Below are 106,388 nucleotides of genomic sequence, written 5' to 3'. Positions count from 1 at the left end.
AGGTGCTGCTCGGGGATAGATTGGAGCCATAGATGACTTGCATTTTCCAGCAGCTCCCTAATTAGTCGTGCTTTAATTATGTGACAACACCAGTAGAGGAAAACCTCCTGAACTGCTGGAAGGGTGCCTACGGCTCTGCAGCTACGGCTTTGCCATCCTTGCTCCATGTCAGTCAGGCAGGTCACCTGGAGGAGCCTCTCTCTCTCTCCCCCTCTCCCCGTGGGTAGGTTGATGATGGAGATGAGCTTCCAGTCCTTCATTTTAATCTTTGCAAATGCTCTTCCATGGGGATATAAAGATCTTAAAATAACCCAATCCCCGTTTCTGAAAGCAGTTGAATCTCTTTGGTTCCTTCAGATTTCAGTTGACAAAACTAAACTCTCAAATCGTGAGGGTTTTGCCACCCAGTAATCATCCAGCAGGTCCTACCTAGATGACTTGAAAGACACTACACTGGAATAAAAAATGTGTTTATTTTAAGAGACATGTCATTTAGAAAGAATCTAGAGAATACCTTAATGTTCCCTATACTTCTAAAAGTATAAACACTTTAATTTTGTTTGCTTGATCTGCTAAACAGAGAAATGAGTAAGACGACCCACTAACAGGTATATATTTTTAATTTTTAAATCTCAGTGGACTGAATGATAATTCAGGCCCACTTTGTTATTCTAATCTGATCTATAATGACCTCTGCATTCTGAGTGTGTTTCAAACTAGTCTTTTCTACCAAAGCAGCCTAGTTGCGTTGTGTTCCTTCTATTTTGTTGCATTAAAAAAACACTCCCTTTTGTGGCATAATTATGCTTCTGTTCAAATGTATGTAGGACAACAAATTATGCCAAGCCATTAGAAAGCACTTTTCAAGAAGAAAACGAAATATCCAGTAGAACACCGTGATCTCCAACAGGCAAAGCCTTGGAAGGTTTTGCCGCAGGGGTTTGTCATGATTGCCACCGTCATCCCCGCGGCAGCGCAGGCAGGGTGAGCTGGAACCACCCCAGCTGCTCAGGTGTGCTTCAGGGTGGTGCATTACTTCAGGAATTGCCTCGCGTTAAGGTGTGGAGTTATGACCTAGAGCAGTTTTGCACTTCCAGCTGCTGCAGCAGCACAAGCAGCTTCCTTTTCAAATGCATTCACGATACAGCTTTCTTGAGCAGCATACAAGTTTATAAAGGAACATAGGAGCTGGTTTTTTCCAACCTTAGTTTTCAAAGAGTAGGTTGGGGACGTTACAGCCTTGTGTGTTACACCTGAAAATATTAAAGCCATTATTCTTGTGTTTTAAAATGAAGGTTATAGTCTTTACTGCTCTCTGCCTTCACCCCTCAGCAGTAAAATAGGGTGAATGTCAGCGTGCAACCTTGGAGGAAAAATTGTGTGAAGGATTTAGATACGTGGCAGGAAGGCTCTTCCCTGGACACGGTGAGGGAACCGCAGGAAGAGGTTAGTTTTCAGTTTGCTCAATGTCCATTAAGTGGGGCCCAGGGATGCAGGAAGACGCGGAAGATGGATTAACCATCCTCCTTACTGAAGGGGGTCCTGCAGAAGACGGTGGTGGCTGGATCTTTCTGATGTGCTGAAATGAAGCATTAGGGAGCTCAAGTCTGTGTCCTAATTATTTACAAGCTGATCATCTTCAGTGGCTTTCCCCCCTCCCCCCTTTTTTTTTTTAACTCCTACCTCATGCAGCCAGATGATCCCACGTACAAATTCTCTGTACGTGAAAAGGGAGAATGGAAGTGAAATATTTTGCCAGTGACTTCAGCAAGTTCAGTTCTGGGTTTGTGCAGGGAGATGCTTAGGGAAGCTGCGCCTTGTGCCCTGGGATTAGACCCATCGCTGTTCCTTTCTGTTTGATGTAGTTCACAGTTGTTTTCCCCTGCGTTTTGTACTTCTGCATCCTGGTAGGGCTCCCTGAAATCTAGATACTGCTTGCATTTTATAATATATAAAATAAGGGGTAAAGTCCTTCTGTTCTCCTTGCTGTGGTGACCCTAGCTTACGGGAGAAATTACCGCAGTGAGGTCTGGCCCTGGCCCTGTAATTGTGAGAGAGAGGATTTGACGTCAGTTCTTTGGGAACGGTTTGCGTGGTCTTTGGTTTTGCCCTTTAGAGCACGGCAAAGCGTAAGAAATCTCAGGGAATGAAATGTGTGTAGGGGGGAGTCTTTGGACTTGTCAAATTCTCATGAATTTAAATCAAAGACATCCAAACTCTTCCAAAAATGTGTAGTTTCCTCAGCAATGTAGTCCTCCAGCTCTTGCATCCCTCGATCTGTCATTTTTCACAACTCTGAGCCGTCGCCTTTACTAGTTTAGAACAAATATTAAAAATAAAAATTAAAAAAAAAATTCAGAGTTTAAAACCCCAGCTTTTTTCTGCATGCTTGAAAGCGGGGGGGGGGGGGGGGGAAGGTTCAACTGCTGCTAAAACACATGCTGACATGGAAAAATTTCTGTCCCAAGGGCTGGTTTGTGAACACTTACAAGGAGCTGGATGTGCAGACACTGTGCGGCAATACTGACCTCCAGCTCTGTCTGTAATCTCAGCGTTTCAGGGCTCTGTGCTAAAATGTTTAACCCTTTGCTGAGAAAATGGCGCAGTCCAAGGGGAGTATTTAGCAAGGTGGCACCTTGCTTCTGCAGCAGGAGCATGTTCCCTCTCGGGGTTTTAAACCTGACCTCATCGTCAGCAGCACGGAGCCAAGTGTCTGCACTGAGCTTTGCACGGCTATCGATATCCAGGGAGGTGTTTGTAGGGGAGCTCAACCAGAGGTCTGTGCCTGAAATAGTAAAAACTGATGGAAAGGGAAGAAATCACTGCTTGTAGTGGCCACAGTTTTCTCTGTATTTTGTATTTTAGTCAACATCTGAGCTCTTGAAATACTCCAAGAGTTTTACTGACCTAAGCAGTTGCATATTAGCCTAAATTTAACCAGAAAGATTTGGCTCTTAAAGTTGGGAGAGAAAATTTGAAAATGTGAATCCTACAGGTTTAGAGATGGGAGTTTATTAAACTCCATGATTCTTGATGTAACCTGGGGAGTGCTTCTCGTGCTTCTCATGCTTCCAGTTGCAGCAATACTGCCATAAATATTCCTCAGAGCCCTTGAGCCCATCAGATTTTTGCTCTTACCCCAACTGCAATCACCTACTCAAAGAGAAACGCTGCAAGCACTAACGCGTTAACACTGAGGAACTGGGGGCTCTTCTCCCTGTCTTAGAAATCATCAAAAGAACAGGTTGCTAAACTGCATTAAAGTTCCTTCCAAGCTAAGTTTGTGTGAGAGCTAAAAGTGGTGGCAGAAAGGCAAAAGCTCCTCGCTGGGGCAGGTTTCAGCCCCGGCTGCAGGCTCCATGCCTGGGGGCTGACCTCCCAAGTCAGGCTATTCCCCTCCGTTACACCTGAAAAACTCAGCGTGCGTGTAACTTGCTCCCGACTTACTCGGTGTGTAGATGGTTGGCGTTGTGACGTGGACAGCTGCGTGGAGGCGGGCTTGCTGCTTGTCCCTGGGAAGCGAACAACTGGCTTGAGGCGGTTTGCTGCTTAAGAGGCTTTTGGTGGCAGTTTCCTCCTTGGAGAAGGAGACTGATAACTTCCAAGAGGTTAAAAGCTGCCCCTTTGCAACGTCTTGTTTGGGCATATCGCTGCATTAGAAACTTAGTTTACCGCCACCAGATTTAGTCTGATGATAAAAGCCAAGCCGGGAGTTTAGCCGGTCTCAGCTCACGCAGGACTGCTGCAGTCAGAGCTCCTGTCCATGCTTCTGCTTCGTTTCACAGATGAAAATCCTCCCGGGAGAAGTTGCTCAATGACCAGCTCCGTGCTACTGGGACAGGAGCTCTGGCTGGCAGCCGCCTTCCTCCTCCTCTGCACAACCTGGCTCCTTGGTTTCTGCTAAAAACCAGGGAATATTTTGCTTTTGCCGGGGGTAAAGGCAGTCACTTGGCAGCAATGGACTGTGGATTGAAATCTAGCTTGCCTTTTTGTAACGTGCTGGCTGCTAATTGGCAGGGACTGGAGCAGGGCACCTCGCCCCCAGGGGGTCTTGGAAATCACAGTCTCCGTGTGGCAGCCTGAGCAGATCGGGGAAAACCCATTCCTCAGTGTACTATATTTGAGTACATTTGGGTTTGTTTTTCATGCTCTCAAGTGTTTTGGGAAGCTTCATACAGTTGGGCTTTGGGTTTGAAGGTCACAGGCAAGGTTTGGAGCTTCCCCTGGGACTCCTCACCAGGGGAAGCCTCCTGGTGGCATCTCCATACACATTTGAGAGACCTGCTAGGCCTGTCCTAGCAGCTTGTGGCTTCGCGACATATGCTCCCCCGTGGGACACTTGCCAATGAAATCCTTGGCCTTTGAACACCATGTGGTGCAGCGCATTGCTGCCGCACCAAGGACCTGCCACCTTCTAAAGAGCCCAGAAGTTTACCTCAAGGCACAGCAGCTTTCCTCCAGCTCTGCACGGATCATCCTTGTTACCAACACAACTTCTGGAGGACACCTCCAGCTTTCCAGCACTGCCAGCTCTGCTGGAAAGCATCTTTCCCATCAGCTGGGTGAAGAGGTTGGAGCAAACTCGCACAAGAACCGTGTCCTAACCTAGACCCCACCTTCTACCTAAACTCAGAGTTTAAAGCCTCCTTAAGCATAATGTCAGAAGAAAATGCTGAGGGGAGGCTTAACGTTTTAAATATAAAAGGCAGCTGCAAAGCTGAAAGGAATAGACTGGTCTCCATGCCCACTGGGAATCAGACAAGAAATGTAGTCAGCAAAGGAGTCTAGGAGGGATGCTAGAAAATTTCCCACAGATAGGGAGAAAGTCACCTGAGAAATACACAATCTTTATCTTCCACCCTGTTTAAGGACAAGTCAGTGAAGTCCCATGGGAGGGAGCGGGGCAGTGACCAACAGACCAGGGCATGGCCATACCTCCTTGGTGTCTCCTCTTGCCCCGTGTGTCCAGAAGGTGCGTTTCCCCAGGGCGATGGGAGACGAGACCAGAGACTCCTCCAGTGTGGCGCCCGACTGTATGAGATGGGCAGAGAATGGGCAGTTATGGCCTGGTTGCAGCACAGGAAAATTTATTTGGGAGGGATCTCCCCCCAGTTTATCATCGATCTGTCACGTATATTCTAGTCAAGCCTTTGGTATTCCTGTGCCCACAGAGCAATGCCCAAATTTGCTAAAAGGGCTTAAAGTGCTCAGGGGAGCATCACCCTGCAGGCTGAAAACTGCCTCCCAGGCAAGTGCTTTGCATGGTCGCGCAGACCCAAGCCCCTGCTCTCCGCTCCCTCCTGGCCACCCTGGTGGGTGAAATCCTGGTCCCTCATCCCCGGCCCTCGATGGAGAGCAGACAGCTTTGTGCAGCCTTGCAGGAAGTGGGGGGACGTGGGACAGACATGTCTGGCCCGTAGCACAGCAGCGTAGGCGCCCAGCTGCTTCAGAGCCTTGCAGGGTGGCTGGCTGGAGGCTTGACCCCTCCAAACATGCAGGGCGTGTTGGATGGAGAGGTCCCCCTTTTTTTTGTTTTGGCTCTTGCATTTCACATCTCTCTTGCAAAAGGAGCTTAAATTTTTCCCCTCTTGCAGCAGGTGCTTCGCAGTGCTGCTCCTCTCCTGCAGGCTTCCAAAAGTCACACTCGGGTGTCGTGTTGGTGCGGGCAGTGGCACGGCAAGGTAGCAGGAGGGGGGGTGTCTGTGCCCACCAGGGCCCCCCAGCACATCTTAGGGCAGGAAAGGTTTGTCAACTGCTGCAGCAGCCACCCGCACCCCTCTCTGCTGCCTGTGGTGGGACCAGCAGTCAGGGCACCCCTGTGCTGCCCGCTTGCTTGCTTTATTCCTTTAATCTGGCATCTTCTGCTGGGCTTCATGAGATCGCCATTAGCTCCATTGCAGATAAAATGCATTTCAGCCTGAGCAGCAGCAGTTGTTGAGCATGGTGTTTCAGTAATGGCTGCAGACAGATCAATGCATGCTTCTGCAGCAATTCCTGCAGCGTGGGAATCTCGGCGTCTTCAAGGTTTTCTAGAAGTTTTCTCCCCAGAAGGGTCCCTCACCTCAAGAGCACCTTGTTCTCAGTCCCTCCTGCTTGCCGAGGGCGTTTGCCCAGGTGAGAGTGGGTGTTGGGCAGGATGCTGCTGACGAGGAGCTTGGATAGGACAGCAGGGGAAAACCACATTCTTTTGCTTCCAGCTCATTTGGAAATAAAATGTGTCTTCCTTACACAAAACCTGCCCTGCTAAACCAGCGTGAAGGCACGGCGAGATTCCCACTGGCTGTTCCTGCAACTGACTCAGGTGAGCATCGCCCACACATCACCAAACCTGGAATGACAAAGTCTTCTAGAAAAATTACTGTAGCTTTTAAAACTTATTTTTTATTTCACTGCTTCTAAACCTTTAAAGATGAAAATTAAACTCTTATGGAGCACTGATAGTTTCTGTTTCTGGGAAGATCTTTGTCCTGAAGCTACAGTGTGGAACATGTACTGCTGTATCGGCTGCGGCTTGTTCCCTTGGACTGACCGTGCTGGGTTCAATCACTGAATACAGAGATGTGCAGTGCTGGGAATACACAATGCTGTGGCCCAAATTAGGTATAAATAAACCAAAATTCAGGCAGGACGTGACAAAAACAAACAGTCTGACACCAGTTTCTTAATTTTCTTGACTCTGTAGTTGATGACTTGAATGAGGCAGCCGGGTTTGGGTGTAGCTTTTGCTTTGCAGCTGCAGTTTCCTGCACTGTCCCTGGTTTTTAGGGTTTAGGCATTTGTTTTGTTTTGTTTTGTTTTTTTACAGATGTACTATTTACATTGCTACTTTATCTTTTTCCTTTTTAAAAGGTTGACATGACTTTTAGTGCAGCACTTGTACTAGCATCATGGGTATAAGATGCAGTCTTGAAATTCACAGCAAGTATGTTCTCAAAAGCTCTTCCCTTGCACCTATTTTCTTTCCTGGGGCACATCACCTTCAAGAACATGGCAAGAAGCTTCATTAAGTTCCAGCACCAAAATGAGACTGAAATAATTTAATTAGGACACATCTCCCATGAGGAAGACAGCAGAGACCATGAGATGCTTCTGTGTGGCTGGAGAGCAAGTGGCCGTGAACCAGCGGTTGGAGGACCGCATCTCAGCAGGGTGAGATCATAGAATCATAGAATCACAGAATGGTTTGGGTTGGAAGGGACCTCAAAGCCCATCTAGTTCCAACCCCCCTGCCATGGGCAGGGACACCCTCCACTACACCAGGCTGCCCAAAGCCCCATCCAACCTGGTCTTGAACACTTCCAGGGAGGGGGCATCCACAGCTTCTCTGGGCAACCTGTGCCAGTGCCTCATCACCCTCACAGTAAAGAATTTCTTCCTAATATCTAATCCAAATCTACCCTCCTTCAGCTTGAACCCATTACCCCTTGTCCTGTCACTACACCCCCTCATAAACAGTCCCTCTCCAGCTTTCCTGTAGGCCCCTTCAGGTACTGGAAGGCTGCAATTAGATCTCCCCGGAGCCTTCTCTTCTCCAGGCTGAACAACCCCAACTCTCTCAGCCTGTCCTCATAGGAGAGGTGCTCCAGCCCCCTGATCAGCTTCGTGGCCCTCCTCTGGACTTGATCCAAGTGACTGGCAAAAGCAGGGTGAGCCGGGGCCAGCCCTGAGGACGCAATAAGGCACAGCCTGCCATAAGCCCGTCTGTGGCATTTTCAGCTTCTCTCTCTGGCCGAGGCCCTGATCTTTCCCAGAGAGTTAATGCTTGCCAGGGCACCCACCATATTTTGCAAAGATCCTGTTGTCCTGCAGTTTTCCTGCATTAGTGCTTTCCTGTCGGCAGCAGCACATGAGCTCCCATGCAGTGGTGGAGGCAGCTAATGGGCTCTTCAGGTCTGCAAGGGGAGGGAACAACAAGGTCATTTGTTACCTCTGCTGATGGTGCTGGGGAAAGAGATGCCAATGTGAGTGATTTTTTTTATATGGGATGAAGATAAGGTGCAGAAAAGAACAACAAAAATATTGAGGCTGTTTTCTTTATCGAAGATGGAGTGGTATCTGATTGAAGCAAGTCACAAGTGCTTCTTCCCTGGGAGAAAATACGGGAGAATAAATGTCTCTCTAAGGGAGAAAGCCCAGAGGGAACCAAGGGGCCAAACCAGCGCCTTCCTGGTGTGCCATGGTGCCCACGTCACCTGAAGCCCTGGGGTTGCCTGCAGCCACCTCCACCAGGGCACGTCCCCTGCCATCCCTGTTATTCCCGTACACTGTCTTTGAAGACGTGCTTTTTTCTCGGAGGCATCGAGGATGTTGTCCTCATCCCTCCCAGGGCAGCTCTGGAGGCTCAGGACCACTTTCCCATGATTGCAGCTCCAAACCTGCTCTTCCTTGCTGAGCTTCCCTTGCTTTGCTGGTGACAGTCCCATCCCATCTTGCAGAAATGGGGCATCCACGGGAATGGTCTGTCATATTTTGCCTCCATATTCACCTTCCCCCAGGAACAGGGGGAATCTGCTTCTCCATCCTTGTGAAAGCTCGGCCCTGAGGCATGCTGCGCAGACCACTTACAACTGGTGCGGTGCGGGACTCCTGCTCGAGCCTTCTTCTGACCCAAACCTTGGGTCTCTGGAAATACTGCCTGTGTTGGGGAACGGACTTTTAGCATCGGTCTTCATTTACACTATTATCAAAGAAAAGGACTACTGTTAAGTGCTGTCCAAAGCCAGAAGATAAAGAGGTGTAAAGCACATGTCTTTATGAGCAGAACAGACCCTTGCCTCATCGGTCACCCCCAGGGAAATGAGGGTCCCAGCTCTGCTCTCGGCTGGTATTTTTCTTCCCGAGGAAACTTCCAGTTTGGTCTTTCCAAAGTCCTTTCCCTCCATTATCAAATCTCACGTGGGCTCGTGTGAGTTTGTCCTCTCGCTGCAGAAACCGGTGGCTTCGTAACCCCACCACGGTTTGGTTAAAAAGCAAATGTTGCTCCGACGTCCAAGGCAAAGTGGAGCCTTACTGCAGAGCCGCTGATGGCCAAGCGCTTTTTGTTTCTGCGAGCAGTTGCGGCCTGTTGAAAAAAATCCTCGTTACCACATCCAAATGTGGTTAGCCAGCACAGGCCAAACAACAATTAATAAAAATATGAAGGCTAAGGGAGAATTTAAGAACAGTTCATCAGCTCTGGGAGTTCCAGTGAGATTGCTTCTCCCAGCAATTAGCAGACAAGATGTTGATGGTACCGGACTGATTTAAAGCATTAGAGCTTTGGAGGTAATGGGTGTGGGACTGGGTCGGAGCAGAGGTTTACACTTCTGGTCCGACCACAGAAAGGGAGGCAGGGGTGCAGGCAGAGGGGGACACGCTTGCTGGGTTCGGGTCGGCATTGCCTTTCACAGCAGTTGTCTAATTTATCCTTCTTTTTTTTTTTTTTCTTTCCTTTTTGCAGGAATTTTATACAAACTGCATTTTGTGAAGTACGAGGTGGAAGGATGATGCTCTCCCAACCATAGATCCATCGCTGAGGTCCTAACCCAAATGCCAGCCTTCACCTGGTGTTTTTAACGATATCCAGATGGCAAGCTCAGGGCTGCGACTCAAACAAACGCATCATGGAAAAAATCAAGTATCGGAAAGTTTAGATGAAGGCCAGTTAATTAACCCTTTGAAGGCTGTAATGTCTTGGACTGTAGTTTGTCATTTGTCTTAGTCAGAGTTGCATGACTGGGTTTTAATACCATTTGGCAAGGGTATTCATTTTTTTTTAAGAGGTGATGTCACACATGGTTTTACTCCTTGTTTTTTCTTGGTGAGTTACACATGGTGAATCTTTGTAGGTGGTATTTCAGGGTTTCTTTAAGAGGAAGAAATTAATTTACAGCCGTTAGGTGTATTAAAGCGATAATTAAGACATTCTGCTGCATTATACAGCCTGTCTCCTAACAAAAGGGGGTTTTTGCAATCTTTTTTTTCAAGTTTGAAAGCTCTTCTTAGCTTTTTTAAAAATTGCTATTGAATGTTTTTCCCCCCAGGCCTTTCCCAGTTCTCTGGCTGCTGTCCTATGACTTCTCCCAGCGTTACAACCGGTCAGAGCTCCCTCTCACGCGCCCCGTGGCTGCCTCTTCCCTCTTTAAATAGTTCATTGGCAACTGTTCATGTCTTCGCCTTCCAGCCCTGGGATCGCCTGGTTCCCCTCTGATCTCAGGCCCTTCAGCAAGACTGTGGTGAAACCCATCAGAGAAGCTCCATCGGTAACTGCGGGGCAAATGCAGGTCCATCTGAAAACCAAGAAACAGTGCCAAGAGCAGAAACCAGCTAACGCACAAATAGAAACTGTTTTTGTCATGGATTGGCCAAAATATGGAAGTTCTGAAGAGACCGGGAAAAAGGTGAATGGTCTTTCCTGTGCTGCTGAAGAGGAAAAGGTGACACATCCTTCCTGTACTGGTTTCCAGCTCACTGCTTTCCGTCTCTCTGGGGGCAGATGGAAAACTCCTTGTCAGAAATTAAAAAATAAATCTGCGCTGGGTTCACGGTCATGAAAAGCGTTTGTTGAAGCTGCTTTAAAAAACCAGCCCCACAAGAAAGATTAGTAAATCAGTGAGTAATTAGCTGTGTCCTTTCATAAACAGTGTGAAAGATGACCAAAGTGCCTCGGTGTCCTCAAAAGAGGCAGCTCCTGCTGCAGTGATCCCCGCAAAGCACAGAAGGAGTGGGAGGTCCCAGGGCTGGAGGAGCTGATGGTCCTGAGCAAGGAGGCTGCTCTGACAGCTCCCAGCAAGGGCACACACTTACCAGTATGGCTTTTCTCAGTGCAGTGGTGACGGGGAAGATTAACGCACAATTATGGATTCTGTTTATGTTACTGTAAAGGTTAATACATACCAGAGTGCCTCTAAAGGTGTTGGGTTGTTGAACCTCCATCCTTGGAGACATTCAAAACTGCTGCACCAGGCCTTGAGTGACCTGAACTAAGCAGGGTATCAGACCAGATGTCCTTTCTAAACCTTGCTATCCTATGAGTCGGCCACTTTTGCCAATACGTTTAGCTCATAACCACCAGATTCACAGAAAAGCAGAGCACAATAACAACTAAATACTGACCAGGTCAGTTAAAGATTGCTGATGAAATTGTAGGAAGCTACGAGCAGAGTCTGGAGCTGGGATGCAAGTTACAACAAGGGTGGTAGGGGAAAAGAACAGCAGTGAAACTATTCCCAAGCAACATTTCTCCTTTATAAAGAGAGCCAAATAAATACTTGTTGCTGAAAAAAAAAAAAAAAAAACCCAAAAAGGAAATAGAGAAACAGCCTGCTGTTCCAAACGTCTCCTTTTGGCTTTGAGACAGCCAGTGTCAGGGAAAGCAAGTGGAGGGACTTAGCATCCAGAAAAGCTGCTAAAAAAAGAATCTTGAGCAATCGGAGTGGGCTCTGGGGCCAATAACCCAAAGGATACTCCAAATTTGTGAGGAACCTGAAACAAGAAAGTGTCCTAAGGATTTTTCTTTTGCCTTCTACTAAAAGAGAAGCTGTGTTATTTCAGAAATCAGCGCAGAGTCTGTGACACCTATCACACACCCGGGAAGATGGAAACTGTAAATTCGAGGGTGCCCTCCTGGCGGGAGTCCATAAAGTGCAGATGTTTAAGGGATTAATACCGCTCCACATGGCAGCAGCTCTCCTGCAGAATTACCAAGAAAAAGAGGCAACAAACTTCCCTCCCTAGAGCTGGCTTCTTCCTGCAAACCTCCATGCTGCTCCCTTTGAACCAGGCAGTTTTGACACTGAAGCATTTAAGTGTTGTTGGGTGAGCATCCTGCAAGCATTTGATTAGAGCAGTGCAGGGCTCATTAGATTGACTTGTTTTAACACATTTTCCAATGCAGGAGAAAAGAGAAAATAATTAGAAGTAAACTGTGTGTTGCTGTTTCAAATATTATGACCCAGCATCATTTTGACAGTCTCTAACAATGGCATAAATGAGCTGAGTAATGTGACTGAGCATCTAGAAAAGCCTTATTCCAGAAAACAAGGATGGTAAATCACATGATGCCCCATGAGATGGGGTATTTTTGCCAAATTACTGCTTCAGGGGAAGTGAGAACACTTTCAGTAACTGGGATGTTGCTTCATCAGACATTCAGGGTTCCTACTGCCAAGAACGACTCCTTCTTCCCCACCTCCTACCTCACTATTTTAACTTTTAATTGGTGATATCTACCAAAGTGTCCTGGTTTCAGCAAGGATAGAGTTAATTTTCATCCTAGCAGCTAGTATAGTGCTGTGGTTTGGATTTAGGACGAGAATAATGTTGACAACACACTGATGTTTCAGTTGTTGCCAAGCAGTCAAGGACTTTTCAGCTTCTCATACTGCCCTGCCAACGAGAAGGTGGGGGGCCCAAGAAGCTGGGAGGGGACACAGGGGATATTCCATACCATATGATGTCATGCTCCGTGTATAACTGGGGGTTGGCCAAGAGGTGGCGCGGCTGAGGAATTAGCTGAGCATCGGCTTTGGTCGGTGAGCAACTGTGCTGTGCATCACTTGTTTTGGGTATTTTTTTATCATCATTATTATTATTCTCTTCCTTTTCTATCCTATTAAACTGTCTTTATCTCAACCCACAAGTTTTACCTTTTTCTTTTCAAATCTCTTCCCCATTCCACTATGGGAGGGTGAGTGAGTGAGTAAACAGCTGTGTGGTTGTCTTAGCTGCTCGCTGGGTTAAAAACAACGCAAAGGCTGGTGGTCACCTCTATTTGCTGCCAGAGGAGCCTACTTTTTCTCTTTAAAAGCCTTAAAAAACACTCATGGAGAAATGGGAAGGCTTCAGTGCCTCTTTTAACCACCAGCAGACAATCCTGTAGAGTCAAATGCACACATTAAGAGCCAAACAAGAGTAAAATATCTTCAGGACAACCTTTCAGTCCGTGTTGAGTTTAAACTATTGCTGATCCCCCACTCTAATGTACTCAGCTTTGAACTATGAGATGCAAGACCAAAACACCAGTGAACTCAATAATGAGATTTTTTTTTTTGGCACAGCAATATGACAGAGAGTCTTTTGCATGATGACTCTAGGACTGGTGTTCAAAACAGCTGGATGGGCCCCTGAGAAGATGAGGCTTTTTCATGTACCGGTGACTGGGTTGCATACATGACCTGAGTTGATTTGTCTCTGTCTAGGTACTAGCATGCGTGCTGTCTCACAGAAACTGCTTGGTCCACCTCTGACAGTCACATACCCAGCACCAACGTGCATTGGAGACTTGTGTGTTAGAAGCAAACAATGATCACCTACAACAAGCCAAAGACAGATCAGCCTGCTTACATTAGCTGCAAAGATTTAAAGATGTGATTTTGTCCTCCTTAACATACACACAGCTTCATCATATAATTCATTATACAATTCAGTGCTGTTTAAGTCTACTTAGGCCAGATCAACACTGGAGTACTATTTTATAGCATATAATAGTTGTTATACTTTAACGCAGCTAAAAAATGTGACTTTTTCCACTAGGAAGGATTTCTGTTATTGAGACCTTCCTATAAATGTCATATTCTGTTTCTTCATGACTGTTTAAGCCTTGTTTTCCAGCTGCTGCCTTCTATGAAATGAGGCTAATAACAGCACCAGTAACAGCTGGATGATTAATTCCTTAACAACTGTAAATGCTTTGGTATGAACAGAATAGGATTTTGCTGTGTATTTCCCCTTCATGTTTCTAAGTTGAATAAGTTCTTTCTTGAAAGAGCTGACTGCTGCTGCCTGAAAATTTTGTGTCCTTTCTCTTCCCTTCTCCCACCACTTTCATTCATTTCATAATAAAGTAGGGACTACTATGAAATTTCTTCATTTTAACCCTGAATAACAGAATTTTGGGTACAGGAAGCCCTCAGGCACACATTTTATAGGTCTTTCCAATGGTAGGTTCAGCAGGATCGGACAAAGACCATCGCTGCAACAAGGGACCCAGCTCCATCGTGAGCTGCCGGGTCATTTCAACTGCCCCAGATGCAGCTGAATGTGCAGAGCCCTTTGGTTACCAACCTGCCTGTGCCCGTAGGTGCCCATGGTTACCAATCATCACCTGTAGAGTGGTCTCATCCAGTTTCAAAAAGTCTGAGAGACAGGGCTTCATCTTGGCTGTTCAACCCACCATGAGGTTATTTAGAAGTTGACTGGCCGTGCAGATGTGCTTCCAAGCATCTAGAAGTCAGATTTGATTTCTTTATATTTAAATATAATCCAAGGAAAATGAGGTACCATTTTCATGAAACCAGTATTTGATAAAAATAACAAATGGAAAAGAAAAGCCCAAAACAAGAAATGCAGAAATTAATATCTAGACATCCTTGAACCACGTTACAACATTCAATCCTGACTCACGTCCATGGCTCAAAGATTATACCTGTAGATGCCGCATTAAAACCAGTTAGCTGTCGGCTGTTTGAACTCCTGTGCTTACGCTGCTCCAGTTCAGCCATTCCATTTTAGCAGTTGCTGCTTTTCCAGCTGATGAACATGTGATTCAAGCTGAGTGAGAAGTAGCATGGGGCACATTTAAACCCCACCCCCCCGTGGGATCACCCCATCAGGATAGCTGCATTGGAGCTGGGAGCTGCAGAAAGAAAATAAGCCGCTCTGTCCATTGTGCGTATCTCTGGTATAATTTATATTTCCGGGCAAAAAGCATCCCTGCTGAAGCACTGGACACACACACAAGGGATGAGCAGAGCCTGGTGACTGCCGGACAAGCTGTGGCCATTGGTGAGAGTCTGAGAGATGGAGCCAAAAATGCTCCATGATGGGAGTTTTGCTCTGAGGTCTTCCTGGTGAGTTTCAGTGGCAAGCAGCTGGGTGGTTTTCAGTGTGGCATGTGCCTGCCGCAGGTCTGCTCATTTTAGGGGGCACCTGGAGGCTGGGATCCTCTGTGGCAAACCTGCGGGCAGCGAGTGGGAAGGGTCCGTTGAAGGTTCAGGTTTGCCCTGGGGCTTGCCTCCTCCCCGCCGGCCCTGCGAGGGGCTGCTCTTGGGAGGGGGACCTCTGCTCCAGACCCCGCAGCAGCTCTCCCAGGACGGTCAGGGCTTCCTGCAGGCCCTGTCCAGTGTGGGCACTGCACCCCCGGAGCACCCAGCGGTGCCCCGACAGCCTCCCCTGCTGCAGCCTCTCCCCAAGCTCGGCGGGAGCCAGAGCTCCTGGCACCTCCTGCTTGTTGGCCAGGAGGAGGACGGGGACGCCAGCCATGCTGGGGTGGCTCAGCGCTTCCTCCAGTGCCGCTGTTGCTTCAGGCAGCCGGGCCGTGTCTGTGCTGTCAAGCACAAAGATGAGGGTGTTGGTGTCCTCCAGGTAGTCACGCCAGCTTGCCCGCAGGCTGCCTTGTCCGCCGACGTCCCAGAGGGTGAAGGATACGCGACAGGGCGTTTGCAGAGACTCCACGTTGAAGCCCACCGTTGGGCAGGTCTCCACAGCCTGGCCACTCTTCAGTTTGTACAGAAGGGTGGATTTGCCAGCAAAGTCAAGCCCCAGCATGACAACTCGAGCATCTCTTTTGCGCTGGCCTTTGGAGATCAGCTTCCCCATCAAGATGCTGTTGCAACCGTGGCAAAAATATTGCAGCCAAAAAAAGAAAGCAAGCTTATTTCCTCAATAATGTCTGTTAATAACAGAGTGCTCAGTTCTGCCTCTCCAAGAGAGCCCCTTAGGTTTGCTGAAGAAAGACACAGGCAGCTTGCTTTTGCTTCTCTTCGTAGCTAAAATGAGGTGAGAGATATTATTTATGAGGTGTGGAGCAGAGCCAAGGAGCGCCGCTGGAAACTACAATTTCTATATCCCAGCTCCGCTGCCGCTAACTTCCATTTTCATTCGCGACCTGAAGTGATCAGTGCAAAACAGAGCCAATATTTTGCAGGAAGAGGTGGGGAGATGATGGAGCAAGTTTCCTCCTCATTGCATATAGAAATAAATGAGCTTTTGTTCATTGGCTTCTCTAGGGGAAATCCACCCCTGGCAGGACAGGACAAGGAGGAACCTGGGTTTCAGACCAGAGTTACTCTGGGAATTTGCTGAATCACAGCTCAAGGGTGTGGATTTAAACATGAGCAACAAGACAACTGGCATTTTTTCTGCCAGTCTTACAGTAGAAAGTACAAAACCAATCTCTGTTGCATCAGCTTTCACTACCTGTTGCGCAGACGGTAAGAACAGCAATTTAAGAAAATGCACACAAGCATGGTTTTTTAATGTCTCATTGAAATATGACCAGTGAAAACGGCTTGCCTGGGGTGAAAATCTATAAAATTCTTTACATCAAGGTATTTACTGCATTTTAACTTCTGTAAGTGAAGCAAAGTCAGTCCTCTGTGGCTGAAGGGGTAAAAAAATCCCTTAAAAGAAGCGAAAATTGTTTAACAAGACAGCACCACTTGAACTTTACACGCCAGAGGCAAAAATGTGCTGCTGAAACAGCTCCCAGAGTTGCTTGTGCAAGAGCGGCTGATGGCAGCCAGGCAGAGGCCCAGCAATGCTGGTATTTACCTTCTTTATTGGTTGAGTTTTGCTCCTAAGAGACTGCTCAGAGGCATGCAGAGCTGAAAGCGGCTGTAAATCTCACATCGCAGTGTTAAAACAGAGCTGCTCTCCAGACACCTTTGTTTGAAGATGAAGAAGGAAATGTGATTCATCTGCGCTTCCCTGGGACTGCGGGGGACTTCCACGTGTCTGTGGGAGATGTAGTTTCCCCAGCGATGATCTCTGCATGATGCCTCCATGTCGCAAGCCACCATTGCTGCAGATGAAGTTCAGCATGTGGAAGGGACTGTCTGGTCAGTGACCAGGTCACTGGTGGGCAACCGGAAACATATTTCTTACCCTGCAGGCAAGATGTATCAGTTTTCCATCTTTTAAAGAAAGGAAGATGAATGAGAAACGAAACAAAACACAGAGTCCACACCAGATAGGCTGCATGGGATTGCAAGGGGTCCTACAGACCATGTTTTGCAAGATATTTCTGTGATACATGTCTCTCCTGTAGTTAACCCACATTGCTGGTTGGTATCAAGCGCCTCCATGAGCTTTGTGCAGCTTGTGGATATGTAAGATGTATTGCTATGGTCAGGCTTTAGGTTAATTCAAAAGCTAATGCTTATTTACAGCAGTTGTTGCAGAGTTAATCTAACTATAAACATGCCACCACGCATGTGATAAATCACGCAGTATATGTTCATCTGTGATTTTCTCTGAAACCAGTCTATAAATGGAAAAAGGGCAGGAAGTTCTCTAAATGGGAATAAAAAAAAAAAGAGAACTACGATATGCAGCAGACCCCGATCCTTCAGGAACTGTTTGCACACTCTGCAGTGCATGATGCTACGCGAGGGTTACCCATTTGTCTGAGTTCTTCATTTTACAAAATAAGTTAAATTGTTTGGCTCCTTAATCTGCTTGTTCTCCATTTTGGGAAAACCTTCCTCCTCGTATTGCGTTGTACTGTAAGATCAACATAGTTGGTATTTTTGGACATACCAGTAGGTTGAGTGAATTGTCTCTCGATCTTTCCATGTTTCTCCTGCCTTTGCTACTGCTCGTCTTCTCTGAGACAGGAGCAGTAGGCTGACAGGAGGCTGTGGTACACATCTGTTTCATCTGACCAGACATTCATACCACTGAAATTTCTTTCAAGTAAACTAAAATATAGATACAGGAAGCAAGGGTGGAGATTCTACCATCCAGTGAATAACTGAGTATTTGAAATATGATGTGATGGAGTCTTTACTGTATCACTCTCTAACATGCTACAGAAGTAGGCTGCCTCCGTAAAAAGAAAAAAAAAAAAAGAAGAAAAAAAGAAAAAGAAGAAATAAAGCCAGAATAAAGAATGCAACTAGGGTACAGTTTTATTGAAGATTACTTTCGGGTTTTCTATGGCACAGAATAGAGTAATTCATGGGCAAATAGAGGCAACTCTATATTCCTTATTTTTTTACATTCTTATACCTCACACATTGAACTGCAGCCTATTTTCTTTCTTGCTGGCAATTATTCCAAATATGGTGTGCAAACTGTGCCTACAGACTCTGTTCCACCCACAGCTATGTTATAAAAGCATAGTATGTCCAATAAATAATATATGGGAGCAACTGCAAGTCTGTTTAAGAAAGAATGAAAGTAAAGAAAGTAAAAGCAGATGAGCTGAGCTGAATGAGTCTATTGCCAGAGCAGAAAGGCCGTATGCTAAATAATTCAGAAATTGTGCTCAGAGACAAGGACAGCCCCTACCCCAGCTACATCTTACATGGGCAGAACAAATGCTCTTGCCTCGTGTTTCACGTCTCCAAATTCACAGGAGCAAAGCCAATGGTCGCTAATTCTGTTTATAATTTCATAGAATTTCAGTCAATTTATTTGTTCGCTGTTTGTTAAGAATGCATTCCCTTGTTTCCTAGACATTCATCAGAAAGAGCAATAATCAGGAATAGTACTATAGGAGAGAATCCCTCCTCCTCCCCATGCCCTAAATATTCCAGTAACCGGAATTTTGTCCCAATCACTATATTCACTATCAAAGCATTTTGCCCTCACTCCATGGGGTGTACATAGGAAGAAGAAAGAGCCTTTAAACTGAAAGAGGGTAGATTTAGATTGGACATAAGGAGGAAATTTTTTACAATATGGATGGTGAGACACAGGCACAGGTTGCCCAGAGAAGTTATGGATGTCCCATCATTGGAAGTGTTCAAGGTCAGGTCGGATGGGGCTTTGAGCAACTTGATTGAAAGATGTCCCTGCCCATGGCAGGGGCATTGGAACTAGATGATCTTTAAAGGTCCCTTCCAACCCAAACCGTTCTACAATTCTATGATTCTGTGATCTATGTGAGACATAGGCTTTGGAGAACAAGCTGATAGCTGACGGTTCCCTAGGGAGACCACGTCATCTCAGGGTTAAAACACGATGCTCATGGCTGTCAAGACAGCCTTCATGGCTGTGATGCCATACACCAAAACAGGGTGAGTTCTGAAGCAGGTGGCTCCAATTCTAACCAATTCACTGGAAAACAGTGTTAATCATGTAGCAAAGGTGCGGCTGAGTCCACCAGAAATGCTTCTCGAGAAGGCAGTGCCCCTTATTACACATTACCAAACTACTAGAAGTGTCCTGAAAAGCAAAGCAGAAACTTCCAGGCAAACTGCACGTTGACTTTTCCCTTTTATTAGTACAAAACATTTCCCATTAACAGCCTCACAGGCACTGCGCAGCCACTGCTGCTCTGTCTCTTCCGTTAGACGTGCAGTGACCTTTGCATCAAAGAGGTAATTAGAGGCACGTGAAAGCTTAGTCCCCCTTTCCACCAAAACCAAAAGATTACCTTCACTAGAAGTATAAATAGTTTTTCATCATAAATAGATTTTCATCCAAAACTAAATTTCTTTTTAGATAATATGTAGAAAATATGGGTATAATATCGGTCATTTCTAAATGACCTCACAAATCTCACCCAAATAATATTCACAATATCCACATGAGTGTCAGGGTGCCAAGGGCACTGAGGGGCCTCATTGGCCCTAACCAGCCTCCCTGGGGTGTCCTCGCAGTGTCCCCAGGCAATGTCCCCAGCAGCGATGCTGTGCAGCTCAGGAGACATGTGCTTTCCCCCCAGCACACCCCTCCAACAGGCATGACCCGGAGGGCATGTCCCTGCCCAGTGATGGAAGGAGCTGGGGTGGGGGTTTGGTCCAGCCCATGTCACCTCTTTGGAAGGCAGCTCTGGGGGACGGAACCCTCAGCAGAGCCAGGATTAACTGGAGTAGATCTGGTCCTTACCGTGAGTAAGGATGCCCAATGGCATCTGCTTGGAGCAACAAGTAAATCCCAGCCCAGTGAAGGCAGACTGGACCTCCCCATCCAGACTCACTTGTGTCTCCTTGCAGAGCTGCAGGGGACCAGTGGGTTTGACCTAGCTGGGACCCCAAGCTAAAGCCACAACAAAGCCAAATGTGATGGTTCAGGCTTAGGGAAGTTTGACTTTTTTCTTTTCTGTATCCTGGTCCGTTCCTCTTGTCCTGCCCCTGATTTCTGGTGTGCCCATGGGAAACTCACTTCTTGCTCTTCCCCAGTGCTCTCCTGCTAATGGACTAATGCTGGTTTTCTTGGCACGTGGCTGGGAAGCTGCCTGTCCCATCAGGGCCAGTGGGCAGCTGTGAGAGCCAGCAGCTGAAGGGAAGCTGCTTCCTCCTGAGATGGAGTCCCAGAGGCTTGAAAGCTGGCTTAGCATACTCTGAAAGCTACACAATACGGCCACAGGCTTTGGTGTGCCTTAGAAAAACTTACCTGTGGTGACGTCTCTTGACTATGTGATTGCTCAAAGCTGTTGACTGACTCCCAAAAGATCAGAGTGACAAGACTCACACAACAAAACACACAGCGGATGTTAAGTACCTGCCCTTCAGGTGCTCATCAAGCACTCTGAGAGAGGTGCTGGTACCTCCAGGGCATTCCTAGTGGGACTGGAAATAGGATGTTGTTCTCTCAGCCCAGCTCATCCCATGGTCTCTGTTTTGCCTCTGCTTCTTGGGACAAACATTTGATGAAGGAAAATGTTTTTTGGTAGTATAACTTGTAGTGGATATGCCATTGGCTTTGCACTTGCCTTATCACAGTTAACTCCGCCCAGAAATGTATGACTCCAGCTGGAGAGCGCAAAAAGTTACCTACTATGTCCTCGCTGATGCCATGTCACAGTTTTCAAAGGAGAAAGCTTGGTCCTTGTTTCTTCTTAGTCCCCATCTGTCTGGCCTGCTGCAACCCCTGTGTTGAAGGACAGCAACCACTAGGACACAAACATGCCCACAGGTGTGAGGTCCTGCTCAATACAGTTGGATACTGTGAAAGGGACTGGACGTTTGTTTGCTTTCCATTTCAGAGCACCCTGCTGTCAGTGAGACAGACAAACTGCAGAGGAAAAAATACAGCTTGTGGTGCCTACCAGTTGCCTAAAGGTGTTTTGCCAGGAAGACCGAACTGGTCATGGCTAAGCTCTGAGGAAAAGAGCTTGCTTCTGAGCTCTGCCTTGCAGAACAACTACACAAGTTTCCCCTCATGTCACAGGTTTGGATTTGAAAACTACAGGATGGGAAATCTCAGTCAAAAACCTTCCCTACGCATGGCTATGGCCTCCAGCAGCCTCCTGCTTGTGATGAGTTCAGTGCCACAACAGAAGCTCAGCTCCTTCCATGGTTGGGCTCAGTGTTCACAGCAGGCTGAATGGACACAATGAACTGGTCATCATACCTGGAAATGTCAAGAGTGCCCAGGACAGGTACAAATAGAGTCTCCATTTGAACTTCTATGCGCAATGTTCTCCTCATCGTGACTGAAGCAGTGTCAACCTTGACATGGAATTGACCTATTTGTCCTCAGCACTCCTGAAAAGACATGGTATATGGGTATCTGGGAAAGGTTTGATGCTTTTTTTTGGTGGTGTTTAGTGTTCAATTTCTGTACGCCTCATACAGCTGGAACAGAAAGTTGTTGAGAAGATGTGAGGGCCCTGAGGACCTCAGCCCAACCTCCTTCTCAGGGAGGTGCCTGATGCCCAGGGCTAGGGCTGTCCCCGCATGCCCCCCAGCCTGCCTGCTCCCTGGCTGGGGCCAGAGGAACAGGTCCTAGCTGCCTGACACCCCGCTGGGAGCCCTCGTTGCACCCTGACAACGAGGTAGATGCGGAGGAATATGGCACAAAGCAAAGACTTTTCCATCATGTTCTCATCCCTTAGCTGGCAGGTGTTGCAACAGTTGCTGTGGAAAGGAAAAGCACTTACCTTGCTTTGATTTCTGTTTTAACTACTACATCTTTTGTATACAACTGTAGAATATTTTTCATAAATACTGTTACTCCAATCTCTGAATTTGTAATTTCCAAAGCTGGTTAGAATTTTACCAGGATGCAAATCCTCTCTGTAGACTAATTTATTCAAGTGCTACCCAAATTGTTTTAGTTTTTTCCACAAAAATTGGCAATGCTCTGTACTCTTTTGTCTATACCACTGGAACTCTCATTCCAGGTCCTTCTTCTTATGTCTTAAATTCACAGATCTCTTCCTCCTTGACTCCTAACATCTCACTTTGTCTCTCAGGGCAATTAAAAACTAAGCCGTTTTGGCTTCCTTACCTATCCTAACACCATCACTCCCTTTTCTGAGACTATTTATTAGCTTTTCTTCTTATAGTTGGTCTCTATCCCAGTTTAGGTCTATGCTACGTATTGCATACATGCCGTTTTCACCTTAGAAACTAGTTAAAATACAGCTCTATCTTGAAATGCCTTAATCTCAATTTTTCCATTATTCTTAATGTTTCTAGCTGAAAAGAAAAAAAGAGAGGAAAAAATTGGGTACATGTACAAAAATATCAATGTGTGCCAAAAAAAGGCTCTTACTCTGTCTTCTTACATATCCTAGTATTTGCTCCTCCATGTGCTGAATGTAAAAGCTATGAAGCAAGGACTATTTTTTTTTTACTATTCCTTCAGTTGCTGTCAAGAGGAAGCCCGACAGAGGCTATCTAACGATGCTTAATCATACTGCCTACCTGCACTATATATAATACAGGTAATATCTGTTACTTCAATGGAAGTAAAAATTACAGCTTGGAGGTACACTGACAAAGCTCATCTCTCCAGATTAGTCTGAAGGGAATTCTGCTTTGCAATATATAAATCCAGTTCCGCCTAAAGGAGCCTTCCTTCATTCCAGTTCCACAGGAAGAAATGTGATTAAACTGACAATGTAAGCATGGACCTGAAAATGCACTTTGTACAACTTCCCAAGTTCCACAGCAACAGTGGAGTCTCACTCTCCTCAGATTCAGGGGTTTTGGATGCAAGGTTTTGTTAGATCATTTTAGTTTTTGTCTTAGCTTACGTGTTTAGGACATTTTATAACAATAAAGGAAAAGTATTGAAAAGATACTGGAAATTATCAACAAGAATGAAAGCTACAAACTGATCTTTACTATCTTTCTGTCTGGTAGAATGGATAAAAGCAAAGAAAACTTGTGAAAATTCAGAAATTGCATTTTATCGGGCTGGCCACAGAGCGTCACTGTTATCCCACACATTTCGCAATGGAGAGCCGATCTCCAGCGGACTCAGCTCCTGCCAAACTGCAGATGTCAGAGCTCCTGCTTTGATTAAGGGAGGACTTAAGAGCCCTCAGGCCCTTGGCACCCTTTTGCAGCAGGATCACTTTGAAACAGATTTTGCTGAACAACTGTACATATACTTTGTGTACCTGTTGTTTCACAACCATAGAAAGTTGATGGTAAGGACTGCAGAATAGAGTTGGAATAAGATGCCAGCTCCGTGACATTTAGCTCCAGATTATTTTCATATCAGATTTAGCTCACATCGTATCCTAGGACTCTGCAGTTTGAATGAAAACAGTTAACTGACTGATGGAAAAAATAATGCTGAACGAGGAGGAGAGAAACACTTTGAAGAATTTTCTTCTTTTAATATCCTTTAACAGGTCACTGACACTTGCCATTGTGACTCTTCACTGTTTGTGGTCACTTGTAGAGCTGCAGAGACAGAACAGACGTTTAAATCTACAAATGACAAGGTTACAAATTCTCCTAAACTTGGATTTATCTATGACTATGCACACCTTTGTGATCTCCAGTTTCGACAACATATACTTAGGAGTGAAACTGCTGATTCGGGTTGCATTAGGGTTTGAGGTGTAATTCCATGCCATGCTATTGTCCATTTCAAATCTCAAATGTTCCCAGTTTGGTCACTTGAGAAAAGTACTTCATAGACACTTGCTACTGTTAGCAAAAGAGATGTAAGCTGAGACCACCAGTGTAAGAGAGAGAGGGATCAGCATCTGAGCTAACTCACCAAAGTCAGCAACGAGTTACACACGTTATCTGTATATTGTCTTAAGCAATAATTCCTTTTATTCTACAAAACTTGTCCCTGAATATCATTGCTTTGCCTGGTTGGTCTATTTAATGCTTTTATAATATTTCCACTCCCTCATAACTTTTCTAAGATGGATAAAAGGCTTCATATCCCTTTTCCTTCTAGAAAAAATGACAGGGGCAGGTTGCTTTTTGTTATTGCTGGCTTCTACAAAAAGCCAAATTGAAAGAAAAAGAACTGAAACAAGTTATTCATGAGATTATAAAATTACTTCTGCTCCATATAGAGCACTTTTTTAGCTGTTTCAGCTGATTGTAAAGCTCAGACACAGTATAAACTGCCTGTAACTACTGTTTAAGGACTTACTGCATGCTGTAAAAACTAATTAGTGATAACTAATAACGAGAAACTTAAACCCACATGAATAAAAAACCTGACCAGGGGCTTGTGTTCCAGTTCTTGTTAAGACAACTGGGTTTCTGCATACTGTAACTAAGCAAGCCTGTTCTACAGCACAAAATAGGATCAAAGTTCTGTTTAACAGATCTACCTTCACACCATTTCCGAGCCATGTCAGGAAAGGCAGTTGTTCCTGACAGACGATTCCTTTGCGGAGCCACAAACACGATCTGAAAATAAGTGTTGTGTATGTTCCTTTTCCGGTTCTTTTAGGGCTTCCCATGGAGACTCTGATGACACTTTTCCACATATTTTTGTTTATGCCTTCTCTTTTTGTTGCTCCAGAATTTGCACAACCTATTCAGCAGTGCCTTCCTGATGCCAGCTAGTCACTCAACAGTGCAGTAAGCAGGAACTTGGCAGGGAAAATCTCTTTTTACCCTGGACCTACTGCTGTGCTTTCCTTGCCTCATATTCCAAGGCAGAATTTCTTCAGCATCACTGATTCCCTAAGAGCAACCACCCATCCACACTTGATTCCTGGGTACTGAAATTGATTTTTCTTTTCATTAGAATTTCTTCTTTAAACAGCTTTCTCCTAAGTTGACCCACCCCCAAAGATAGATTGATATTTCCCATGGGCTCTACCCTACTGCTTTACGTTTCAGATTGATCAGTTCCCCACTCACTGCAAACTCCAGCTACCTTCTGACCCTGTGCACAGTCATTTTTAAGAAAAGCGGAAGCCATTTCCTGGTAACAACTTTGTGTAACAAAAGAGCTCTCTTGGGAGGGCTAGTCTACAATCCTCCCTTTCCTGGATCCTCCCCCACAGCTCTGTCTCCTACTTGATCTGTAGGTATAGACAGCCAGAACTGTGAAGAGACAAGATTACATCAATGCTAAGTTCTAACAGGTACGTATATACTGGCTAAAAACCTCTGAATGGTGAGAAGTCTTTACGTGACTGTACCAGAACACCGCTAACACTATCTGTAGGAACCAGCTGGTTTCAGACATTACAGACGCTAGCCTTAAGTATAACCAGCACGGATCCTGCCATAGCCCTGGGAGATTCTGCCTGATTGTGACCAAGGCAGGAAGCCTGGGCTGGTTGCAGCCTCACCTCGGCTTTCCGCCAGTGAAGGATGAGGGGGCAGAAAAGGGCCGTGCCCGCCATCCTGCCCCCGCCGCGACCCCTCACAGCGAAACCAATCCGCGGAGCTGTTCTCTGGGCCCGCTCGGCCACGGAGACCCGCCCCAAGGCCTCACACGAGCCCGCGACGGGACGGGACGGGACAAGCCCCCGGGCGCGTCTGAGCGCCCTCAAGGTGATGCCTGCGGGGACGCCAGCCGAGGCAGGGGGAGGCTGTGCCAAGGCAGGAGCCGCAGCTGAGGCGTCAAGAGGGATCCGTGAGCTCTCGGGGCAGGCCCGGGCGCCACCCGCTCCCCCCTCACGGCGGGACCCGAAGACGCCCCAGCGGCCACCCCGCGCTAGAGGAACGGCACCTCGGGGCGCCGAGAGAACGGGGAGGGGTCACGTGCCCGCGCTTACAGCGTCCAATAGGCGGTGAGGAAAGGGGTGGGAGATCCACCTACCGTCGGCCACGTGACGGCGCGCGCGAACGGTCAAGCGGGAGGGGGTCCTCCTGAGGCTTGGTGTCACGTGACGCGCTTCTCCGCCCACCCCCCCCGCCTCAGCCCCGCCTCTTTCCCGGCCCGCCGCTGTCACGTGCGTGGTGCTGGCGCGCACTGCGCACCCCTTCGGCACCTTGACGGGCGGCGCGCGCGGTGGGACAGGTGCCTAACGGCCGTAACGGTCCTAACAGCCATAACGGCAGCGGCTCTAACGAGGACCGCTCGCCCCGGCGTGGTGGCACCTTGGAGGCAGCGGGAGCGCCCAGCCCGCCGGGCGGAGGGGCCGCAGGGAGCCTGCCGGGGAATGTCGCAGCGACCGGGTGAGAAGCGCTTGGCGCGGTAGCGTGCGTGGCCAGGTCGGCGGCCCGCTGTCGCCAGGCTGGTCGTCCCCTGCGTGAAGCTGCGGGCTTCTCCCGCTCTTTGCGTTTCCGTTAGGGCGCTGTGAGGGCTGCGGTTTGGCGTGGGCGGGGGCTGTCGGCGGTGGGGAACGGCTGGACGGAGGTCACCGCGGAGACCCCGGTGGGGGTGTGTAAGGCTGGTGGTACCCATCCGGAGGAGGAAAGGGTCCTTCTCACGTAAACAGCGCTTGACTGGGGGTGAATTGCCGAAGCTTTCTCTTGGCCCGTCTGTGAATTTTCTCCCACACAGCTGTCTGAAAGTCTCTCTTCCTGCTTGGCATAGCTCACAGTATGTTCTTAGTTTTTTTCTGATGCATGGTGTTTCAGTTCATCCTTCCCTTTGTTGTCTGCTTCCTGAAGGCTGAGATCTAGCTTACGGAAAAAGAAGGGCTCTTAATTTTTTTTTTTTTCTTCACAGGGGTTTACATGAATAATTAGTGTTTATTCAGGTTTTAATACAGTTATTCTAAATTAGATATTGAAGGAATATTTACTTTTTTTAAAGGAACTTTCAGAGTTCTATTTTAGACAGTTTAAGTGACCTCTTTCAGAAAGGATGTTATCATCTACTGATGAAAGGTAAAATGGACTTTAATCATTTAAACTAGGGGTGGGGTTATGAGAAAAAGGTATGAAATATCATAAATGGAAATGTACTTGGAGCACAAAGTTTTTTGGGAAAAACAGCATTTGGAAGATGCAATAATTCTTTAGAGCCTGTGTGAGGTGACACAGGCAGGACGCAGGAACAACCACAAAACCACAGATTAAAAGCAAAAAGTAAATTTATTTTCGTTACCTTGCAGACCGGGGGATCCCTGAAGCAGCACCCAGGCACACAAGTGGTAACACAGGCACCACGGCGCTCGGTCCTTGCTTGAGGATGGCCAAACCTGCAGTTTTTGCCTGTATATCAGGGATTCACACAGACATAGTTTACCACTGTGCTTTGATCTTTCCCACAGCAGGGCAGGAATCTCAAGCATGTTCGATAGGGTGCCTCTGAGTCTATCACAGGCCTATGTTATCTAAACACAGATGTTCTACTTGTCAAGCACGTAAGACTAAACAAGAATTAGTATGATATATGTGTTTTTCTATACCCCAGCTGTAAGTCACTTGAACATGTTTACATGTCCTGAGTGAATGGCTTCAATAAGTTGCAGTAATGGCTCAGCTTAGAAAAAGAAAAAGAAGGAATACTGTGATTATAATTACAGTTTTGTTGTGGTGGGTGGATGACTGTCATCCTACTAAGGGTTTTTTCCTGTGGCTAAAACAGTCTTATGTTCAATGGTATTCATGTACATGGTGTTTTTTGCTTGATTGTATCTCAGCTGGTTACTCAAAGTAAATAGGAGGTCTGGTTGTCAGTTCTTAGTAAGTTTTTCTTTCCCTGTATTGGTCGTAAAAGACATCCAAAAATAAATCATGTAGAGTTTTGAACATGCAGATTTTGTCATAGAAATCTTGCCTTATGTAAGGCCTAAGGAAAGTAAGTTAAGGCACGTTATTTTAAGGGGTGCAATATCTTTTTGTTGGCAGGGAGAAAGCCACAATAAAATCACTTGGTTCATGCATCAGATTAATGTCAATAGTATGTATTGTTTCCCTGTTCTTTCTCAATACTGAAATATGAGATTAAAAAGCCAAACGTAAACTGGAGAAAACATGGGGAACATTAGTGTTATGTCTAGGATTTGACTATCTCTTGGTTGAGGTGTACTTAAAATTAAAAAAGGACCAAGTGTGCCAGCCATTTCATGTTGTTCTGAAGGCAGATATCCCAGCTTTTATGTTCTCGTTGCTGTTTCCTCATTGTCTATGGGAATTACAGAAACGAAGGCCTGAGCCTGCAGATTCTTTCTGTGCAAGAGTAAGTCTGCCCAGCTAGAATAAATTACAGAAACGAAGGCCTGAGCCTGCAGATTCTTTCTGTGCAAGAGTAAGTCTGCCCAGCTAAAATAAATTACAGAAACGAAGGCCTGAGCCTGCAGATTCTTTCTGTGCAAGAGTAAGTCTGCCCAGCTAGAATAAACTGCAGCATTGGAGCCTGAGGAAAGAGTGAAACAAACAAACATGCAGTTGTGTTCAAATAGCCTTTAAAAATAAGGGGGGATAATCTTTGAGGAGTTAACTATAGTTTTTTTGTTGTGATTACAATTGGTACTGTTTTCCCAGTAGGATTGTTGTGTTAGGCCATTGTTCTCTCCTGCATGGATTTGTTTAGCTGAACTATAAACTCTGTAAAACTTGTAACAAAACATTTTGTAATGATTTTAGAGAAACACTGTCTTTTTTTTTTTTTTTTTTTTTATGGCAGGGATTCATGTTTGCCTGCATGTATCACTCAGAATCAGCCTGCACGCTGTTTCTTTAGAAAGCAAACTAGTGAGTGAGAAGTTGAATGTGTAGGCAGCAGTTGAGCATGGAATTTTTGAAAGACTTTTGTCTCTGAAAGCTTTTAATTGTGAGCAGATCTGGATTTTTCCCTGTTAGTGACCGCACGGAGTTCAATTTCTTTTTATCACAGTATGTGGCCAGTTTAGTTTCCTCCTCTACAAGTTATCCTTTCTTGCTTATTTTTAGCCTCACTGAAATTCAGTCATCATTGTTTCTGTTCCTGTTTGAAATTATCCAACAATATCAGTATACAAAGATGTCAAAATGGTTAGAAGAGGTATTGTTGATATAAGCTCCCTCTGCTGGTTAGTTCTGCGGTAGAAATAAAGCTATATGGTGTATAGTTGTTTATCATTGTATCATGCAGCAGAAATGAAAAGACAGTTAAAAGCAGTGACATACAGTGTTTCTAAAAGCAACTATCTACCAGAACACCAAGTTTAAGCTTATGACTTTTATACTCATGAGGTTTTTAATTGCAATTAACTTAAAATCTAGATGTTGATATGTGACAGATACTCCTTAGAACTGCTGCTGCCATGTTGAATACAAAATATAAATAGCTTGAAAGCTAATATATTGAGACAGCTATTTGCATACAGATTAAAATAGCTTCATTACTTTGGACTCCATCTGGTACATTTGCTACTACATTGCACTTATAAACTTTCAGTTAAGGTGCAGTTGTTGCATAGTATGTAATGTAGTGGGGTCCAGGCCTCTGCGTGATTATCAGGAGAAGTAAACAATAATCTTAGCTCTCTTGATGCAGTACAGGAAGGGTGAGTGAAGGACGCTGTGTTTCTTTGTGCAACTGCTTGCAGTGACACGACTGAAGTCTCCTAGATCAGCCTTTCATTGCAAGGGTTTGCCCAGAACAAACTCTGCACACGCCTTCCCCCCCATATTCAGACAAATGTTGTGCTAGGGTGAAGTTTGAGTGTGATTGGTGTGAGAGGTCAATCACAATATTGCAGCCTGTCTACCCTTTTGGAAAGTATGCAGTACGTCTTAGAGGATACTAAAATTAATTTGGTTTCTGTTTTAACAATACTGAGTTAATTTACTGACATCTCCACTTACAGTACTATATATAAATATATACTCCCCAAATACTTTTTTCCCCACTGTAGATCTTTTTTTCCCTTCCTGTGGCAACTAGAACTTTTATTGGAAAATTAGGAAAGTGGTTAAGGTTGTTAAGGAATCCATCTTTAGAGAGGAAAAAGGTGGTGCTTATGCTTAGGTTGGGCATTTGTTTTCTGTGGAAAATGGAGAATAAGTAGTTAAAACAGCTTTCTATGCACAGTTAAAGCTAAGAATGATAGTCCATGTATAAACCCCAGAACTTTCAGATATGTATGTTATTTCATTCATTTAGACATAATCTTAAACAAAAATAGCTGCTGTTGCTATTGTAAAAATGTTGCAACTGAATGATGGCAGGTACTCCAGCAAATGGCAGCATCTAAGGACAATATTTGTAGAGGAGACAAAAAGTGTGTGTGGGGAGAAACAGTACATATTATGTAAAAGGCAAAAGGTGGGGTTTTTTTTTGTTTGCTCCATTTTGTTTTTAAGGATTTTTGTTGCTATACCTAGAGAGACTTTAGGATTGAGATTTATTAAAGAAACTAACGTACCAGTGGCAGATGAGTTGTCATTAAAAACCTTTTGGGGAAAACCTTTGAAATAACTTTGTAGGATTATAGTAACAGTTGAAATTGGATCTATACATCATTGGTTTAGATAAAGCAGTGTTACATCTGTCAGAAATTGTAAGGTTCTTCATCTGTAGATGGAGTTCATTGCTCGTGTCTTCAATCTGGAAAGTCTTGTGTGCTTGAAAGCTTTTCTTTTATCTACTGGTATTAGCTTGTCTGACAAGATATCTAGTTGAGCTTTGAGGTATGGGAAATGCAGTGTAATTCCACAGGTTTTGGAAGTGCTTGGAAAGGTTTTACCAAAGAGGAGTGGTTAACTGAGTCATACAGTAGTGGAAAATAAGCCAAGCAGATTAAAGACCTAGTGCAAAGTTCTGAAAGGGAGAGATAAAGGAGCACATTTTAAACTGGTTACTTTTAGAGTAGAATACGTTCTCTTGTTAATTTACTAGGACATTCTCCATCAAAATAACTTTGTCTTCATGTCTTAAATTGACAGGATGTGTTGAAAAGAACTCCAGTGAAGAAAATATTTTTCTTAATGTCCAGTTTATGACATGTTTATGCCTTGCCAATTGTATATTATATGAGGCAAATTAAATAGGTGAAGTCAGAAGGTACAATTACTTGGTCTGCTCAAAAGAACAAGTCATTGCTATCTCCTTTTAGTTGATTGATAGTGCCATACGTTAAAAGATTTGCCAAAGTGAGGTAACAAATCTTAGCAGCTAACTAGCCTGAGTTTGTAACTGGACTAGAAATTAAGAAGGCTTAAATGCATTCAAATCTGTTTAGCTGTGTAGAATATGCTGTGGTCTTGGCATCAGGTAGGCTTTCAAAAGCTATTCTGCAAATACATCTATTATGAATGTGCCATCTGGAGACTTCAGGTGTTTTAAAGACCTAGTTCAAATGTGAAATGTAGAGTGAAGTCAGGCTCTTAGTGAGAGAGCTATGGAGCGGGGCTGGGTTTATTGCAGCAAGGTTACAAAATTTGATAAGGAGACAAGTCTGGGTTTTATGTTGGGTTGGGTTTTTTTTTTTGTATGCTCAGTGTTTCTCAAACTTTTTAAAAATAATAATAAACCCTGTCCTTCCAAAAAATATCTGCACTATTTTAGGATTCACTGCTCGTCTTGAATAGCTTTCTGAAGCCATGTCTTGGTTGTCAGCACAGTTTTGAGAACCAAGCATCAGAAGCAAGGGAAAGAGGCTCTCTTGTGTTCTCAGTGTTGTCCGTATCTGATACCCAGGCATCATCAAGAAGCAGCCTGGCTTGAAAGCAGCAGAGCAAAGAATAAGGGGATGGGACAGGACTGGAGCAAACAAATGAAAAGGAAAGAACTAAATCTGGACGAGAAGGTGGCATCTGGATAGAGACTGTGTTTCTTAGTCATTTAATGACTCCTTAGCTGCCTTTTTTTTTTTTTTTTTTAAATGGTTTATTGTGATTTGTATCACGTCACTGACATTCTGTGGAATTGTCCGCCTAGTGCTTTTCAGATTCCACAAAACCACAAAACTTGCTGATACCCCTGAGCATAGATCATAGATTGTCAGTGGCAAAATCCCTTCAGGGTATGAGCAACATTACAGTTTTCATGTGCAGGGTTGAAGGCCTAAATAAGCTCTGTAGGTTTGACTGTCAGCTTTGTTCTTGAGCTGGTGCAATTGCCCTGAGGAAACTGACAAAAAGGAGCATTGTAGAAGGATGGATTGTATACATCTGTGTTCATTGACAGACCGTGTCTATACCCAGTCATGTTTCCAGGTTTTAATATGGTCTAGCTTGTTTCTAAGTAACAGATTATGAGAATTTCACATAATCACTTTTCTCTGATGTGTTTCACTGCTTAATTGTACAAACTCATGAGTTTATCTCATGCTGTTGTGCTCTCACAAATAGTTTTTGACCATAATAACAGCTTTCATTTACACAAGGGTGGCGGATTTAGGTCATATGCTCAACAGCCCCAGCTTTATTTTTTTTTTTCACAGGTTTCACATATACATCCAACAGCTTGCTTACATGGCATATATAAGTTGTTAGACTACAAAAATATTTCATGAGTGATAATTTTATAAATGGGAGTTCCAACTGATTCCCTCTGAAAATGCCCTCAGAAATCCACTTTGCCACTAGTGGGTATTTCCTAGATCACACGTTTTTAATAAGTTTGCTTGTAGAACAGCAGATGTTCAATTATACTGACTACAGTTTACTTAAATATCTTGTTAAGAAAAGATCTGTTCTCCCAATGTCCTACCAGTGACCTGCTATTTGTTTACCTTAATACATGGAAATACAATTACATATTTTATATAGAATAGATTGTTATACTTTCAGAGCCACAACATGTGTCTTTTTCTCTCATTTAAAGGAAATTATCTTATTGCCTGTTGATGAAAGTGCATAATACACTTTTAATAAGTTTTGGTTTTATTACAGCAATTTCGTCTTGTTTGTAAAAACGTCATGACACACAGCAGCATCATGGTGGATGTAGGCAAATGGCCAATATTCACCTTACTGTCACCTCAAGAAATAGCGTCTATTCGGAAAGCATGCGTATTTGGTACATCAGCCAATGAAGCTATATACATAACACACAACGATGAGGTAAGGCTGTAATAAAGTGGAACATATACTCTACAATCAGTTGTTTTTAGAGTCCACTGAATACTTGTAAATTAATAGCTTCTCAAAAACTTTGTATGAGATTTGAATATTTCAAAACGTATTGAATGTAACTCGTAATTTTTTTTAGTCTTGTATGGGGGCAATATAGAGTGAGTATTTAGAAAACTTAAAAATGGCAAAGGCCAGGATGGATTAAGTGCACTTTTGAAGCTGGTCAGAATTCAAAAGAAGTTGTGGTAGCTTGAAATTAAGTGCAAATACTCCAGGTATGAAAACATAAAATGAGGTTATGGCTTGCTAAGTAACAATACAGCAGAAGATTATCTCTGGATTTTAATGATTCAGAAACTTAATGTGAGTTAGTATTGTGCTGCTGTAAGAAAAGAAGCCAGATGTTCTGGGATGTATTATTGGGAGGGTTTCTTGTAAGACCGGGTAGAGTAACATTCTGCTCCCCTTCCGCCCCCCCTCCAAGTCCTATCAAAGCTGTCTGTAGGATGGACCTCTCACAGTGCAGCTGTGGCTGCTTTTTACAAACTGCTTTTAAAGGACAGTGGTGTCTTCCACTTTTACACTTCAATACTTTTTATAGTAAAGTTCCTGCAAATGAGAAGCCTAGCTTACAGGGCTGGACAGATCTGAGGCATTCACTCATCAGTTAACTTCCAAAATGTCCCCATGTTGACTCTTGAGCTTGTTAACTTCCATGAGGGAAGTCTCCAGCCTTTGAGACTCCATGGCAAAACTCTGTCCTTATGTCTGTCTTTATGAAGACCTGGATATTACCACATCTGTGCATACCTGCCTATGAATCACTTGAAATGAGTATTCCTCTGTTTTTCAGGTATTTGTTTTTGGACTGAATTGCAATAATTGTTTGGGAACTGGAGATAATCAGAGTACAATAGTACCAAAGAAATTAGAAGCCTTATGTGGAAAGAAGATTTCCAATCTCAGTTATGGAAGCGGACCCCATGTTGTACTTTGTACTGAAGGTAGAAAATTAACATTTAGTATAGAAGCATAAGTTACAGATTTTAAGTTCCACTTGCATTTAACAAGAATGGATTAAGATGTAATTGTATTAACTTGTTAATTGGTTAATGTACACTAAGGGGTTCTCATTGGTCTTAAGTGGAACTAAATGTGTTCTGTAATAGGTAAAGTAAGTTTCCGTTACACTTCCATTATGTTGCAACTGTAGAGTTTTACTCTATCCTTTATGACATCCTTGGTCTTACATGAAACTGCATAAGTACTTCCACAATAAATCTAGAGGCTATACTGTGATATATGTGTATAAAATAGTTGTATACAAAGTACATGTTTTTTTAGTATACAGATGATTCTTGTAGTAATTTCACTATTTGTTAATGTCCTTTTACTTTCATCTTGGCATTTGCTAATTTCTTAGAATTCAATCTATCTATCTTAACTTCCTTGGTATTTTTGGTGGTTTTTAATCACAAACTTAAATATTTTTGCAGATGGTGAAGTGTATGCTTGGGGCCATAATGGTTACAGCCAGCTTGGGAACGGCACAACCAATCAGGGCATTAGTCCTGTTCAAGTTTGCACAAATCTGTTATTAAAGAAGGTGGTGGAAGTAGCTTGTGGCTCTCATCATTCCATGGCGCTGTCATTTGATGGGGATGTAAGTTGAAACCTGTTCAAACCTCTTAATCTCCTTCTTGAAGTGAATAGTGCAGGTGACTTTGCTGTCTGAAGTTCTCTCTTTCTCTACAGTGCAGTTAACAACATAACCTTTTCTCCTGCTGCTTCAAACTAGGGTGTCCTTTTCTTCAGAGCAGACTTGAAAAGAACTCCAAAAAAAATTCCCGCCAACAAAAACCCCCACCATACCCAGAACCCAACCACAAAAACAAGGGAATAAAAGGCTAGTAAGCTTTTCTGACTTTTATTTGTTGTATGTCTCACAGAGATGAGACTAGAAAGCTGTGCCACTTAGAGGTGAAAGAATGATGTGAGGTGCAAAATGTAACATTGTTATTTGCTTGCAATTCTGTTATTTAAAAGGTATACTGAATTGTTTGTGTTCATTGGTTAGCCTTTAGTCTGTTTCTTGTAGTCTTGGTGATTTCCACACTGGTACTGTGAAAGAATGTTGCTCTGCACACCTCTGAATACCTTTGTGCGTAGCTAATGAAAGAGCACTTGGTTTATATCCAAGTCTCCTTTATGCTCTTTGTTGACATGGCTTAAGGCTATGTGTCATGGGAAACATGTACAATTAGTTTCCAGTTAGTCAGATTTGACTGGTGTGTGGGTATCTGATTTGAGTTGCATGTTACTGCATGGAGGAAAACCTGTTTTCATCTCTGCTTTAACAAAAGAAGAGTTCTAATTTTAAAACTTTCCTGACAATGAAAATGGAAACTACAGCGCTCTCCATCCTGGTAATCTGAGCCTGTGTTATGATTCAGTATGGAGTCATAGTGCAACAGTAATACAAAGTAGCAAATAGTATTTTGAGGGTAGGAAAGATACATTGTATTAATTAAAGTGGTCTGTGTTGTATTTGAAAGGAGAGCCTGCGCTTAGGAAAGATCTTCATGCTGTCACATTTGACTTGGTTAATCTATAAAATCTGGTTTGCATGCGGGAAGGCAAGGGTGTTCATGTATTAGTTAAACTAGTGGTGTCCGCTGCTGTGTGCTAGCTGCCTGTGATGGCCATGCTGCCTCTTCTAATAAACATTAACATGCTTGAAATCTCAGTGGAAGTGGGGAAGTTTCTTTGTATTTACCATGGAGTTGATATTTGCAGCTCACTGGCCATTGTGGCTAGCTAATAGACTATAAATCCATCCCTAGCGTACCTTGAGTAGCTTAGTCTACATGTACTCTGAGGTTTTATCTGTACCAGAATTGATTATACTGAAAGCAGCGAAATGTGTTAAGGAGAGTTTTATTTACAGAAATATTTGGCTGCAAACCCCCTTGTGACTTGATATATCTGGAGTGTCAGAGAGGCATTGAAATTGGAAGCATTTGTGGAAATAATTGGCATAATTGATTTGTACAGTTGATTCAGTGCAATTTTAATGCAGTGCAAATCTTAAAAAAAAATCTTAATGGTAGACTTAAAGGACTGCAGATATTCATGCTTCTCTGAGAAAGGAAACTGATTAGCTCTTTGGCATTTTGATCTACCGTCTGAGATTCTCTACCTTAATTTTTTTCCATGTTCTTGAAATTAAGATACTTTATATAGCATCTTCAAATATCTAGTAGGAATCAAAGATCCAGCAAATACAAGTAACAAAAAGCAAAGGAGTAATGCTTTCTTTTGTTCATATTATACACAGTAAATGAGTTGTGTTGGTGGGTGAGAGGTTTTTTTTGTTCTTGTCTTTGGTGGGTGTATTTTTGGTTGGTGTGTTTTGGGTTTTTTTGGGGGGTAGGTTTTTTTTATTTTTTTGGTGATGACGGCAGAGGTGTTTGTTTCTAATGACTGACTTTTGGTTTGGTGTCACAGTAAACAGGCAGCTTCTGGCACCAAAGGATGTGCAGAATTCACATTAGGGTATCTCTGTCAGTGTGCTTTTACTGACTAGCACATCTGTGGCTGTGTATTTCCAAGAGGACACACTTTTTAACTGGGTGAAGCACCAGACGATGAAATATGAGAAATAGTTTTATGCCAAGCTATGGGTGTGTATGCACATAATAAAAAATGAAGGAACTCAAAATACAAAGCTGTAAATATGGTTTTTTAATAGCAAACTACTTCCCTGTCTTCTAGACTTGTAGATGAAAAGAATAAATGTTTTTCGGTCTTATTATTAGCTTGCCACTGGCAAACTTTGAACTGTCAGAGATAGTGGTTTTTTCTCAATGTCATTGTGTAACAGAGTTTTGCTACTGTGAAACATTGGCTGACAAAACCATCTCCTTTCAAGGCTCTTGAAAGATATAAAAGATGTATGATGAGTGTGCAGCAATAACCTGGTTTTGAGTTCTATAAAGAAAACTAAAAAGCTGTAAATTGGGGAGTACAGCTTGTCTGGAAAACAAATAACATTCTGGCTTGCATTCCTTTTTCCAACATCATGAAAGTATAAAGACAGTCTACTCACTATGCTCTTTGTCTTATAGTCTGACTTATATTTAATATAAAAATATGTTCTTTTTGTTTTCTCTTGTGGTCAGATGCTCTGGTTCAGTAGCAAGAAGCCAAAAACAGTGCTATATTCATATTTGCTAGATCAGTCCTATTGCTGTTCATAATTTTCAGCTGTTGAAAATTAATTTTAAGCTTTTTAGGTCATTAAATAGGATAGCTTATCCAGTCTGATGCTGACTACAGTAAGATTATAATTTATTACTATCATTACTATTATTAAGGCTTAAAGTGCAGTTTCTTGTTTGTTTGTTTTTATGACAGCTGTACGCTTGGGGCTATAATAACTGTGGTCAAGTTGGATCTGGATCTACAGCAAACCAGCCAACTCCTCGCAGAGTTTCGAACTGTTTACAGGGCAAAATGGTAGTTGGCATTGCTTGTGGTCAGACCTCCTCCATGGCTGTAGTAAACAATGGTGAGGTAAGCATTGCTGCATTCTCACGTTCTCTCTCTATTACCCAAACTTACGCGGTTAATGTCTAAACACGGAGAAATGCTGACACGGAGTGCTCAAGTTAGAGTAATGCTGATAGAGTTATATTGATGACTTCTGTGAGACTAATTTAAGGAAAACTGCAATTAACTGGAGATACTTTAAACATTCTTTAAACATTCCTTCTTATGGGAAAGACTGTATTGGAACATAATTCTTACTGAGTCTGCAACTGCAAGAATTTGAACAGTTATATTAAGCATGTCTGTCTTCCTTACTTCAATAGATTGTTTACCATATGTCTTAATTAGATTTTTTTTGAAAGCGAACACAATTAAATAGTTAATCTTTCTGCAAGAATATGCTGACTGATCCTGGTTCATTGCTTAATTGCCAGCAAGAAAACCAAACCAAGCTTTTGAACATTGCCCTAGTATTGTGCAACTGTTCCGTTTCACATAAGTTTATGGTACTATCTTGCTTCTAGGTATGAACTGTAACCTCAATTTTTACTACACTTCACCAAACTTGAAGCATAGCATTTCTTTGTGACTGGAGGGACTGTAAAAGTCCCTGAGGTTGAGATTTGTTGAGTTTTCGTTGTACATACTTCTGTCTTGATGTGTCTGCCATAACAAAACTAAAGGAAAAATTAGAGCTAAACTGGAGACTTGAGTTTAAACTAATCCAATAGCTAATCAGCTGATCAGAATAACTAATTTCTTGTTTTCTTTAAAAAAAGAAAAAGTAATAAGGAGAAAGGAAGGTGTAAAAGTCAACGAAAACATTGACACTACGGGAGAGATTTTGGTCTATTGTAAGTTTATTGCAAAATTCCTAGTACTTCAAAGACATATATATTTTAGAAAGCTTCTTTAAAAAGTAAATGGAGGATTGAAAAGTTGAATGCAGTCGGTCATTGCAGTATATTTAATATCTTTCAGCCTTCTCTATATTGTTCTTGAAATAGCATACAGTTTTTTAATAAGATGTACTTTTTTGACTTGTGCTTGGTACTAAATCTTAAATGTTCTATACTTCTACAGAGGAGTGACTTAATTTTGTTCTCCTTTTGCAATCAGGTTTATGGCTGGGGTTACAATGGTAATGGTCAGCTAGGTCTTGGAAACAATGGCAATCAACTAACACCATGCAGAGTGGCAGCGTTACATGGTCTGTGTGTACTCCAGGTATGTCTAACATGGAAACGAAAACGCATTCATGTTTCTAGCATCTGCTAAAACTGCATCTTTGGAATCTGCTTCTAGATTTCACAGTTCAAATATGGAATTTATTTTGCTCCTATAAATTATATTAGGCTTATAAAAAGTGCAAGTGTGTGCTAAAATACTTGCTTTTGTAAATGTTCTGAATGGTTTAAAGTTAGCTAGTGTAACTATAAGGAAATTATGCTATAGATACAAATTGCATCTTTGTAACAAAGCTGAATGAATGAAATGCGCTAGGCAAAGGCAAGAAATGAAGGAGAACAAGATGTTCAAATTATATTCTATATTAGTATTTTAATTAGCTCTTCAGAAGTGAGGGGAGAGGGAAAATGAGTTGTGGGTTTGATTGGTGGTTGGGTCTTGTTTAGGGTGGGTGGGTTTTTTCTTTCTTTTTTTTTTTTTTTTCCTAACTGAAGAATAAAACTAAAAATTGGGATTTCCTGGGTTTTTAGTAAGGTTCTGTGGAGATTCATGTGATTAACTTGGGTGGAGCGGTTGCTGGCTGTTGAACTGCAGCTCTCATAGTTTGTATAGTATTCAAAATACCAAATTCTGAAAGCATTTCAGAGCTGCAAGACGTGATGATGAAGTTCGTTGTTCTGCGTGTGAAGAGTCTGCAACTGAAAGCAAGTAAAAGCTAGGGAGACTTTGCAAAAGTGCAGTAAATTGTTAAGGAGTAACCAATGAACACTAATGAAGTTGGGACTTTTCCAGTACTTACAGTTAATGTATTTTGTGTTAGCTTTAAGTACTGAGAAATAAAACATTGTAGTGCTAAATGAAGAATGCCTGAGATATTTAACATCAGCTAGACAAAGGTAATGTGTGCGATAATTTTGTTTCTCATCTTTGTTTTGTTTAGTAGTAATGCTTATACATTTACTTACAGATTGCCTGTGGCTATGCGCACACACTAGCACTAACAGATGAGGGTTTGCTCTATGCCTGGGGAGCTAACACTTATGGGCAGCTGGGAACTGGCAATAAAAGTAACCAGCTAAGCCCGGTGCAGATCATGATGGAAAAAGAAAGGTAATCTTGCTGAAGCTGTTTCTGGATTGATAAGTCTGAGCATGTGTTATGCAGTCTCTAGCACTGGGAGCATGCATGTTTAGGGCTTGGTGGATTGTTTTTCTCTCGCTAATGTTGAAAGCATAGGAAAGGATGGTAACTTACTGTTTACTATAGACTGAGTCCTCTTTGCTATCTGTAATAATTCTTGAAAGTAAACATACTTTGTATTTACCTGATACTGAAAGATAATGAATGACTTAAGTGTTAGGCTATTCTAAATATGGTTCCTTTGATTAAAAATTTGGAGCTATGAAATCAATGAGCCAAGCTTTTAAGCTGTATTGAGGCCTACATTAAACAACCAACCAACCAAACCCAACCGAAAAACAAATAAATGGAGGGGAAAGGAAACACTACCTTTGTAGGAACTGACATGTGAGGAAAAAACAATTTTCTGAAAGGCTGACAATAGCTAACCATGAAAACAGAACTTGATTTGTAAGGTTGCTAGAGCTAATGGCAGATAATACTATTTTTTATTAGTGGTACCAGTCAGTAGTAGCTTCTTAGCTTCCTAAACTCATAAAAGAATAACCCTAATCCTTGTCCACCCTCTTTCAGCACCCTTGTCATCCTCATATTTGGGATGGCTCTTCTGCTGTTCATCTACAAACTTCGACCTCAGTCCCATTCTCTGGACCCATGTGTATACCTACAGATTAATGTACCTCAGTTTGGAAACCTCTTAGTCTATAAATCCCTTAACTTGTAAATCTCTTAACTTGTAATCTCCTCTTAACTAGGAAACACTTGTGGTTGTTTTTTCTCCTCCATTTCCAAACTGTCTTTCTGGGAAGTCATTCCTATTTTTTCCTGTTTCTCACACTTAACATTAAATTAAAAACTGCAGAACACTGAGATTATTTAAGAGCTTAAAAATGGGTAAGGGGAAAGAAGAAGGAACCATCGCAGTAGAAACCACTGAGGTGAGGCTGGCTTGTCTGTGAAGGAACTGACACTAGCAAAGCAAAATGAAATATTCTTTAAAAAGGCTCTGGAAGAGAAATGTGTATGTTTGCAAATAGATCACCTTTGTTTTCTTAGCGATTTATTTCTTGAGTGAACTAGGAGGAACTGTTGCATTTAGAATTGTATGTGAACTCAAGCATGGAATTATAATAAAACTGACATTTCTTCAATGACTAAAGGAGGGAGAAAATATAAAACTTCTGCTTGGAGTCTAAGGGAGAGATAAATCACTTGAACTTACTCATCTTGCTTGACTTGGCTCCCTTGGAAACTGTGCTGTAAGTGGGTGAGCTGTCATTTCCCATGAAGCATACTAATGCTGCTTTTCCTGGGCCTATCATTTATATAACTCTTTTGTCATTTATATGTAATGCTGCTGACAGTTCCTTAGGAGGTGGCATTTGATGCTGTCTTGAAGAATATTGTACATATAGCTTGTAAGGAACTTTTAGACTTTATTTTGTGTTAGCTTGGAGGAACAGTTATGAAGGTCAGCTTCTTGAATTTTGATGTTAAGTATATGCTTAACATGTTATACTGTATGTGTACTATAAGTTGTCCCTAAAATAATTACTTTATGATGCCTCATGCAGAGGTGCTTAAAGATCTCAGTTGCATAGAGGTTCATAAGTTGCTAACGGTGTAAAACAACCATTAGTCTTTTATCTGCCAGAAATTGTCGATACCTGTACTGAAAGTGATTGTAGACTCTTCCTGTGTTTTATCTTGAAATAATTTTTGCAATTAAACTGTGGGCTTTGTGCTAACAAAGCTTTTAGTCCAAAAAGCTAAGTCTTCATGGATATTGTTCTGTAAAGGAATAAACATTTTTATATGTATATTCTTAGTCTGCTTGAAAAGACATTTGTTTATCCCAGTTGATCTGTCTCTGGCACAACAGCATGAAATCCTCTGATGCATTTTTAGCATGGAGAAAAAACAGGGAAGTGTAGATTTTATTTTGAGCTAATGCTCAAACTTCTCCTGGTTTTTGCTTATCATGTGAACAGAGACACTGGAAATGTCCTTGTTATCCTTTAAATGGAAGGATCATTCTTCTCAGTTCTTGTAATGTTTCAGATATTAAGACAGGGATTGCATGAGCAATGGGAGAACAGAATAGATAAGTGTGCATCAGCAGCTCTAATATTTTAATGAAGTATGCAAGGTGGGTGAAAATACTATGTAGACTTTATTTAAAAAACAATCATAGCTCTTCAAGAATGTAGAGTTAAGTTCATGTATTTACCTCTCCTCAAATTAAAGCAATATCTGATTATAGTAAAATCTACAAGCAATCTGAAAATGTCATTGCCGTTTTAAAATATTGATCCATTCAAACAGTATCATATTCATGCAGGACAAAGAAAGAAGTACAGGAGTGTAGATGCATAGTTTGGTTGGCTGTTGTTTTGGTGAGGCATTTGGAAAGTCGCCTGATTCTGTACCTGTAAGTATCTTACAAGGTTTCTTCTGTTTGCAGGGTTGTGGAGATTGCAGCCTGTCACTCTGCTCACACGTCAGCTGCCAAGACCCAGAGCGGCCAGGTGTACATGTGGGGTCAATGCCGTGGGCAGTCAGTGATCCTTCCCCACCTCACTCACTTTGCCTGCACTGACGATGTGTTTGCTTGCTTTGCTACCCCTGCCGTTATGTGGCGTCTTCTGTCAGTAGGTGAGAACAAGCTCTGATGTGGCAGCCAGTGCTATAATCTCTGTGTACATTTCTGGTGATTAGTACAGGATACCACTTCCATGGCACGATGGTTTGTGCGTTAAGGAGAACCACCAATTAAAACTAGCTCTTTTAGCTAGCTTTTTTTTTTTCCTTCTGAAGAAACGAGTCTACTTCAGCAGCTAAGGATTCAGAATAGGGTTAACAAGATTGATTGCTGGTATACATCTGGAGACATCCCTGTTTTACCATTGCGCTGTGAATATTGTGCATTTCCTACATTTGTATTGTTTGAGCTCCAGCTTGACTGGGGAGGACTCCTGGATCATTAAACATAACTTTGTTTTCTCTCAAAACTATTCCTACTTGGAAGTCTGCTCCTGATGCTTGTTACTTTGGTGTCTAACAACTTCGTATTATAAATGTTGCCTCTAGCTTTCCCTCCTTAGTATATACCCTTCCAAATAGGAATATGCAGGAGCAAATCTCTCTCCTACGTTTCATGTTAGGAAAGTAAAGTAATGTAATTTAAAGTTTTCATTTTGTGAGATGATTTCTCTCAACTTGATTTAGTTTGACTTTCCCAAAAGGCAGGCAGACTTGTAAATAATAGTCCCTGTATAACAAGACCCTAATGTAATTGTTTTCTCTGTTGGAACTCTCTCTTCTTATACTGCCTTGGATTACACTTTGGGATGCATGCAGTCTCTGTCACCAGCAAATAAGCTCAAGCCTTTCTTCTTGATTATTTTTGATTCACATGCTGCTAATTCTTATTTGACCCCAAATAGCTTGCACTTCCCTGAAAACATGAAGATGTTTTCATGTTCAAAACATGATGTTTTCATCTTATATCTGTCACTTCAGTTCTCAAGATCATTTAGGAGATCTAATCTGTTTTCATATTGACAACAGATCCTAATTTTGTTAGTCCCTGTACAAAATTGGTTTTGGGGAGGGGTCACATCCTAAGTAACTTTTTTCCAAACTCAAACTTTATCTTTCCATGTCTTAACCCAGCTTCTCCATCTTAACTTCTTATTTAGCATGTTACCACATTTATAGAGGTCCAGATAACAGCATCTTGTCTATACAGGAAAACTGAATAGTTTTACTAAAGAGAGAGAAGATTAGCTTCTAGTGATCTGCCTCTGAGTAAATCCAAGTCTTGTTTTATCCCACTTCTCACTTTCTCTGTTCTCTAATCTTCTGCGATATGTGCTAGTCTTGCCCTCTGTAGAGGTCTGATGGTTGTCCAGGTCTGTTGCCTTTTGCTAATAGTGAAGGCTGTTCAAGTGACATCTCCCCAGTTTCAGTACCTTTCAAGTTCTTGATATTTTTTGGTTTTGGTTGGTTTTTTGGGGGGTTTTTTTGTTTTTTTTTTTTTTCTTTTGAAGTATTCCCAGACTGAGTAAAACGTGATATTTGAATTTTTTTACCTGCATTTTAATTCCTCTTAGCCTTTGGGGGTTCTTCCCCTGTTCTGATAATCCTACTTACTGAATATTTAAATCAAAGCATAAATTCTGAGGACATTTTTAATCTCCATTTTCCATATGCATTTTTTCCTTTCCCACCTTTTTTATTCATATAGGTTAAAAAAACCCCTTTTTTTTCTTTTTATATTTTTTGTGTGGGTTTTTTTCCCCTTAGTGAGAGCTAACTCTGCATAAAGGTTATTGTTCTACTTTGTTATGATGGCTCTGCCAAAAAATGAATCAGTCACTCAGGGTGCACTATCGAGTGCACCCTCAGCAAGTTTGCCGATGACACCAAGCTGTGTGGTGTGGTCAACACACTGGAGGGAAGGGATGCCATCCAGAGGGACCTTGACAGGCTGGAGAGGTGGGCCTGTGTGAACCACATTAAGTTCAACAAGGCCAAGTGCAAGGTCCTGCACATGGGTCGGCGCAATCCCAAGCATGACTATAGGCTGGGCAAGGAATGGATTGAAAGCAGCTCTGAGGAGAAGGACTTGGGGGTATTGATTGATGAGAAGCTCAACATGAGCCGGCAGTGTGCGCTTGCAGCCCAGAAAGCCAACCGTGTCTTGTGCTGCATCAAAAGAGGTGTGACCAGCAGGTCAAGGGAGGTGATCCTGCCCCTCTACTCTGCTCTTGTGAGACCCCACCTGGAGTACTGCATCCAGCTCTGGGGGCCCCAGTACAGGAGAGACATGGAGCTGTTGGAGCGAGTCCAGAGGAGGGCCACGAAGCTGATCAGAGGGCTGGAGCACCTCTCCTATGAGGACAGGCTGAGAGAGTTGGGATTGTTCAGCCTGGAGAGGAGAAGGCTCTGGGGAGATCTAATTGCAGCTTTCCAGTACCTGAAGGGGGCCTACTGGAAAGCTGGAGAGGGACTGTTTATGAGGGAGTGTAGTGACAGGACAAGGGCAATGGCTTTAAACTGAAAGAGGGTACACTTAGATATTAGGAAGAAATTCTTCACTGTGAGGGTGGTGAGGCACTGGAACAGGTTGCCCAGAGAGGTTGTGGCTGCCCCCTCCCTGGAAGTGTTCAAGGCCAGGTTGGATGGGGCTTTGGGCAACGTGGTGTAGTGGAGGGTGTCCCTGCCCATGGCAGGGGGAGTTGGAACTAGATGATCTTTGAGGTCCTTTCCAACCCAAACCATTCTGTGATTCTATGATTGGCTGTGGTGAAGTACAAATCTGCAGCCTTTTTTGAGGAACGAACTTAAGATATTTGGAGTGAAAGTTGATCTACTGCATAGCTTAAGCTAAGCTGATGACCTAGAAAAAAATCACATGAGCAAATGGAGGGGGATTGGAGCATGATTTAATTAGCCCTGATGAGATGCAGGTTCTTTGGATGATCCATGTAAACTGGAGGAGTGTATGGTCTTTTGTGGCACAAAAACAACTTGTCTGTTACAGCAGTTCATTATAGCAGTATTTCTTTTTAAAAACCAACTAATTTAGCTGTCCTTAATGATGAAGAGTAGTCTGTGGATTGTATATGGATGAACAATATGCAGTCCTGTGGGATGCAGGAGACCACATCCCATTATAGTGGAAATCCACTTATTTTTCTTTTCCATACTTTGCTTCTCAGAAGCCACGTTTTGAACCACACTTTTAAGATGCATCAACAGAAGCTTCAAATAGTGGGTTAAATTAGGTTTTCTAAAACTTCAGAGCTGTTGCTTTACCACAAGCCTTAGGCCAACTTGTGCTGCAACTCTTGTATGATTTCTAGAGACAGAGAATGGGACCTCTGTGGGACCAGTGCCATAGGCCTCAATATAAAGAACTGTCAAAGAGCTGTGATATCTCAGCTTTAATCCACTTCCAAAATTGCTGAAGTCCTATGTCCTTGGTAGTAGATACCATGTTCTTGCTACAGTTTCTCCTCTTCAGCAGCACTGCTGTTGGATTTTGTGTTGTCATAACTGACTAATAAACTGAATATAATGGTGTCAGTGATAGTTCACATTAGTAAGTCCTGGCAAAGACCTTAACAGACAACCTGCAGGCTATATCCAATCTGCCAGTACAAAAAAGTGGCCAACTGGTGACATGTTTTTTTACTATTTAGGCTCAGATCACACTGTGTCAGTGCGGCCAAAATACTGTACACTGTGTCTCAAGTAAGTTGCAGGTGATGCTGTAGACACCCATTGCCAGCAGTTTGGAGGTTAGCTGCAGAGACTAGTTTGCAGTTGGCAGAGCTGAGGCGACCCAGCACTCGCACTGAGCTGTCAGGACACTGGCAATTTCTTGGGTGGTGCCCAGGCGGAGAATGAGAAAGGAAGTTCTCCAGGTACTGCTGACCACTGCTGCCTGTAACTGTTGTGGAGCAGTCCTTTCCAACAGGAAATGGTATTGGATTAATTCATTCTTCCCATTTCATCCCTTAAGCCAATGGAGCCCTAGTACTGACCTATTTTCCTTGACATGCTCTTAGCTGAGCTGCTAGCTTTGTTTAGTGATGTATGTGTTCTGTTTAAGATGCTTAACGTGCTTGTTTTGTTTGTTTTAAAATTGTTTCTGTAGAGCATGAAGACTTTTTAACAGTAGCAGAATCTCTGAAGAAAGAGTTTGACAGCCTAGAAACCTCAGACCTAAAGTTCCGTGTGGATGGAAAATACATCCATGTCCATAAAGCTGTTCTGAAAATCAGGTAGTGGTCACATTTCACAGCTCTTGTTTATACAGTATCACATCTAAGGGGGGGGGGGAAAGTAAGGGGTAGTGAGGGACCCCTAAACCTGTAATATCTGTGTATCCATAATCACTTTAAATGAAGTGATTGTAAAAGGAGTTGAATCAAAACTCTGTCCTAAAATGGTCCGTGTTCAACTCTTTCTTAAAATAATCCGTATTCAATTTTCACTATGCCTATTTGTTGTTTCCAGGATAATAAACTCTGTTAAGTGGGTCTGATTACAATGTATAAACAGATGGTTCTGTAGCAGAGATCAAGTAAGAGTTTTATCTTGATGCACAAGTTTAACAATGCCCACAGTATTAAGAACCAAAATGTGGACCACTGGCTGTGATGGGGTATGATAAAATATTTGGTACACTCTGCAATGTTCACAAATACGTATTTTAGGGGGACTGTAATGTAACGTTCACGTGTTCATATAATAGTGTTCCAGATGATGTCTTTGTCTCTTAGGTGTGAACACTTCAGAACCATGTTCCAGTCATACTGGAATGAGGATATGAAGGAAGTGATAGAAATAGACCAATTTTCTTATCCTGTGTATCGTGCCTTTCTTGAGTACTTGTATACAGACAGTGTTGACCTTCCGCCTGAAGATGCAATAGGTATTGCTTATGGTCCAATTATGTTAGAAAGCAGCATCCAGAAAAACTGAGATGGGATGCAGAATAAGTGTATTAATATAGGCTTGTAGTCTAGCCTACAGTGCATTTTACTGGTGATTAATTAAGCTGTCTTTAAAATACTGTTGTAGCAAACTTACTACAGCAAAAGAGGTGCATATTTAGAAATAAACTATGAGCAATTTTTTCAAGGTCGAGAGAGAAACTGTTTCTCTGAGTTGAAATACTTGCATATTTTACTAAATTGAGTCAATTATTGTTTAGGATAATATGAAAGAATCTCAGTAGATCTAATAGGGGAAACTTGGACAGCAGAGCAAAGAACAAGCTGTAATTCAAGATCCGAGCACAGATTTTTATAGTGGTAGCTTTTTTGCTTATGTTGTGGTGCCTGTTTGTGACTGTTCTACTCTTGTAATCAGGTATGCAAATCAGTGGAACAGCTTGCATATTTACAGAGATTAACAGGATTGAGGTAGTAAAAAGCCTTTCTTCCTGTGTAGTGGTAAAGTACGTTTTTCTGAGTAGTGACCTACTTGCAAAAAGCATGTTGTAGACATACAGAACATTGCATACAGAATACAGATGCAAACTGTACCCCAGGAGCATTAACTTCTTGAAAGAAAAGAGATCGTTACAACTGACTAATATGATGGTGTTATAATTGCAGGACTTCTGGATTTGGCTACTTCGTACTGTGAAAATAGACTGAAAAAACTGTGTCAACACATTATCAAGAGAGGAATTACTGTCGAAAATGCATTTTCATTGCTCTCTGCTGCTGTCAGATATGATGCAGAGGTAAACTTCTGAACTTCAATCTCTTAAATAGGTGGCTGCTTTCTGACTTAAACTATGGAGAAAAGCAGCTAGTTATATTTTCATATAAACTCTATCTTGCTTACTATCAGATAATACTATTTGCCATTTTCAGAATTTGAGAATGTTGGACTTCTAAAAACTGTATTTGCAATGAGAGAGATATTTTCTTCTTTTTTTTTTTTCTTTCTTCTTTCCCCATAAACCACTACCGGGAAGGTGAACCTAGTACGTAGATATCTAAAGATTACTTAAGTCACAGGTGGAGACTTAGTATCTGTAAATGCTTGCATTGCTTAATTTTATGGTAAAAGGTTATGATGCTGTGCGAAGCTTCATGAATTACTGTTTCTGGGAGGGGGAAACTGTAACAAAAACTTTCTGAGGATGAAAACACTAACTCTGAAACAAGGGAAAGGTTTAAATACAAAGCGAAACACATAACATTTTGAAAAGCAGTCTTGTAGTCCTTAAGTTACTTATTTGTAAGGTTGTGTGGTGTGTGTGATGTCATATGGTGGTAGGTTTGGGGATTGAGTGCATTTGGGTTTTTTGTTTGGTGAAGTGGAGTTTTGTTGGCTTTTTTTTGTTTGTTTTGTTTAGCTACAGTCAAATAAAATTCCAGTCTTCATAGTATGCTAATGAAATGGAAGGAGAACTGCTTTATGGGCCTAATAAATTTTGATGACAGAGAAACTGTGTGAAAAGGGGGGAAGGCTAGTGAAACTTCCCTACTGCATCATATCTGATTTCACTACTAGATAACTAACATGCTGCTACATGAATCAGGAAGTATTCCTGGACTTGCTTCGGCTATTTGTGTTCAGCATAGTATCCGTGCATCATGTTTGCAACTTTGCAATTGGTTAATTTTTAACCTGCTACTTATGCTTATAAAGCAGTTTTGGTACTCAGTAAATCAACTCATTGCTTTTTCTTGTACTTGATATCCAGCAATTGGCATGCAGATGCCCTAACTTACTTCAGAGCCTTGTAGCATGTTGCTTGTTTGATATACCTTACCCAAAGGGCTGTGTTAGTGTCTGAATTGTCGCTTCAGCTCTACTGTGAATAATGATTTCTTTGGTGGGAGTTCATGGAAAATAGGAAGATTTCCATACTTTAGCCTTAAAAGATTTTTTGCAGGATGGGTCTTCAGTATGTGATTGATTCAGCTCATAAAGGGTAGAAGAAATCCAGTTACTATGCCTTGGCTGTACCTCACTAGCTAAATGAAGTTAGAAGTGAAGTTAGAACAGTAGGCTTAAGTGCTACATCAAGGAGAGAATGGGTGACACTGAGGGGTTGGCTTTTCGTAAAAAGTGATTTTTACTTGTAGTAATGCTAGATGGGGGCTTGAAATTGCTTGAGTGATGTAGTTCATTCAAGGGATTGTGCATCTGCAAGACAACAGTTAAAAGAAGCTGCTTCGCTAATTTAAAATACCTCCATGACATGAAACTCTGCTATACTTTATTTCTTTTGGTGACTGACTGAATTGAAGTGGCTAGAATTAGGTCAGGTCTGGCTTTTTATTGTAGCTTTTAAAATAATCGTGGGATATACCTTGTGCCTTTATTCACTTAAGTCTATATTAATTATAGTTTGCTGGGAACGCATCCATCTACAAATGAAATTCAACCTTTTTTTATACAGAACTTTATTCAAAGTTACTTACTAATACTACAATATTTCTGTTTATTGTATGATTCTGTTGCATTGACTTGGAATATGAATTTTTTAATAAAGCAGTGCAAAATATTGTAATGTGTATGATGTAATTTTGTTTAAAATGCTAGTTCATTCTGTTGTTTTAAAAAAGAAAACCATCAGTGTTCAGTTCTAATAAGCTTGTCTTTTTTTGTTGCACAGATGCCACACAAGTCAAGATCTGCAGCTTCAGAATGCCTGGTTTTAGGCCAGGATATATTTTTATATTATTGTTGTGTCAAGAACTTGCACTGGCACACAGTTGCTCTAGCTTTCAGTATTGACCTCAAGTGAAAACATTAATATTAATCAGTCTTTCATACCTCATGTGGCTTAAAGAGCTCTGCAAATTTGTTAGGCCTTACTGTAGCGCCCAGTCTGCTGAGCAGCTAATGAAGATTGTGTTCTCATGTATAAAGTACTAGTTCTGCAAACTTCTAATAAAGAACTTAGAACAGAGTGAGGAGTTGCCATTTTGTAAGGGCTGCAGCATCCTCCTTATAGCAGCTTAGATCTGTGCCACCAAGAGTAGATTTCCTCCTCAAAAGAGAAGTTGGAAACGAATAATCTGAGTGGAAAGCAGTCTGTGGTCAACCTTGTATTGACGACAGCTGTGTCTTGGTTCTTTTTTTTTTTTTTAAACATCCTTTCTCTCTGACATCATGTGGGCACAATGATGGTTGTAAGGCTTTTCTAATCATTAAATTGAAGGCACTTCCAAGTAGACTCAAATATCGAGAGTCCACTTTCTGCAAGAATTGCTATGCTGTATTGTGCCACAGTATTTCTTCTGAATCATTTTTGGAACATCTGTGAAATACTTTGTAACACAAATCTGTTTCTAACACACAGAAAGGCCTTCTGCATAAACTTTGCTTTAAAACTATCCAGTTAGTGTATGCTTGCATTGAGCCTGGTGACATGCAGCTTCAAGGCCTTAGTTAAGCCTTTAACTAAGCAGGAAGTCAGGCGAATTTACGTGTAGATTTGAGTTTATATTATGGAACAAAAGAGCTGATTTTTCTTAATCCACAGTTCTGGTTATATACCATTACCCCAAGATTCCTATTTGTATTAAGTTTAATAGCTGTCAGTGAATGCAGATGAAACTCTTCAAGTGGGAAAACTTAAAATATATATTGCTCAGAAAACAGCTGATCTTTGTGACTGCAGCTATATAGTTAGAAACATATTATGGTTACTTTTCCCCTTGTAATCATGTTATATGGGTAAAATTATTATTTTCTGTTGCGTTTACATAGTGACTGTGTGAGGGGAAAACCACTGAGAGCCACTGGGTTAATGTGTTTGTCTAATTCTCTGCAAAAAAAATAATATATACAGGCATTTGTGCCTGAATGTAATTTTCTGTGATGGAAGCAAAGATAATAAGAGTCTTTTCTTTTTTCTTTTTCTGTTTAGGACTTAGAGGAGTTCTGCTTTAAGTTTTGTGTCAATCATTTGACGGAAGTGACACAAACTACAGCATTTTGGCAAATGGATGGTCCCCTGCTAAAGGAATTCATTGCTAAAGCCAGTAAATGTGGAGCCTTTAAGAACTGAAATGAGGCTGTAAGTTACAGGTGTTTGCAGGGTTTTGGTTTTTTTGCAGTTGTAACAGGATGTCATAACTGTACGGGTAAAAGCAAGTGTTACCTGGTCTCTTGGACCAGAAAGTGTAAGAGGCCGCAGTGAAAACAAATGTTTTCTGTGCTTCAGTGAACTGTTGTTAAAATGTCAAGCAAAATACTCACTTGCATTTAGCGAACCTGGATGGCGGAACCAGCTCAAGATTTCAGACAGAGAGGAAGTGCTGCAAGTGTGCAAAGGATGCCAGCCGGTGTTAAGGACTTACCTTTGTAGCCTAGGAAACCTCAATTCTAGCACCACCTGTTAATACTTTCAATTTACTTTTTGGGGTTGGAGAATAGTGCAACCTGAGCCACTGAATGATGTCACTTAAATTATTAATTCCCTGGGATTATAGAGAAGCAAATGGCATGGATATTTCTTACTGCATTTGCATGATTGTGAATGAATTTGCCATTTGCTGTGTGTAATTAAGCAAGTGTATCTGGTGCTTAGGAAAGAGTGCAAAAATAATATATCCTTCAAGCCTATGCAAGTGACTTTTTGAAGAAAGGGGTAACTAGCAAATCTAATTGAAAGTAAACCTCTGTATTTGAGTATACCTTAATATAAGTTGTAACGTGTACTTGTGTATTAAGCAATATTTATAACAGTTAATGGAAAAAATCCCCTCTTTGGTGACTTCAGATTACATTGGTTCCCTGGGAGGGGAATGGATACACTGTTCTGAAAGGGGGGGTTGCATTTAAGTGTTGTATAAATTTAAACCACATGTAATAAAATTCACTTTTTTGTACCTGTTCACTAGTGAACTTCTTTGGCCTTTGAAGAAAATTGCAGGGTTTTTGTGTTACATACAGCATGTAAGTTGCTTTATTTAAAAAAAAAAAAAAAAACAAAACCAAAAAACCCAAACAAAACCCCAAACCAAACCCACCCCCCAGACTATGTATTACTGAATCTTGTGATTTCACTGTGCTTGACAAATACCTGTCATCTCAATTTCAGGAAACAGCAGATTTATGTGTAGGCACTAATTGAGACCCCAGTGATTACAGTCTATGGATCTGATTTTTTTTTTTTTCCCACTAGTAAGTCCATATGTGACTCCTCTAACCTTACAGCAGGTATGTATGGACGTATACACCGACTGTTTTTATTGTGCGCTTTTAAAGCATTGCAGCTGCACCAAATACAACCTGGAACTTCAGATGTGAAGTTTAGGTTAACTACAGGTCTAACTTTGGGGTTATGGCTTTGCTAAATTTTGCAAAGCTTAGAGGTTTTTTTTTATAGTTGAGAGATGCCAGGGAGCTTCTGTAGCATGACATTGAGAGTCTGACAAAACACTTTCAACTGTGTCATAAGTGTTTCTAATAAAAACTTGTTATGATTGCAAACTGTAGACTAAAGGTCGAGCTTGGCAGGGAGTGGAACAGAAGAGTACAGGCCCTGAAGTTTCTTAGTAATTCAAATTGCTGCTCTGGGGGGAAAAAAAAAAGCTCTTTTTTTTTTTGGCTTTCCCATAGATTTGTATCTGTCTTTGTTCCCTAGTAACAGAAATCCATGTTAATACACTTCAGTTTTAGATGGGTGTTTTCTAGGCAGACCAGCTGTGAGTGGTGCTTAAGTCCTTGGCTCAGGCAGTAAACAGGGGGTGGTTCTAGTCCTGGACAGCCAGCAGGCCTGAACTGTATAAGCAAGTAAAAGTGCTATTTTGTTCTATTGGATACCACTAATAGTTCTACCCCAAGAGCTTACGTTTTGAAAGCTGTTACTCTGTCCTTACTGATCTCCACCTTCACACAGAAGAAGCTCAAGTTATGAGTTATTACTAGTCATGGAGAGAGTACAGCTGTTTGTACAGGATGGTACTGCAGCCTCTTGTGACAAGTGGTGCTTCACACAAGCAGAAGGGCAATGGATCACTCTTGTCCTGCTACATTTGCTACTGTGAGGCAAGGTGTAGTTAAACTATGGTGTGACAGCATACCCCCTCCTCAGCTGTGTCCCATGCAACAGTGGGGCTAGTGACTGTGACTAAATACACAGTTTTCTTAAAAACATTTTATTTCATTAACTTACCCTTTTGTAGCTAAACAATGCTTTTCTGTATTCAAACTTTTTTTTTTAAGACAAAACATGTGGAAGTCATATCCTTTCTTAATCAAGAAAGGCAGATACAGTCCATTGTTTGATCTTTTACAGTATACATGTTGTTTAGAATATGATGCCCAACCATTTCTAGTCTGCCTGCAAACACTTTCACCACTGCCCTTACAGCAGAATTAGTTATACATTAAGCAGTCAATCAAGAATCATTTAATTTAAAAAAACAAACAAGCAAACCCAAACTCCTGTTTATAATTCAGAAGGCTTCTTTGAGTGCAAGTTCTGCTAATTTATCTTCTTTGGAAAGCCAAAGCAGCAATGTGACCCTTAAAACATCGCTGTCTTGATGCAGACAGCGAAGCAGCAGCTACCGCACAGTCAGAAGAGGGCTCCCACAGTTAAAGTGACTTTAACAAGTGCTCTGGGGCAGCCAATGCTCCCTTGTCTTTGAGAGGAAAAAATTTCATCACAGGGGTTGTTGAGCTTTTAAAAAAGCTAAATTTGGTGTATAACACTCATTGATCCATGGTAAAATATAAAGCAAGGGACAACTTAAAATCATTGCAACAGTGAGGTATAAAAATGTGTAAAACACCCAGTTGTGTCCCTATCTTGGGGGGAGAGGGGAATTACTTAGACACTGACCAGACGTGCTCTATGGTTCCTATCATTAGAAAATCCTAAATATTGACACCATTACAGACAGACTCAGGGGTTATTCAGACACTGTACTAGATGTACTAGCTGTGTTCTCTTGGGGAGGAAGGACAACTTCTTTCAAGTCCTGCAGTAGCTCAATCTTGTTATCCAGTTGTCTTCTGCTTTCCAGAAGTTCCTGGATTTTTTCCTCTGTTCCTATTAAGAAAGAGAGGGATAAAAAAAAAACTTTCATTCATATGTAACTATTACTAATTTAAAATACATGTTATATATGCATTAATGCTGCAAAGGCTACCACTGCTTAGTTTAACCTACAATAAAACCTCTACCCTCCTGAGCAGAGTCTTTAGCCTAAGACCTTGTCCACTTGGTTTCTTCATTAAGAGATGGACTGCAAGTTGTACAGAAGAGACTAGCTGAAGTGTCAAAAGAAAACCCAAAGCAGTAGTTACATACTTTGTCATCTCTACACTGTCATCTCAAAACTAGCTCCATTATAGATTGAAAGTATCACAGCAAATGAGAAAGTTATTAGTTTAGTTACTAACCCAGTGTTACTTGGCACAGGAGCTTTAACAGTTCCATTTTCAGAATCCATTTGTATGGGGACTCCTCCAATAAAGATGCATTTTAAATCTTTTAACATAACAACATCTCTCAATTACACACTTAAAGCATATTTACAAGCCTAATGGATTTTAGCCAACAACAAAATTAAACCTAAAAAGAGATGGTTTGGACAACTGCATTCAACAGCTAATTCTCAAAAATATGACTCAAGCACTTAATGTTCCTGTTCCTGGCAAAATAGTTATTGCCAGTACGCTGATGGGATTAACCAAGTTCTTTACTGTATTTGCAAAGCCCTGCCTGGCTGGGTTTCTGCTTCTCTACTGCTTCCGGTTTCCTAATTTTAAAGATTATTGAAGTCACTGAGTGTTACTAAAACCTTATGTTCTTAATTCCAAGTTTCAAATGAAGCACTTGCTTTGTTCAATAACAAAACACTTAGAGGTGACCTCTGAGCAGCAAAGTCAGTCCGTCAACAACAAAGAAGTTTTCCTCACAGCATGCAAGAATGTCAGAGTTAAGATTTTAGTAAGAAGCAAACGGTGTTTGATACAAACCTGAATACAGTTTTCTCTTTTTTTTTGGGGGGAGGAGACATTGAAGGTCTCCATAGTTGTAGTGGGTAGAGTGGGAAAGTAGCTCCAAGCATTTCCACTGTTCATTCCGAATTACAGAGCCTGAACCACCCTTAACTGATTTTTTTTTTCTCCTTTTAAAAAAAAGTCTTTGGCTTTCTGCCTCCCCCTGTTCTTCCTCTTTGTTCAGAAAGCCTGTCACTGCTGCTGCTTGTGTGCATACATGGAAGATTATGTATGCGCACACACTTTTACAATGCATTTTTAAATACATTACCCAGTAAGCATGAATGCTGCAAACAAGCAGCCAGAACAATGGTGGTGTCTAGTGCCTGTTGAAGTGTCCAGGTAGTGGCTCATTAAAGAGCAACTTGACTGCTTGCCCTAGCTCTGACTGAAAAAAATGCAGCTGACCCCTTTCTCTCTGCTGTCCTCCGCAGTCAGGTGTCACTTATATTTGACAGCACATCCCATCACTGTCCCACCCTAGTCTGCACCCACTTGTTTCACAGCCTCAGCTCAACAGTTGACAAGAGCACAATGGAAATAGTTGTCGTCGTTGCTTGCCACAGGCAGACTGTATGGCATGCCCATGTGGTATCAAGTCTATGCAGTTAAAAGAACTAGCTGGGCACATAGTTGAAGAAAAAGCTGGACATGTACAAGTGGGAGCTGGAGGAAAAACTCTCAGAATATTTGGATACCAATTAATAAATTATCAGAAACAAAGAGCAAACATGACAATTGTGTTACTGTGTTCAGCATACGGCTCCATTTCTCTTCCTCCAAAAGGACACGGCAGAAATAGAAGTAGCCCAGAGAAAGACATCAGTGATGTATTCCTGTAAAATTGTGAATGTCCTGAGGAGCATGGACCTGGAATGACTGCACTCGTTCTCCCGTAAGTGGTGAGAGGCTCTCGGTGAAGGTACTGCACAACGGTTTCAAAATGAAGTATCGCCACTTTTGCCGGAACAACTGAATTGCAGAATTCACTGCCACAGACCCCCAGACAACAAGTGATACTGGACAGACTGCTGACCAGCAAAAAGAGGAGACCAAAGCCAACTGAGGTATCGGCCCAAGCAGAACACACGGCAACAGAACAGAAAGCAAAACTAAAGGAAGTCACTTTTCCTTGGGGAAGAGAACGAGAACCTCCAACCCTGAAATTTGAAATTACCGATGAGGCAATAGCAGGTCCCATATGAAACGTTTTACATGCAGTCAAGTTCACAGTAAAGCTGCATGCTGAAAAAGAACCGTTTATCTCTCTTTTATATAAAAGGGATTTTAAAAAGCAGTATCAACAGTTACAGTTCAGAGTAACCTTGCTGTGCTGACACGTAAGGCTTTAGAACAGGTTTTGCATGATGATCCAAGAAGTGAAAAAAAAGATAAAATGAAAAAATGGACCGAAGGTAAAACATGTCAGATGACCCCAAATCATCGGTTCCAGGAGAAAGATCAAAGAAGACATAGTATTTATACTGGTCCTACTTTATTTAGTCCTAGATAGATTAGGACCAAAAAAAAAAAGGAAAAAAGCTGGTGATTTCCTTCCCTCCCTACAGTTTCACTTGTAACTAAGGTGGTTTTCATTCCTTTCTGACTGGCTCATTTTAAGAGCTCCTCTTGGATCAGTTTTGGAACCAACCTTGATGTGTGTTTTCGTTATTGACCTTGAAATTAAAAGTAGGCTGATGGCATCAGAAAAGAAGGTTGTGTGGTACAGGAAGAACTGAGCTGCTCAAATAGCGGGGAATTGGAGAGGAATTCTCATTACACATGAGAATCACATGGTTGTGCATACAGAGGTGCCAATATCAAGAATTTCTTGTGTAAGCCAAGAAGCGAATGAAATAATGGATGCAGCTGTGAAAAACAAGTGTGATCCAAGGTTGCATCACAAGAGGAGTTATGAACGGAGATGTTTTAATGCCCTCAGATGAGGCACCAGTGGAACCTTGGGTCAGATAACGCTGCAACACCAGTCACTCCCATTTCCAAAAGAGGAATTTAAATGCGAGAACAGGAGTCTGAAGAGAGGAGCCTGGCTTTCCAGTCGAGTGAAGGGGAAACAGCAAACATCACCTTCACACACTGAACCTCAGTGTTAGCTAATTAAAGCACATTTCCCTTTTCACAGGGATAAATTAAAGCAGAAGTTAGAACAAGGCTGCTGTTAGAGAGGGAAATGGGAGCCAGAGACTCGCCTACCTGAAAAACAGTTTTAACCTTGTTGCTTACAATAGCTGAGACTGGAGTCCAAGCCCCAGAATTTCCTTCCACACTGGTGGTCCCAAGCAACCGCACCTGCCCTTGTTTTCATTTCATTCTGAGCATTCTCAGCTTGTTTTTCCCAAAGTGTGTTACAGTCGCCATCAGGCCCAGGTAAGTTCTGCTCATAGTGTTTAATGTTCTGAACTGAATCACAGCAGCCAGTCCGAACAGCGTTCATCAGAACAGGACAGAGCCGCAAGGCAGGTGAGCTGCTGAAGGGAGGATGCAGAGGAGGAAGGGAAATAACCTGCAGGAACAGGATGCAAATGCACCCTGCAGGAGAAGGAAGTTCCTCTGGGGCAGAAACCTATTGGTCTTTAAAAGCTGTGGAACTCTCACTTGCTTCCCCCTTCAGGTCAGCCAGCCAGATTTGACATATTGTATTTCTAAAGATATAGGTAGCCATGGCTTTTATTCAATTGTTTATAGAATGTAGAGAAAAAAATTCCTTGGGATTTTCATTTTAAATGGTCATTTTATGAAAATGCTCAGAAGAATAACCTCAATGCTAAAAAGCATATCAACCGCTACTGCTCTGACAGCTTTTTTCACATACCTGAATGAATATTTGTCAGTATATTTTCAAACAGTCCACAGTCAAAGAGTGACATTACTGTCTCTTCATACTCTGGGGAAAGAGATAATTTGATTTAATATTTCCAACTAAAGATTTACAGAACCCTTGTGCTAATGCGGAACCCTACATCAGAAGTAGCACAAAACAGTAATTACTTATTTTGTAACATACTGATTGCTTGAGGTTTTAAGATGTCATCCTTCTCATCTATACTGCAAAAGAAGGGTCAAATTGTCAATTCTACTTTTTTGTTTTTAAGTTTCATACAGAAAATAGGAAAGGGGACCTACCTGTAATTCCCTTTTTGGGTCTGCACCACATGAACAGTCCATTTGAAAAAATCAGCAATATACTTAAGTCATATTTCATTCCATTGTGTCAGGACTGTACGTGTAACGGCAGGGCTGACCACAGCAGTTCCTCTTGGCAGATCATTTGACACATGGGACAGTGCTATCACTGTTCAACGTTAAAAACCAGCCCAGAATTATGCTTCAGTTTCATAAATGAGGCTTCCAATGAAACAAAATACAAAATGCCTACAGAGTTTGCATGACCATTCAGAGGTTTGCTTAATGGTGAAGACCTCTGAACCCCTAATGTGTCCTGGACTTCATACTGTTTCTAGCAGCTGCTCTCATGCTACATGCAGGCTGCTCATGAGGAAGATTTAGCCAGGTGGGACATTTCACTTCCCATGCACCTGCTTCAGTTACTTTGCATAAATTAGCATTCTTTATCCAAAGGAATTATTCATAACTTTGTACAGCTGGGAGGACAACAGCAGAGGAAGGTTTGAAATTTTCTTTAACTGTGTTATGGACAAAGCAGCATTAGAGTGGGATCCTCCAAGAACAAAGTGCTTCATACAAGCTGATACTTAAACCAATAAAATCAGTTGACAATAAAGTTCTAACTAATCATCCCAAGACTTAAAATGTACATACTCAGGGATTTTCCCCTCAAAAGAGGGTGCCAATATTAACAGATAGCTGGTCCCTCTATGAGGCTGTAAGAACAACACAGACTTACGATCCAAATAAAACCTTCTGGTTCTCTTCAGGACCTCTCTCTCCTTCAGTGCCTGGGAGAAAAGGTCAGGCTGAATCCCCCTGTGCTTCTGCCAACGGGTAAAAGGTGGCTTCAAAAATTCAAAGTCAGAAGACCTTCACAGAGCTGAGTTGGCAGCTCTTCCCCTCTGCTGACATGGGCATACCAATAAATACTCACTCTCCACCTGCTCTGCAGGTGCAGAAATAAGGCAGGGCCCAGCTATTTGGCACTACAGAGGTATCCTCAGGAAGGTGGCTCAGGGCCAAGCGCCTGGCATTCAGATCAGCATTTCTGCCCTGAAAGCAGAGTTCCCCTGTGGGTCTCCATACCTGTTTCTGAAGTGTTGTCATCCATCAGTTTTTCCTGCGCCAGGTGAAGTGTGTCCAGCATTTCTTCAAATATATCATCCAGAAGCCCGGCTTGCTTGCATTTCCTCAGAAAGTCTATTCGGACTGTTAAAACACAAAACCACACTCTTACAGAGAGGTGATCTGTAAAGCCCACTTTACTCGCTCGCTTCAGAAACTAAAACTCTGGCTAAAGTTCCCCTCCCAGTAACAAACATACAAATGGCTGGCTCCTCCAGCTACCCACTCAGCCCTTTTCAGTGGGCAGAATAACATGGTCAGGCAAGTGTAAGGTGTAAAATTATCTAAGCTCTAGATTTGACTTCATTCAGCAAAAGCAACTATCTCCACAACTCTAAACACACCATTCCCAAAGCTTTCCTGTACTAGGGGGTATCAGGAGGCAAGTGATTTGTCTTGCTTTTTTTATTCCAGTCCTCAGGACCACACCATGGACTGAACAGGCTAAAGGATAGAAACAGTGCAGAAAGTGAATTGGTATTGGATTTGGTAAGAAAATTAAGGCTACTTTTACTCCAAGTGATCCAGGCAATAAACTCATTTATTACAGCCCATTTTATATGCCTACTTTGTCAGATGTGGATTGCTAGGGAAGCGACTACTGATTTTTTCTTCATTTCAGAGCAGCAGGTCAGTGACAGGTTTCAGTGAGATCAATTCACTGGGCTGTATGAAAGGAAAGAGCTATCAGACAGCTCACAGCAGCATAGCTATGGGAAGGTGAATAACCACCACTAACACCATCCAAATGACAGCACAATCCCGACAAGCAATCACAGCAGGACCTTCGGGGTAACGTGAGAACTGCAGAACTGAAGGATGGGCCCAGTGGCTGATTTCACTGTCGTAATACCATATTGATGCAGTAAAACACTATATTGAATTAAGCACCCTAGGTACACCAAGGATTCAAAACAACATAAGCGTGCGGCGGCGGCAAAGACTGCGGCAGTGTTTAGCGACCCCCATTCCTGCCCAGTGTGCCAGAGGTCCTGTCTAAGGTGTGCTGAACTCCTGTCCCACTGCTGGGTCACTGCTCAAGCCCTGCTCCTCACAGCACCTCCTCCGCTAGCCCCTTCCAGAGCGCCACCTGGCACAACTGCACCCCTCTCCTTCAAGAGGGGCTCAGCACCAGGAGATCGAGGTGAAGGAGGACTGATTCCAGTACAGTCAAATGTAAAATGATATGGAAGAGTTGGGGGGCAGGCAGAGGCACCCCTCTTTGCTGGGGACACACTAGCAGCCAACCAGAGTGGGGACATTCCCAGGTGAATTCACTGGCTCAGATCACACAGCAAGTCTCAGCCAAAACACAGAGATTTGTTTGCTGCACAATTATTAAAACCTGCACCGTCATTCTGCAAATCAGACTTCCTCTCCCTTGCCAGAGCATGGAGAATCACTCATCTCAGGAGAATAATGAAGATACATTCACAGCACTGCTGCTATCAACGATCTCCACGCTCTGAACTCCAGCATAACAGATCACTGTATCTCCTAGATGTTCTATAAAGCGAGTCGCACCTTTCTGCCTGTTGTTTTTCCTTTTTAGTATTCGTAAACTGTTTTCTTCTGCCGTCTCTTCTGTGCTCTGTAAGAAAATCAAAACAATGTATTTTTACATCATACTAACACTTAATGCTCCATTTTCACTATCTTACCTGTACATTAGCAGAAAGATAAAAAGCAACCCATATTTCTGTAAATATAGTCAGCTTCTCTGCACAGCTAATGCTATTCCTCCCCAGATATTTAGTCTTTTAAAATGTAAGCAAAAACTGCTTCAAAACAAAACTCTTTATAAAAAAAAAAGTCCAACACCTGGGGCACCACCCTTCTTAATCATTGCATTTGCAAATAGCACAGATATTAACAAACACCTACTGCTAATTCCCAGTGCAAATGACATTTAGTTCCCTAGACCAGATGTAATACTAGAAAGGATGTGAGAGGAAAGGGGGAATATTTTTCTTTTCCTTTGAATGGGACGCAGTCATTCTCTGTTCCACACCATACCGCAGTACTACAAATAATTCTTAAGCTCTGCCACAAAACTCCACCAGCATAAAAATGCATTGCTTACGCAACAGTAAACAATTTATCCCGCACTGATAAATCTGGAGCCCCCCAGTTTCTTATCTGCAGTGTTTGTATTGATTTCTGAGATCACCAGCACTGGAGAGCAGCAGAAACGGCACACTACTGTGGGTAACAGGTCACATGAATCTCAGTTATAATACCATGAGCATAAGTGGATTTACAGCTGAGAAACTGTTGGAGACAAATAACCTACTCTTATGAGAATACTACATAAAAGCTGCAAAGATCGCCCACATCCCCTCACATGATCTCCATTTAATCTCAAGACCTAGGAAAGGCAGCAGTTTTCCCAAGGAAAGCTGGATGCTAATTCCTCTAGAAAGGAGAAATCCCAACCCCTCCAAGAGTCAATGAGCATTCCCATGCATATCTTGTGGAGCCAAGAGAATCACCTCAAAACTTAAAATAAGTTTATTTACAGGATTTCTAAAAACAGCCTTAAAACAACTCCCCCTGCAACCAGAGGGGTGCTCTGCTTGATGGCTCCTGAACCCTTGGGAAGGCCATCTTCACCAGCAGAGCTGAGAACTGCCTCATCTGCCGTGAAAATCCGCCACATTTACTGTGAGCACAGACTCACAAACGAGTAAGTGCTCATTTAAAAGGCCAAGTGACTCATCCAAAGCAGTTTTTCATTGAAACTGTGTCAAGCCCTAAGCAAATCTGAGGGCTGTAGTACTTCAGAAGTAAAGGAGCCCCCAAAAGGAAGCTCTTTTGGTCACGTCAAGACCACAGCCACCAAGTCAGCCTGGTTCGGAGCTTCCTATTGCCTTTGTGCCACGTTACCCGAGGGCAGCGTTGGCTCTGCCTGGAGCAGCTCCAAATGCACACAGTTCTGTTCTGACAGAATGACAAGATCAAAACAAGGCAGCTGTAAAGAAAAAGTTATTGCTTCCGTGAGGAAGTGTCTTTCTGAAAACACTTTCAAAATACTTCACTAAAGAAGTCCTTTGCTGTAGCAGATGCAGGTTCCTGGTTTAGAACTACTTAAAGTCAGAATTACCATTTGTTCTGTGATGGTGGAAGATTTCAACGCATGTCGTCTTCTCCTCTTATTAGCTGCATCTAGGAATCAAGAAACAACAAAGTAACAAATGTGTCAACCTCAGACTGATGATTTCACATCATTCAAATTTGCTCTTTTCCCAAAAAAGCTACAGAAGTGAGGCACTTTGCATAGCAAGGCAAGGGGATGTTTCGGTTTCCCCAAATACCTGACATTTCAGTCAAATTCACATTATTTCCATGTAAGAAAAATTACAAGCCTGAACCATTAGGAAGAAGTCCAAATCACTACAGCATTAGGGGATCACTTTGCCTTTTAAACTCAGTATAAAGCAAACCTCATTTTTTAACACAAGATTTTTGATTATGGCAGAGTGAACTGATTCTCCCCAGCAGCAGCAGCACTACCTCTACGTGGTAAAGACTTCACACAAATTCATTAATGATTACTGGCTTTTTCAGTCAATCATTGTTTATGTTAATACACCCTCAAAACTAAGACTACATATAGAATTATTTTAGGTGTCCCAAAACCATACAAATGCCATTAGGTTTTTCATCAACATAACAACCTCCTATAAAGTCTCCAGAAGCAATTTGCCTTCTAAGTTTAATATTATTTATGATACAAAGTGTTTTTAGTGACATGGTGTGAGATCTCCACAAAATCATCTGCTTTCACTCTGTCCTTTCTATCAGCATGCAGCAGCCCCTCTCTGACATCGTACCTGGCAGCAGCTGAAAACAGCTACAGCATCACAAGCAGAGAAGGGTAACACTGGCAAGGAAGACAGGGCAGGAGCAGAGGAAGCTAGAGAGGAGTTCAACCACCCACCAAAACCTGAGGGGTTTAAATGCAGTGGGGTTATAACGCCCCTTTCACTCTACATCCTCTGGGCAGCACTTAGTAAGGTTTTCCCTATTAGAAATCATCCTGTTACGAGGAATGAGGAGTTACTGTTGGTACAGGAATGCTGTTGAAACAAGGTTGGGTTTTGGATACTCTTATTTGAGTATGGTGCTGTGCACTTGGTTTTTCACAGCCTGAAAGCAAATCATAGCCTCTCACATCATCCAAAATAAAGCTGCGTGGCCTAATTTGGAGCAGTCTAGGAGATGCTGGTGTAGGCACAGTGTTGCTTGCTGTCTAGCAGGACATCTTTGATCTGTGGTAGGATTTGCTCAGCTCTTCCTGATGTTTGCTTTAAGGATACCTTATAAAACAAGAGGAACGCAGTCCGAAGAGCAGCTCAACTCTTCTGCTCCCCACAGTGTTCTGCGCTCTTCTATTTGTCAGCCTTTACTCTGGGTACATCCAACATTTCCAGTTAAGCTGAGGTTGGAGCCTGTTTCCAAGTCCAAAGACTGCAAGGAGACCTCTTGGCTCTATCCCCTTCCAATCACAGAGCAGAGCCCTGACATTTCAGCACAAGAATGTTGTCTGGACCAAGAACAAGGGGATGTTCCTTGACCCCATTTTCTCCAAGCTACTGGGGAAAAAACAAGCCTGGAGAGGCAGCCCTTTTGTACCAGTTCCTGCTCCCACATGGCCCAGTGCTGGCTCAGCCGGCCCAGAGGAATGGCTGAGCTACTTCACCTGAGTTGGATCCTGAAAGTCCAAACTCTACCATGGAGCCACAGCGCTTCCATCCTGTATGTCTGGCTAAGAAGCCCCAGATGCTACAACTAAAAGTTTAAATGATAATCACCTAACCCGCCCCATGAGCAGCATCAGGGTGGAGCCAAAAATCTGTCAAGAAGATTAGCCAAAGTTCACTAGACTTCAGTGGGAGCACACTACTCTTTGCATTAGGGCTTACAGTTCGATGGAGCTTAACTTCAAAGTGAAGGCAGGGCTAGGACCTACTCCTTTTTGAGCAGGATTGCATACATTAGGTTAACAAAGTCACAGCTTTGGTTAATTTGGGGAGATTCCTGACTAACTCTGAATCAGCAAGGACCAGGACTGCCAAATTAAGCTGCGTTTCTGTAGCAAAGGAAGCAATCCTTCAACAGGGGTTGTATAACCCTTCTGTTACACTGAAAAAGCTCTTTGGGATCCTTCAGAATGAAAGGCCCTACTTAAGAAAAAATACTGCGGTGAATACAGAAGATGCAAATGTGAACGTTTTAATGGAACTACAGATCAAAATCCGAAGGTGACCACTCCTGTAACAGCCCTCTCTTTGCTACTCAAGTGCAAGCTTGTGCATCACTTGTTAGCGTGGCACTCATACCTTACATGGATTTCACAAGCTGCTTGGGCCTACCTGCCCACACAGAGTCAGAGTAATTCCATGAAGGATCAGGTCCACAGCATTTTAAGTAAGTTTTGAGGGAGATTCGGGGAAGATTAAATATAAACATTTCCTACTTCAAAAAAACCTTCTCAATTTTTGTGCATACGCATGGATCTCAACCAAACCACTCCTGCAAGATTAGAAATCCACCGCTCAATTATAAAGGTGGAGTAGCATTTATTTAGTTCAAATGAGTTATTGACTGTAGGATGCAAACTTTTAAAACAAATGAAATCAATGAAGCCATTAAAGAAACTCACCATAGTGATTGGTCCTATTGCCTGGGTCATGTTTTGGGCAGAACACTCTAAAATTTAAGTTCAATTTTAAGAAAAAGAAAAAAAGTATTAATAAATATGTAAACAGAGTTATGCTGACTGATTTTAACAGATATTTTCCCCTCTTTTCATTGAACGTAAACTGAAAGACGCTTTAAAAAAATTATCAGGATTTTTGTTCAGCATTACCCACCTAGGCAAGCACCTGCTGTAAAGTCACATACATGCACAAGCTTGTTTTTTGTACTTTTAGAGCCTCAGTGGGCTCTGAACACTGAAGCTCTGAATTATCAGTTCCATTACCCCACTCTGTTTGGACTTGCTCACTGTTCAAATCCTGAGTCAGACACATTTCATCTGGTGTGGCAATCACTGTGGCAGAGGTACTCTTATTGAAACGCCTTATTAAAATGAGATTAACACTGTCAAGACGAAACACCACAGTACTAACATTGCTCGATCGTAGCTACTGCCGTTCTACCCCCTTGCCCTGTACCACTCAGGCCAGGTCCAGAACCTCTTTAGACGTATGTGCTTACCAGTCAGCTTGACCTCATAAGCCCTGCATGATATGCTGGCATGGCCACATGGCACTGCACCACCACACACAGTACTGGTTACTTGCTTGGAGATCTCTATGCCCCTCCCTTTTCCCTGCCCAGTGCTGATGAGGTGGTCCCCAAATCCTGCAGAAGTAGGGCACCCTGATTGAGATCCAGTAGCTTAAAGCTGCTCGATCCATCTGCTCTTTAAAGACTTTAGTAATATGTGAGATGGGAATGTTTTCTCTGGTTCTAGGAAAGCAATGTGAACTCCTTGAGAGAGGCAAAATGCAACAAATACAGCTGGAAATATTCCTTATCTTCTGGATACAATAATGTGTATAGAATGTGAACCAGCTTCTATAATATGCCTTTCTTACAGAAGGATCCCAAATCACTTTTTAAGCAAAATTGCCTTGTAAAGAGTGTGCTTTAGCTCATCTCTTCATTACAAATCTATTTGCCAAGACTAATGCTCAAGTGTTTGGAAGCAATTTTTAAAGGGAGCTGCATTTACTAGGACATTTCCTAATTATTGTCATTCTTTCATTTTAACAAAACAGAAGCACTGACCTTAGAAATGCAGCCTGTTTCCTTAACGAGCCAGCTTTTTAACATGAAATTCATTTTGATGCACAAAAACCCCCAGATTTATGCACACCTAACAATTTAATCAGAAAGCTAAGTACTGGAGGCACCTTATTTACATCCCTGAATACCTAAGATTGCCCTTTGGAGGTTGTTTTTTTCCTCCCCTCCCTTTAATTTTATTCTTTCCTCAGTTAAAAACAACCTTCCTAAGTACATCTTACAAAGAAGAGACAATACCTTCTACTACTCAGGACACTTTATTTGGAAACACTTCCCTTCTATCATTTTTGCAGGATGGCAGTAGAAATTACACTTATTTCCCCACTTCTACTCTTACTCACCACTTCCATAGCACTGTATGCCTTCTTTTTTTTGTTCTGCTCTATTTGTTTTGGTAATCACTGCTCATCATCACAACGATGGCAACTCAGAATTTAAACACACCAGCTTGCTCTCTCTTGAGTGAATTCTTTCTTTTGATATGCTTTTCAGCATGTTATATATCACCATGAAGAAGTGCAGGGGGCTGTCAATCCATGCCCACTGTTTTTCAAGTCTTGTTCCTCTTCTCTTCAATAATTTCAGGCTAGCTACAAATTTTGTGCTTTATTTATGCCACTGATACTATGCAAAAGTCTTTGGGTTGAAATCCCTGAAACCTGCCTCACCATCTTTCTCTAATCCAGTCCTTTTTCATGTCTTCAATATTTCTAGTCTCACACAGTGACTTAATACAAGGCATTTTTAAAGGTCCCTCTTCCAAACCTCCAAGGTCACCAGCTCAGAAAACCACTAAATCAAACTATATATTCAGAACAGGTATCCTGTCTAAGGCTATACGAGAGCCATTTATTCTGTGGTCATGAAAAGTTTCCATCTTTCCAGCTACACTCTTTCACAAGCTTTGCAGAACGCTGAAGACTTTATAAGCGTAAACAAAATATATCATCTTCCCTACACAGCTGGGCTTACAGCCTTGCAGAAACATGTATTTATTTTTGACTGAGAGCCCTAGTGAAGCAGCCAGGAGTGCTAATGTTTTGACACAAAAGGACACATCTTCCACTACTACTAAGGACTGCACTAGTCCACCTCCTGTAGCGACTAGATGGTCTACCAAATTAATCTAAGACTAACGTGGTCTGTGATCTTGCTAGCCTTGGACAGAAATGGACATTGGGGGTTTTATGCACCTCAGACTTTACGATAACTTCAACACTCCAAAAGGTCCCTAAAGTCCCAATTTCTCAACCCCTTCATCTCCATCCTCCAAACAACTCATTCCATCTAATGGCAACACAGGCAGTTTGAAGGCAACGGACGCCAGGACTAGCATGATCAGGACAGAAAATTTACTTAAAGTCTGTTTAATTGTGTTAATGCTAGCAACGTACTTGAAATATAAGGTGGTCTTTGGTGGGAATACAAAGTTCTCAGCTAGCATATGGAGGGAAAATTAGCAGAATTTGCCTAACATGAACAGATCCAGGAGTGCTATAGCCTGCTCTGTGCTCAGACCACATTTACTGAAGCTTCTGAACCAACAGAAATTGAGAATTTGAATGACATTAACAAAAATATTGGTCCTTGAAGACTAGCTAGATAGCCAGTAAGGACTGACTTCCTCAGTTTTAGCCTAGTGATCTTTCAAGTGTGTTGCAGGCTCAAACACTGAATAGATTCCTTCCCACCGCTGTGATGTTTTCCTGTGAAAGGAAAACATTTCCCCCATTGCTTGTGAACCAAGGGAGATGAGAACATATTTCCTTTTTAAAAAACTTTAAAAACCACACAATTTTTAAGTCTCTCTTCCTGACACCACCACCAAAGCCTTGACAATAATTAGTTAGAAAATACTTGGTTCAATACCGGTAGACTCCATTTACTTCATCTGTTTCTATTGCTGCATCATCACACAGTGCACAGAAGTAGTGATAACTTCTGCGACAGGCTCTTTCCTCGCATCCCACAGTGGCTCCTTTCTTGCGACAGAAGTTGCACACCTAGAAGAGGATGAGCTTTAGCAGGTAAACGTTACAGGCAGCTACTGAAAATCTTGCTGTATGAGGCAAATATTATCCTGTGTGGGAAAATCAAATCTTTCATAGCACATCACCTCTGTATAACTCATCAGGCAAGATCATTCCTGCAAACTCCTACCGCAGTCATGATTTTTGCTACCTTACCTCTGTTTCATACTGATGAATTTGTAAAATGATGCAAAGAGCCATGTGAGGGCGCTGGGCAACTTCCCCCCCTCCCCTAAGTCTTGCCCAAGTTATTTCAATACCTATTGGTCTCAGTGCTTGCATTAACATTTTCTAGGCTAACTTTGTACTGAAAAGAGTTCCACACAAGGCATAAGGGAAGAGGACAGCTGAGGACAAAGCCAATAAGAAAACCTCATATAAATAAGCTTCCATCTGCTAAAACCAGAAGGTGTTTCCCTTTACACTTATGGATTGCATGATTTTGTTTCAGGCACTGGCTTAGTCCTTTACCAAAGTCTCTTAGGAAACTTTAGTCTAAGGACTTACAGGATGGAAAAACCAACATATTTTAATACAAAATTAACTAAATTTCACCAAATATAACGTCAAAGCAATGTTTCTAACTCTAAATCTGTAATTTCCCTAATCTTAGTAGATCAGAAGGACCAAGTACTTTTCTGCATTTTTTTTTCAAGCATAAAACAGGACAGACAACCTTCAGTACTACGAGATAGGACTAAGTGTAAAATTCAGAGACTCCTTACCAGCCGCTTTCCTCTCTTGAGTTCTTTCAACACTGATGTCACATCAAACCTTATATCCAGATTATCTGGGTTATACTCTTCAGATTCCACAAATCCTGAGGAAAATAACTGAAGACAAAAGAGACAATATTAAGAATTAATAGAGGGACTCAGTCACCAGTGCATTGCAGAGAAAAGAGGGGAAGGGTATACCTTTTCGTCTTGCATCTGCCCTACCTAAGAAAAGCTGATTTTTCTCTGTGTTTTTAAGAGGTTTCACCTAGACTGAACAAGGAGCTGCGCTTAAACCTTTTCCCAGTCAAAAACTCCTCTGTCTATATAGGAGATTTCACATGACCTGAAGGTGAACTAAGAAAAGATAACAAGGTGAGAAAGTGAACTTAGTAAGAAGTGTGAATGAAGAGTCTGGAATTCCAGGCTGTGAAGGGTAAGGGCGAGAAACTCTTTGGCTGACAGACCTCCACACCTTGAACATCTTATCTGTCCAGTTGTTCAGGCTTACCGCTGGATGCAACATTTCTCTGTAATAAAATTTCCATACAGTCCAATGCTGACGACAGTTGACTGCATGAGAAACACAGGAACATCATACAAAGCCTGGGAGAAACCCACAAAAAAACCACATATATGGCACATTTGGGTCACTTTAATTCCCACAGAAGTGCTGAGCCATGAGAATAAGTGAGGAAGGGGAAGTTATCAGCAACTTTTTTCTAATCATTATATATAGCTAATTCCAAACAACAGTAAGCTACCCTTACGTCAACCGGCAGGCACAGTCTGTGTGCTCAGAAGGTGATAGCTAACTGCAAAAAAGCCAAACACACAGAGAAATTAGTAGTTATTGTTAAAAAAAGAAAAAGAGAGAAGGAAAAAGTTTCAACACTGAAGCGACATTATAGCCCTAATAAAACCTGTTTCAAACAAAACATCCAAGTAACATTGTAAAATAGGTATCAGAAACATTCTGCTAAAAAAAAAAAAGTAGTAGAAAAATAAAGATGTAAACATAAACCCTGTGAGAATAAGAAGGCTGGAACAGTGAAAGCCAGAAAGCTGTTTCAGCAGCAGACGCATCTCCTGCACTAGGCGACCCTCACCAAAGGGAGAATATGGCATGTGTAACTGATCCCGCACACCAAGAACCAGCTCCACTAAGATCCCAGAACGAAAGGGAGGCATTTTGACAGCAAGAGTAAATGCATTCTAGAATCACAGCACACTTCGAGCTTCACAGGTATTTTTATATAATTAACTTCTGATATTTTTATTCCTTATTTTACACAAGGCACAGACTGGAAAGTTTTTTACCTTGATAATATATCAAGTGATGTGAATATTTTCCTGCAAAGGTTTAAGCAAGTACACAACTTTCTGTGGCCTCAGAAGCCTCATTCAATTTAGTGTCTTGAGAAGACCTGTTCCTACTGCTAGACTCTATGTGTGTCCAGATCCATTGATGAGGAACAGATGTGCATGAAAACACCACAAATCAATGTGTCCAGCTGTGAAGCTGTGTCCTCCCCCTTTCCAAAATTCCAGCCAAGCCCTGTTGCTTTTCATAGCTTTTCAATCTAAGCTTGGTGGTTTGGGCAACCAACCTTTTAATTCAGACACCCTTGTAGAGTCAAAAAAAGAAAAGCAATGGAAACTTCCCCTTTAGCCCATCTTCTCCATTCCTCTTAGGTACTGACCAACTAAAAGCCACTCACCAGACAATCCTGATGAGCTGCAATATTTCGCTCTTTGGCAATATACATTACAGAACCAGACTCCCCTTCTGGACAAAACGCACACGTTCTTCTCACCATCTTCGCCATTATCCGGAAAACACCTAAAGGAGGAAAACTGGGACAAAACACAAAGCAATTGATGCAACTGTCATATGCCCAGAAGGATGAACAGAGGTAAGCAAAGCTTGCTAGCACTTGCCCTCTAACTGCTCCTTCACCTACACCCCCTGAACCTTGGTGCTTTGCTCCTTCAGTAGCAACTACTAGTAGCCTGCTCTTGGGACAGCAGTGGGATGGAAACCAGCTCCCAGGAGCTCCAGCAGATAGAGCAGGAGGAAAACTAATTTATTTCCTCTTGGAAAGTCACTAACAAGTCACAGAGGGGAGACAGAAAAGCTTTCAAGCTTCCATGGCAATACCTGCTCCAAAAGGCACAAGAGCAGGCCACCAAGTCATGCCCTAGATGTGAATCCCCTTTTATTCGGAGGAGGTCAATCATTCACAGTAGTGCTTTCCTTAAGCTAATTCAGCCACATGTGGGTCTGCAAGTCAACTGAGGAGAGAAAAACAGCTGTCCCCAAACTTCTCCTGTGCCTTCCAGGAGTTCACAGAAAACAAGGAAGAAACCCCAATTCCTTACTGTAAAAAGGATGTAGCAAAGAAGCGTGGAGAGGCTTGCAAGTGAAAGGGGGCAGATGACAGAGTCAGAAATGAGAGACTTAAACATTCTCTCTGAATGAGGTGGAGCGCTAACATGAGCGACAATTTTCTCTGTACCCTGGGATTTGCCTCATGGACATCTGTCCTCTTTTTCTGGCCATATCCACTCTAGTCTTAACTGTTCTTCTTCACACAGTCTCTCTTTTCTCCCAGCAGCTGCAAAATTTTAAGGCCAGCTACTTATTTCACAAAACATTCTAAATGCTTCTGGATAAGCCTTTAACCACATCCCGCACCAGCGGTTTAAAGCATCACGCCACATATCGGTAGCAGAAGTTTTACTTTGTCTGTGGTTTCTGTGCAAGTCCACCGCAGAAATCTTCAACAATTTCCCACTCCTACTAGGTGTGATACTCCAAACTGCCCTTTGCTGGAGATGTCACCTCTGACAGCACAAACTCCTGTAGGATAAGAGTAAGAAAAGTCTGCTTTTACTTTTAAGAAATAAGAAGACTTGAAGTTAAATTATTCTAGTGAGAGAGAGGCAGTAAAGTTCAAGTACAAAACAGGCAGGAAATCTCCCAGTCCAGCAAATCTTGCACACCTTTCTATGCGCCAGGGCCAACAGTCAACCTCTGATTTCGTTTGTTCCCCTCTCCCTTCCATAAAGTGCAGGGCGTAGTCTTAAGTGAGAAGAACATCAGAGAAGAAGGGGATTTTTTTTTTTTCTCATTCCTCTTGCTCTGCCACTAAGCATTTACTTAATCACAGCAAGTCACTTCAACACATCTGGGGTTTTTTCCTCCCATCCTTCTATCGCTTATAAGCAAGGTAGGGTAGGGACTGATTTCCAGTATCATTCTATACAGTGACCATCACATCAGTCTCCGAACCTAAACATTAAATAAATAGAAACAAATAGAAATGTATAGAAATAGAAATATTAGAATCATAGAACCATTTTGGTTGGAAAAGACCTTTAAGATCATCAAGTCCAACCGTTAACCTAGCACTGCCAAGTCCACCATTAAACCATGTCCCTAAGCACCACATCTATGCATCTTTTAAATACCTCCAGGGACAGTGACTCAACCACTTCCCTGGGCAGCCTGTTCCAATGATTGACAACCTTTTCAGTGAATAAATTTTTCCTGCTATCCAATCTAAATCTCCCCTGGCGAGACTTGAGGGCATTTCCTCTTGTCCTGTCACTTGTTACTTGGGAGAAGAGACCAACACCCACCTCACTACGACCTCCTTTCAGGTAGTTGTAGAGAGCAATAAGGTCCCTTCAGCCTCCTTTTCTACAGACTAAACAAGCCCAGTTCCCTCAGCTGCTCCTCATCAGACTTGTGCTCTAGACCCTTCATCAGCTTCATTGCCCTTCTCTGGACACGCTCCAGCACCTCAATGTCCTTCTTGTAGTGAGGGGCCCAAAACTGAACACAGTGCTTGAGGTGTGGCCAAAATAAAAAACAAACAGAAAAAGACAGAAAGAAATTAAAAAGCAGAACAAGCTAGAGTTTGAACGGTCTAGAACTCAGGGATAAGTTCTCTGCAACAAGCTAATACCTGGAATCGATGCAGATACATAGGCCCTGCTCAGGCCCAGTCAGAGGATCCAGCTCCAGGGGCTCTGGGAATTTTGTGAGGAAGAGGCTAAAGGTGGAGTCTACAGTCCCTGGTGTTCTTACAGACTCAGGAGAAAACCTGGTGCTGCAGGAGAACAGAGGACACTCAGTCAAGGTCAGCCATTGGGTTACTCCAGTGCCTTTGCAGGAACCCTAAAGTGGTGGAAGGACAGGTCTTGGCCATTCCCCACCGCAGAAGCAGCCAGCCGGATCTGCTGTCCCATTGAACTCAGTATCCTGTTCCCCACAGGAGCGTTGCTTTGGCCTGGTGCTCTTCTCTAACTTTCTGCTACAGACCACTGCCAGGGAGGTACTGAGCTAAACGAGGCAATGGATCTGGCTGGGTGCTCTCAAGCGAGAAGGGAGAGGCTAAGGGCATGGTTCCAGTTCCATAGTTTAATTACATTTCACGTAAACAATGCCTTGACTTTGCAGCCCTTAAGCCTGCTGCTCATGGATTCCACTGACACACCATGATCTGCGTGAAGAGGCAAGAAATCTTTGTTCCTTACTCAGCTCCTCCAGTAACACCCGTGACAGCATAGATCTGTTACTCTTTCTCCTACTGTCTCTTTTTCAAGTTGAAGAATCTGAAACTATGTAGTTGTTCCTTGTACAGAAGCTGTTCCACATCTTTGATCAGCCCTGTCACTTCTCAATCCCTTCTCTACTCCCGCTACATTCCAAGAGCAAACGACCTCCAAAAGAGTGGGCTACCATTTACAATACAAAGTCACAATGGCGCTCCACATTTTTCTCTTTTTTTTCCTTAATTCTTAATATTTCAATCACATTTTGGACTGCTTCTGAGCACAGACCTGACACTTTCACAGAACTACATATTATAGTCCCCTTGACCTCTTTCCTAAGTAGTATCAGTATGGAGGGCATCAGCACTGTGATCGTTGCTCTGACATGCATCATTTTCCACATATTTTAGATTTTCATCTGCTATGTTATAGTCAAATCACTCACTGTCACAAAGTCCTTCTGCAACTCTTCACTGCTGGCTTTCACTTTCATTGCCACAGAACTGAACTTTGGGAACCTAAGGCGACTAATTCATCTGTAAGAGTTAGAAGCCCTTCCACCGCCCTCCAGTAATGACAGAGCAAATGAAGCTGCAAATCAGAAAACAGTGGAGAAGCAGCTGAGGGAAAGAAACAGTCACATGCCTCTGGTGGCTCCTGTGGTACTTGTGCTGTTTCCTACAAGCAGGTTTCAGTTTTGTTTTCGCAACAGTGACAAAATGGAAGAAAAGAAGAAACAAAACAGAAAGTAAAAAGGGATCGTTGGCAAGCGCACAGGGACCGTGCCACTTCCAATACACCTTGCTGGAACATTACTAGTTTGTCTAAGTATTTTCTCTCCAGAACCAATTCTGACAGCATCCTTGCATGTAAATATATGCATTTTACACAGCAGGAAAATGAGGCACAGGATGTCACACAGCATATCTGTAGGGGAGTAAAGAGAAGAACCCAAGTTCCCTGACTTCCAGTGTGCCACCTAAACCCACTGCCCTACGTCCTACTCTGCTCTCCTCTTCACCTCAGTATAGCGAGGGAGTTGATTTATTGAAGTAGACAGAAGGAAGGAAATTATGTGCCTATTACCCTACATTCACTGCATCTTCCATTTGCATTTTGTGGGGCAAGACGCACTGCTGGTCATATATTAGCTGGGCATGACCCGCACAAGCATCTCTCCGTTCTTCACCAAGTCATTAGCAGCATGAACAGGTCCAGCCTTTGCAAAGCTTTCAAAACAAAAACAATAAAGAAATATATCTTTCTGATCACCTTTTACCTGCTACTGGGGAAGTATTTTTAAAGAACTAAAAAAATATTTACTTTAGAAAGTATATGTTAACATATCTGATTCAAGTGATGGGGGTGACTGTAGGGTTCCTCATCAGAGCTAAACTCTCACCTATTTGCAAGATCACAGAATGGTTTGGGTTGGAAGGGACCGTTGAAGATCACCTAGTCCACCCCCCCACCATAGGCAGGGACGTCTTTTACTTGGGGTTGCCCAAAGCCTTACCTGAACACTTCCAGTGATGGGGCATCCACAATTTCTCTAGGCAACCTGTGCCAGTTTCTGTCTTCATAAAAAAAAGTCTTCCTTATGTCCAATCTTAACCTATCCTCTTTCAGTTTAAAACCATCGCCCCTTGTCCTGTCCTACAGGCCTTGGTAAAAAGTCTCCATCTTTCTTATAAGCCTCCGTCAGGTACTGGAAGGCTGCCATAAGGTCTCCCTGGAGCCTTCTCTTCTCCAGGCTGAACGACCCCAACTCTCTCAGCCTGTCCTTATAGGAGAGGTGCTCCAGCTCTCTGACCATTCTCACGTACCTCTTCTGGATGTGCTCAATCAGGTCCATGCCTTTCTTGTGCTGGGAACCTCACAGCTGGGTGGGAGACATTTGGACTTCTGTTGCTAAGAGGTCCTCAATTGCTCCCTGAGGCACTTCAGACAGTAACACCTCACCCTCTACTGACAGCACCGCTTCCAGCATTTTAAACGCAGCAGTGACACTTGTAAAAGACTAACAGTTACCACCTTGCTACGACTGTTAAGTACCACACGGCAAAACTTGAGGAAGAAGGACGCGGATCCACTCTCCACCAATTATGACACCTGGACGCTGAGGCAGGGCTGGGGCCTGCTGGGGTGATGTCTTTCCCTCATCCCCCAGTGCTTCGAGGCCTAGCGGGGTGAGTTGTCGTCTGGCTGGGCCTGCCTCGGCCCTGAGGCTCCCGAGGCAGGCCCGGTCTCGGAGGTGCCTCCAAGACAACAGCCACCGCCGCTGAGGGAAACCCAGGGTGGCCCTCACAGCCCGAGCCGAGCCCATTCACTGAGCCTCCGGGAAGGGACTAGGTACTGAGGGAACGCCGAACACCGAGTGTCCCCAGTTTCCTTCCCCGTCCTCTCCCGTTTCCGCAGTGAGACTTACCGCGGGGCGGTGGGAACCATCCACCCCCGTCCTCACAGACCGACCCGCATCAACAACCACTTCCGCGCTCGCCGCTCTGCCCTCCGCCCCCTCTCCCTCCTCCCAACTCTCCCGCGCGGAAGTGGGCGTGCCCAGCCGCGGCACGGAGCATGCTCAGTGAGCAACCGCCGCTGCCTCTGCGGAGGGGCTCCGCGTAGTGCGCTCTCCCCACACCCGGCGTTGATTGGCTGCGGCTCCGACGTGGAGAGGAGGGGTGGGGAGGGGGTAGAGGCGTGCCGGCACTCCGCCGGTCACGTGGTGAGGGAACGGCGCTCGGCCCATCCCCCGCGCCTTTGGGCGTGTCGGGGCCCGAGACCCGCAGGTTCGATACCCGCACCCGGCGCTCCCGGTGGCCGCCGTCGGGCAGCCGTTTTCCGAGGGATTTCCCCATGGGGAAGGGGACATCCTGCATTCTCCCATTCTCTCCTCCCGTTCACTTTTGCACGTCCCTCAAGCAGGGCAGGGGGGCAGCAGATGAGGGGCACAATGTGATGGGGAGGTCATGCTGAGTGCCCAGTGTGGGGCTGGCAGGGTGACATCTAACCAAACAGCCAATTCAAGAGATGGGCAGGAAAGGCCAGGACAAGGTGGCATGCCTCCCACAGCCATCCCATGACACCCTTCATTCAGTCAATCCCTCCACAGTGGAGGAAGAAGTGGCTGTGGTGCGCTGGCTTCATACCCAGCCATCATGGCGCTCACCAGAGGACCAGAGCATCCCAGCGCTGCTGGTCAGCACTTCCCTTGGTCAGGCTCATCCTCAGGTGACCAGGGATATCAGACTTCCTACCATGTCAGCTCCTTGCTGTGGGACTTTGCTGGTGCTTCCTCGCTTGTAAGCCTGACAGTTCATACGTAGCCTGATCCCCTCCCGCTGCCCTTGTAAAGAGCTGAGGAGCGCACACCAACTAACGGCAAAGCGTGAGCAATCCTGGGAGAAGCTGGTGGCTCTGCAGGTCTCAACACAACACACACCACCGAGAGATTTCCTCTTCTTGCTTCAGAGAACTGCGGTGTTTCCGCAAGCTCTTCGAATGTCGGTGTCTCAAGGTCTGAGGCAAAATTGTGCCAGCAAGAGCAAGGTTTAGGCCTACGTAAAGTTCTGCATTGTGTGGGATAACTAAACAAATCCTGTATTTCCACCCCCATACTGCTCACCATCCACAACGTAACAGGCGTGTTCTGGCCCACTGGGACACCACACTGAACACAACAGGGAGTATTTTTCGATCTGTTCCCTTTACCAGCTAGAGAAGCTTTGGCTTTTCAGCACTGCTGGCGTTATTCCAGCTGGTTTCCCAAATCCCTTTGCGCCTGCCCAGATACAGCACTTCAAAGCTAAGGTCAGCCCCTCTGTCCAGGCTTGCAATTACATCATAGCAATTAGCCAGATGCTGCAATGCAACACCAATTCCCGAATCTATTATCTAGATGGTACTTGAACGAGTCAACTGGCTTCAAGCACCCTCACAGGTGCGTAAGTCTTAAACTAGGAAAATTTTCCTAACACAAGGCTGCTCTTCAACACAGAAAAAATAATTATCTGCGGAGCAAAACCAACCGCAAATGCCTTGAGATCTCTTCTTCCACACCACTGCTCTACAGAGCCATATAGTTCTGCTGAAATAGGTGGAGCTGGAATTAGTGCTCAGTAATTTTTTTAGCAAAAAAAAAAAATCATCAGTGTAACACACTCCAGTCCAATTTCTTGTATACCTATGCCACAGGTGATCCTTCAGCTACCTTTGCGTTTGTATACTCACCTTGGGTACGAATATATATATTTCCCTGTAGGTCATGGAGCCCTTATACGTCCTCACATCCCTGCTGACCCTCCATTGGGACAGTCTTGCTCACCGTCCTGCTCACTGTAAGAGTCAGCAATCTCCACACTGCATGGCTGGACGACACCATTTCACAGGAACAAGCTACCACCCTGAAAAAGCCTCAGTTGGTTTCAGAACTCCCCTCTGCTGGTCCTCCATCAGTGTTGTAAAACCTACGCTCCCCTGCAGGTCAACAGAAACAGTGATTTTAGGGCATCTCCAGAGCTCTGTTTCACATCTCAATGCAACTAATTCCTATCAGGCACTCTTCTTCTGATACCCCTGACAGGCTGATGAGAAATCCTGAATGTGTCATTCCGCAGGTGATTTTGAGTGTTTCTCTTGGAACATTTTCACCTATTCTTCTGTCGGTGCTTGTGCTCGGTGCTTTTACATGAAATTCTGCTAAAGCATGGGTGGCATAAGGGGCTACGTTCAGAAATATGCCCATCTCTGAGCTGTGTCAGGGCAAGCAGGGGAACAAGTAGCTGAGCAGAGAACAAGTTCAGATGAGCACTCTCACAATGCCTATTGAACTGGCACAGCCATTATCTGCAGAGGGTATTTGCCAGACACCTTCAGCAGAACCCATTCTAATAAAATTACAAAAGCAGGTGGAAAACATACCCTGTAAGTTTTCAAGAGGATAGGTTATGAGTGCTGGTCTGCTACGATGGATTCACAAGCAGTGAAAGCATCAGACTGTGAGGGGACTGGGAAGAAGCTGGGTTACAACCCCTGTATCTGGTGTATCCTCATGTGGAGAGGAAAGTGAAGAAGCACCAGCTTGAAGACAGACCTGATAAACACAGGTAGCCAAAAAGCCCCATCTCATTCACATACATACTGTAAAATCCACGCTGACAGCAGGCTTTTGGATAGTTGCAGACCATGCAGAGCAAGCGCTTTATCTTTTGAAACATCAGGTCTGTTTTCTGCAGCAAGAAACAGAGCTTTTCCTCACCAGCTCAGTACTGTAATTCCTACCACAGATCTGGGAAATATAATCAACAGCAGTAAAATATACTTTTTTTTCCCCTTGGCGCTTTAATGTCATTCCCATCTGCTTTTCCACATTCAAGTTGAGCTTGGAGACAGATATTTTCCACATCCTCTCTTGTTTAAAAGGGTTACACCGGTGTTGGGTTATCAGTGGGCTTGCCACGCCATTCCGTATGCCTCTGGAGGTTTTTACATCACACAACATTATCCTGAGGCATATTCCCTCTGAGTAGAGGCAGATCTTCAATGAGGCAAAAAGCAACTGAGCTGAATGCTGGCTGCTGCTAACATGGTGGTGCTCCTCAGTGATGGAAGGGGACTGATCTGGACAAGAGTGGATGGCTCTGACCCGCTCAAGGGGTACTGCACCAACACTGGGGGTAACCCTGCTCTTCTGCCTTTAGCCCTGAAGATGCATGATGAAACCACACACAAGCCCATAGTGTGACAACTCGGACAAAAGCTGAAGAAGGGTTTGCTTGATGGATATGCCAAGCTCTCAAACAGGACCATGGCAGAGAAGAGCTGAGGTTTCATTGTGAGCAGAACGGTTCACAAGTCTGATATCTCTGTTAAAGGTCCATGTTTAACAGGCTTAAACTCCTCATGCATGCCGAGACTGTTGAGAAATTTGAGTGTCGTGTGTTGCAGCACAACCCGGTATTTTTTAAGCTTGAAGCATCCAAAACAAACTAAAAAACCAGCTTAGGGTCACAGGTACCATGTCTGTCCACAGCTACACAATAGATCTGCAACCCAATTAAAGAGGACTAACCCTAAGCCATGTGGACATCAGCCATCTGTTGCCTCTTGGCCTCAGGGCTGAGAACTGGTTCCTGCTTCTCTTTCATTTTGCAGTGTAGCTGTAGGCTTGAAAGCTCTGTTCCATGGCCATGGCAGTCTCTCATAGGCATGTTTCATTCCCATATAAAATTGCCTAAATCATCACTAACTCTTGCAAATAGTACTTCTCTCTGCTCTGTAAAACAGGAAATCCAATGACAAAATAAGCTAACGGCCAGGCAAATACCAACAGACGATTCTGCATGATCTGTCATGCATGGCTTCCCACAAATTCAGAAAGTATGAATTCAGTAAGGTGAACTCCAGGACCAGCTTTAAATCCACCTGTGACAGATACGCTCGGCTCCTTGGCCAAACTTGTGGTAGTTTGGTTCAGTCTCCAAAGGAAACAAAGGCCTTGGCCATAACTGGGCCCAGAACTTCTCTAGTTCCAACCTATTCTCTGAAACCCCCCACAGGAACAGGGTGACATGGTGAGCATTGATGCGTATGGGCTTGGAAACTGAACACTGACCATGCAATTAACACATGAATAGCGGGTGGTTCTTCCAAGACTCATTTATCGAGGAACAAAGCAAGCTGTGGGTACAAGGAGTCTCATGCTTACCTTTTCTAGCACATGTAATTTGACTATGCGCCAACCGCTTTATTCCATAAAAATGACAGGCTGAGTGAGCTGCCTTTGAGGTCTCCCTGCTAAGCAGCTGGCTGTGCAGCAGTGATCTCCCCTTGAGCCGGGACACCTCTCAAGGTTACTCCTTGAGACTGAGAGACCCCATGCCAACTGCAGATCTTTGGTAAGTGATCAGTATCGCACATAACCTTGTATTATAGTGCACTAAGATTTTTGTATTGGTAACTTTGGATCGTTATTATATCCTCTGCAGCAAGTAACAGTGAGCCTTGCCACGAAACTTTGTTAAGCCTCACTACTACATCTTACTTCAATAAAACTACTTTTGCTGATACCTTTGGCAGCGGTTCTTCAAGCGGTCTAAATCACCCGTCTACACACCACCTTCTTTGTGCAAGGCTCCAACGCATTCAAGGCCACACACCTGCACACCCCCCCCTTGCTCCATTTCAGAGCAACCTCCTGCATTTCCACTCACGTGTCACCTAATGTAGCTCGTTTCTCTCTTACCAACAAACCACATGGCAAGGACTCCTGTGGCCCACCTGTCCCACACTGCACAACACAGCACTGAAATGAGGCACAGTGAATTTCTCAAGGATTTCTCTGTGTGTCACAAAGACAGAGATGCAACTCAACAAAAACCAGCCATTTCTCTCCTGCAGCAGCAGGACTCGCCCAGCTCGCTTTATAGCATGAACACAGCTCTGCAAAACTGTTCTGATTAATCTCATCTCCATTGAAGACTATCATCTGTCCCACTGGATCCATCTGGCTTAGGTGTATTTTAATAATTTGTAGCCCCCAAACAGGCAGACTTGCATTCGTAACAAGTTTCAGAAAACCCAGTTTTGCTAACTCAGCATCGTGGAAGGGCACAGAAAACATCAACTAACTGCTGCTCTGCATCAGTCATATCTCTGCTGCAGATGGCACAGAAGCACAAGTTCTGCCAGTGCGCTGTGAACTTTGCTTGTGAATGAAAAGAGGGCGAAAGACTTGGAGCACAGAAATTACCTAGGAAAAATCTGACGCCTGTTCTTATGACAAATAGTTCTTATTCTGTAAACTACAAAAGTGACATTAATATGTAAATTCAAAAAATGATCAGGGGAAAGGCATTTCAGTTGAATGTAACTAGCACCACAGACTGAAGTGTACTGTTTGCTGTGTAGTAGTTCCTTCCAGCATATAAATCTCCAGGTACGTGATATGTTGACAGTAGGAAAGCTTTGCCTATAAGGTTTTTTTCCTGCACTTCTGAACTCCACAGTGACAGGAAATCTCTGTCTCTGGCATGCTTCCAGCTTCATAACCATAATCCCACGTGAGTTCGGTTCCAGCTTTCACATGTCTACGAAATAAAACACTTGGTCAATTTGTTTGAACTAAGTGAAACATTACCATGCTTACAATTTGTCACCAACGACTCACATGCAAACCCCAAAATCGTAGGGGCCAGGGAGCATCACACAGGCAGCTTGTTGGGAAAGAACCAAGAGATATAAGGAGTCTCTGGCACACGCATGCTGCTTTGCCTACCAGAGCTATGGAGAGTACAAATACCCACAGCTAGGAGAAAAGAATTTATTCAAGAAGTGCGATAATGGTCAGAGTCTAAACAACCTGCTCTAACTTCGGGGCAAATTTTGGGAAACAAAAATAAAACAAAAAAAGAAGGCAAAAACACATAAGTGAATACATCTAAATGAGAACACAGATGGTTTTGTTATTTTTACTATGTACAGTGCATCACTCAGGTTTGAACAGATCTCTAGATACACTGGTGATGAAGACCATCATCTTTGCTCTGACGACCTATGTTGCTTGTTAATGCAACTGCACTATCTATATGCACAAAGCCTAAAACTCAGAATTAAAAACACACGCTCCTCATGAACCAGTCATTCTGACAGTACATGAAAGAGAAGAAATTTCTAAGGTAGGAAATTCATTGCCCAAAATGAATACCAAATTAAATACCTGAGACTAAGATGCTGAGGGACAACTGAGGGAAAATACAATAAAATATCAGTATTACAAAGAAGAGAGTAATTCTCTGATATTTCTCACTGGGTATGACACCAGGCACATCCAGTAAATTACCAGGCAGCAGGCTGAGAACAAACAATGAGGACTTTTCAAACAGCACATAATTGCAACCTGGGACTTTCTGCCTTAGGTTGTTCTACAAATAAAACAAATAAAAAGGTGACTGGGCAAGTTTATAGAAGATACACAATTAAGCTCAATGATCCAGATGCAGTCCCTAATGTAGAAAAGCTGTTAAAAGGGTGATTGCCAGAAAGCAGGAGGGCAAGCCAGGGGAACTTTCCTTCAACGATCCTCTTCCCTAAGTGTCTTGTGCTGACCACCACCACCTCAGTCCCCACTTTATCAGTGCTCCCTGGGGTTGGTTTATCTGGAACGAATCTTCTCCTCTGTATCATAAGTTTTCGCCTAGCACTCCCGCTGTCTCGTGCATCAGCTTAATTCATACCATAATCTCTCCCCTGCTGGGTTTAACTGCTGGTGCCTTGTGTCTCGCTGGTGCCAGCTCTCTGTATCTCCCTTTCTGTCATCCACTAAGGGAAGACCCACATCTTTTGCTTTCAGAGGAGGTTTTCACCTCTGAGTATCCTACTGCCACCTCCTCAGGACATGTTGGGCTACACAAAGTCCTGCTTCTCTTGGTAGCTGTGAAGAGAAGACCTGGAGCCAGCTAGTTGGGCCCACAAAGTGTCTCAGCCTTAAGACCCTGTAAGGTCCAATCCTGCCCTCTGGGACCCAGATCTGCTGCCTGTTCCTTGAGACAGAATACTGGGATCAATGAATCTTGGCTTTCAAAATGCTGAGTTAAACCTATTTTTCCACTGAAGAAGATTATCACTGAAATGGACACATCAAAATTAAGCTTCCCCACTTTACATTTCAGTGCAAAACTGAAGAAAAACTCATTAGTGATAATCAACAGCTGTATTTCTTCAGTCTTTAGTGCACAATAAGTCACGAATAAGAAGGTAGTTTTATGGTGATCTAAGCATCTGCCCTCCCCAGCATAATTATTTCCTAATAACTAAGCACTGCTTTTTCCCCTAATGCCTTGAATGAACAACATCAAACTTCAAAAAATTCACCTGTTTGTGAAGAACGCCACCCATGGGAAACTTCTGTTGTGAGTCTCTACAAACACACTCTGTGCAAAGAGATTTGGGCAGCAGCTGTGCTGTAAAACAGAATATTTGAATTCGAAACAGTGAAACACCTCATCATTGGCTGAAGAGCCTATTTTGTGTCAGATATCTGTCCCTAGTAAAGGTAGTTTCTTCCTTACCTTCTCCAACCCACACAGAATCTCTAGTACTCAATGTCATTGCCAGTTATTTTTGCAGTAACTATGTCTCTTTAAAGTATTTCCATCGTATTATGAAAGTACTTTTGCCTAGGAAAAACAAGTTCTTTTATCAAGCTGTCCTCCAGAAACTTATGGTGAGAATTCATCTTAGATTCAGAATGCACCACAAATAATCAGTATGTGACAGATGTATCTCGCTGTCAGCCAGGGGAGCAAGTGCTAGGTAGCAAGCAATAGATTGAATGATTCCATATGTTGGCAAAGAGATACGAGACGTGAAATGTCATTCATGTGCACGTAGGAAACATGTAAGCTCATGGATGCAGAAGAAAGGTTTCAGTAAGATGCACTACTAATCTTAACACTATATCACCTCTGCAATGAAGAGCAGCTTAAACATATGCAAGGATTTTGCTGTAAGACACATTCATGCCAATGCAGAGAAACAAGTTACTTGCAGAGTACGTATAGACACATCTATGAACCATTCGTCTTAGTTGAAGGCACATGATAATCCATTACTATTTCTTGGCAAGTCAGAATTGAGAGACATATAAAGCAGATATGTACACAGGACGATAGACCACTTTCTGAACCTATGATTGAATGGTAGAAAATTTCCTACAATATCACAACACTTATCCTACATCAGCACAAAGGGGAATTTATAATGGTTGGGGAACAAAAAACAAGGCTGGGAGAAAGCTTGTGGTTCAACAAAATGTGTCATTTTCTCTCTGGATGCCCCGCAAAAACCTGTTAAAAAATTCAGGAGAAAGATGTCTCATAATGCGAATATTTCACTCAGGAACCTAGTGGTGCCAAAAACTACAGCTAGTACATAGCACACATCATCTTATGGAGGCACTAACAGCCGGTGTGACCCAATCTGCTGTTGTGTCACTTGAGTGCAGGGAGCGCCACATAGCCTGCCTTGTCATGCACCTACCACATATATGGTTTACACGCAAAAGCCTTGTAGTTTATTTAAAATAAATAAATGATGTATTTGCATAAGACAACTAAGAGAACACATGCAACTTTTTACTTACGTTAAGAAAACGACCCACATTTCCTTCTTTTGTGGCATCCAGTACATAAATATTTTCTTCATTAGCATTCTTCAGAAGCGTCCTGTCACCATCAGCCTCCTCACAAAATGCATCTTGTTTTGACTGCCTGTGATTTTCCTCTTTGCAGTCAGCTTTTAGTGGTACGTTTTTGGGCGGCCTCACCACACACGTGTCATCCAGCACACTTGACTTGCCACAACCAACACTCTGCAGAGACAGACTCTTTCTTTTGCATTCTGCACCATCCACTTCAGCGGACTCAGTCCGTCCAATTTCCCTTGGATGTTCTTCCTTCTGCTGCTGAGTCGATTCTGTCAATGGACACCTGAGTTATTTTTCAACACTAGTTTAAGGCCAAAGCCTTTCCCTTGTTTGGCCCTGAACTCCTTTCCACCCACCCTTCGTTCTCCAAAATGTACTCAGCTTCCTTGCTATTTACATATTTACAAGTCTGTAACACAGCTTCCCTTTTCCATTAATCCTCCCACAAATGACTGTTTCCTGCTGTGGTGCCTAAAGCACTTGCTCAAGTTTCCTCTGAGTGACCTAGTCTCTTGTTCTTCTCAAATCCCACTCCAGACTGATTTCTTCCACAAAGCATGATATCATCATTCTCCACCTTAATTCCTGAAAGAATCACAAACTCTACTTAAGACAAAAGCAAGATGTGCATGCAAATAGCATCAGTTTCACGCTGCCTCTCAAGCTTGAGCCCACCCACCCCCCATTATATCCTGTTCAATTTTTGTTGACTGGAACATGTATTGGGTGTGATACGATCAGACTTGCAAGACTGACTTTCCCACAATTGCACTGTATTTGAGAAGCTGCTGTCAGGACTGTTCGACATATCCCAAGATCAACTTTGCAGGCAAAAGGTTGCCCTGTACTATAACATGCTACAATATGCAAGGCAGCAATCATTTCTGTACCGCTGAGCTCTCTTAAGACAGCCTAAGCCTATGGGGACAACATCGTTCTACTCTGAGAATAGGCCTGCCCACATCCAAAGATCACTTTCTACATATTCACCTGATAGGGCACAAGCGTACTAAGAGTGCAGTATTTATAGCTCTGCAAACCTACTTTCTTTTCCTTTCTTTGTTCCACTGGTTAGTTTTGTTTCGCTTGACTGATGAATCTGAGAACTATTATCTTCATCTGAGCTGGCACTGTGCACCAGTGTATCAATTTCCTTTAAACAGAATAAAAGATAATGAAAAGGCTGTGATGTATTGGTGCTGTATGTAACTCTGGGTCAACACAGGATAGCAAGTGGCTTTTAGGACTCTAGGGTTGAAGTTTCAAACCTACTGTAATGCATGGCTACGGCTGAGTTTCAAAAGTTCATACATTTACTGCAATGCAACATTTATCTTGATTTCAAATTATCCTTCAGAATAACCTGGAAGGAGCTCCCCACTCAGTAAAACATTTAAATAAATGCTTAAGTCCCAACAATTTCACCAGAATTTAAACATGTTTGTCTAAGCTGCTGAACCAAAGCCCAAACATGCTTTTTACGTGGTTTCAATAAAACAAACAGATGTGGCAGGATTTCTCCTCTCCCACCACAAAAAGGCAATTAGTTATGGAAGCTCCAGAATGGACAGCACTGCCAAATGTTAACATGAAAATCCCACGTGCATTTCTTAAGTGCAATGAAACCAGTGAAACCTAGAGAGTAAGTTTACCCCAGTTTTCCTCCTTTGCACGTATTTGCAGGCAACACTTCACACCCAGGTCAGATCAAATTCTCCCAACTGTGCCACTGCATGAGAAAACTGCGTCCAGCTCCTGAGATTTTCTTCCTTCCCTGCTATGTCATTCTTTGGGGAGACATCACAAAAATATTATCACTCTGACCCCCTAACCCTGCAGTTAGTTACAACAGGGGGTGGAGGGGCAGAATGATTTCCTGAGACTCTCAAGGCTGCAGTGTAAGTGAAGGGTGGAGAAAGGAAGGCTGTGAGAGCAGTCAGTGCTGGTCTCAGGGAACATGTTGAAAGACTGGTAATGGAGAAGGGGCATAGCTTCCAGCATGCCAGCTTAGCTCGCAGTGTGACACAATCTCATAAAGAAAGATCATTAGAACTATTTAAATGTATAAGGTGAAAAGGTCAAAATTAGCATACATATTCAGCACAGTGAAAAATGAATCTGTTAAAGCCTATTATTATTACCGTTTTTAGCTGGTGATTACGAAAAACAACAGTTCTAGTTCCAGGCCTTCTCGTGGTTGCAATACTTAAATTTCTTGGATGAACCCTGTACAGAAAGGTCAAAAAGAAAATATAAAAGACAAAAAGACCCATAAGTAACTCTCACAACTCACATTTCTCTAACAGTCTCTAGTTCATATAGAACAGACTACACTAGAGCCTGCAGTCTGGCCTTGCCCCAAGTTCTGCAACTATTTTGCCTTTAAGGCTAGGTTAGGTTCTCAATAGTATTTGTAAAAAAACCCAGTTCATACTTTTTTGAGAGATTAGCTGCTGCTTTTACATCCTTTCCCAGTTCACCTGCTGAGAACCAAACTCTCTGTTGTTTTACTATTATTATTATAATCTCAAAATACAGCACCTACAGACAGAGTTTTGCCTTTTTCCTGCTACCACTTTCAACAGTTTTGACAGTGCAGCTTTCAAACAGGAAAGCGAAGATGTTGCGGGGAAAAGGGATAGAGAGGGAGGCAGAGGGGGAGACAGGCAATATATGGCAGATAGAGAAAATACTCTCCCACAAAAGAATCTCACTCCTTCACATCAGGAGAAGCTTGTGGAAGGATGGGAAGTGGTATTTGGCATACACATTTAAAACATCTAAAATCACATTCATTTGGATTACGTTCAGAGTGCAGTAGAGAACGCCAGTTTCAAAACTAATCTTAATATCTGCACAATGCCTAGCAATAAGTAACAGCTCTTATTCAAGAAAACTTTCACCGTAAAACATTTCTATGTGTTTTCTTGCCACAGAAAAACCTCAAGGCACTTCTTTGGGCTACTGATAATAGCAAAAAATGCTACTCTTCAAGGGTTTCTTAAGATTTAAACCTCTTTGTAAATTTAAAAGGTGCAGTAGCCACAAGTAGTTGTGACATTATTACATGATTACATTGTTTGTCCTTTTAAAGGCAATCTGTTTGGGTAAATGATATGTAAGCTTAGCGCACTCATGCGCTCTCAAAGGTTTCCCAGTTCAGCTGGATTGTCATTTCTTAAGAGGCAGAATAACAAAGGTTTTTTTGTCTTTTTTTTTTTTTTTAACACAGTCCATATACAAAACATTCTCATTTATGAGATTTAGGGTAGCAGTGCAGTAAACATAGCTTTAAAACTCTGCTTCCCCGCAATTTTTAGTAATGGCACTTAGCAGAAGTAAAATCTAGCTGATTGCTGTTAATTATGTAATTTACAAAACTATGAATTCAATAGGTTTCCAAGATACTGAAATGAAAGTAAGAATATACTGGCAGGTATTTTAAAAAGTTTGCATTTGCAATTTCACGATGCTTCTCAAAGAGCCACAATAATTTTCTACTATGAAATGAGCAAGAATTTGCAATCATTTATGAGTAGTACAAAGAAAATGTTTACAAAGTAGTGCCACAGACCAAGGAATAAAGTTTAAGAAAACAAGCTCCTGACTTTCTTCTGGAAAGTCTACAGCATGCTATTGATAAAGTTACAGGGTTATTTCACACCAATTTTATTTTAGGAATCCTGACAGGCTATGAGACCTTGACTGTAAAATGAAAACTTTTGCATAATTCACTGCAAAAGTGAGGTGTTGTCAGACTCCTAATGGGAAAGGTTAAGACTCCTAGCAAGAAAGGTTATGTTACAAAGAACAAGAGGTTTAGAGACTGGGAGCAAAGGACAGGACAGTTAGTGGCTAATTTGTTATCAAACCCTTCAGTGTCATCAACTATCTTTAAATCATTTATCTCAAGTATCTTTTATTAATTCTTTCAAATTAGCATGATGATTAATGCCCTGAACAGATCAAGTGCACGCAGGAAATGAATTGGATTTCTAGAAAATGCCAAGTGGTACGCACAGTAAGTAAAATTAATATAGAGGAAAAACTTTGTCCCAGTAGAAGAAATAATCAGGAAATAACAAAAAAGTTGAGAAAGAAAAAAAAACCCCATCCTCAGCTGAGGACATTCAGCTCCACTCTAAGTTTTACAAAGGACTTTCTAGAATAGCAGAGTATTAGTTTTGCTATGCTTAAACTTACACTGTTGATTTTTTTTCATTATCCACAGTCTGAGACAAAGATTCCTGCTTCTCAAGAATGTCATTTTTGCCAGCCTGCACTAGTTCAATCACAGAGTCTGAACAATCAGTGTCAAGTTTTCTTTTTTTGGAAAAAAAGCCATGGTTTCTGTCATTCGCAGCACTCTTCTCTTTCAGCTCTTGACCAGCATCTCCCAATATTTCATCAGCTCTGCTCATTAATCTGCCTGGAAGAAAAAGAAAAGATTTTTTTTTTTTTAAATTGTTTGTTTGTTAAGATAGGTCACGCTCACTATCACAGCTCAAACTTACATTAAGAAATACAAGAACATTATTTGGGAAAGCAAAATATGAATACATTTATACTGAAGGAAAACAAGCCCTGGCACAGGATGCACAGACTTGTGAGGCAAAAATCCACAGTCTGAGATAAGCTTTGCTCCAGAATGTTTTCATTGTTTGTCTGGCCCCATCGCAATGCAGACTTCTTCAGTGTTCTTCTGTCCGTTGATCAATCCTGCAAGTTAAGGTTATATCAACTCACTTCTCTTCCAACCTCTTATTTCCCTGTTTAGTTCTCAAAAAAATTCCAGGGCACAGGCCACAGAAGAGGGAGAATTATGCTATACATCTTCCACAGGTGACCTTCTGTTACCTGAGTAAGTACAAACAAATGTCCCCTTGTCGATATCATCTAGGCAGCGGACACCCCAGCCTTTCTTCTCTGTGTTGAACACCTGCAACCTGACTTGAATGCCATGTTGTACAACTCTGTTCTGACACATCATCTTGTCACACCTGCACAACACACTACACTCATAAATTCTGTTGAGAGGAAGCAAAACAAAACACAATATAAAAGAATGCATTACCAAAACAAGTCACTATTACTAATTTCCCTCCTGAGCATTAATAAGGCAGGTGACTGCAAAGATAAAAACTGACTGTATGCCAGTGCTCAAGAAAGCTCAAGACTTTCTTGATTGCCAATTCATCAATTTTAAGAGTCTGCCAGCCAGATTTTTGTATAAGTAGTCAAGAAAAAAATAAACGCTACCTTTTTATTTCATAGGAGTAAATTGCACAGAAGCAGAAAACCCTATGAAGCACCTCATTCTCTGCTGGAACAGATTTTAGCAAAGACAATCTGTCTGCCTGGACCTCACTGTAGCTGTCATGAATTTTAGGATTTAACCAAATATTTCTAAAAGAATTCATAATTGTGGGTTGGTTTTTTTTTTTTGCATTTGTTTCTGGGTTCACTGGCAGCTTTAATTCTGCACACCAACCATGACCTAACATCACACAGCAACAAAGGACTGAAAGGGGCTCCTTAAGCCTGTGGGTTCAGCCCTTGGCTATTGCCATAAGCTACCTTGCAAAATTCCTCTCCTAAACACCTGAGGTTACTGGCACCTTCCCCAGGCCACGTATTAATCCACAGGAGCTGAGTAAGAGAAAGGGCGAACACTTGCAGTACTCGAACGGCTTTGGAGACTCTTGGAAGAGCCACACATTACCAAGTCTGGCAACAGCAGCTGGCTGATATTTCTTTAGGATTCTGGTCCTACAGAGCAAATGGGTGGACAAAATACAAGGCAAAACCCAAGGCTGACTACTGCTTCCCACTTCTTTGGCTGATAAATACTGTGGACAGTCTTGTGATAGGCCTCTTCCCCCTGTGACAGGTTTCTTTCTCCTCACCCTCCTCCCCTTGGCATGCCTGAATGAACGAGCACATGGGCCAGATATGGCCTGAGCTCCTGGACCAGCAAATACTATGTTACTCTTCATGCTCTTCTTGGACCTTGAACTAAGCTGTGAACATTGTAGTATCTGCAGTACAAAAGTGGTTTTTTCCTCCTATTACTCAAGTCACATTAATTATTTTTTATCATCCTGATCTCAGTAAAATTGTGACAAAACCAGAAGGTTTCAGTAATCCAGAAACTGCAGTTATTTTAGTCCTGTAGCACTTACACTACAGGAGTAAAATAAGAGCTACAAATAAAGTAATAGTTCGGTTTTTCTTACCCACTAGGAACAGGTCCCTCTAGTCTTTTGTAACTGTATCCACGGGATGTTTTACTACTTGGAGATAGAGAAATTTTACTACAGCCTCTTGCAGTTAGCTGTAGGCATGCACATTTTGACCTAAAAAACAACAGTAAAACATCTCAGAATGTATTTGGGGCAGCGTAAATCAAACATAAATCTAGATAATTTAAAATGTACTTGCCTATACACACACACATTTTATATACACCTATATTTCCCCACACACATTTTTAGTCCACAAGGCCATTTCAGGCACTCTACCCTTGTCTTTGTCTCTTGCCTGGTTATGCGTGCTTTACAATAACCACATTCTCTCCAAGCCAACCCCATTCTTCTGCCAAGATCTGTAAAAGGCACATGCAAACAGCTGAAGTACAACAGAAATTTATTATAAATGGGACACTGCCAAATGGATTGAATGAATGAATGAAAATCACCTGTTCTGGCAGAGCATCCCGGCCTGTTAGCCACGACTTTATTACCTTCCTCCCACCCTAGCCCCCAAGAAGCGAAGAATTTCACACTGCAGAGTGGAGAACTCAAGCAATAATGCTGGTCTTCACCATCTTCTATCATGACAACTCCAAAGACTCACAGCGTTTGTGCAAACAGCAACGAACAAAATCCTGAACTCCAAAACTGCACATCAAAAGCATCTGAAATCTTGGGGGAGTTCAGTGGAAAGAAGCAGCATGCTATGTGCTTGCTGTTCCCCACTGCTCAGCTGAAACTAAATAACTTTAATTACTGAAGTCTCATTATGCTAGGCTGTGATTTCAAGCTCTTGTTGGGTCACAGGCAATTACACTGCACACCAGCACACGGAACTGCCCTAGCTATCAATAACACAAAATGGGTTCAAAACCAACTAACACCTACAGGCAGAGATCAGGTCACAGACAAACACCCAAGAAAGCAGACAAAATTATCACCAAACTCGCATATGTTAACTGTGGCAGGTTCCCACAGAGTAATATGTAGCCCAGAGTTACTAGGCTTTAGAAGAAGACAGCAATGAGCAACATCATTTGAACTGCTCCGAACATAAATGTGTTCTGTGACCACAGGGTTTCATAGTTTCTGTTTAGACAAGGGGAAGGACAGGATGTAGAGGTTGTGAACAGGCGTGTTTCTTCCTTTGCCCTCAGAAACCTTCTAAGTTCCAAACGATCTGATCTCTCCGGGCTGTCCCGACCCATCCCATCTCTAGGACACCATCCCACAGCAGGAGCTGCAGCAGTTGTCATGCAGGATCCTTCCCTGCCTGCCAGGAAAACGAGCCTTCCTCTGCTGGCACAAGACTCTCCTTTCCCCACCCCTTTCCCAAAGTCGAAAGACCTGCTTGCCAGCTCCACCTGGAGGAGAAGCACTGCCAATTTGGGAAGAAAGGGAAAGGCACACAATAATCCACCTGTTGATAGCTTCCTTCCCTACAACAGAGGCTGGACGGGTAGGAGCACCCAAGTTCTGGAGAAGACAAAGACACAGTGGTGTCAGTCAACACAGAGCATGGCACAAGACAACTCCCACAGAAATTCCAGCAGCACTGGTCCTTCGTTATTTGGCACTGTTTGGTACCGCGTGCCTTCACACTTACGCCACCACCCTACTACTGAGGCATCATGCATCTCTTGTCTGGGATTAGATTTTTCTACCTACCTATCAATGCAGCCATCTGTGCAGTCACATGAATCAACAAACATGCTGGAGAAATTGTTGAGATAATATCCACGCGGCCACGACGCCCTCCGATATTTGAAATAAGGTAATCTTGCACGGTCAAGATCATTACAGAAGGAAACGGGCACAGACTCGGCTCCATTGCTAATATCAAAATCAAACACGAGGGGTTCGGGATTTATGGTGTTCCTGCCCAACAGTACGTATGTGTTGAAGGAGAAATGATCAACAAATAAGAAATTGCACTCTGTTTCAAACAAATAATTTTGCACGTCTTGAAAGCTTCTCAGACTTCGACCACAAGGAGCTTTATAATTCACATCCAGCGATTTTGAAAGGCAGTCTGCTTTTGCATGGCGTCTTTGAAAGTGAAACAGGATCGGTATCTTTAGAGGATTTTCACCCCTGTAGAAGCCCGCTGCTCTGTTGGTCAGACATGCACTAGAGCACTTGTGGTTCTGATACTGCAGGTTTAAAGGTAAATCTTGAATTTTACTAGATGCTTCTTTAATCCCTGGACCTGTTTTTTCCATCTCCTCTTTTTTGCTATTTGGAATTAAAAAAAAGAAAAAAAGAGCAGCATCTCAGACAACCAGTAAAACGCTCAGATTTTTAGTGGTTCAATATTAATAGTGCAGGAGAGAAACAGCCCATTGCTAGAAGTGCAAAGGTTTCACTGAATCACTGTATTGTATTACTATCCTAACATCATATGAAGACATGTTCAGTGGCATTCGAAAAAAAACCAGAAAAAGAAAAGAAAAAGAAAAGAAAAAAGAAAAAGAAAAAAAAGAAAAAAGAAAAAGAAAAAAAAGAAAAAAGAAAAAGAAAAAAGAAAAAAGAAAAAGAAAAAAAAGAAAAAAGAAAAAGAAAAAGAAAGAAAAAGAAAAGAAAAAAATAAAGAAAAAGAAAAAAGAAAAAAAGACAACAGCTTCTTCCCAGAAAGAACTTACATACTAAAATCACAGAAAGGACATTAAAAAAAAAAAAAGAAAGAAAAAGAAAGGAACTATATCTTTACCCCCACCTTCCAAATCAGTACCCGAGGCTAAATACAGAGAGACTAAGTCATGTGCCTGACAATCTGCACAGTTTGTGAAAGCCTGAGAACTGAATTAAAAACTTGTTAAGTCCTAACCCTGATATTCCTATCAGGGATAATACTCATGGATCTTTATTCACAACCTAATGACCTGTTTTATTCTGCAATGTTCTCCCATGGTAAATTAGACAAGTCTACCCAAAACCTCAGGTTTTCCATGTTGGTCAAGTTAAAAATATTTTCACTTTGAAAACTGGCAGGATTCAAAACTGGGTTTAAAACGTTGAATTTAGAAATACAAGAGAGAGATTAAAATCTCTCTCAAATGCACTAAAGAATATGTTAAATAAGGAACTGGAATAAGCTATTAAATACACTGACCTGTGAGAACCTTCTACAGAGTTTGCAGTGTTGTGATCTGTAGGAAGATGCTGCAATTTGGGTTTGGCTTCCTGTATGCCATCTCCACCAAACTCATCACTTACTGAAAAAATTTGAATGCAAGCAAAAACTTCAGCAATCTACATTTCAATTTATAATCAAACTTAATTTAGTTACTAAAGAGATAATTGCCAAAATACCTTAAAAACAATGCATTGCTATGAACTACAGCTAACAAAGAGCATGCTAGCAAGTGCCCTACTGAAAAAAGCTGCTGCTTTTTATAATTTATACAAAAGTCATGTGTTTGCATATAGGTGTGCAAGACAGCAACTAGCTGACACACAACACACACTCTCACACTTTCTTTTCTGCTCTTCCTCTCCTTCCCTTTCCCCAAAGGGGAAAAGCTTAGGTGTGCATTGACAAACTTGAAGCATAAATGCATCATGAAGATTGACCCTTTTTCACAGACCACCAGGTGATTTGCACATTAAAATCTTCCATGTAGTTTTCAAAGTGCATGGAGACATATGAAACATGTATACAGATTTCTCTTCACTATTTGAGGTAAAAGGATGCCAGGGTATTACAGCAAGTGGAGCCATGCACAAGATGACTCTGCTTGCAGCCAGCTCGGGTTCATCTGGGCTTACTAGTTCAAACTCTCTTCACTTGGTAGAAGCCATATACACATTCACATAAACCACAAAAGTACAAACCCAGGTGAGAGTCCATAATCCAGTACCTGAGGAAACTAATAATTATAGTTTTTCCCTTGTAATGCTTCTCAGATCTATTTTATTGATTTCAGCAAAGAGAAATAAGATCCTGGAGAGTAAAACAAGACAAATTAAATCCATATACCAAATAAATACAACTGAGATGCACATACCATTTGTCAAGGTTAAGAGATCACCTAGATTAGCTTCATTCACCAGTGCCCAAGCCTGCCAGCATTCTATGCAAAAACCAAAACAAAACAGATATGAAATGTAATTTAAGTAATGATAATAGGGACAACGATAACAGGGAAAACAAGGTCTAAGTCCTCCAGAGACACTTGTTTCCTCACTATGCTAATGTATCGCAAGACATACTATTAGAAACCTTTTCCACCACAGTCCATGATAGGCACATCTATAAAATACAATAAAATCACAGCTCATACTCATAGAATCATAGAATCATAGAATGGTTTGGGTTGGAAGGGACCTCAAAGACCATCTAGTTCCAACTCCCCTGCTGTGGGCAGGGACACCCTCCACTACACCACGTTGCCCAAAGCCTCATCCAACCTGGCCTTGAACACTTCCAGGGAGGGGGCATCCACAACCTCTCTGGGCAACATGTTCCAGTGCCTCACCACCCTCACAGTACAGAATTTCTTTCTAACATCTCATCTAAATCAACCCTCCTTCAGCTTAAACCCATTACCCCTTGTCCTGTCACTACACTCCCTCATAAACAGTCCCTCTCCAGCTTTCCTGTAGGCCCCCTTTCAGGTACTGGAAAGCAGCAATTAGATCTCCCCAGAGCCTTCTCTTCTCCAGGCTGAACAACCCCAACTCTCTCAGCCTGTCCTCATAGGAGAGGTGCTCCAGCCCTCTGATCAGCTTCGTGGCCCTCCTCTGGACTCGTTCCAACAGCTCCATGTCTCTCCTGTACTGGGGCCCCCAGAGCTGGATGCAGTACTCCAGGTGGGGTCTCACAAGAGCAGAGTAGAGGGGCAGGATCACCTCCCTCGACCTGCTGGTCACGCTGCTTTTGATGCAGCCCAGGACACGGTTGGCTTTCTGGGCTGCGAGCGCACACTGCCGGCTCATGTTGAGCTTCTCATCAATCAATACCCCCAAGTCCTTCTCCTCAGGGCTGCTTTCAATCCATTCCTTGCCCAGCCTATAGTCGTGCTTGGGATTGCGCCGACCCACGTGCAGGACCTTGCACTTGGCCTTGTTGAACTTCATGCGGTTCACACAGGCCCACCTCTCCAGCCTGTCAAGGTCCCTCTGGATGGCATCCCTTCCCTCCAGCGTGTTGACCACACCACACAGCTTGGTGTCGTCGGTAAACTTGCTGAGGGTGCACTCGATCCCACTGTGCATGTCACCGACAAAGATGTTGAATGGTGCCAGTCCCAGTACCGACCCCTGAGGAACGCCACTCGTCACTGTCCTCCACTTGGACATTGAGCCGTTGACCACAAGTCTCTGAGTGCGACCATCCAGCCAATTCCTTATCTACCGAGTGGTCCATCCATCAAATCCATGTCTCTCCAATTTAGAGACAAGGATGTCATGCGGGAACGTATCAAATGCCTTGCACAAGTCCAGGTAGATGACGTCAGCTGCCCTTCCCTTATCCACCAACGCTGTAACCCCATCGTAGAAGGCCACCAAGTTTGTCCGGCACGATTTGCCCTTAGTGAAGCCATGTTGGCTGTCACCAGTCACCTCCTTATTTTCCATGTGCCTGAGCATAGTCTCCAGGAGGGTCTGCTCCATGATCTTGCCAGGCACGGAGGTGAGACTGCCCGGCCTGTAGTTCCCTGGGTCTTCCTTTTTACCCTTCTTAAAAATGGGGGTTAAGTTTCCCCTCTTCCAGTTGGTGGGAACTTTACTGGACTGCCAGGACTTCTCAAATATGATGGAGAGTGGCCTGGCCACTTCATCCGCCAGTTCCCTCAAGACCCGCGGATGCATCTCATCAGGTCCCGTGGACGCATCTCATCAGGTCCCGTGGACTTGTGCACCTTCAGGTTCTTTAGATATTCTTGAACCTGATCTTCTCCTACAGTGGGCGGTTCTGCATTCTCCCAGTCCCTGCCTTTGCCTTCTGTGACCTGGGCAGTGTGGCTCAAGCATTTGCCAGTGAAGACTGAGGCAAAGAAGTCATTGAGTACCTCAGCCTTCTCCATATCCTGGGTAACCAGGTCGCCCGTTTCATTCTGGAGGGGACCCACATTTTCCCTCGTCCTCCTTTTATCACTAACATACTTATAGAAGCTTTTCTTGTTGTCCTTGACATCCCTGGCCAGACTAATTTCTGTCAGGGCTTTGGCTTTCCTAACCTGCTCCCTGGCTGCTCGGACAGTTTCTCTGTATTCTTCCCAGGCTACCTGCCCTTACTTCCACCCTCTGTGGGCTTCCTTTTTTTGTTTGACTTTGCCCAGTTGCAAATCAATACTGAATATCCTCTGGCTTTTGGAAAGCTGCTGGAGTGTTTCCGAACACACATATACACAAACCGGTAGCCTCCAGTGGCAGTAATATACATACACACAATTCAGTGTAAGTTTCTCTCTTTACTTTGTCATCAGACTAGTCATCTTCCTGCTAAGAAGGGTTGGATCTTGGCAGAGCAAATGAATGCTACTCCTAAATTGGTGGAAATGGCCTTCAGATAGTAAGAACACTAAGAAGAGATCAGTTCTGTCTCAAACTCTTACCCCATGCAATAAATATTGCAAGGTGGCAGACAAATGTCAGCAAAAAACAGGTTAATATTTTAGTTTGAAATCTTTACAGAACAAAGCATAGAAAAATTTAAATTTAACTATGTCACAGATTCATTGTGTCATCTGGGGATTCAAGTTCAATTTTTATCTATGCACCACTGTAATATTCTGTCATAAAAACCAAGATGTGGGAGCCCCAGTACATAAAAAAGTGCACTACCAATTTAGAGCAAGTAGTACAATGTAGAGCGTGTGGATATGCCAGTTTAAAAGCATCTTACACTACTGTACATTTTCATGCACAAAAAAAGCAGTAAGATCCATAGATTACATTTACGTGGGTGACTTAATAAAAAAAAATATTTTTTCTGAATTAAATAAACCAGTAAAAAGAAACCTGTGTACTGTTCCAAGCTTATCAGACTTCTGATTTTGATGTAGACAAAGGAAACTTATTTCCATGAAAATCAGGAACAATCTTAAATACATTACTGTCACATTTTTCTGTTAATGTTTCAAGTTATAATGGTGTCTCCAACATGAAATAATACTTATATGATTACAATCCCACCCCAAAACCCTCCAGTTCACTGAGATCAGCTTGAAAGGCTAAAACTTCTGATGATAAACAAAACACAAGGCACTGCAAGTATTTCATTACTTCTCAAGAATAAGCATTTCAGTTCCATGTGCTTAACAGCCACGCATTGTTTGAAAAAGTATACAGGCAAAATGAGAAAATGGCAAAATGCACCTGAAATGATTAGGCTCCTTTTAAAAAGCAGATATATATTTTAAAGTGCTTAAAACCACCAACTACTAACTCATTTAAATTCAGAGATATCTGAATTGTGGCAGATATCACACAGCCCGACACAAAGCAGGGCACAGCTCCCCTGCAGTCCAGCTTAACCGTTACAAGGATTTCAAACCTTGGTTAGTGGCAGTTCCATTCTTGATCTTTTGCTTTAGCAACAGCAGCACATTTTGCACTTGCTCAAATATGACGTCCACTCTTCTACCTCCCAATTGTGTCCAAAACGTCTTCAAATCACCTGAAATGCAAATTTCCATTTACAAATCTGTACAGCTCCCAAGAAGTCTGAAAACACAAGTAGCTCCTAATGGGCTCTTCAAAGGCTCCCACTCATTTCCTTGGGAGGCACTTCTGAAAAACCAGCCAGGACAGCTCTCATCTTCTGCAGGCTTAAACCTTCAGAAGTCTATTCCTGAACCTAATCATTAAAGTGAAACAAGTCAAGTGACGCACTGGAGTGGCCACGATGCTCCTTCAAGTAACTTTCCAGGCATGGCTACAAAGGGTTCTGTAGAGGCTCCAAACACCAGCAAATTAGTTCCACTACAAATTAATCACCACTGAAACTCACAGAAGTGACACAGGAGAATATTTTCAACTGAATGAACTGAACATATTATTAAACAAAAGACATTTGGAAAATTTTTTATAGCTGTAACCTCCCTTAGCTACACAAGCTAACTATCCTGTCACATCAATACTTTTGGTACGTTTTCTTGGGAAAAAATGTTCAAAATATTTTCCGATAAAAGCAGTTTGATAAGTTTTGTTCACCAAGTGGTATCAGTTGCAATAATTAATACACCCTTTATATTGTGCCTCCTTCTTCCACTAGAAATATTTATAAAGAACATTTTATTTAAAGAAATGTTTTATAAGCTACTAGCTCAGAACCTCTTCTCTTCCAAGTGTATGTACCTTTGAGGTACTAAGCCCATTCATGAAAGCTTTTATTGAGACATTAGCAGTGCATCTTTGGGAAGGACTCTGAAAAGGGAATATGGTTCAGCGTGTCAACAGATGATGCCAGAAAAGAGAACAGGCTCTCTCTCGTGGTTAATGTTTCTCTTCTTCAATGATCAAGCACAAAGGAGTAAGTAAACCTGTTTTCCTAGTCCATTTACAGAAGTAGAGTCCACTGTCACCATACCAGTTTCACATTCCACTTTCAGACAGCAAATCTCGGTTGGCAAATGTGCTAGGGTGACACCTGCATGAAATACTGCATTCTTGTAAGGCTAGTAAAAAAGTATTTCCTTAATTTTTCACTTAGCAGAGAATGACTTCTGTTGTCCAAGACACCACAACCTAAGTAATGCTATGGCAGTACAGAGTCTATGGTTCCTTTCAAAAGCATCCTGACAGCAGTGAAGAAAGTAACAATCTTTTGTCACCACAACCTCAGCTGCTTATGTCTCCAGCAGCTAAGGGCATAATATCTAATGTCAACAGGAAATGTTGAAAGTACTTTAACTTGTAAAACAACTGATTTGGCACTAACTCTTATCATAATTTCATGAGCTTTTGTAGTCACAGAAATTAAAAAAGTGGAAAGTCAAAGTCCTGTTACAAAAAAATGGCCACAACACTTTTTGGAAACCTACACTACTGCTCCAAGAGAGAACATCTGCCCTGTGCCATATCCATCCTTTTGCTGTGCATGACAGTATCACAAATTTAACATATGAAGAAATAAGTATATTTAATACTGGTGTTTAAAAACACGCATTTGGAAATTCTACTAAGAATTTCCATCACTGCAGATTTAAACTGCTGTCCTTATTTCTTATCTGTTTTCATATATTTCAATACATTTACTAAGTCTGGATAGTACTGATGGATAGATTACTTCAGAGGATGGGTGACAGAACACAGTTTTTCATTTCTAGTTCATCAGTTATAATCCTATGTAGGCCAAAAGGATACAAAACATATGCTACTACATGTAGTGCTCAAAACACTCACTCACATTGGAAATGCTTCCCCAGTTCTCATGCTGGAGTGCCCCGAAACTTTAGCAGCAAAAACTTGGGTTTTGCATGGAGAAGCAAAGATTGCATATGAAGTTCATAGTATAATTTTCATTTCAAACAAGACAGGTGTACACATCACTAATCTCTCTGTTGTTAATGCTGCTATTGTCAACCCCAGCCAGGAGGACAGGGAACGAAGAGACACAGGATGCATCTACCTTGTCAGCATTCAAAATGATCTTACCAGCTGATGACTCAGCATGTCGACTGTCATCCGGTGGCAATAGTTCCAAACCTGGCTGAGGCCATTTCCTCTGAAAGGATTTTCTTTTCCCCCTATAGGATCCTTGTGGCCATATCTCCCTTTTTTCAGCACTGTGTAGGGGAATGACTCTAGAGCAAGAAACAAGCAGCCAAGGCCAGGGCTACTTACACTACCTACCAGAAAAAAATACTTGGGCGAGTGTTTCCTATGAAGGATCTGTAGTGCTGCTGACTAACAGCTTCTACATACACCATAAAAGGCAAAACTATTGTCTTCTGGTTATCATTTTCACACCGTAAGTGGTGCCAAATATATACTACTTTCCCCTTTCCCTCCATAAATCCAAATTGTACTACCTTCAGTCCTCTCCTCCCTGGAACTGGTAAGGTTCTCCACTTCAAAGCAGTCGCACAGCACTGCAAGAGATGCAGAATGGACATGTAAGAGAGCAGGTAAGAAATTAAAATGGTTGTAGCTACTTTTTAAAAATTTATACAAGTAAATACTACAGCAGCTATCAGTGGGAGCACTGTGTGAGAAAGTGTTGTGGTGAAATAGTCATCCCACTTTCAAATAGTCATCCCACGTCTTGTCAAGATCTAGCTGAAGAACACTCAAATGAAACAAGCTGTGTGAGGAATTTTTTTTTTTTTTACATAGGTCATTTCTTATCATCCCTCAAGCATGAAACTGTCACGAGATGACCCATACTTTCCGGCATATTCAGCTGAGCCTACATAATCCCCACTTCCTATTAGCTCACATTTCTCTCTTTTTTTAAAAATGAATGCTGTCAGTACAGCAGTACCACAACTAAACTAATTTATTTAGGAAAAAATAAGGCCTTTTAGGTAAAAAAAAAAAAAAAGAATCTGTTTCTCAACAGATGCAAGATAAAGCAATATATCTCCACTGTAGTAACACTGAGAAGTAAGGCATCACTCTTCAACAACATCGAAGATACCAAATTTCCGACTATCACCACTCATGACGCAGGATAAAATGTACCTTATAAGTTAGCTACTTAATCTTTTCTATGCTATAGCTGAAAAGACATTTCCATTCATTCTGGCACAGAGATTTCATTTGGTTGACTGGGAAAAGAGGTTAAATGAAGACTTGATTCCTAAAAAAGTTTCTCACGATATCTGCCTAATGACTGCTCAAAACAGGTATATTTTTTAAGGCTTACTTCTTTGCTCTTCCATCTTCCAGGGAGGCTGCATGGAGGACTGTTACACTCGTTGGGGTATGGCCAACGCTGAGCCCAGCTCAGGTAGGAGAGCTGTGCGTTGATCTTGCTATCCTCCACCACCGCTGTAGGGTCAGCACAAGGGGCCTGTGGACAGGAGAGGGGCTGCCTGTCAGGCTGGGAGCTGCGCCAGGCCTTGCCACCAGCTGTCATGGGGTGAACCTGTGGCGAGGACAAACCTGTGGAGGGGGGAGAACCTCTGGTGGGGGCGAGTCTCTGGTCAGGGGCCACCCTGGGACACTCACGGACCACTCGGGGCCTTGCCCCAGCACCTTCCACCCTCCTCTGGCCAACGTCTCTCAGCTCGTCTGGGGATTAAGGAGAGAAAAGGATTAAAGTCGTGCGGCGTTGACAGGACACACTGCCACGCTGAGGCGCGGAGGTTCCCGGACCCCCTTGCTCCTTCAGGCACGCGTTCCCCGAGGTGTGGGGAGCAACGGGCTGCGGCCCGGGGAAGACCGGGCCGATCCCCGCCCCGCCGGGTGACAGGTCCCACAGGGCTCTTCCTGGAGTACCCGGCGATATTTACCGCCGCCGCGGCTCTCGCAGGGACAGGCCCCCCGGGACTTTGCTGAGGGACGGCGCGGCCCCGGCAGAGCCACGGGCCAGGTCCCGGCCAACCGCCCTCCTCCTCGTTCGCCACCGCCCTCAAGCCGGCCCCCGCTTAACAGTACCTGCGGGCGGCGCACGGCCGCGCCGAGCCGCGCTCCCCCCGACCTGAGCACTCTCTGCGCCCGGAGCGCGCGCTGCACCGGCGCCGCCCGCCACCAGGGGGCGCCGCCCCACCAGGGAGGCCCCACCACCACCCCCTCCACCTGCGAAGCCATCGCCCCGCCCCCACGGCGGGTACTGCGCGTGCGCACTAACGCCACACCGCCCCGCTCTCCTCCGGGCTGGGGCGAGAACGCATGCGCGAGTCCATAGCGCCCACATCCCCCCTCCCCGTGCGGCTCAGGGTGGAGTAGGCAAGTCCTTGATGATTGGACGCCGAGCCTTCCGGGTTATGGCTTTGCGCCAGCGTTTCGTCGCTACTACGCATGCGCAAGGCGGGGCCGGACCGCACGAGCGAATGGCTGCGCGCAGGGGGTGGGCCGTTACGGTAGGACGCGCACCTTTCTTTGTTGCTATTGGCTGCGGCGGGGGCGCAGGTGCGCGTGGCACTGGCCAATGTGGCCGCGGAGAGGCAGCGGAGGCGGGGAGAGAACCGAGAGATAGGCGGTGCGTCCGCCATCTTGGGGCGGAGCGGTGCTGTAACCTCTTGCTGGCGTTGGCGAGTCGAGCCGGGCCTGGTGGGAGCGCCGCCATCTTGGCACAGCACCGCCCGGCCCGAGAGGGCGAAAGTGGGAGGGGTCAGGTCAGGTCAGGCCAGGCCAGGCAGCTTATCTGTTCGAGCGTTGGGCTGCAGGGATGGCCCCGGCCGTTGTTTTGGGCCTGATGGGGCCTGCCTGGTCTGAGGTACTGCGGGGTGCGGTGTCTCTCAGCGTGCAGTGAGGCGGCCTGCTGTGCCTTCCTACCCGTCTGCGGGGCTTCCTACAGCTGGCGTGGAGTCGCTAGGCCGCGGTGGGAAGTTATTTTGGCCAAAGGGGTCCTGGCAGCTGGCTGAGCTCGGCGGGGCTGCAGGCATATGGGTGGGGAGCAGGGGAAAATAAAAGCAAGTTACTGAGGGGTGTTTGGGCATTCCAGCCCACCAAATTAAGCTATTTGGTAAGTGAATGAGTTGCTTTATTTCACTGCTGGCTCCTTGCCTTTGCTGGTTGCAGCTGTACCCTATGATGTGCAAAGTTATTACTGCTTTTTTGATTCAAAGTGTGAAAATAAAGTTTACATTGCCCTTAAAAGTTTCAGCAGCGTTACTTTACAAGTGTTTGTGTTGTGACTGTGTAAAGGCAAAAATGAACCCACTCTTAAAAGGTGGGGAGGGTGGGTTGTCATAATTTTTTTTGTCACTTCTTTTTTTTACCACCACCTTAAACTGTAGAGATAAACATAATACGTACAAATAATTGTCAGAGCATTTCTAATCTTGTGGATATTATTAAAAGTATTTCTTTAGTTGGGAGGGAGGTGGAAGTTTAATTTGTGGGGAATGCTATGTTTACATGACTTGGAGCTCTGGTGAGACCCAGGATCCTCCAGAAGATTTTAACTTCCAGTATCTGCCTTGTACTTTTATAAAACCTTTTAAATGTTTACATAGGCATGCCTACATCTGTGCCTGTGTTTGAAGCTCACTGATTAGCCCATGAGCACTGCCTAACTCTACAGAGAAATGAGACAACTTAAAATAACATTGTTGGGATCAGGGTGGCTCAGCGTTATTGATGTGCTGACAAATCTCCCAATAAAAATAGTAGTTTATGTTTTAAAAAAGATTTTGCCCTTCTAATTGTTTATTTTAAAATGAAGTACAAGCTTTTCTTGTTCTTGGAATATACTGTGTTATGAGATGATTGCAGATTAAGTAATTTCATTTTACTGAATTTTTAAGATACGTGCACGTGCAAGTGAATACTGAGTGTTATGAAACACTTGTGGCGTTACAAATTGTATATGAGGAACATGCCAAATACTGAGAAGATGGAGCCAAGCATCATAATGATTGTATTAGTTAGAAGTTATTTTAAAAGATTATTTACTCATAAAGTTTTCCTTCCTCAAATGCCTCCTAAATGGCCTCCTGTGTTTGCCCTCATGCTTTGAAACTATGTGGTAAGCATTAATCGGCAATATGGAGATGATATAGCAATCTCATAAAGAGTAAGTTGTTAAATAATCATTTTTATGGTTGGATAATGGGATTGTATATGTCTGGTTGCCTGACAGTTAGGAAATGATTGGGTTTTTGTGATGATAAGGTTGCCATGTGCTTCATGGTCATGAGCAGCAAATGAGCTCGAGCCTTTTTCCAGCAATAATTCATTGAAATGTAAGTATTGGGAATCTGACCACCACGACGGTTTTACTTGGAAGCAGTCAGCGGCTTTACTCTGCAGCAGTGAGGAAAGCAGCCCCTTTGCTCTGAGCAACTTGCGGGAGCTTATTCCATCTGCCGTAGCGGGGTCTTTCACCTGACGTTTGTCAGTGAATGCGCAGTGCGCTGGTCACGCACTGTGAAGCCTGGCTCCAGAAAAGAGAGTGGGGAAGTGCCGAGGCTGACCCTGGAGCCTGATGCAAGGAACTTACTAAAATGCAATTTAAGAATGATTGAAATCAGACTTTTGCATTATTCACGCATATATAAATGTGTTTTATGTCAGTGAGATTGGAAATGCAGTTTTCTGTATTTTGGGAAGTGAATGCAGAGGATGTGTAGTGAAGAGGTAGCGCTGGTGTAACTTGTGTTATTCCCTATAAACTGTTAGTAGCACTCAAAACCTTTCACTAGCAACCGGGAGTGATGGAGGAAGCTGGAAGCACATGACCACACACCTCAGACAAAACAGAAATTAGTAATATAATTTGCTTGTTATTTGAAGCAAACGGAATGGGAAATACATATTTGGTAAAGCAAAGATTAATGACTCTGGGTCAGTTTTGAAACATACCTGAGTTTCCTTGGGTTTGCTCTTACCTAGAACTGTAAGATAGGCTCTCTGCAACGTAGCAGCAAATTCTGCCAGTGAGGCAGTAAGCTCAGTTCTTCCCAAACTTGTTAGGTGGCAGAAGCTCACAAGCGATGCTGATCTGACATCGCAGTACCCTGCCCACAGCACTCTTCCAGCAGCAGTATCAGCTTCTTGGGCTCTCCCACTAGCTTCTGCAGTGTAGACCTGGACTGAGTAACTGCACCTAGAGGTGAGGACAGCCCGTTCTACTTGCTTACATATTTGCTAGCACCTTTGTTTGGGTGGTGATGAAAGGGCTGACTGTCCTGGTGAACAGTGCTGTTGGTTGAGTTGCTGAATGACGCTTTTGTGTTACATAGCTCTGGTCGTATTTAGAGACTTCAGATGAACAATTGCATAAACAGGGAGACCGCAAATGGCTCCTTTGAGTGGGAGGAGACAAAGCTGGTCCAAAAGGAACTACCTCATCCAGTTCTCTTCTCTGGGGATGTTTTTATGATCTTGAATGCGGCGGGGATTTGGGGGTATCCTTGTATGGGCAGATAGGCTTGGGTGAGGTACAGAGGCATTGGTCGGACTCCAGAAAATAGCAAAGCAGTCAAAGCCATGGGCATTCGGAAAATGTTTTATAATTCTCATTTACCTTTTTGTCCTTT

General features: G+C 42.9%; 4 protein-coding genes across 14 annotated transcripts; 1 reads left to right on the top strand and 3 right to left on the bottom strand.

Moving 5' to 3' along the window:
- Window positions 1-13,832: 13,832 nt before the first annotated feature.
- ARL11 (ADP ribosylation factor like GTPase 11) lies at window positions 13,833-15,852 on the bottom strand. The gene is given in 2 exon segments (XM_054826988.1): window positions 13,833-15,050; window positions 15,052-15,852. Coding segments are annotated over 2 exon segments (684 nt in total). The 5' UTR covers window positions 15,577-15,852; the 3' UTR covers window positions 13,833-14,891.
- Window positions 15,853-26,035: 10,183 nt separating this feature from the next.
- On the top strand, window positions 26,036-52,314 carry RCBTB1 (RCC1 and BTB domain containing protein 1). Of its 3 annotated transcripts, XM_054848482.1 has the most exons (12): window positions 26,036-26,273; window positions 32,868-33,038; window positions 33,904-34,054; window positions 34,547-34,713; window positions 37,467-37,625; window positions 38,721-38,828; window positions 39,757-39,899; window positions 42,394-42,584; window positions 46,597-46,723; window positions 47,225-47,376; window positions 48,065-48,195; window positions 51,346-52,314. In XM_054848482.1, exons 2-12 carry the CDS (start codon window positions 32,895-32,897, stop codon window positions 51,484-51,486), a joined length of 1,614 nt encoding a protein of 537 aa, XP_054704457.1. In that variant the 5' UTR covers window positions 26,036-26,273; window positions 32,868-32,894; the 3' UTR covers window positions 51,487-52,314. The 3 variants fall into 3 exon arrangements, 2 of the variants coding, with proteins under 2 accessions (XP_054704457.1, XP_054704473.1); XR_008579997.1 differs by lacking the exon at window positions 47,225-47,376 and having other exon boundaries at window positions 51,346-51,483; XM_054848498.1 differs by lacking the exons at window positions 47,225-47,376; window positions 51,346-52,314 and having other exon boundaries at window positions 48,065-49,976.
- A 1,251-nt stretch (window positions 52,315-53,565) lies between these two features.
- Window positions 53,566-76,404, bottom strand: PHF11 (PHD finger protein 11). 7 transcript variants are annotated; one of them, XM_054830832.1, is made up of 14 exons: window positions 76,265-76,344; window positions 74,923-75,065; window positions 73,248-73,391; window positions 72,919-73,126; window positions 72,018-72,136; window positions 70,995-71,130; window positions 69,283-69,390; window positions 68,397-68,530; window positions 65,377-65,423; window positions 62,815-62,876; window positions 61,236-61,302; window positions 59,673-59,795; window positions 58,270-58,341; window positions 53,566-54,480 (listed from the first exon to the last, which is right to left on the bottom strand). In XM_054830832.1, exons 6-14 carry the CDS (start codon window positions 71,100-71,102, stop codon window positions 54,341-54,343), a joined length of 861 nt encoding a protein of 286 aa, XP_054686807.1. In that variant the 5' UTR covers window positions 71,103-71,130; window positions 72,018-72,136; window positions 72,919-73,126; window positions 73,248-73,391; window positions 74,923-75,065; window positions 76,265-76,344; the 3' UTR covers window positions 53,566-54,340. The 7 variants fall into 7 exon arrangements, with proteins under 7 accessions (XP_054686807.1, XP_054686469.1, XP_054686624.1 ...); XM_054830494.1 differs by lacking the exon at window positions 72,919-73,126; XM_054830649.1 differs by lacking the exon at window positions 72,919-73,126 and having other exon boundaries at window positions 74,928-75,065.
- Window positions 76,405-79,215: 2,811 nt separating this feature from the next.
- SETDB2 (SET domain bifurcated histone lysine methyltransferase 2) lies at window positions 79,216-102,947 on the bottom strand. Of its 3 annotated transcripts, none has more exons than XM_054830147.1 (16): window positions 102,841-102,886; window positions 102,346-102,474; window positions 102,107-102,253; window positions 101,271-101,330; window positions 98,792-98,914; window positions 95,298-95,363; window positions 94,403-94,505; window positions 92,959-93,525; window positions 91,276-91,395; window positions 89,897-90,039; window positions 89,243-89,468; window positions 87,181-87,265; window positions 86,084-86,192; window positions 84,977-85,308; window positions 83,707-83,795; window positions 79,216-81,923 (listed from the first exon to the last, which is right to left on the bottom strand). In XM_054830147.1, exons 3-16 carry the CDS (start codon window positions 102,138-102,140, stop codon window positions 81,806-81,808), a joined length of 2,175 nt encoding a protein of 724 aa, XP_054686122.1. In that variant the 5' UTR covers window positions 102,141-102,253; window positions 102,346-102,474; window positions 102,841-102,886; the 3' UTR covers window positions 79,216-81,805. The 3 variants fall into 3 exon arrangements, with proteins under 3 accessions (XP_054686122.1, XP_054685937.1, XP_054686028.1); XM_054829962.1 differs by having other exon boundaries at window positions 79,218-81,923; window positions 89,897-90,066; window positions 102,841-102,947; XM_054830053.1 differs by lacking the exon at window positions 102,346-102,474 and having other exon boundaries at window positions 79,218-81,923; window positions 89,897-90,066; window positions 102,107-102,345; window positions 102,841-102,926.
- Between the last annotated feature and the right edge of the window lie 3,441 nt (window positions 102,948-106,388).

Source organism: Grus americana, chromosome 1, assembly GCF_028858705.1.
Source record: "Grus americana isolate bGruAme1 chromosome 1, bGruAme1.mat, whole genome shotgun sequence".
Lineage (NCBI taxonomy): Eukaryota > Metazoa > Chordata > Aves > Gruiformes > Gruidae > Grus > Grus americana.
The sequence above is the reverse complement of the archived record's forward strand: the minus strand, read 5'-3'. Positions and strand labels throughout refer to the sequence as shown.

Excerpts from the sequence above, each read along its gene's own strand:
- SETDB2 (XM_054829962.1), bottom strand. The coding sequence starts at position 102,140 with ATGCAGCCTCCCTGGAAGATGGAAGAGCAAAGAA. Across the intron at positions 87,266-89,242 it reads AATGAAAAAAAATCAACAGT|GGTTCATCCAAGAAATTTAA; the intron begins GTAAGTTTAAGC and ends CTTTCTGTACAG. Across the intron at positions 85,309-86,083 it reads AACAAAGAAAGGAAAAGAAA|AATCGACTCAGCAGCAGAAG; the intron begins GTAGGTTTGCAG and ends GTCCATTGACAG.
- RCBTB1 (XM_054848482.1), top strand. The coding sequence starts at position 32,895 with ATGACACACAGCAGCATCATGGTGGATGTAGGCAAATGGCCAATATTC. Across the intron at positions 39,900-42,393 it reads ATCATGATGGAAAAAGAAAG|GGTTGTGGAGATTGCAGCCT; the intron begins GTAATCTTGCTG and ends TTCTGTTTGCAG. Across the intron at positions 46,724-47,224 it reads AAAGCTGTTCTGAAAATCAG|GTGTGAACACTTCAGAACCA; the intron begins GTAGTGGTCACA and ends TTTGTCTCTTAG.
- PHF11 (XM_054830411.1), bottom strand. The coding sequence starts at position 76,284 with ATGGTTCCCACCGCCCCGCG. Across the intron at positions 69,391-70,994 it reads CAGCTCATCAGGATTGTCTG|TTATTTTCCTCAGGATTTGT; the intron begins GTGAGTGGCTTT and ends TTTTGTCTTCAG. Across the intron at positions 61,303-62,814 it reads CCACCATCACAGAACAAATG|AGCACAGAAGAGACGGCAGA; the intron begins GTAATTCTGACT and ends ATTTTCTTACAG.